This window comes from Podarcis liolepis, assembly GCF_965112155.1.
Source record: "Podarcis liolepis genome assembly, chromosome: 6".
NCBI classification, from domain to species: domain Eukaryota; kingdom Metazoa; phylum Chordata; class Lepidosauria; order Squamata; family Lacertidae; genus Podarcis; species Podarcis liolepis.
In genome coordinates, this window is record NC_139559.1 from 22,197,224 (window position 1) to 22,311,874 (window position 114,651).

At 44.6% G+C, this 114,651-nt stretch overlaps 2 protein-coding genes and 1 long non-coding RNA gene across 4 annotated transcripts; 2 read left to right on the forward strand and 1 right to left on the reverse strand.

The window, feature by feature from the left end:
- Nucleotides 1-8,513: 8,513 nt before the first annotated feature.
- OCSTAMP (osteoclast stimulatory transmembrane protein) lies at nt 8,514-13,780 on the forward strand. The gene is made up of 3 exons (XM_083508146.1): nt 8,514-8,851; nt 10,101-11,151; nt 13,136-13,780. Exons 1-3 carry the CDS (start codon nt 8,790-8,792, stop codon nt 13,493-13,495), a joined length of 1,473 nt encoding a protein of 490 aa, XP_083364272.1. The 5' UTR covers nt 8,514-8,789; the 3' UTR covers nt 13,496-13,780.
- Nucleotides 13,781-30,983: 17,203 nt separating this feature from the next.
- Nucleotides 30,984-105,475, forward strand: LOC310709052 (thyrotropin-releasing hormone receptor-like). Of its 2 annotated transcripts, none has more exons than XM_083508180.1 (3): nt 30,984-31,089; nt 76,658-77,558; nt 103,215-105,475. In XM_083508180.1, the coding sequence occupies exons 1-3, from the start codon at nt 31,067-31,069 to the stop codon at nt 103,593-103,595; spliced, it is 1,305 nt and encodes a 434-aa protein (XP_083364306.1). In that variant the 5' UTR covers nt 30,984-31,066; the 3' UTR covers nt 103,596-105,475. The 2 variants fall into 2 exon arrangements, with proteins under 2 accessions (XP_083364306.1, XP_083364307.1); XM_083508181.1 differs by lacking the exon at nt 30,984-31,089 and adding an exon at nt 73,740-73,959.
- A 5,930-nt stretch (nt 105,476-111,405) lies between these two features.
- Nucleotides 111,406-114,209, reverse strand: LOC310709144. The gene is made up of 2 exons (XR_014527353.1): nt 114,001-114,209; nt 111,406-111,613 (listed from the first exon to the last, which is right to left on the reverse strand). It is a non-coding gene; the product is annotated as an uncharacterized lncRNA (long non-coding RNA).
- Nucleotides 114,210-114,651: the final 442 nt, after the last annotated feature.

Genomic DNA, 114,651 nt, shown 5'->3' on the forward strand with positions numbered 1-114,651 from the left:
CTCCTCCTCCATCACTACCTTTTCTTCCTCTATTGCATAAGCGGTCACCCTAGAGATGTCAGGAATTGAACTTGGCACTGTCTGCATGCTAGGCATGTGCTCTCCCCCTGCGCTGAAGCCCTTTCCTCACCTTTATAGAGGAGGGATCAAGTAGAACAAAATAAGTATCTGTCTCGCATACATACACTAGCCTTTAAAAATCCATCTAGCCTCATGGTTTGTGCAACATCCTGTAGCAATATGGTCCCTAGCTTAAAGATGCATTGTTTTGAACCAGCTGTTTCAGTGAATGATCCATGCAGGCTGGATCTTGGATTGGTGGATATTTAACCCTTTTTCACTCTGTTGAAGTTATTCATATTCTATCGGGAACCCACCAGGAATTGCTTATATGCTTTTTTAGAAAGAGAAATCATATCGATTCATTTTGCTCTTTTGAAACCATCCTTGATGCATCCTTTTGTCTGTGGGGATGTTTAGCAGCCTGGTTTTGTGAGACTTCCATCCCCTCATGGCAGAGCTGCTGGGTTTCAAGTCTAACCTGAAGTCAAATACTTGGACCTGCAAACCTTATTCCCTTATCCAAAGGTGTTGGGCGCTGGCTGCTCTTGCCCAGTAATGATGAGCTAGAAATATTCTGAATGCGTTCAGAATTACTTTCCTCATTGCTATCACTGTTTCAGGAGCTGACATTTAAAACACTTCCTGGGGCTCAGCCGTGTCAAGTTCTGCCTCTGACAATTCCCTGTGAGTTGCTTTTTTTAAAAAAAAATTGCCTGGGATGCTTGGTGGTGGTGTGGAAGCAAGAATGAAGGAAGATTTATGTCCAAAGAAATTGTAAAGGAAATTGCTCTGAACAAAAATGTCACAGCAGGACAGAGTATGTGAGCAAAGAGAACAGTAATTCATTAACAAAAAAAACCCATATTAAATAAAGTTGAGCAGCATTCTAATTCAAAACCACAAGCCTGGGACACACAGTTGACAGGGAAATGGTTCCACACAGGGGTGAAGGAAGGCATCGGGACACCCGGGGCGGGCATCACGATGTAGGGAGCATGTGTGGCGTTGCTACGTACAACACATGTGCTGTAGGTAGCGACACCGCACATGGCTGTATAGCGGTTTGCCGCCAGTGCCACTGCAGCGCTGTACGGACGGTGCCGGGATCCCTCCGTCGCCACTGCAGCCATGAACACGGCTGTAGCAGCGCCAGAGGGATCCGGGCACCGTCCGTATGGCACTGGCGGCAAAGCACTATACAGTGCATGTGTGGCATCACTACATACAGCGCATGCATGCGATGCCGCACATGTGCTGTACTTAGCGGTTTGCTGCCGGCGCCGGGATCCTTTGCTCTGCTGCTTGCGCTGCCACAAGCCCCCGCAGGGTGAATTCTTGTCACCTCCTCAGGCATGGAACCCGGGGCATACCGCCCCCGCCCCCCCCATTGCGACCCCACTGGTTCCACAGAGGTGAAATCTTGATAATTTCTAGTACTCCTGCTAAATTGTACTAATGGAATAGCCTTCACTGTGACAAGAGCAATATTCATTCACAATAGCCTTCTACTGTATGGACTGAATCAGAGATGGAATACCTATGCCTCCCCCTCCCTCCCTTGCAATCTGCTGTCAACTGCACCTTCCATACAAACCCCCACACCATGAAACCCCTCCCTGTTGACTTACCTGATAGCAGCTGTGGGAAGGTCTCAGCGGAGGTGTTGGCGCAAAACTTCCCTCCCTGTCATCTGGAACACTGTGCCAATCACCCGGGAGCCTGGGAAATGCAATTTTCCCAGGTCACCTTAATTCTCATGACATCAGTCCCCTTGGGCACAGAGATGGAGGTGAGCTTTGATACAGTTCACATTTGAAGGGAAGAAGAGTTTGGATTTGATATCCCGCCTTTCACTCCCCTTCAGGAGTCTCAAAGCGGCTAACATTCTCCTTTCCCTTCCTCCCCCACAACAAACACTCTGTGAGGTGAGTGGGGCTGAGAGACTTCACAGAAGTGTGACTGGCCCAAGGTCACCCAGCAGCTGCATGTGGAGGAGCGGAGACACGAACCCGGTTTCCCAGATTACGTGACTACCGCTCTTAACCACTACACCACACTGGCTCTCAATTTAAAGGCAGATCTACCTAATTCACACTTGGCCGAAATACACAGCCATCCTGAGTATTCACACATCTTTGAATTCTCAGTGCAGTTCTCCAGCCAATAAATGTCCACAAAAGTACGTATACTAGGTTAAAGTGTGAATAAAAATGCATATATTGCTGAAAATAACATGCAGAAATGCATCCTATTAGCAGAGGAGGATTTAGGGGAGAGCGACTGGTTCGTCCACACTGGGCATCGAGCAGAGAGGGCGCCACAAAAATGATGTGAAACAGAAGGAGAGAAGTAGGGGAGGGGGCATCAAATTTTAGTGTTGCACAGGGCACTTCTGAAATGTGAAAGCCACAAATCTGCCACTGCTATTAGGGAAGCTGCTTTGCAAAATTCACACAAAAGTGCTAACAAATTTTCATGAACACTTAATTCCCCCCCCCCCCCACGATGTGGGAATGGGGAGAACTGAACTTCTGATTGGAAAAATGAGAAATAGAGAGATTTGCCCATCCCCAGTAGTGTGTGCGTGAAACCACTGCCGTACAGCCATTCCACCCCCTCTGCCATGCACCTGAAAGGATGCTAAATCATGAGAAAGGGCCCCTTCCTAAGATGCATGATGGGGCAAGAATGGTCCATAATCAGGACAGGATCTCTGCTGCCTTCTCATGGCAGTAAAATCTTTTTTTAATAATAAAAAGAGGGGTGTTTACAAAGTAAAGAGAAGCCACTGCAATTGCCTTACAACAGCCTGCCCTTGAAACTGCCTGTAAATTCTTTAAAAAATTCTTTAGCTCTCCCCTCTTCAGGTTTTCCACCTCCCTTTCTATTCTCCCCATCTCAAGCCTGCAAATATGTCAAAAGAACTAGTTAACAATCCATTCCCCTTCCCTGGGAATTGCATGAGAGCTCAGCACTCCTGACAAACTACACTTCCCGATTTCATACTTCTCTTTGTCTAAATCCCCACAAGAAGTACCCAATAAAACAATTTCTATGGCAACTGCAGGCAGCATGATTCTGGTGAAAGAAACTGGGGTGTTATTTGGGAGGGGGGTTGGAGCAGTTGTGGGGTGCAAGGAGATTGCTGTTCCTTTGGGGAGGGTTGACCAGACTTTTCACCTACCTCTGCTGCATTTTTCTTCCAAGTTGCTTGGCCTGTACATTGGCAAATGCATAGCTACTTCAAATGTATTAATTCCAAATGAATGGAAAATTGAAACAAATGGGGCCTGTCATGTTCATTTGTCACTAGTAAAGAAACACATGCCAGAGTTACAAAGGAGTTTCAAATGTCACCTTTGTGACTCAGTCAGTGACCTTGGTTTCCTCCTAGAGCAGAGACAGTTTATGTGGGATGCAAGGAGTGGAAGAAAGAGAACGTGGAAAGTGAAATTAACCCTGTAAAGATAACTAGGCGGCTCTTTGTGATGACTCGAGAGCAGAGATGCACCACTGGCTTGCCTGGAACACCTGGCTACACAGGTGTCATGATAAAGACCATCTGCAAGTAGATGCTCATGCATTGTCACCCATCAAGTGTCCACAGCAATACATAGGGGCATGCAGGCTCCCTTGCTACAGACGTGACATGGGATGCAATGGAGGAGGTGGGATGAACATGCTTTTTCCTCCTGCACAATTATCACAGGGAGTTTGTGAATGACTAAAGAGGGCTTGAGTGTTTTCCTCTGCTGCTCTGTGCGTGGCGCTGTGGTCTAAACGACTGAGCCTCTTGGGCTTGCCAATTAGAAGGTGAGCTCCCATTGCTCTCTCCCAGCTCCTGCTCACCTAGCAGTTCGAAAGCACGCCAGTGAAAGTAGATAAATAGGTACCGCTGTGGCAGGAAAGTAAACGGTGTTTCCTTCCGCTCTGGTTTCCATCATGGTGTTCCATTGCACCAGAAGCGGTTTAGTCATGCTGGCCACATGACCCTGAAAGCTGTCTGTGGACAAACACTGGCTCCTTCAGCCTGAAAGCGAGATGAGTGCCGCAACCCCATAGTCGCCTTTGACTGGACTTAACCGTCCAGGGGTCCTTTACCTTTTTTTACCTTTCTTTGTTCCAAAACAGTCCCCACTCAGTCACCTATTTACCGTTCCTTTGAGTATTTCCAGGCCATTCCTCACTATTCCCATACTTGTCCTATTCTTTTTTGCTTACTGTGTTATTTGCAGTTGGGGGGCATGCTTGGGGAAGGGGGAGGGGTTAGATGAACCACTAAAGGGGTCCAGGAAGTGATGTCTCTGTCTGGGAGCCCACATAGGGACTGATGGGTCATAGCACCCTTCCAAATAGTGGTTCTGAAGGGATTATGCTGATTTGATGTATGTCGTAAGGTGACCATTAATCAAAGGTCGGCCCAGCCGAGTGACCAATCAGAAGGCAAGCTGGCTGATTCTGGATACATACCCAATGCCTTTGCCAAAGCCTGCTTACATCTGTAATTGATAAATGTCATGGCCTGTTTTAACCCAATACCGATGTCCTGTTGGATGAGTCAGTAATGTCCCTCTGCCCACTATGGACTGCTCCACTGGCCTCTGTCCATAGAGTGATGCTAGTTTCAATGCACCGGTTCAGAGCTCTCTGTCCCACCCATGGCAAGTGGTGAATGTGGACAGCTTTTGCCTGTCCCTTTTCTCCCAACACACACTTCTGCTCCTTCCATTGCGAGTAATGGGGCTGCAGATTTTCTGGTGGTTATGTATGTGTGCCAGGAATATTTTCTTCACTTCATCAAAGCTGATAGCCTGTGTGTTGGTGTTTGAAGAAGTGTGCATATCCAATGCATGCATGCATGCACTTTTAGCATGCCATTTCAACGCACCTATAAAATGGAGCCCTTTCCATTTGGCTGAAATTTGACAGGTGAAAAAAATCTCTTGGAGAGATAGCAGACTATCTGAATATTTTGTGCCAGTTGGATGGAAATCACAGAAGTTGCAGGCAGCAGAAGAGCACCTGGGTCCCCCACTGAAAGGCATAGGAAACAAATGGAATGACAGAAATGAATAAAAATGAATGCGATTCGAATTAATAACTAAATGAATGGGGTTTTCATCATGAAAATTAATGGTACAGCTAAAACCTTTTTTCTTTCTTTCACTTCCTTAACACAACTTGAAGTTTCCTGTTCTGTCTTCTCGAAAGTAAATACTGTGAGGCTGCAAAGAAACTTCCCGTTATAAAAGGAAGTGCAGAACGTAAATAATATACAAGCCATAAAAAGCATCGATAGCAATGTTGGTCCGCGGCAGAAGAAAATAAATAAGGACATTGCAGAAAGCCAATATGTTTGTTAGAACTGGAGAAAATGAAACAGGGAACAAACTTTCAAAAGGCTTTTTCAAACATTTGGGAATACTTCTCAGAATTATTTGAGGGAATGATATATTATATATTCGATTAATGTATTCTCTCTTTCTCTCTGCCACCACTATGATGATTGACGTCTAAGATAGGTCTGAAAGACTACACAAATATGATACAGAACTGATAAAGTATTGTGTTGTTTTTAAATGGGAGTATGGGAAATTGTTTCCGGCCAGTGCTTTTTTTCTGGGGGGATGCAGGGGGACTCATACCCCAAACATTTTGTGAATCTTTGTACTTTTGTCCATTTACTGTATTTATTCTTCCCAATTTGAAGTATAAAATGGTGATTTTCTCGAGTCTAAATGAGAGTACCTTTAAACATTTTTTAAAGAAAAAAAGCACTGTTTCTGGAAAACCTCAATTATAGTCCCCCAAATAAGTATTTTTAGTAGAATGACAGCATTGTCTCTACTGTAGAAATGGCCGTCATGTGGCCTTCCAGTGTCGCTGAATTACAGCTTCCATTATTCCTGACCTCTGGCCATGTTGGCTGCACCTCATGGAAGTTGGAACCCATTTGAAGAGTCACCCTTTGGGAATTTATAATGAATGAAAAAGGTGTTGAAAAAACACATTTATTAAAAAACCAGAAGCCTTTTTACTTGGTATAGTGGGGGGTGAAATCCCCAAAAAGGATGTTACTTTTTTTCTGTATGCCACAACAGCTGTGGGAATATTGTTAGCGAAGAATGGGAAGAAACAAGATTTACCAACTATCAAAGAATGGCAGATGAAGATGATGGACTATATGGAACTTCCCGAACTGACCAGGAGACTCCGAGACCAGAGAGAAGAGACGGTGGAAGAAGACTGGAAGAAGTTTAAGGAATATTTGAAAAAAATATGTAAATATTTAAACCTTAGAATAGCTTTGGAAGTGGATATAGGCTATAGGGTTAGAAGTAGAAGATATGGTATTTTAAAATAGTATTATTTGTAAGCGATAAAATGTGAAGTTATTTTAAGTGTGATTTTAAAAAAAGATGGTTAGAAATTATGATATATGTAAACTGCTAAGGTAAAGGTAAAGGGACCCCTGACCATTAGGTCCAGTCGTGGCCGACTCTGGGGACTTTATTGGCTGAGGGAGCCGACGTACAGCCGGCGTACAGCTTCCAGGTCATGTGGCCAGCATGACTAAGCCACTTCTGGAGAACCAGAGCAGTGCACGGAAACGCCGGTTACCTTCCCGCCGGAGTGGTACCTATTTATCTACTTGCACGTTGGCGTGCTTTCAAACTGCTAGGTTGGCAGGAGCAGGGACTGAACAACGGGAGCTCACCCCATCACAGTGATTTGAACCGCCGACCTTCTGATTGGCAAGTCCTAGGCTTTGTGGTTTAACCCACAGCAAAGATGAAGTAAAATGAAAATCAGATAGGTGGGACTTGGGGAAGCCCACTTAACAATGTTTAGAAAAATGAGGATATAACAAGAATTTGTTCGTATTGTTTGTCTTTTCTGTTTGTGTTTTTTATTTGTGTTATAAAATGACTAAAAAATTTTTGGGGGGGAAATGAAGAGTCACCCTTTGGATGGGGGTCGGGGAGCCTTACTCAGGGCTATGACTGGCAGTCTCATAATGCTTTTTTCCTATTATTTCTTAATGAAGGGTAGCAGAGTCAGAGGCAGGAATGTGAGTCAGAGGTAGGAGACAGTGGGTTGGAGAGAAGACAGGAGGTGTCATTAAGGGAAGTAGAATCTCTGTATCTATTCCTCCCAAACACAGATGAAGCATTATGAAAACTAGCTGTGCTTCTTTTCAAGCTGATAGAGAAGCACAGAAATGTCCCACCCTATGGTCTATGGCTTTAACACAGGGATGGAGATGGGGAACCTTTGGCCCTCTAGATTACGATGGACCACAATTCCCAGCAGCCGCAGCTAGCACTGCCAACAGCCAGGAATGTTGGGAGTTGGAAACCAACAACATCTGGGAGCCTGCTTTAGAATAATAAAATCATAGAACAGAAAAACCGCTTAAAGGGCATTTATCCTGAGATTATGATGTTGCTTGCACAAGATGCCTTGAAGAAAATAGGATCTGCACAAGAGCCACTGAATCTTAGAGTTGGAAGAGACTCAAGAGTCATCTAGCCCAACCCCCGGCAATGTAAGAATCTCAGCTTAAGCATCCAAAGGTACTGGGAAATAACAAAGAGCTTCTTTTCAAAACAGCTAAAGAAGTGCAGATTCAATTTTTTTCCAAGAGTAGAAGTCTGAATACGTGGCAACAATCTTTTAAAATGCAGTCCGTCATAGGAATGCAGCAAGCCTAAACCCACTTGCTTGTGAGTAAGCCCCATTTGAATTATGGTGCTGGAGGAGACTCTTGAGAGTCCCATGGACTGCAAGAAGATCAAACCTATCCATTCTGAAGGAAATCAGCCCTGAGTGCTCACTGGGAGGACAGATCCTGAAGCTGAGGCTCCAATACTTTGGCCACCTCATGAGAAGAGAAGACTCCCTGGAAAAGACCCTGATGTTGGGGGAAAAGGAGGGCACAAGGAGAAGGGGACGACAGAGGACGAGATGGTTGGACAGTGTTCTGGAAGCTACCAGCATGAGTTTGACCAAACTGCGGGAGGCAGTGGAAGACAGGAGTGCCTGGCGTGCTCTGGTCCATGGGGTCACGAAGAGTCGGACACAACTAAACGACTAAACAACAACAACAAGCCCCATTTAATTCAATTGGGTTTACTTCTGAGTAGACACAGGATTGCACTATAGCTGAGTTTTCCATCCCAGGCTTCAGATAGTGGGAACAGCCCTGCAGGATGTGTGTCAACCTGGAACACACAGTGGGCAGCTGTGCCAACGGTTTGCAAGACACTTTGAGGTTAAAGTCAGCTGAGCAAATTCATCACCAAGATTCAGTGTTTACTCATAGCGACCAGCCTTACCACAGTGTAAAAATAGAACTTTTCTGAATTATTTCTTCTCCTTTTTTCTGAATTGACTTTTGCAATATATAGGGTGGTTTTTAAACAGGCGTCATCAGCACCTACATACAGCCTGGTAGTGATTCCTTAAGAGACACAGCAACAACTTCTAAAGCCACAACATGATGTTCACCAGCGGTGGGATGCCTTAGAGGAGGTGTCCCACATTAATATTTAGGTTACATTTGCAGACCAGATTTTGCTGTTCATCTGAACCTTTTTTCAAGTGTCTGCTTTTAACACACCCACACAGCTCTTTGTCCAGAACTGCCTACCTTAATGGTTCTGTCTCATTCGGTTAGTGGTTTTGTTATCTTGTCAGATATTTTTTCAATATATGAAAACTAAATGAAAATTTGCAGGATCCCAGAGTGGTTACAAAGGACCTGGAAACGCCTTCATAATACTGGGTATGTAGAATCGACTTCAACTTAAATATCCATCTCTCTGTGTCTAGAAAAAACAAATTATCAAGCTGTTATTGAGAATTTCCCCCTAGAATTAAAAATGGTTATGCTATGTATTGCTTTGGGAAATGTGTTTGCTAAAATGTGATTGCAACCAGCAAAAATGGGATTTGCTGCTGTTTTTGAGGCAATGGAGGCAAGTTTTAATGTATTGCTTCAGAGAAATACCATGTGAATGTATGTACTATATGACCCTGGGTGGGTGAGTTGCTCAGAAAAGTCTCAGAACAAACACAGTATTGGGGGAGGGGAGTATTTGATTACTATGGGGTGATAGTGCACAGTACTGGCATACAATATTAATTAGTACATGTCAGTATTTTACAGTTGATAAAATGCAGTAATATTCTGCATTCAATGCAGAATGTTATTCAGTGGCTGACACTCGTGCAACAGAATCTGGCAAATAATAATTTGTTAGATTTCATATCTGACACCACCCGGAACAATGAAAGCATATCAGTCTAAAGCTGTCAGATTTAGAGGTAAAACTTCACATTCAAAATTTGAATGTTGATTTTGAATTTCACATTCAAAACTTGAGCAGTGAAATTGGAAATTTGGCAAATCTGAAGTATTAGCATTCTCCCTTTTTTGCGTTTTAATATTTATTGGTTTTTAAAAGACATCACAGTAATCTTTCTCCATCAGAAATATACACAAAAGAAATACTGATGTGTTGGAAATAAAGTAAAGTTGTATAATGAAATTTTGATTTCAGATGTTTACAGTGATCTTTTGGGTATTGTCTATATTTATCCCACTCTCTGTTAAATTTTTGGTCGTCATGGTTCCTGATTTTCCCTGTTATTCTTGCCATCTCAGCGTACTGAAATAATTTCGTCTGCCATTCCATTTTTGTCGGTATATTATCTCCTTTCCGGCATTGGGCTAATAGCATTCTCATGGCCGTGGTTACATACATGAATAACGTCCTCAAATCTTTCGGTATATCTACGCCTATAATACCTAGGAGAAAGGCTTCAGGTTTTTTGGCGAAGGTTAATTGAAACATTTTTTTTAGCTCATTGTAAATCATATCCCAAAATTCCTTTATCTTTTTGCATTTCCACCACATATGGTACATAGTTTCTTCTATTTCTTTGCATTTCCGACACAAGTTAGAGCTGGTTCTGAAGTATTAGCAGTTTCAATCATATAATTCAGAAATATCTGTTCATTATTAATACAGGATGGAAGTCTGGACTTACTTTCAAGACATTCTCTTCCCAAGGATACAAGAATTTGCCACGGAAGCTTGGCTTGCTTACTCCAGACCTCTGCCATCAAGCCACAACCAGCTATTATCTCTTTTTCTGATGTGCTGTTGCATTGCTGCAGCCGTTGGAGGACTCTTCTACAACTGGATGTTTTTCTCACTGCAATATTCTTTCCAGTTCTCTGCCGCAGCTGCTTCAGCCATTAGTTTTCTGGCCCTGTTGACCCTCTTCTTGATGCACCCTATCCGTTGCATGTTCACTATAATTGTGCCTACTTTAGGGACCAAGCAAGGGCGGAGGTTGCTCCTGTCTGCCACCTTCATGATTGTGGCTGTCAACATAGTGCCAAACATCATGAGCAACATCGAAACCATCCTGCTGGTCATCAAATGCATCTGCAAGAATTCCTCTGAGAGCCTTCTGAACTCAACAGTTCTCTTGGGGAACGCTTCATGGGACTTCAGTGATGCTCTCAAACGGGTGACTGACAACATGCCGGACAAAACAGGGAGAGCTAGGGATGGCCATGTCCGGTTTGAAACCCACAACAACAACAATTTATTGAGTCAGAGAATTATCAGTGCCAGCCAAGGGATCAAGGAAGATTTCTTGCAAGTTGATGTGCTGGTCCAGAAGGTCATACTGTTGGGTAACCGGGTGATTGCTGGCTTCTTCCTCTTCTATCTGATATTTGAGTCTGCTTGGTACCTAAAGAGCTACCTCATAGATCTCCGTTTTGACAATGTTTACATCACCAAAAAGCTAGAAGATTTGGCTCGGGAGAACAAAGCAACTCACTTGCTAGTTTGTTCACCAAAGAAACTGATCAAGTCCACAGGATTCAAGCTATCCCGAGAGGAACTCCTTTCTTGTGTAATGCACATTTTTCTTCTTACCTTAGTGCTCATGTTGACACTAGTGATCATAGCAACGGACTATATCGCCTTCCATTTGGCACAAGCGGCTGTGACCGAAGTCGCCCAGTTCCCTGTTGTGCCAATAGTCATCTCCATAAAATATGAGGTGAGTATGGAAGCCTCTACCTTGGCATTTTCAAGCGAAAGGATGCAAGATGCTGATGCAAATCAAGATTTCGCTTGAATGCTCCTGCAGTCAGAATTATAAATGAAACAACCATAGCATGGTTAAAATTAACCCTGCCTCCATTTCAAAACATGGTACAGCAGTACATTGGTTCTCAAACGCCTTGGTACTCAAACAACTTAGAACCCAAACACTGCAAACCCAGAAGTAAGTGTTCTGGTTTGCGAACATTTTTCAGAAGCCGAACGTGCTCCGTTTTGAGTACCATGCTTCCGTTTTGCGGCCTGTCTGCTTTTGCTGTTTATTTTGCATTTTTGTGACTTTTTGTTTTGTTTCTGTGACTGTGTGGTACCCAGTTCAGCAACTGATTGATTGATTGATTGCGTGACTGCAGTACATTGTTTATTGCTTTCATTTTATGGATCAGTGGTCTTGTAAGATGGTAAAATTCATGTTAAATTGCTGTTTTAGGGGTTGTTTTTAAATGTCTGGAATGGATTAATCCATTTTGCATTACTTTCTATGGGAAAGCACGTCTTGGTTTTGGAATGCTTTGGTTTTGGAACGGACTTCCGGAACGGATTAAGTTTGAGAACCAAGGTACCACTGTATTAATTTGGATGACAAGTGATGTGTAGGGACATAAAAGGTCATCATGTGATTCCTGCAAATGCAGGTTGGAATTGGTCATCTTTCACATTCACCATAGCATTAGGCCCTGCATTATCACACCTCATTTCAATTTCAGAAGAATAGGGGTCCAAACTTGAAAGTTACATTTTTAATCTGCAGTATCACAGGACTTTCAACTAAAGAGTAGTTGGAACTATTCAAAAGCAATTGCCGTATTTTTCGCTCTATAAGACGCACCAGACCACAAGACGCACCTAGTTTTTGGAGGAGGAAAACAAGAAAAAAAAATATTCTGACTCTCAGAAGCCAGAACAGCAAGAGGTATCGCTGCACAGTGAAAGCAGCAATCCCTCTTGCTGTTCTGGCTTCTGGGATAGCTGCGCAGCCTGCATTCGCTCCATAAGACACACACACACTTCCCCTTACTTTTTAGGAGGGAAAAAGTGAGTCTTATAGAGCAAAAAATACGGTAATTTAGGTTGGCTGTTGGTCAATTTCCATGGAAAGACATAAAGACTGCACATTTTATGGGGGTGGGTGAAATGTAACTCTTAAGTCCTCGACCCAGAGACTTTAATCTCACTTCAGTCCCTCTGAAATCAGTGGGAGAACTTGCAAAATCCTAAGCTTCCTAAGCAAGTTCACTCAGAAGTAACTCCTCTGAACCTATTTTACCGATTTACTTTCTATAAGCATAAAAACAACACCAGAGAGCATGGTTACACTTAAATGACTAACAATATTTTTAAAGGCATAGTAGGTTAGACTTTATCAAATGCATGAATATGAGACATGGTTGTACATGGACTGAAACTGTAAACAGTGAGGCCAGAAGGAAAAGAAATATGGAAAAGTACAGATGATAATAATTACCTCAGTTTTAGCAGTAAAGCAGAATTTTAAAAGAGATCTCTGTATGATTTAGGATTGTAGCTAGTCCTGAGCTAGCCTTGAGTAAGTTGTCCACATGATTTTGATAGCATGTAAATATGACTAACTTTCTAAGGACCTTACAGCTTATAAGATTTTAAGCTTATAAGAGTAATTTTCCACTGCTTCATATCCATCTGCCATATCAGAAAATATCAGGGCAGTATAAAACAATTAAACACAGAACACACTTAAAAATCATCATCATCATCATTAAAGTGACTGGCTGATTAAACAGCTGCTGGAATTTTTTTTAAAAAGCTATTCCAGTGAAAGAGGAAAGCAAGATTGCCTGCTGAATCTCTACTGGAAGAGCATTCCACAGCATGGGATCAGAAATACTAAATGCTCTGTGTGAGTTTCTGTATTTCTACTGAATCATTCTCTTTTATTCTTTCAGGCGAAGCTGATTTTTGTGCCATTTTTGGAATATATTTTTAACGGTGCATTTTCTACAGAGCAATCCTTGCCTCCGTTTGAAAGGAGCTATCATCAGAATCTGACCTTTGTCTCTGCTAACTGCCCCATGAGGTGGCCAAACCCTCCCAACAAAGCTGTGGTCCTTGCCGTTGGGCTCCTCTATTGCATCATTTATACCATGATCTTTTTGGAAACATACTCACGTCGGCTGTGCCGGAAAATTTCAGCCTCCTTTTTCAACAGCCAAGAAGACCGGAGAGTTCAGTACCTCTACAGGAAACTTGTTAGGAAACACACAAAAAAGAATGGACACCAGCAGACACCAACCATGCCATCTTAAATTGCTTCCACGGAGGGGATGGAATTGTGTTACTATGCCAGGAGGTTCTTAGACTTGCACTAGCAAAAACAGATCCTCCTCCTCCTCTCCCCTGGAGCCCCCTAAATGCCCTCAAAATCAGTCCCAAAGTATTTGGGGCCCCTTTGGAGAAGATTTGGGGAGAAAATGGGAAACAGAAGTGGTGCTGGACTCTACCGGCACAGCTTTTGTTTCTTGGAAACAAAGGGAGAGATTCAATGTCACACTCTTCTTATTGCTCCACCAGTGCATTTTGGTTTGTCAGATGGAATGTCCCCTCTCTCCTCCCGCTGTGCGATGTTCCAGGAGTTCTCCTGACCCCCTGAGCAAATTTCAGGGGGTTGGGAGGGGAGCATTGCTCAGAGCGTCCACGGACAAGACTCATTGGTTGAATCCTGCCCCATGAAACCCTTTGTTTCTGTGAGATTCAAAAGCTCAGAGTGAATTGATCTTCAGATAAACACCATGGCTGAAAATGGCACTCATATATAGAGGGAGGTGATTTGCTATTTGACCTTTGGAGGGCTAATGCTACATTATGGAATGTTATGTTCTCTCGCTAAGTGCCACTGTTTGCTGTTTACCTCCTTTGTTCATTGCTAATGGCTGGTGGTTTGCTCTGCAAAACCTTGTTCTGACAAAACAGACAAGTGAACAAACCTTCCTTTTTCAATCCAGAGAGAATGCAAATCCACAATGTGCCTGTTCCCAAATGCAAATAACCAGACACTGGGGGGACGGGACAATATGCCTAGTTTTGAGTACATTCACCCTATCTCCCAAATTGCCAGTCGTTCGTTCCCCACAGCTAGCAAAATGCACCAGCGGCAGATGGGCCCCACTCTCTTCTGTGGAAGGTAAGAGGCAGCAAATGAGCTTTCTTTGCAGGAATCATTCATCTGCAGGATCACAGCCCATACATTCCAAGATTATCATATTAGAATGCCCAGTAAAGTGAGGTCACATTTTTGCCAAATGTATTAAAATAATGATATCATCATCATCAGATTTGTAAGATTTATCCTCTGATTGCACCCACTCAAGTTTAGCTAATTGGTTCATGGGCACAGAAGTGATGGTAAAAATAAAATCAGTTATTATTGTAATGTTTGCATTTATGGCACAAGCTTAGGAGATTTCTAGAGCCAGGAGAAGATTCACTGCGCTGCATTTCCAGTGTGGTCAAGAGAGTTATCATCACTTAACAGGTGTATTGTATCTGGCCATAATATATAGAAAAGCCTTCTTTTAAGATAAAAACAGATTGCAAGTCTAGCAATTCTTTGCAGTGTAATTCCAGAGAATCTTTAAATCTGGGTAGCTCTGGAACTTATGCATGGAAGGACGATTTCTAGCTTGGAGACATATTTTTAGCTTCTGTTGCGATGGTTTGTAATGCCGTGGGTATGAAATGCAGGATTGCATTTGTAAGGAACAAGTCAGTGCCTTGAGTAAAGTAACAAGTCATCATCCTTATCTCAGAGTGATTCATTTGATAGTATTTCCCCCTCGACTGAGCATTGCTGAATGTGCAGCTGGAGCCTATTGCAAATGGAGAGAAGCTCACGCTAGAGAGAGATCAACAGAGCTGGCAAGACATGAGCCTTGGGGCGAAGAGGTTTCAGGCAAAATAGCCATTAGAGAACTAGCAAAGGATTTTGGTGCATGTGGGGTTTTGCAGCGGGGCGGGGGCAGAAAAGATATTAGATTGTGCCCCAAGTCTCAATATGATAATCCAGGAAAAGTGTGAGCACTCGGATAACAACCGGCTGGGTTCATTCTACTTCTTTTGGTGCTGACCTTTAAAGCCCTAAACGGCCTCGGTCCTGTATACCTGAAGGAGCGTCTCCACCCCCATCGTTCAGCCCGGACACTGAGATCCAGCACCGAGGGCCTTCTAGAGGTTCCCTCATTGCGAGAAGTGAGGTTACAGGGAACCAGACAGAGGGCCTTCTCGGTAGTGGCACCCGCCCCGTGGAATGCCCTTCCATCAGATGTCAAGGAAATAAGCAGCTATCTTCTCTTTAAAAGACATCTGAAGGCAGCCCTGTTTAGGCAAGATTTTAATATTTAATGCTGTATTGTTTTTAACACTCAATTGGGAGCCACCCAGAGTGGCTGGGGAAACTCAGCCAGATGGGCGGGGTATAAATATATTATTATTATTATTATTATTATTATTATTATTATTATTATTATTATTATTATCATTATTCTCTGCCATCAACCTGGATGAGGAGCAGAATGCCTCCATGTGATGTGGGTCCAACCAGGAAAGGCTTAAGCCTTTTATTTAAAGAAAAATAAATCCATTTATGCTCGGTCTAATGGCAAAACAAACAGGAGTCGGGATAGTTACAGATAGGTAGCCGTGTTGGTCTGCCATAGTCAAAATAAAAAAATTCCTTCCAGTAGCACCTTAAAGACCAACTAAGTTAGTTCTTGGTATGAGCTTTCGTGTGCATGCACACTTCTTCAGATATTCTTCAGATATCTGAAGAAGTGTGCATGCACACGAAAGCTCATACCAAGAACTAACTTAGTTGGTCTTTAAGGTGCTACTGGGAGGAGTTGGGATAGCCATCCATAACACAGACAAGGATGTAAAAAGAACAGTAGGCATCAGGCAGGGCAGGAGTAAGCTGTTGGGGTGCAGAATGTGCTGAGGCAATTCAAACAAAGTCCTGATTCATACGAGCTGCTGCTGTGTGGTTGCTCTGTCAACATGATTAGGTACTTATGTTGCAGTGCAAGTGCTTACACAGCCGGGAGCGGTGTGGTTCGGAGAGATGATGAAACTCTTGCCCATATCACCACCACGGCTGGACCCCAGGCAGCTGCAACACTGGCATTGAAATTTGTCATCGGACTCATGTGGTTTTTGGTTACCGATGGCATGGGGTAGGAAACTGTCCATGGGAGAAATATAACCCCACCTCCACAATCGATATGCATTGACCTGACAAGGCTACCGAAGATTCAACCAGGTTCAATCAATACACCAGAATTGGGGAATGACCAATTAAGAAAGGTGACATCTAGTCTGTTGAGCTATGTTGTAAAATGCCCTGTGGTCCTCAGATGAAGGGCAGTATAGAAATGAGAGAGAGAGATCTTCTTAGATATAAGGATTTTTGTCTTTTAGATCAAAAGAACCTCTTGGTGTATGTTAGGGGTAAAAGAAAAGAAGTCTCATCCATGGTTTGAATATTTTCAAAATTGTGCAGCCTTAGCAAAATATGCATTTTTTTCTTTTCCGTTGTGGCAGAATTCAAAAAGCTCACATTGAAAAAACAGAAGGTAACTGTTTTCAAATATTAGCAAAGTGTTGCTAGGTTAGGATAACTGAACCAGAGCAAATTCAATATTATATAATAAAACAGGAGCAACATTTAAAAAAACATTTAAAAAATTAAAATTAAAAAAAATGATATTTGTAATTTTATTTTATACCATAATAAAATATTTTTGGAAAAGCAGCTGTGACTAGGCTAAAGTGAAACCAATCAATGGAAACGACAGCACAAAATCCATTTTAAAGCTGGAAAACCGAGGTCCGGCCTCCTTTCACCATTTTGTCATTGTCAAGGGCATTTTCCCTTCTTCACAGATAAGCTATCTAATTGATTTGGCAATTTATTCCTATTATGAATAAAATGTTTCTGACTGAATTGGACTCTCTCTCCAGAATGTCAGCAGCAATCCAAGTTGCCGCCAAGGGCCTGTTCCATCCGATTTACGTAATATAACCGGATGCCATTCCAATCACATATGCGCAAGCGACAAACCCCATTAGCTTCAGGCACATTAGGAAAGACAAAATGCTGTAAGAGACGCCCCGGGAACTTTCATATGCCTTCCTAAGGAAACTGCTGCTGTAATCATTTCTATACGTTTCTGAGCTCTGCACCCATTGTTAGCTTTCTTCGTGTGACATTCTTTTCAGATTCCCAGGGCTTTCAGTTCTGGGATTTCCCTGAGATTCTTGGAAGAAGGGGAAAGTCCCTTGCATTTTTAAGCCAAATAGTTGATTCTGCTCCCTTTGGCTCACTGAGACCAGTGTCAGATTAAGGGTGACACAGGGCGCCGAGTCGAGGGGTGTGTGCAAGATAACAACAACAACAACAACAATAGTAATAAAATGAATTATTTGGAAAATAAGAATTGCAAACTTCTGTCATCTCTTGCGGTGCCATAATATCAAAGTCTGCCCCTGCTGAGACCAAGGGCAGATCTGCACTCATGGTTTTTTAAACTTAACAAAGGTTTAAGGAATGGTTTTCATAGCATAGATAGACACATGACATCCTACTTTTAATGTTCATAATGTGTTATTAAAATGTGACACCAGAGAGCAACCAACAATCAGGAGCCAGCATTTTGACAGAGAAAACAAACTTAAGAAACGCTTTTCTTTTACAAGTACGGGCTGAGACATTTTAGAACGATATATCTGATATCGTTCTAATGACATTAAACAGGTCAGTGTAGATCCAGCCCAAGTTTGCAGCATAAAAACAGCCCATTCTTTGCAAACCATAACCCAGTCTATTAGCATAAGAAATTCAAGGAAACCAAATCTCTTTAAAGCCTTGAGTAAGAAACTAGAAAAATTCAAGGTAAAGTAGAAAAGGAAAACCTCTAGTTAGGTTTGTAAAACGACACAAATGAAGTAGGAATAACTGCAGAGTAAATCAGCAACAGAGAAATTGTGCACTAAGTACTGGAACAGTCCCCTCCCACACTCTAAATTAAGAAGGGGTGAATCTCAAATGCAGCCCACATTTTTGGTTTGTTTGAAAATATGTGGTTATGTGCCTTCCCCCTCGGGGATTTATTTATTTTCCTTTATCTTAAATGCCACCTCCAAAGTGGCAGTAACATTAATTACATTTTTTTTTAAAGCTGGCTTTAAAAATCCCCACAAATCTCAAGAGAGCTAAAAAGGGTAGTAGTAATTATAGGTAAGAATAGCAAATGCTCTATAATCTAGCTATCTATATACAGAGTCATATTCCCCCAGACAAAGCGAGATAACCTGAAGGCAAAAGCAGCTGTAGAGATGGATGTGAGTCAGGATTCCACAATCCCAGTAGAACCATTTCCCCCACAGTGCCAAGGATAAGCTCTGGAGCATATCAAGAAGCATGAGCAGATAAGCTGCTGGTTCTGAATCAATCAAAGATCACATTCACACTATACATCTAAAGTAGGATGATGCCTTTTTAAAAAGGGTCACCACCACTACCTGCCACCTCCCTTATTTGGGTTGTGTGGCAGCATCCATGAAGTAGCAGGTTCTGGGGACATCTCATGGGATGTCGGCATGGTCTCGCCGGAAGCTGCCGATACTGTTACGTTGTGGGTGAACATATCAGACGACACAGCGATTCGTCAAACAGCTCTTGTTTCTTCACAGGCCAGAACAGAACTGAACTGAAGGGTTCAGCCAGCCTGCTTATATAGAGCTCCAGGACAACAAAACTGTAACAACTTTCTGTAACTATCCAATCACTGAATGTCACTTTCAATCCCTTATTTGCATATGTGGACCTGAGTGAAAACTATCTACAGTATCCCCTGCTGGCCCAGGGTGAGAACTTCAGTACATAACAGATACCATTTCTCCACTGGCGTGGGGTTGGGCACCGTGCCCACAGGGGTGCTGCCTCTTGGTGTTCCCCCACTCAAGGGATGATGGGAATCACAGACCCACATCTGGAGTGCCAGAGGTTTTCCCACCACCATAGCAAGAGCTGTTCTAAAGACAAGAGTCTGGTCGACAAACATGGTTCTGCTTCCTGCTATCTGGTGTGGCCTGCCATGTCTTTCCAATATCAATGTATGCAACATTTCAGCATTATTTCTGGAAGCTGAGCTGTCCCCTTGCAACAACAATAATTTATTTGTACCCCACCCATCTGACTGGGTTGCCCCAGCCACTCTGGGCAGCTTCCAGCACATATAGAAACATAGTGCAGTGGTACCTCGGGTTACAGACGCTTCAGGTAACAGACGCTTCAGGTTACAGACTCCGCTAACCCAGAAATAGTACCTCAGGTTAAGAACTTTGCTTCAGGATGAGAACAGAAATCGTGCTCCAGCGGTGCGGCAGCAGCAGGAGGCCCCATTAGCTAAAGTGGTACCTCAGGTTAAGAACAGTTTCAGGTTAAGAACGGACCTCCAGAACGAATTAAGTTCTTAACCCGAGGTACCACTGTAAAACACCAAACCTTTAAAAGCTTCCCTAATCAGGTCTGCCTTCAGATGTCTCCTAAAAGATATACTTCGGAAGTAATACACTGTTGATACTAACACCATCATGTCACACTGGTGGTGGTTAGAGTGGTTAGAGGGTCTGACTAGCACCTGGGAGACCAGCTTTCAAATCCCCACTCGGGCATGAAGCCCACTGGGCGATCTTGTGCCAGTCAGTTTCTCCTCATCTAACCCACCTCACAGTTGTTGTGTGGATAAAATTGAAGGGAGGGGGAGGCGTCTGTCACTGTGACCTCCTTGGAGGAAAGGAGGGGGAGATAAAGAGAGAGAGAGAGAGAGAGAGAGAGAGAGAGAGAGAGAGAGAGAGAGAATCAGTAGTGTTTGGCGAGGCATTTACCATTTTTTTTGCTCTATAAGACTCACTTTTTCCCTCCTAAAAAGTAAGGGGAAATGTGTGTGCATCTTATGGAGCGAATGCAGGCTGCACAGCTATCCCAGAATCCAGAACAGCAAGAGGGATTGCTGCTTTCACTGCGTAGCGATCCCTCTTGCTGTTCTGGCTTCTGAGATTCAGAATATATTTTTCCTTGTTTTCCTCCTCCAAAAACTAGGTGCGTCTTGTGGTCTGGTGCGTCTTATAGAGCGAAAAATACGGTAAATTGGTGAGTTGGTAGAGCAGCAAGGGGCTAATCCATGGGTAGGCAAACTAAGGCCCGGGGGCCGGATCCAGCCCAATTGCCTTCTAAATCCAGCCCGCGGACGGTCGGGGAATCAGCGTGTTTGTACATGAGTAGAATGTACTTTTATTTAAATGCACCTCTGAGTTATTAGTGGGGCATAGGAATTCGTTCATTATCCCCCCCCCCAAAAAAAAAATAGTCCGGCCCCCCGTAAGGTCTGAGGGACAGTGGACCAGACCCCTACTGTAAAAGTTTGCTGACTGCTAATCCCTCTCCCATTCAGCTCCCCCGCCTCTCTCTGTCACACAGTTCGCTACTCTGTGGCTCCTTTTTGAAGAAGGAAATTGTGTTGGGAGTTCCATTCACAGAACTCTAGTATAATATAGTTTGGCCCTAGGTGCTTTTAGGATCCACATATTTGATATTTTGGCTGATAAGTGTGCTGGAAACTGAGCTGTTACAATATACTATTTTGGGGGGTTTTTTTTAAGACTCAAACCAATGATGATATGAATGGCTGTGCTGGGAATCAGGGAAGTTTGCCAGGGGTGACTAAGTACATTTTACAGGTTATGAAATGTGGAGTTAAAAAGGGGATGCGTGATGATGATGATTGGCTACACTAATGAGTCATGGGCTGAAATGGTGGACCATCTGCTGTGAGTAGGGTTGTGATGCTATCTTGACCATCTGCCCAGTACACTTTTAAAAGAGTATGGTAGGGATCATATGAGCCAACTCTTAGGGTCAAGGGCACCCAATAAAATATCTGATGGGGCCAGCCACCACCTCAAAAAAAAAGTTGGTGGGCATTGCCATTCAAATGGTTTGCATGCACCACATCTTATTATCAATTATGTGGGGCAGGGCTCACCTGCCCCACAATATTTTATTCAACTTGGCACCCCGGGTGGGAATTGTGATACAACTTCAGAAGGATGTGGTTTCCAATACATGGACAATGTCCATCTCTAGAAAAATAGAACATAAGTACATGACTCAGGGCCAAAATAGATGGGAAAGTTTTAATTTGATCTCCTGCCATGTTTCTTTCTTAACTCCAAAGCAGTTACACATGCACTTGTTTGAATGGGAAACTGCTGGGGAAATGGGTTGTTTAACTCTTCCCTATGTCATTTCCCAAGATGCCCAAGATTCCATTAGCCCTGCTAGGGGGAAATGCAAATACAGTGGTGCCCCGCAAGACGAATGCCTCGCAAGACGAAAAACTTGCTAGACGAAAGGGTTTTTCGGTTTTGTGTTGCTTTGGTAGACGAATTTCCCTATGGGCTTGCTTCGCAAGACGAAAACGTCTTGCGCTTTTTTTTTAAAGCTGCTTGAAGAGGCGCAGTTGCGATGGACCGTGCTTCACAAGACGAAAAACATCGCAAGACGAAAAGACTCGCAGAACGAATTCTTTTCGTCTTGCGAGGCACCACTGTAGTTATATAGCCAAGTTACAGGGAACCAGGCAGAGGGCCTTCTCGGTAGTGGCGCCCTCCCTGTGGAACACCCTCCCACCAGATGTCAAAGAGAACAACAACTACCAGACTTTTAGAAGACATCTGAAGGCAGCCCTGTTTAGGGAAACTTTTAATGTTTCATGTATTACAGTATTTTAATATTTTTTTGGAAGCTGCCCAGAGTGGCTGGGCTTCCCCAGATGGGCGGGGTATAAATAATAAATTATTATTATTATTATTATTATTATTATTATTATTATTATTATCCCCCCACCCTGCCAACGACACACACAAACAAGCTGAAATTATAGCAGCTCTATATCTTTCTCTGTATAGATTAGAACAGGAAGTGGCCTATGGGGAAGTATTGCTTCCCCAATCAAATTAGCACACACACAAATACACAGTGCTGCTTTATGAGAGAGAAAAAGATCCCAGAAGATCCAACCACAGATCTCTTGCATCACATCTTAAGTGCCACATTCCTACCTAAAGCAGAGGTGGGGATTCAGAACACAGAATGGACTAGTGATTGCCACTACAGGTGATGCACCTTGGCAGATAATCACCAGCATGTTGCGCTTCCTGCAGATTCTATAATCATTCCTGCATTAATTGTTTATGCTTAGTTTACTTATTAAGAGTTCGGGTTGAGTTTTGCTGCCGCCGCCGCTGTTATCATTTTTCTTCTTTTTTTGAAAAACCATGACAGCTTGAGAGACGCTCCCTTTAAGAAACAAAAACTGAAACTCTACAGATAACTTATTCAGAGAATATCCGATTTGTGTGCTGACTTCTTACGATCCCTAGACAGCTTCAAGATGCATGACTCACCCTTGCTGCCTGAACCGCATGGCATTTTGGAAAGAAAGGTGATGCTCAGGTGTGCAGTGCATTGTTGCACCTCTGAGAGATCAGGCAGCATTTAAAGTCATGATGATTTCATATTTTTTAGGACTGCTCAAAAAAAAATTTGCATGCTGACATTTAGCAGTGAAAGCAACGGAGTGAGATAAACTCTTCATATGCACCTAATCACAGTGGAAGCACCACTGGCTGTGAATGTGGTGTGCACACATTCTGACTCTAGCATTATGTTTTATTAACTAAACATCAGCCCTCGGCTGTCATAACAGCGCACGGTTGGTGACAGTTTGGAAAATCTATTTTAGAACAAACACAGTGTAATTAAAAACACAGAGAGGCACAGTGTGGCTTATTGTTTCTCATCCTCATCACCCTTCCCTTCCATTTAGGGGACGAGAACGTACTTTAATAAAGCCAACCACTTATTCAAATGTAAATTGCATCTGGAGACAATGATGTATTTTAAGCATCTGATTCATCTGCTGCTTATTAGCTAATCATTTCCTTCCACTCCGTTATTCCTTTCCTAAGGAATAATGCTGCGATGCAAATTAAATGGTGCAAAAGATGGAGTCCATGATAAAATTATGGGCATTAATTAATCGCTATGTCTTCTCTTTTTTCACCTTTCTCCATGCCTGGGTTGTGTGGAATGCTAGTATGCGAAGACTCAGTGCCGTATTAGAACATAGCTGGTGGCCTGAGATATAGGAAGCGATTATTATAAAAGTGCCGGCAGCATCTTATAATATCTTCTCTCTCAGACACACACTTCCTCTCTTTTTCAGTTTTAAATTAGAGAATAGAAAAGACAGACAATGGAAATTTCAGGCCATTAGCACAAGTAATGCCAGAGGGGGATGAGGGGCAAGCCCCCAGATAAAGAGCTCACTCCCCACTTGCCCCCTATTTCTGAACTCGTCATTAACATATGCTTCCCCCAACCCAACTAAAATACTTTGCCCCTTCTGTGTGTGTCCATCCCCGCCCCGCCCCCCACATCAATTTTTTTTCCTGGTTCAGCTACCAGTTCTCCAGTTCTCCAGAGAGTTATAAAGCATCCGACATGCAGAGCAGTTCATTGAGAAGAAGGGTACGACCTCATGCATGCTTATTCAGAAACAAGGCCCATCCTGTCTAAAAGTACTTACGTAAAGGTAATGGTACCCCTGACCATTAGGTCCAGTCATGGACAACTCTGGGGTTGCAGTGCTCATCTTGCTCTATAGGCCAAGGGAGCCAGGTCATGTGGCCAGCATGACTAAGCCACTTCTGGCAAACCAGAGCAGCGCACAGAAACGCCGTTTACCTTCCCGCCAGAGTGGTACCTATTTATCTACTTGCACTTGACATGCTTTCAAACTGCTAGGTGGGCAGGAGCTGGGACCAAACAATGGGAGCTCACCCCATCATGGGGATTCGAACCACTGACCTTCTGATCAGCAAGCCCTGGGTTCTGAGGTTTAGACCACAGCGCCATCTGCGTCCCTCCTAAAAGTACTTAGGAACATGCAAAGCTACCAAGTCAGACCATTGGTAGCAGTGACTCTCCAAGGCTTCCCAGCCCCGAGAATGTCTGAAAAGTAGAGTGGGCAAAGCCATTTGTGAGTTTCAGTTCCTGAGGGATAGCACTGATCAAGCAAGCAAGTGTTCCTGCAAGCAGGTTGGGTCTGCTCACACCAGAACATCTGACAGTGGTGCCCTTGGAGACAGAGGCAGGGTTTGCCAAGCCACCTCAGTGCCTGATCCAGGCTTGGGCACCTGCCTGGTTGCCAGGGAGACTAGTAGGAGGTATGGCAAGGTCTGATTCCCGTGGCTGTCTCTCTTCTGCTGAGACATCCAGCAGAACATCTGTGGAGATGCCTCCTCACCCCCTTGCCAGCACCAGGATCAGGGCACTCATTCCATCCCTCCCCCCAAAAAACCAGTCCTGCCAGGAAGTTTCCCCAGGACTCCTGGCAATTTATTCCATTTTGTATGCTGCTCAGAGGGCCCATGTTGAAAGGCAAGATATGAATCTGCAAAAAGAAAATGAGTTATTGAGTTATTAGACTCTCACATTTTCCCTACGTTCATCATCACCAACGGCAGGGCAATCTGAACAGCCATCATCTCAGGTCCACATGCTTAGGAGGAAGCATCGAATGGGCAGGTTCAATAACCTTCCAGGATGTCACCAAACCAGAGATACTCAGACTTCAATTACAGTCGTACCTGGGATCCCGAACGCCCTGGAACTCAGACATTTTGGCTCCCAAACGCCAAAAACCCAGAAGTGATTGTTCCAGTTTGCAAACGTTCTTTTGGAACCCAAACAACCGACAGGACTTTCACAGAGCTTCCTGCAGCCAATCAGAAGCTGTGATTTGGTTTTCGAAAGTTTTCGAAGTCAAACGTACTTCCAGAACAGATCCCGTTCGACTTCCAAGGCATGACAGCATAGCTGTCAACTTTTCCCTTTTCTTGCGAGGAATCCTATTTGGAATAAGGGAATTTCCCTTAAAAAACGGGAAACGTTGACAGCTATGTTAACAACTGTATTTTGATTTCTGTCCTATCTTAAACTATCTATCAAAGCCTTAAAGGACATATTAAGTGAGGGGTGTGTGTGCATATGCTATGATTCTGTGTGAAGTGTAGGTGGATTCAGACATGGCCCAAGACCTAGATTCACCTCGAAAAGGACTTATGGGAACATCAGGAACAAGAAGAACAAGAACGACAAACAGGGGCACTTGGTCCAGTATGTATACCTTAACCTGGCCCAGGCAATACACACACACCACATGTCGCCTTAATGCTGCAGTTAGTGAATCACAACACTGGCCCTATCTCAGCAAGGATTGGCTGGCTGCCAGCTACTAACAATGTCACTGGAGGGTTTTAGAATCCTCTCTGTCTTTTGTTATGCAGATGAAGCTTCATACATTGCATGCATACAGTCTGGCTTCGGCTTACAGTGCCTGCATACATAACACTGTACAAGCACAAAAAGTGTAGTTTGCAGGGTGGAGTGTGGAATTGAGCCTCCCGGTTATTTTAGAACCGACTTATGAGAATAATATGATTTTGGGGTTGATTCCGACTAGGGCTGAATTGCTTTAAGTTTGGGCCCATTCTCTAGCAAAACTGACACACAAGCTACAGGACAAGGATAACTGTGACTTTAAAGATGAATGGGAACCCTTTACAAAGTATTTGAAGAAGCAACGAAGTGAATTGGACTCCTTGGCTGGCTTTGAATAAACATTCACAAAATTTTTATTGATAATAATCAGCTAAATAGTTTGAGGATCTATACAACTGCGTAACATGCAGAAAACAGCATTTTTAGAGAAATCAAAGAATGGAACTGAGGGAAGTCGGGGGGTGGGGGTGGGTGGCTTCTGTGGGGGAGGGAGGAAAAATGGGGGGGAGGATGATATGTTTCTGGATAATGTGGTTTGTTTTAATTTTGAATTAAAAAGTTATTAAAAAAAAGTTTGGGCCCATTCTGAGCATCTGGTCTTGCCTATGGAGGGTATGCTAGCAATTATATTTAAATTTGCACCTATGCTTATACATCGGCACATGGAAAAACACTACCCCATCTTGTCATTCTGTTGTTCACATCGTCAAGAACACAACAAGGTTCAGAGGCCTCCCCACACCAAACATTTTTTTATGGGCCTCTGATACTGAGGAACACGCTGAGATTTTCCTCACCTCTCCTGCTGCTCCAGTATCCTGTTGCCCCAAGACTTACCTGACAGCTGCATAGGAAGCTGCTTTATACCAAAGCAGATGCATGCAGAAGGTCCCAGGTTCAAGTCCCAGCATCTCCAGTTAGAGTCATAGAATCATAGAATTGTAGTGCTGGAAGGGACCCTGAGGGTCATCTAGCCCAAACCCCCTGCAGTGCAGGAATTGTGCTTTTTTATTTTTTATTTTTTGAAATAGGGAAGTGGGTGTTGAAACAAAGCCGCTGATTGGCAAGTGATTGGGAGCGAGATAAGGGGCGCTAGCAATAAAGGAGGCTGCCTGGGAGCGGGGAGGTAAAGACAGTAAACTTGCAAGGAGAGGAGACAGGAAGTCTAAAGCAATGAGGAGAGAAATTCGAAGAAAAGGAGGAGCAAAAAACTGCTCCAGCTAAGGAAAAGACACTAAGGTAAACAAGAGGGAAGTGGGTGTTGAAAGGAAGCAGCTGATCGGTAAGGGATCGGGAGCGAGATAAGGGACGCTAGTGATAAAGGAGGCTGCCTGGGAGGGGGGAGGCAAAAGCCCATGGATCCTCAGGATTTTTACATTGGGTCACCCCAAATTCACTATCAGATCACATAGCATGTCCATGGCTACAGCCTGCACCAAAAAACACACACATCCACTGTTTCGTGGGGCCGCAATGGCACAAAAACGTGGTTACAAAGCGCAGATCCACATGGATTCTCAGGATTTTTGCATCGGACTACCCCAAACTCACCGTCAAATCACATGTCTGTGGCCACAGCATGAACCACAAAAATCATACATCCACTGTTTCATTCAGAATATTTTTTTTCCTGTTTTCCTCCTCTAAAAACTAGGTGCATCTTATGGTCAGGTGTGTCTTATGGAGAGAAAAATACGGTAAGTCTCATGTTCTGCCGAGGTGAGAGTCTCCTGTCTGAACCACAGACAATCAGAGCCACTTGGTGGGGCTGCCTCAGTACAAGGCAGCTTCCTGCCTACTTACCATCATTCCTGTAATGAGCTTTGCTTGACTGACATTTCACCTGGTCGTTCCTACTATACTCATCAAATTTCCTTGTAAACCTCATATTGAAACCCTCCTGCGTCATTCTCAGCTAAATATTCAGGCCCAAGAAATATACCACCGGTCTTTAAATAAGATGCAAATGCTTTTATTCTTCATCTGCTCCTTATCCCGTTACTTGTGCTGCATTTATAAAACTGGAACTTAACCTGCATCTGAGAGATTGTGTCTTAAAAGACAAGAGGATAAAAAGGGAAAGGATTTGAATATTGTTGTTTAATTAGTTCTGAAATCCAGTACTAATGCGGGTGGCAAAAATATGCAATTAGGGAGCCCTTTTTATAACAGACATTCATTAGAGCCAAGCTCAGTTTAAGATTAATTCATTATAATTAAAAACATGATACAAAGTACCGTAGACCTGTAGTCCTTTAAAGAAAAAGTGCTTGGAGAATGATTCATCCATTATTCATAGCCTGTACTTTTGTTTGCTAAAGGAAAACCTTCCTAATCATTAGTATTAATCCACAAGATAGCTGTCCCAAAGGGCATTGCACGACTGGGACCTGCAAGGAGAAGATGCAGCAGAGAGGACTGCTGTCCAGGACTCCATTGCATCTCTCTCTTCCATCGCTCATGTGCTCCGTCCCCACAACAGTCTGCCAGCAATTTAGGGATGCAAGAAGGCAGCATTCTGAAAGCGTTGCACAGGCAGCAAAACTTGGCTTAGTTACAGTGCTGAAAGTTCCTAAATCATTGGTATAGGATCACAAGAATGGCTTGGAGCTGGTTGCTCCAAGCTCAAACCTTTTTAAACATTGAGCTTCTCTGGTAGACTGGGGTACAACAATAGGCTTCGTTACCTTCCTCCCAAGGTGAGGTAGAGTGACCTAGCTAAACCTGGCAGAACAGCTTACTCTATGGTGTTAACCCCTTCATGCATTAATTAGACTAAGCGTGTTCGTTCTATGAGGCTGGTTATCTCACATTTACTTCTACAAACCTTCCCCCCCAAGTTTGCCAATACTTCTCAGGGATGTGGGGGGAGCTGTTGGCTGCATAATCAAAGGCGCTGGCAGTCTGAACAAAGGGAATTATGGAATCACAGAAGCCAGAGAATTCACGAAATTCCATTTCAAAATGGAATTAAGAACTTCCATCCATGACTGGCAGCTTTGTTAGTTGCTTAACAGTACTATCCCATTCATGTTTACTCAGAACTAAGCACTCTGTATTCAAAGGGACTTACTCCCCAGGTAAGTGGTGCTAAGATACAAGGTCCTATACAGCTTGGGACTAGATTTCTTGAGAGTCTGCCTTATCTCTTAACTGCACTCTGGGGGAGAGTTTCTCCTGCAATTTCAAAGATTTCAGAAGCCCATTTCACAGCAAGTTGGAGTTGGCTTTTAGCATGGCTGACCATGTTCTGTGGACAAGCATTCCTGACAAGATACAACAAGCACCCACTATCTGCACTTTCCAGAAACAACTGAAGACATATTTCATGAAACTTTCCTAGCTAGATTAATACATCTTGGCCATAGATGTCTGTTTTGTATTGTTTTTAAACTCATCAATTGTTACTTTTTCTGGTATAACACAGCAATTTGCTTTGGGGGCCGCTGATGCTGCTTCAGATATTAACACTGTCTGCCTAGGTCCTTGCCTACTTTCCTTTGTAAGTAAACAAAAATGAGGTCCTGGCACTTTCTCCTCCCACGGAAACAAATCTTGCCATGACTGTCTCTGAAACAACCATCAGGAAACACAGTTTGGTAAATTCAGTGAATCTCAAACTGCTTCTAACATAAAACAATTTTGTGATAGTTTTTGACTTTGCCTGGAACATGCCCAGTGGCTTCCTTAATGGAAATTGTGGGCATGACCTAGCCAGAATTAAATATTTATAAGTCTCATTGATTTCAACTTCAGAAAGTTAAGAATATGCTCAGCTCTACCAATTAAATCAACGGAATGTGGTTTTTTATTTTTAAAAATGTGTTTTTTTAAAAAAAATAAATACGATAGCAGATTTGTTTTGAAAGAAAGCACCTAGACTACATTAACTAATTTATTTTTCCCTGGTGTGCATTTGCATCAAATCCATTCCATTATTAACTTCATTCTAGCAGTCCAATCCCTTCCTCATGGGAAGCATCACTATGCTTCAATGCACTGTGAAAACTAAGCATACCTGTCATGGGTTTGCCAAGGCTTTTGCAATCTGGGATTCTCATTAAGTCATCTCTAATCTCATTAAGTCAATCTAGTTAATTATTTTGAAGGAGACATTTTCTCCGGATAAAGACACTCCTTCAAGCATTAAATTTCTATTGACAGATTTGTCTACAGCAAGATTAATGGGAAACAATGGTCATGAGGTTTAAACTCCAGTTACAGGGGAAAATAAGACTTTGCTGGATTCTGAGAACATCTTTCAAACAAGTAATCATCAAACCTTTTTGCCAGTCAGTTCCCTGGGATGATAAAGTGGTCTGAATCTTTTTGGAAATGTGTGTGTTTGGGGAGGGATCCTGAAATGGATGGAGCAATCTTAAAAGATGGCCCTAATTTGGACAAAGCTCTTGTAGAACACAGGAAACTGCCTGACCTTATAGGTCAGGCTATTTGTCTGTGGTCCAGAGTTAGCTACTGCAATAGCAGCTCTATGGGGAGTCAGAGACATCACTTGCTACCTTCAATTGTCAAAGATTGATCTTTTACTATTTTAACGAATTGAATTTATTCATCACATCCTATATAAGCATTGGTGACCCCATGTTTGAGGAGGTAGACAATTTTGTCTACCTAAGGTAAAGGACCCCTGACAGTTAAGTACAGTCTCAGATGACTCTGGGGTTGAGGCACTCATCTTGCTTTACAGGCCGAGGGAGCCAGCGTTTGTCCGCAGACAGTTTTTCTGGGTCATGTGGCCAGCACGACTAAGCCGCTTCTGGCGCAACAGAACACCGAAACCAGAGCAGCACATGGAAATGCCGTCTACCTTCCCACCGGAGCGGTACCTATTTATCTACTTGCCCTTTTTTGGCGTGTTTTCGAACTGCTAAGTTGACAGGAGCTGGGACAGAGCAACGGGAGCTCCACCATAACCAGCAACCTCTCCATTGATGCTGAGCTGGACAAGTGCATTGGCAATGCAGCTATTTCAATGACTTGCCTCTCCGAAGGGTATGGGAGAATGTGGTGCTAACGACCAATGCTAAGATGGAAGTCTACCAGGTTTGTGTGTTGAGCATGCTACTTTATGGTAGTGAGACGTGGGCAACTTATAACCATCAGGAGTGATGTCTCAACTCCTTCCACTTTCCTGGGTCAGGGAAATTTTGGGCATCACATGACCAGGCAGAGATTCAAAGATGTGCTCTCCCAAGCCCACATTCCCAGGCTGTTCGCACTGTCTCAGTGATGTCCACTCTGGCTTGGTCTTGTCCACAGAATGGAAGATGGCAGGTTCCCCAAGGATGTGCTCTATGGGAACCTGGCTTCAAGCACCAAGGTCATTGGCAGACCAAGAAGTTTGCAAACATGAAGGGTGGCAACATCAACACTACTGTATGGGAATCCCTTGCAGATGACTGCAGTGCCTGGAGACAGGCAAGTTACCGTATTCTTCTGTGTATAAGGCGATCCTTTTTGGTAAAAAAAAATTAGGCAAACATTGGGTGTCGTCTTATAAATGGATAGTGAATGCGGGGGGGGACTGCAATTAATGGCAGCAGCAAGCAGGAGATTGGCAGCGGCAATTGGGCGGGTGATTGGTGGCTGCGGCAAGGCTGCTGGCGATTGGCTGTGGCTGCAGCAATTGGGCAGGTGATTGGTGGCTGCGGTGAGGTGTGCGATCGGCAGTGGCTGTGGCAAGCGATCGGCAGTGGTGGGCAGGCAGGTGAGCGATTGGCGGAAGTGACCTCCACCCACCCCCCAAAGCTAAACAATTTAATTTCTTAATTTTGGGTTAAAAGATAGGGGTTGTCTTATACATGGGGGCGTCTTATACACGGAAAAATACGGCAGGTTGTGCATTCGTAGCAGAGACCAGAGGAGGAATGACTGTTAGGAGGAGCACAGAGAGAAGAAACACCATGGAACATCTGTAGCAGCACAACTGGAGGCCTTTACCTGTCCCAGCTGCAACAAAACATGTCTCTTCCGTATTGGTCTCTACAGCCACAGCAGGCGCTGCGACCTTCCAACAGTCTGACGTCACCCACAAAGGCACACTCCTCCATTGTCTCCCAAGACAGACAGATGTCAACAAAACTGCCCCCTGCCACTGTCTTACTATTATGAAGCGAACATGAGGCTAGTCATATGTAGTCTTGCCCTAAAAATAACACATGCAACATGATGCATCACATTCAGTGGGGTTTAATCCCGAGCATATTTAGGACTGCAGCCCTGCCTTCAGCAAGGAACACACAAAAAGTTGGAACAATCCTTATACATTATTGCAGTAATGCGTCCCAAGGTTGCAAAGCATATCTGCTGCAATTACAATGACCGTCTTCGTTTCTCTTTTGGCATATGACCCAGTTTTAATCAGCTATTTTAAGTGGATGATTTATGGCATGAGCCTTTTGCAATTCCATTGCCCTCTTCATAACACAAATGCCTGCTTGCTCACAGAGCTTTTGCTCTAATACTTTTCTAACTGTCCTGGACAGCTTCGTTATGAGGGTAGGCTTCTTGGCCCACAATTTTCTTGGGTGTATTCATTCTGCAACTGCTGAGTAATTAAAAGTTATTGAGAAACATGAGCAGACAGCGATGCTGGCAGAAGATGATCTAGGAACTCTGCCAAAAGCAGAAGTCTGCCAGAAGCAGCATTCAAGATAGACAATGGTTGCCGTGCTGATCCCTGTGTTGACAATAGTGGCATCTTATCAAACTAGCAATTGGTAGAGGAGGTGGCAAAGTTTTCTTTATTAAGCAGGATCATATTTTTAGTATCTAAATGGATAAGCTACTCCAGAAGTGTAGCTAAGTTAGGCCTAAGCAGTGCTTTTTTTCTGAGGGTACACATGCCCCTAAACATTTTGAGAATCTAAGTTTGGCCTCATTGAGGGGCAGTATTTCAATATGAGTAGGAAAATGAGAGTACCCCTAAACATTTTTTCTCATGCAGCAGAATATGGGAGAATCTTGAGGTGGGTTGCATACCTGTCAACTGCCTCAGAAAACGACAACACAGGACATGCCGTTGTTTTCTGATGAGAATATGGCAACCACCTCACACAATTTTGGGCAGAGGTCTCACCCCCGAAAAGCACTTTTTCCAAGTCCACAATCTCACATGTGTTCCATGACTCAAACAGGATTTTGGATCTGGAAGGTGGTGTCCCAGATTTGGGCCACATCTTGTTGAAGGGTATGGGGTTGGACGTTGTGATCCACACGATGGTCACCTCCAGGCTTGATTATTGTAACTCGCTCTACGTGGGGCTGCCCTTGAGACTGACCCAGAAACTCCAGCGGGTGCAGAATGCCGTGCCAAGACTCCTTATGGGGTGCTGGTTTTAACATTTAAAGCCCTATATGGCCTAGGACCCCCGTACCTACGGGACCGCCTCTCCTGGTATGTCCCACAGAGGCCCTTACGGTCTTCAAATAAAAATATCTTGGAGATCCCAGACCACAGGGAGGTTAAGCTGACCTCAACCAGAGCCAGCACTTTTTCGGCTGTGGCCCTGATTTGGTGGAACGCTCTGTCACAAGAGACTAGGGCCCTGCGGGACTTGACATCTTTCCGCAGGGCCTGCAAGGTGGAGCTGTTCCACCAGGCCTTTCGCCAGGGCACAGTCTGACCCCCTCTCTCCTTCTGTAATTTAGCTAATGGGGCCTCCCGCTGCTGCCGCACCACCGGAGCACGATTTCTGTTCTCATCCTGAAGCAAAGTTCTTAACCTGAAGCACTATTTCTGGGTTAGTGGAGTCTGTAACCTGAAGCGTATGTAACCTGAAGTGTATGTAACCCGAGGTACCACTGTATTTTAATTAACTGACTGTGATTTTATGTAATTTGTGCTATTTTTACTGTTGTTAGCCGCTCTGAGCCCGGCTTTGGCCATGGAGGGTGGGATATAAATTTAAAAAAAATATTATTAGTAGTAGTAGTAGTAGTAGATTGCAGCTGTTATTCTCTCAGCCCCAGTCTCTCATCTGCAGTGTGGGGTCAATAATGCAGGTCTGCATTACAGGGCTGTTGTAAGGATACCTGACATAATGTTGGTGAACTGCTTTGGCTATTTAAAATGGGCTACATAAATACTTAGGGCCAGGGTCAAGAAACCCATTCTGCTAGTGGAAGCCAGAACAAGGACTCCCACTAGCTTCCCCCCACCTCACCCAAATCTTCGGGGGGGGGGGCGGCAGTCAGGAACACTCCCAGAACAGCATGCAAAGAGCAGAGAGATATTCCCACTGGGCAAGCAAAAATGCTCGAGCAGGAGAACAATCTCCTTATTGCGACATTGAATTCGAGTCTAAACACGATGTCACAAGGATCTCGCTTCTTAGTGTGCATTTGGAGAGAGGAAATAAAGCCTAAAAGTAAACACATAGTTATTTTTCTCCACCTGTTAATAGACTTATCAATTATTTGAACAGTCTTTGGGGGGGCCGTCAGCCACCAACACACTGCAGCGAAAAATAATATGCCCGTTAAGTCAATATTTAATAACTGCCATAGACTTGTTCCCAATACGTCCCAAATTATGATTTTTTAATGGGCTTTCCTCCTAAAGTCATTTCTCTACAAAGTATTTTCTCAGGTGCCATCTTTCCTTGCTATGAAAAATTAATGTTGATTTCCTCTCATTCTCCCCCATGCAGATGACAGAGAAATAAGCCATGTTCCTAGTTATTGGAGCCTTTTTCTGAAACTTGAGCTACACTCTTATCCTGGAAGAAGGAAGAAGAACGTTCTTGATAAGCCAAAGAGACTTTAATGAGGGTAATTACATTGCCAAAGCTAAGAGAACATTTAGCTGCTGCGCAGCACACTCAGATCTCTATATATGCTTTTAATCAGCTTGCCTACTGGTCTACTGTGAATTATAAAGTTGGATGGCAGCTTTGGGACAGTCATGCAATGAGAGGGTGGAGATGAAGTTCCATTTTTAATGGAGAATAGTTGAGAATCTCAGTGCACCAGCCAGCACAATTGCTGATCTCTGGGCTTTTAACGTTTGTGACACACAAAAGCCATTGCCAGCCCAACACATTTCGCTGTCTGAAGCAGACCTCTGATGGCAGCCGTACTTCTTTTTGGTGCCAATTCATGAAAAAGAAGTTATTTTGCCTGGCTGGAATGTGTCCTTGACCTGTCTTGATTGCCTACATAGAGAATTTATTTTATTTTATTAATTCCCTTCCATATGCATTTCAAAAATGTAAAACAGCTGAAAACAGATTAAAACAACAGGTTAAAAAAACAAACAAACCAACCAGTACCCGTGGGAGACACCTATTCATCCTAGTAAGGCTTGCCAGAACAAAAATATCTTCAATTGTTTCTGGAAAGTGCAGATCTGTTGTATCTTGACAGGAATTCTGTTATGCACAACAGGGGCAGCTACACTAAAAGCCCTGCTCTGAGTTGTTATGGAGCAGGTCCCTGAGATCTCTGGAGCTGGCAGGAGAAGCTCTCTCACAGGCAGCAATGATCTATTGGGTATAAAAGGAACAAGACACTCTCTCAAATAACCTGGTCCTGAGCTGTATAGGGCAGGAGTAGAGGAGAGTCAGTGTGGTGTAGTGGTTAAGAGCGGTAGACTCGTAATCTGGTGAACCAGGTTCGCGTCCCCGCTCCTCCACATGCAGCTGCTGGGCGACCTTGGGCTAGTCACACTTCTCTGAAGTCTCTCAGCCCCACTCATCTCACAGAGTGTTTGTTGTGGGGGAGGAAAGGAAAGGAGAATGTTAGCCGCTTTGAGACTCCTTTGGGTAGTGATAAAGCGGGATATCAAATCCAAACTCTTCTACTATGAAATGAACGAAGCTTAAGCTTTAGGGCTCCTAATCCTGGAGGGCCCCCAGAAGCAACTTAAGTTCACATTGCTACTTTTTTTTAAAAAGGGTCTAGTAGACACAATTTGAGTTGCTACTGACTCTCAAACCTTGGGATTGTTGTTCTATGTTCTTTTCTTTTCCTTTTTTATTAATATGTTTATTGATTTTTACAAATAATTTCCAAAAATCATACAACATACTTTCTTATCTTATACAATGTTTTGGACTTCCATCAACTGCATCTGAAGATTTTCCAGTCTTTATCACTTAATCTGCATTTCATTATTTTCAGTATTACATTTAATACTCCTTCACTAATAATTCTTATCATAGTTTTCTCTGCAATATTTCGCATAGTCCTCCTTACAAAACTTCTTGCAATCCTACCAGTGTAATCTGTTGATTACAATTGCTTTTCAAGTAGTTCATATATTTAATCCAATCCTCTGAGAATCTCTGATCCCGCAGGTTTCGAATCCTTCCTGTCATCTTATGCAATTCTGCATAGGGTTGTATGTTATGTATGTATGTATGTATGCATATTTATGCATGCTCTGCCCTAATATATGCATTTTTGTACACATTTTTTAGTTGGAGAATTGAATCGCAAAATTTGTAGAGGTGCAAATTTTGAAGGATAGCTGTGTTAAGTTTGCATGGTGTTTCGGGGTGTGAATTAGGTTGGTTTATGTTAAAATGCAAACCAATTTGAATTTCCACCTCCTACTTAGCCAAAAAAGGCTATATAGCTTAGAGGGACCACGAAGGCCATCTTGCTCAACCCCAGGCAGTGCAGGAATCCACATTTTGCCTAATGGGAGTCTCGAACCCATAACCCTGAGATTAAGAGTCTCATGCTGTACTGACTTTGAGCTATTCCAGCTGATAGTCTTTACAGTGCTACAAGGACACATTTGTTATTTTCTGTGGCAACTACCCCTCTGGGGTCAGGCATTTCTGTTCACAAAAGATGTTCATATTTGACATTTTAGACGCAGATCCCACAGACAACACTCCTGTGGCTTGGTGATTTCTTTCAACTAATTTATGCTCCAGAGGAGAAAAGTACTTGATAGTTATTCTATCAGTACATGATTCTATTGTACCTCCAGGGGTCAGATCCAACTTTAATTAGCTGCAGAACCTCGTTAGAGAAGCTATTGATATGAAATGGAAACAAAGAACAGGTGTCATTCCTGTCTTATCATTCTATGTCCTTAATGAGAGCTTCACTAATGGAAAATTAAGCTTCACGGTTTGGCAGATTATGACAATTCAGCTTGGTTTAATGGTTGGAACTGGATGAAAGAGACAACGTAATGTATTTTTAAGGGTGCTGTCGATCTGCAAGATGTGAGCTGGTGCTTTTTGTACTCTTGGAGAGGGTTGGGGGTTGGTCGGGCACAAAACTAAATGTTAAATCTTTCCCCCAAAGACTAAGCTCTTCAAAATCAACAGCAGTATTCAAACTGAACTGAAGCTCCAGTCAGTAAGCTGGTCTGGTGCAGCTGAACAAATGTTTGGTTTGGAAAAAATAAAGGCTCAATCCTTAACTCAATTGTGTAATGTACAGTGGTACCTCGGGTTAAGTACTTAATTCGTTCCGGAGGTCCGTTCTTAACCTGAAACTGTTCTTAACCTGAAGCACCACTTTAGCTAATGGGGCCTCCTGCTGCTTCTGTGCCACCACTGCACGATTTCTGTTCTCATGCTGAAGCAAAGTTCTTAACCTGAGGTACTATTTCTGGGTTAGCGGAGTCTGTAACCTGAAGCATATGTAACCTGAAGCGTATGTAACCCAAAGTACCACTGTACTGGGTGAATGGGTAAACAGCTGTCTCTAATTCTAACTTGCCTAACTTCACAGGGTTGTTGTAAGTTTATTAAAAGGAGATATGCCCCGACTTTTACAGGGGAGTCTACCATTCTCATCTTGCCAGAGGTCCATCAATCAAGGTCAAGGAAAGCCCTGAGTTGGCTACGGCTGAGCAACTTCAACTTCACAAGTGAAAAAGAGGGAAAGCTTGATGAGAAAAGAAAAAGAGTTGGTTAAAAAACTGGGGAATGAGGCATTAAAACAAACAATAAAAAGGGCAAAGATGACTGGAAAATTCAGGAACCAAGAGGATAAAAACTTTGCAAAAGAATGGGGAAAATGTATTAGGCTATCTAAGAGACCACTGTAAGCAGATGGAAACATTGGCAGGATTTCAATTTCACTTGTGGCGTAACAATTACAGTGGACAATAAGGACTGATATAAAAGTTAGAGATTGGAAGAATATGCAGTTTTAAATGCTTAAAATGGGAGTCCATGGAGGGGGTTGGCGGAAGTCCTGAGATTCAGAGAAATCTCTGTATATGGATATATATTTGGATTTTTATAATTTTGTATTGGCAAAATCAAATTTCAGAAAGAAAAGAAAAAGAGGGAAAGCACTGTCCTCCAAAAGAAGACAAAAGAGTTATTAGTGGTTTTGCACAAGTTTTCCATGAAATGTCCTCAAGGTAATTTTGGTGTATATATGCTAATGTGGAAATAATGAGCATAATTTTAAGAGAAATACGGTGCATCTCACCATAGTGGATGACCCATGTACCTGCTCAGTTTGCTGCCTTAGTCTGCTGCCAGGGGCTAATGGGCAGCTCCAAGGCCTCTGTTCTCCCTCTGACAGTTATTTATCTTTAAATCAGACTTGGACTGAACACCTCTTTAAATAGACACCTATCCTCTGTTAGCCTTTCAAATAGAGGACCACCCTCTGGAAGTAGGACACATGGCCACCCTAAAGGACAGGCAGCCCTGCAGTTGTCCAGGCAACAGCGACAGCATCATCACTAGAAGCTGCCGTGTCAGATAGGAACAGGGCAGAGATGAGCACTCCCGTTGCCAGGGCAACGGAGATGCTACCTCCCATTGGATAAGTCTACTTATTTCCAGTGCTGTTTAGTTGCTTTCATGATCAATTGCATACCTAACTCTATATGCAAAAATTTATGAAATACTATGATAGAGTAATTAAACTGCAGTTTTAGTGGATTAATAATGTGGACAAATTGCTTTAAAAAAAAATCTGTAAAATGAATTTGGTGCTTTAGCAAGTTTGTTCTTTTTAATCTAGCTTTTAGGGTCGTTCTCTCCAAGTAAATGAGACTCTTTGGACCATTTTGCTTCAAGAGCTGCTCCAAAAGTTATGAAATGCTCCTCATTTCAGTTTTCAAAGGCAGGGAGAAAGGAAGGCTTTGTCTGCTTCTGGGAGCCAAAAAGAAGGGCAGAAATTGTGGCTCGGTGACAGACTTGCATACTTTGTGCCCAAAAGGTTTCAGGTTCAATTCAGTGAATCTCCAGGTAGGGCTGGGAAAATTTCCTGTCTGAAACCCTGGGAAATCGCTGCCAAAAATGGCTGCCAACATTGAGCTATATAGACTGGTGATGTGATTTGGCATAAGAGTCCTGTGTTGGAAATTCTGCAGGAAGTCACCCCAAATTTCTGGGCTAGAGCAGAAAAGGTCCTGTGCTGTGTTTCCTGGGTATTAACTTCCACTCCTGCTAAAATGGCATTTTCAGCAGAACTTCATTAGCATGTCTTAAGGTATGCAATTCTAAGGACACCAAGTAAGTTAGTTGGGACTGGATTGTTTCAACTGACATCAAACACTTAGGGTTGCTCTACAGATCTGGGGTCATACAGTGTTGCCTCTTCTGTTGTAGAGCTTCAGCGAAGATCGTGTGAACAAGCTTCTTCCAATATTCCACTCCCAAGGATCTCTTGAAAAGAGCACATGCAAGAGCCCTAAGCTAGGGCTCTCTAGGGCAGGGACAAGGAGGTTGTGGCCTTCCAGTTGTCGCTCAACTCCAGTTCCCATCAGCCATATATGTTGCAAATGTGCTCACCAGCATGAACATCTGGCATGGTTATATTTTAATAGTTAGAAAACAAAGCAGCAGTTGCTAGAGATTTCTACGTTTGTGGCATTGCATGTAAGTGCAAGGTAGATAATTAATGGTTCTGCATTTGTGAACATTGCAGAGCTGGGCTAAGATAAGAGAAAACTTAAATTGTGTGCATGTTTCTGAAGTCAGGTGCTTTTAAATCCTGTATGGCATACTGGAGTCTATGATCTTTAATCAATAAGCTCTCTGGAGCACTCCCTGCTCACCCCGCCAAAGTAGGTCTCATAGACTTCAATGGGTCTTGCTTCCACATGTTTAGGCTTAGGACTACAGCCCTGAAAGTTCAGTCTTGTGCACATACAGTGGTAGCTCGGGTTACAGACACTTCAGGTTACATACGCTTCAGATTACAGACTCCGCTAACCCAGAAATAGTACCTTGGATTAAGAACTTTGCTTCAGGATGAGAACAGAAATCATGCTCCGGCGGTGCGGCAGCAGTGGGAGGCCCCATTAGCTAAAGTGGTGCTTCAGGTTAAGAACAGTTTCAGGTTAAGAACAGACCTCCGGAACGAATTAAGTACTTAACCTGAGGTACCACTGTACTTGAAAGCAAGCTCTCCTGAGTTCAATAGGGTTCAATCCCAAATAGGTATGCATAGGATTGCAGCCCTAGTTAATTGGTGTGGCTTGAACGTGGCCTTTATGAGAGTATGGGCTATTCCACACTTCTGCTTGTCCCATCCTAGATGGGCTGTTTTCCCCTTGCCCTGCTCCTTTCTCAGGGAAAACTCACTCTTTAGCTCTAAACCAGAACAAACAACAATCCATGCAAAGCCCAAAGTGCTGTTTGCTCCATTAGTGTGCTAAATAGCAGTTTTTCCCCAGAGCAAAGCGGCTGACAAGAGGAAGTGTGGATAACCCCTATTTTGGTTCTGTCGTTTTAGTACGATAAGGTACCCCCCCCCAAAAAAATGACAAAGAGAGAGAGCCTTTTCTTCTTATAATTAGTCATAGCTTTTTAAAAATACTTCCTTCAATAATTCAAAAAGGTATGTATTATTGTAATTTTGGGATGTGGGTGGCGCTGTGGTCTAAACCACAGAGCCTAGGGCTTGCCAATCAGAAGGTGGGCAGTTCAAATCCCCACAATGGGGTGAGCTCCTGTTGCTCGGTCCCTGCTCCTGCCAACCTAGCAGTTCAAAAGCATGTCAAAGTGCAAGTAGATAAATAGGTACCTCTCTGGTGGGAAGGTAAATGACGTTTCCGTGAGCTGCTCTGGCTTCACCAGAAGCAGCTTAGTCATGCTGGCCACATGACCCGGAAGCTGTCTGCAGACAAACGTTGGCTCCCTCAGCCAGTAAAGCGAGATGAGCTCCGCAACCCCAGAGTCGTCCGCAACTGGACCTAACGGTCAGGAGTCCCTTTACCTTTTTATTGTGATTTTGCCCCTAATGCAATGACCTAGGACCAGTCATTGTCTGCCAGTGTAGTATAGGATCAGGGACACCCGGGTTCAAAATCCCCACTCAACCATGAAGCTCACTGGCTAACCTTGGGGCTATCAGTGTCTCTCAGCCTAACCTACTTCACAGGTTTGTTGCGTCAATAAAATGGGAGGAGGGGAAAGAGAAACATGTATCCCAGCTTCAGCTCCTAGGTGAAAAGGTGGGATAGAAATAGAACGAAATAAATAACCTTCCTCACAGTGTTGTTGTGAGGATAACACGGAGAGAGACAAAACTTGCACACTACCCTGAGTTCCTTAGCGAAAGAGTGGGATAAACATGTAAAAAAAGAAGAAGAAAAAGACATCAGTTTACGTTTATGGTGAAAACACAAGTCCTTAGCTTAGGCAGTGAACCTACTTTGGGTGTATTCTCCCTGTCATTTAGATGGAGATGTGTGCAGTCTACTCACCCAGAACTGGTTCTGAGGGAACCATATGCTTTTGGCTTTTTGCAAAAGTCTGCTGGGTACAGCACTGATTGGCCAGCGCCCGAGTCACAGATGGTGTCACTTCCCCTCCTTTTCAGGGAAAGGCTGTGCTGATTTGTTAACCTTTGTGTCAGTCACAGCGTCAAACATCCCCCCTCTCCAAAATGAGTATTAAAAAAGCAAAACAAATTTTGCAAAAATATTGAGCAAATATTTAATGGGTTAAATACGCCATTGACTTGAAGGAGGGGGATGAATAGGAGTGAGGGGCAGCAGATAGCCTACCTGAAGCAAGGGATGCTGGGCAAACAGGAGCAGGTGAACAGGATGCAGCCCATTGACTATATGTGCATTATTATAAGCTTGAAAGCTCACGCCACACAAAGCCATCCCCCCTGGAGATCCTCCTGTTTCTAAGTACTTCTGTCTTCACCTTTATGGTTTGAAATGACCTATTCAAAAGCAAATAGGCTGTCTTGCATCGGCTGAAAAGTTTACAGCCGTTAATGAAAAAAAATATAGCCATGATGAAGCACATCGAGAAGGAAAGCTCAAAGAGACAAGTGGCTGTCTGGGCTTTACAGAGAGCATTTTGGCATATTTTTGAGCCGAGAGTTGTACTGCCACAATTGGAGAAGTGCGAAAGCTGAATAACTGCCTCAGGTTAGCTTTATAAAATGTCTAGCTGCTCATCATTTACAGACCCTTCCAGCTCACAACATGGAGAGCAGGAGGAATCAGATGAACTTTCTTCTTGTTCCTCCTAAATGGGCCACCTGAGAGGTAAATGCCTATAATTTTGCGGCAAAACAGTTGCCAACAAAAGCACCTCAGCAAAAAACCATGCCCTCCCTCCCTCCCTCCCTCCATCCTTAGGTCTGTGAAGAATCAGCTGTGTTTGACATTTCAATTTGGATGCAATTGCTAGCATCCATTAGGCAGAAACCACAAAAGAGGTTCTTAACATTTTATTTTATTTTTGTCCATTCTAATATAAGCAAAAGCGAAGGAATAATGTCTGTAGCTTTATCTTCCCAAAGGGCTGCAATAAATCAGCCCCATGTGGTGGCTTTGTAGCTAAAGCATTTATTATTGTAGTGTCAAAAAGTTGACACTTAGATATTATAGGCATTGAAACCAGGGGTAATTACATTCCTGTATTTCTACCATGGATCTCTGCCCTCCTAATAATGTATTTGATCCTCGTGTCGCCTCTCCCCATTAGCCCTATAATTATCTCCTCAGGAACATTTGGTGTACTTGCTCAGACACACGGAGAACTATTTTAAGTAGTCAACTTCTTCCTATCCACAGTATTCTGATGTGCTCCAAATCATGTCCCTGTGCCGACTTTGGGAGTATCAGTGTTATGAAATGCAGTACTCCAAGCTCAAATTTGAGGTCTGCGTCTTGTCTTTGTTCTACCCCATCATTTGTATAAGCATCTGTACATGAAAAGAGCTTTACAATGTGTCTCTTACCTTCACGTTTTATTTCCTATACATTTCTGGGCCTAATTCAAAGTGCTTAGCATAGGTGTCAGCTCCCTGTGGCCCTGGGTGCCTGAGCACCCACAAAAAGAGAGCCAGTGTGGCGTAGTGGTTAAGAGCGATAGACTCGTAATCTGGGGAACCGGGTTCACTTCCCCGCTCCTCCACATGCAGCTGCTGGGTGACCTTGACTTAGTCACACTTCTTTGAAGTCTCTCAGCCTCACTCACCTCACAGAGTGTTTGTTGTGGGGGAGGAAGGGAAAGGAGATTGTGAGCCGCTTTGAGACTCCTTCGGGTAGTGATAAAGCGGGATATCAAATCCAAAATTCCCCATGAAGGGGCCAGGCACCCACAAATTCCAGCTCCAGGGCCATGGATGCTGCATGGCGCCCTCGGCCCCAGACACCCACGGTCGTGGGGCCAAGCTGGCATTCCTGGTGCTTAGGGGTGTAAGAAGGCAGCAAAGCGCATTCTCCAATTAAATGAGAGTGTGTGTTGCGGTGTGGGCCACCAGGTCAGCCCTGTGTTGCCGGGCAGATTTTTGGCTACTGTCTGGGGCTTTGATTGGATGACCGGGTTGCTGGGGCAAATTGCATGTTGCAAGTTGGTGGGTAGGACCATTAGGCTTTAAATATGAGGCTCTTTGGTTTCCCTTTCTCTTTTGCAGAGTGCATCGAATCAATTCTGGTCTGTACTTGTCACCACTGGCACTGTTTCCGTTCCGCTGCAGTTTGGTTTCCTCCAAGTACTACACTAGAACAGTACTTGCTGCTCACTATTTAGCGTAAGTTATGTAAGTAATGTTCATTTCAATGCACAGTGGTACCTTGGGTTACAGACACTTCAGGTTACAGACTCTGCTAACCCAGAAATAGTACCTCGGGTTAAGAACTTTGCTTCAGGATGAGAACAGAAATTGTGTGGCGGCGGCGTGGCAGCAGTGGGAGGCCACATTAGCTGAAGTGGTACCTCAGGTTAAGAACAGTTTCAGGTTAAGAACGGACCTCCAGAATGAATTACTGTATTTTTTGCTCTATAAGACTCACTTTTTCCCTCCTAAAAAGTAAGGGGAAATGTGTGTGTGTCTTATGGAGCGAATGCAGGCTGCGCAGCTATCCCAGAAGCCAGAACAGCAAGAGGGATTGCTGCTTTCACTGCACAGTGATCCCTCTTGCTGTTCTGGCTTCTGAGATTCAGAATATTTTTTTGTTGTTTTCCTCCTCCAAAAACTAGGTGCGTCTTGTGGTCTGGTGCGTCTTATAGAGCGAAAAATACTGTAAGTTCTTAACCCGATGTACCACTGTAAAGGAAACAACAAAACAATGTAAAAAAAGGTCATTAATTAACATAATTTTCAGGCTTAACAACAACATTAATTATCATCATCAGTCTTTATTACGGTCCAGAGACCCAACAAATCATTAGAAAGCAATACACAATTCATACAGCCTACCTCCAGGTTAAACAAGCATTTTGTTCAGAATATAGGAATCATTTGTTCTTGCAACCACTGATAAAAACTTTGCCACTGCTAATGTTCTAGCATTTGTCCGGTCTTCCAATAGGAACCTGACATAGTGGGACTCTGATTTTCCCGGGAAAGGTACCAGCAAGGGTAGTATCAGTTCAGCCCTGGCTTGCTCATATTTTGCACAATGCAACAAAATATGTTTTATGGAATCGATGTCTTGATCACACGAACAAAGTCTGTCCTGGTAGGAATTTAAGAATTTAAGAACGGAACTGTGAGAAACGGAGAGAAACCAAAATTGGCAGAATAGCCCTTCCCTACATAAATGCATTTAACATAATGCGTTGTTTGATAACCCGGATGCCAGCACAGATTTTCAAAGCCTCAATGCGGAATCTGCTGTTCTAAGTCCCTATAGTAACCCAGTTCAATTCAGCTTGCTTTATTTTCTAACGTAACAAGTGCCAGCCCTCCATCTAATAATTTTTACTGCTCCGCTGCTGGAGTGAACAGAGACCCATTTCTGATGTCTGATCTAGCATGCCAGTCTATCAACAAAAATCTCGCCCATGGGAGAGAATGCAAATTTCTTAGCCTTTTTGTCACAGTGTCGTTTGTGTTTTGTGAAACAAACAACAAAAACCATGTTATGTTTGCAAAGTTAAGCAAGAAACATTTGTAACACAAGACAAACTTTGGGGGTGAGTAGCAGGCCAGGGAGCATTGAGGAAAAGTATCCTCCTTGTGTTGTCTCTGCCGTTACCATTTTCTCTAAAGCAGACATTTACTGGTTTCCTTTACTCTTTTCCTTCTGGGGGAGGGAGGCTCTTGTGTTATGGTGGCCACCATGGTGTGCATATGCCCCCTCCCCCCAGACTTCAGGCAGAGTCCCCTCCCCTCCTCAGCCCAGTTGCAATTAGGTTTGATAGGTTTTCTTCAAACCTAGTTGCCACACCAAAGGAAGCATTTTCAGGGGAGAACAGCTGGAGAGGGAAGGGTTAATAGATGTTGGTCCCAGTAGAAGGTCCTTTTCAAGCTTAATTATTGTAGGGCATGGGACTGATCTTCCTGGAGTTTGTAGCTTTGATAGGGCTAGCCAAATCTGTCAGTTTTTGTTTCTCTGTTTCTCATTTCCCCCACTTTCCATTCTCCAGATTTCCGCATCAGTTTGCAAAACACACATACACACACACACACACACACACACCAACCCAGCAGTTTAGTGTGATTTCTTCCAACACTGGTGTGTTATATGCAGTTTTGCCTAATACACTAATTCCCCCCCCCCAAGCAATGTACTTTGCTATAATGCATGTTTGTTTATTTGAACTAATATATGTGTTTTTATGCCCACCTTGAGTGCTCACTGGAAGGACAGATCCTGAAGCTGAGGCTCCAATACTTTGGCCACCTCATGAGAAGAGAAGACTCCCTGGAAAAGACCCTGATGTTGGGAAAGATTGAGGGCACAAGGAGAAGGGGACGACAAAGAGGAGATGGTTGGATAGTGTTCTCGAAGCTACCAGCATGAATTTGACCAAACTGCAGGAGGCAGTGGAGTGCCTGGTGTGCTCTGGCCCATGGGGTCACGAAGAGTCGGACACGACTAAACAACAACAACTTTTAAATGTGAAGTGAAATGAATTATTCCACCTTACCTAACCTGGAGTGGGAGGATTAACCATCTTTTCCCAAGCCTAATTGCTGGTTTGGAGATGAGGTGTAAATGTATGGTGTACATTCCTGGCCACAGGATTCCACCTCAACTTCCTTAAGGATATTTGACCAATGTACTGTACATATATTGTTAGTAGCTGCTGGTAACATTCTGACTTGGTGGGGCTGCAATTTTTAACCATGCTGTTTTCATCACTGTAGGACTTGTATAGCACCTTTTAAAGGAAAGTGTGTCATTGCATGTCTGCAGGGGGGAAAAGCCATTATTCTCTGCATATCTAAGGAAAGCTTCTATAAAAGAGGGTCCAAGTATGATGTTAAGACAGGATTGATTCCATACAACTTATTTAGAAATTAAGCCACGCCACATGAAAAACATGTTTATTATCCAAACTTTAAACGGCCCCTTTTTCTTTTTGCCAGAGCTATAACTTAGAAGCAAAGCACATTTATGCTCAGAGTATGAACTTTCCCTCTATGATGGTTAAATCAATACTGAAGCAAGAGAAGGAAATGATGCCAGGTCTTAATTGCCCTGCCATCAGCAGTGTCAGGTCCTCTGCATCTGTCAAGGGGCTCAAAAAAGGGTGACTATGGTTTAGCACCTCCTTTTTCACGTTTTAGCCTGGGTGACACGTTTTTCACTTGGGGGAACTTTTCAGCCTGAGAAAAAGGAGGGTGAAAGGTAATCAAAGTACACTCCGTGATTGTATTTTTAACTAAATCCCTAAAAAGGAAGTTTGCCTGATAGAGATCTACTGAAGGGAAAGCTAAGGACTAAGGTAGTGAGACAAAAGGACTGAGTGTGAGTAGAACGACTTCTACTCATGTGACAAAACTTCTCTTTCTTCTCCTCTTAAAAGGTAAAGGGACCCCTGACCATTAGGTCCAGTCGTGGACGACTCTGGGGGTGCTCATCTCGCTTTATTGGCCGAGGGAGCCGGCATACAGCTTCCGGGTCATGTGGCCAGCATGACTAAGCCGCTTCTGGCAAACCAGAGCAGTGCACGGAAATGCCGTTTACCCTCCCGCCGGAGGGTAAATCCTAATCCACTCTGGAGGCTTGGGGATAAACCTGGGGGGTGGGGGTGCACAGGGTGAGGAGATGGAGGGGAACTTTCATTGTGCATGTGACATTGTGACATCCTGACATCGTGTGCCTGAGCACCATGCCTTCTTAAGCTGGGCAGAAGCTTCCTGGGCTTTGGGAAGGAAGCACCAAGCTTCTGACAGGATGCTGGAGCCCTGCTGCCTCCTTCCCCAAGTACGTTTTTGAGCACAATTCAAAGTGTTGGTGCTGACCTTTAAAGCCCTAAATGGCCTCTGACCGGTATACCTGAAGGAGCGTCTCCACGCCCATCAACAAGCCTGGACACTGAAGTCCAGCGCCGAGGACCTTCTTGCGGTTCCCTCACTGCGAGAAGCAAAGCTACAGGGAACCAGGCAGAGGGCCTTCTGGGTTGTGGCACCCGCCCTTTGGAACACCCTCCCACCACGTGTCAAGGAAATAAGACCAGACCATGTCATTACAGAGGAGGCAGGTTTAGTCGTTGTCTGAGGACTATCCCTGCCTCCGGGTCTGGTCCTGACTGGATGGATACTAGAATCAGCAAGGGATACCCACATGACCTGAAAGTGTTGCTGTGCAATGCCAGGTCAATGATTCATAAGACCACTGCCATCCATGACTTGATCATGGATGGAGAACATGACCTGGCATGTGTAACAGGGGCTTGGTTGGATGAAGCAGATGGGCCTGTCCTTGCCGCTGCTTGTCCACCAGGTTTCTCTTACGCACAGCAACCCAGGTCATGTGGACGGGGAGGGGGGGTTGCAGTGATTTTTAGGAAGTCATTAGTTTGCACCAGACGTCCTATTGGGAAGACCCAGTTTTCTGAGTGCATGTTCTGGAAGTTGGGCAATAGGGGCAGTACAGGATTCCTTTTGGTGTACCGACCTCCCCGCTGCACCAAGGATTCCCTGCCCGAGCTGCTTCAGGTCGTGGCGGATGTTCTCCTGGAGACACCTAGCTTGGTCGTCCTAGGGGATTTTAACATCCATGCCGACACGACCTTACAAGGGGCCGCTCGGGACTTCGTGGAAAGCATGGCCTCCATGGGGCTGTCCCTGAATAAGTCTGGCCCAACCCATAGCCGCGGACATGCCTTGGACCTGGTGTTTACCTCTATGGATGTTGGTGATCTGACACTAAGTAAAAGCGAAACGAAAGAAGTGCCATGGTCAGATCACTTCCTGGTGCAACTGGACTTCTCTGCGACCCATCCCCTCTGCAGGGAGGTGGGACCAATTCGGATGGTCCGCCCCCGCCACTTAATGGATCCAAATGGTTTCCAGAGAGTGGTAGGGGATGCTTTATCCCATGTTGATGGCCTTTCAGCTGATTCCCTGGTGGCCCGCTGGAATGTGGAGTTAACCAGGGCTATTGACTGTTTGGCTCCGAAGCGCCCTCTCCGATTGCATGGAGCCCGTAGAGCCCCATGGTTCTCCACGGATCTGAGGGCAATGAAACAATCGTTGAGACGGCTAAAGCGCCGGTGGCGGATAACTCATTCTGAATCTGACCGGACACAGGTTAGAGCTCAACGTCGAGCCTACCAAGTGGCGATAGCGACGGCGAAGAAGACTTTCTTTGCCGCCTCTATTGCATCTGCAGAAAACAGCAGCAGGAGACTTTTTCAGGTGGTTCACAATTTAGTGGAACCACCTGCGACATCTGGGCCCAGTACGGGCCACATGATCTCCTGCAATGATTTTGCAAAGTTTTTTGCAGATAAAATCGCTCAGATTCGGGAAGTAGTAGACTCCACCGTGGGAGCAGGGCCAGGGCGGGAGAGTGCTAGAGTCCTGTCTAGTCAAGTTGTGTGGGATCAACTCCAATCTGTTACCTCCGAGGATGTGGACAGGCTGCTTGGACGAGTGAAGCTAACCACCTGTCTCCTAGATCCTTGCCCATCCTGGCTTATAAAAGCTAGCTGGGAAGGACTGGGCGATGGGCTTCATGGGGTGGTGAATGCTTCCCTCCGTGAGGGAGCCTTCCCAGACCCGCTTGGTCGCACTGGTTGATGATCTCCGGCAGGCTAGGGACAAAGGTGGGAGCTGTTTCTAACTAATCCAGAATGCGGCAGCTAGACTGGTGACTGGGAGCGGCCGCCGAGACCATATAACACCGGTCTTGAAAGACCTACATTGGCTCCCAGTACGTTTCCGAGCACAATTCAAAGTGTTGGTGCTGACCTTTAAAGCCCTAAACGGCCTTGGTCCAGTATATCTGAAGGAGCGTCTCCTCCCCCATCGTTCTGCCCGGACACTGAGGTCCAGCTCCGAGGGCCTTCTGGCGGTTCCCTCACTGCGAGAGGCCAAGTTACAGGGAACCAGGGAGAGGGCCTTCTCAGTAGTGGCGCCTGCCCTGTGGAACGCCCTCCCATCAGATGTCAAAGCGATAAACATCTACCTGACATTCAGAAGACATCTGAAGGCAGCCCTGTTCAGGGAAGTTTTTAATATGTGACATTTTAGTGTATCTTTCATCTTTGTTGGAAGCCGCCCAGAGTGGCTGGGGAAACCCAGCCAGATGGGGGGGGGGGAACAAATAACAAATTATTATTATTATTATTATTATTATTATTATTATTATTATTATTATTATTAACAACAATCTGACTTTTACAAGACATCTATAGGGAGCCCTGTTTAGAGACGTTTTTAATGTTTTACGTTTTATTGTGTCTTTAATATTCGGTTGGGGGCTGCCCAGAGTGGCAGGGGAAACCCAGCCAGATGGGTGAAGTACAAGTAATCAATTATTATTATTGGGGAGATGGCAGAAGGGCTCTTGCATCCCGTCGGAGCATCACACCTCCCTTCCGAAGCCAGGCAGAAGATTCCCAAGATTTGGAAGGAGGCAACAGGCTTTAATACTTTAACATTCTAATTTACTGGGAATATTTGGAGGACCAGCCTAGTCCCCCTAGCCCACTGACCGCACGCCACTGTTCAGGGCCAAACATAAAGGGCAGTATCCAACTAACGTTTGGTTCGCACAAGGTTTTACACTTGTGCAATGGAACTCTCACCTCTTCTGCCACCCAGCAAAATCCACCCTGGGTTTTCCCCGAACCCTCTGGAGCAGATGTGGGCAAATAAATCCTTTACCTGATGGAACAAGATACGGTACTTACACATCACCAGAAAAGGAGGACAAAGTTGCCTTATCACACCAAGGGTTATCATGCTCAAAGACCCATGAAGACTAGGAAAACAGACAAGGTCTTTTGCAACCCTAGCGTCGAGCACCCAGAACATTTTACTGTGGAAAAGGCAACGACTTGTGTAAACATGCAGCTCAATCCCAAACAGAGTTCCTTGGAAGTAATTTCAATAGATTTCAGTAGAACTCATTTCTGAGTAAGTGTACCTTTCATTGTATATGACGTTAGATACAAAATGGATTTTTGTGGACGTGATATTAAGGTGTCCACGCAAACACATTTTCCTTTTAATATTGTGGTTTCATGTGTTGTTTTTTAAATTACCTAACTTTTGTCAGCAAAGAAATGGCAGCGCTTAAGAAGTCCTCCTCTCCTCGCCACATACGTTCCTCACTTTGCAATGCACTCATTACAATCTATGGTTCCCTTTGAATACTTCAGCGCAATGCTCAATTCAGGTGAGAATGCTCAATTCGAGCAATAAACTTGCTGCAAGATGTTTCTTTTTATATTTGCCACACAATGCTCCATTCAAACAATAAAACATATGCAGTCACCCAGCTTATCCATGATTCAACACCTCAAGCGAAGCATACATCCATAGCTCTATTTTTTTTTTTATAATAGTTTTTTTATTGCTTTTTTCCAGGGTAGAAAATACATCATCAATAGTACAACAAAAGCGGTTTTACAGAAAAGAAAAGAAATTATAGGGGAAAAAAAGAAATTCACTTTTTCACATCAATTTTCATAATCAACCAGACTTCCCCACGTCCTCCATCCCCTGTTCTCTTTACAATAAAAATAAACAGCAAATTAATACCTTATTTCAAATGTTTTTGTGTTTTCATTTAATTATATAGTCCACAATTTATGCATTTCTAAATCTTAACTTAATTTCCAACGTTTACCAATTTCAATACTGAAGCATGTCTTTCCAGAACACTTAGCAAATTCTCAACATTCATATAACTTATAATGTTTTTGTAAATAGTCCTTAAATTTTTTCCAGTCCTCTTCCACTGCATCTTCTCCCAGATCTCGGATTCTGCCTGTCATTTCAGCTAATTCCATGTAGTCGATCAGCTGCGAATGCCATTCTTCCAGCGTGGGTAACTCCTGTGCCTTCCAGTATTTGGCTATAAGAATTCTTGCTGCTGTAGTTGCATATAAAAAGAAAGTTCTATCTTTTTTTAACACTCTCTGGCCCACAATGCCCAGGAGGAAGGCCTCTGGTTTCTTGTGAAAGGTGTATTTAAACACCTTTTTCAACTCGTTATAGATCATTTCCCAAAAAGCCTTCACCTTCGGGCATGTCCACCAGAGGTGAAAAAAAGTTCCTTCAGCCTCCTTACATTTCCAACATTTATTGTCAGACAAATGATATATCTTTGCAAGTTTGACTGGGGTCATGTACCACCTGTATACCATTTTCATAATGTTTTCCTTTAAGGCACTACATGCCGTGAATTTCATACCGGTGGTCCACAACCTTTCCCAGTCTTCAGACATAATGTTGTGCCCAATGTCTTGTGCCCATTTTATCATAGCTGATTTGACTATCTCATCTTGAGTATTCCACTTAAGCAGCAAGTTATACATTCTTGAAAGCACTTTCGTCTTAGGTTCAAGTAATTCTGTCTCTAGTTTTGATTTTTCCACCTGGAAACCAATTTTTTTGTCTTTTTTAAAAGTCTCTAAGATTTGGGCATAGTGAAACCAGTCTCGCACCTTTCCTTTCAGTTTTTCAAAACTCTGCAACCTCCAAGTATCACCATCTCTTTCAATTATCTCACAATATTTCAACCAGCCACTCTCCATATTACGTAATTTTATAGCCTTAGCCTCCACCGGTGATAACCACCTCGGGGTCTTACTTTCAAATAAGTCCTTGTATTTAGTCCAGACAATGAATAGAGCTTTCCTGACAATATGGTTTTTAAACAGTTTATGAGACTTTGCCTTGTCGTACCAAAGATATGCATGCCACCCAAAAGCATTACTATGCCCTTCCAGATCTAGGACATCAGTGTTTTCTAACAGAAACCAATCTTTCATCCAGCAGAGAGATGCAGCTTCATAATACAATCTTAGGTCCGGCAGGGCAAACCCCCCTCTTTCCTTTGCATCTGTTAATATTTTAAATTTTATTCGGGGCTTTTTGCCCTGCCAGACAAACTTCGCAATGTCCCTCTGCCACTTTCCAAAACATTCCACTCTGTCCACGATCTGAAGGGTTTGAAATAAAAACAACATTCTTGGCAATACATTCATCTTAACTGCTGCAATTCTGCCCGCATACATCCATAGCTCTAGGCTCTCTGCCATAAAATGCTCAATACCTGGCTGTGCTTGCAAATCATGTGTGGGAAGAGAGAAAGAGAGAAAGACCTAGAGTGGCCTTACCCAACCTGGTGCCCTGCAGATGTTTTGGACTACAACTCCCATCATCTAGGAGCTGTAATGTATGGGGCCAACGGAAGTTGCAAGTTTTAAAACCATTTAAAACTGAATTTTAAATTGTTGTAACCCATCCTGGGACCTTAGGATGAAGGGATGGAAATAGTAGAAGTACTAGTGATAATAAATATCTGGAGGAATTGGGCTGGGGAAGAGTTAGAGCATACAGTATGTGCAAAACAGATTTTTACAGCTTGTAGCAATATAATGAGTATATTTCCTAGATTAGTTAAACATAGTACAGTGGTACCTTGGGTTAAGAACTTGATTTGTTCCGGAGGTCCGTTCTTAACCTGAAACCGTTCTTAACCTGAGGTACCACTTTAGCTAATGGAGACCACTTTAGCTAATGGAGACTCCTGCTGCTGCTGCACCACCACCGCCGCACGATTTCTGTTCTCATCCTGAAGCAAAGTTCTTAACCTGAGGTACTATTCCTGGGTTAGCAGAGTCTATAACCTGAAGCGTTTGTAACCCGAGGTACCACTGTAAAGCTAATGAAACAAATAACAGTTCATCAATAGCTTGAAACATTTTCCTGCTGAGACAGCTTGTGGAGAAAAAGGAAGTAGTCTTTTATTCTAGATACTTAACCTTGGACCCAACATGCATTTTGTAGAAGTCTTCAAAAGCACAATAATTTCAGGGTGACATGTTGTGATAAGTTCACCTACCTTTCCCTGGTGCATTTGTGTGAGTGTAGCTTCTAAAATGTGCTTGGGACCTGCTGCGATTGATCACCTGGATAAATATGAAGAAAGATGGATTTTCAATTAGACCGTGATGAATTCTAATTACTGCCACATTCCTAATGCATATTTCAGTACTTGTGCTATGAGTGCAGTCACAATTTCTCTGGGTGTTTTTGTTGTTGTTGTTGCTATTTGTTGTTGTTGCTATTTTTGGTTTGTTTTTTTAAAAAAAACACAATTTTATTTATTATAGCTGGCTGGGGTTTTTATTTATTTTTTAATGGCTGAACTCTCTTTGTACCTGGTTCATATTTTCGTGTGGGCAGTGTGGTCTCATGGCTTCTTGGTTGAGTGGGCTGCCCTCAGAACAGCCACTAAAGGGACAATTGTTCCATTGGGATTGTTCTGCATCTTTGCCAGACTCTGCCAGCTGTTCTCTAGGCCTGCCAGCTACATCACACAATCTGGTACAGCCCTAGCAGAGGCCTCTTTCCAGAGCAGGGTCTCCTCTCAGCACCTTGAATGCCATGCAGTCTTCAGCAGTCTTCCACCCACCCCACTTCTGCCCTTTGTGCTGCCACTGCCATGAATGTGGGGGAATTAAATATATTTGCTGCATTTCCATCTCACTTTTTCTCTAAAGTGGCAAACTGTTTGGATGCAGCCAAGGGAACGGGGGCAATTTGCAAGCCCCAGCTGGCCCCAGCCCACCGGCCGGTAAGCCTGGCGATCTCCAGTCCTTAGCTCAGCATGAAACAGCAACCCAAAGCTTCAGAAGCCTTCAGAAGCTGGAGCATGCAACACTCAGCAGAGTAAATAACACTGCACAACAGAAGTGGCATGAGACGATTGTGAGAGCATATTTACAGGCAGTTTATTCAGCATATATCAGGACAAAGGAAAAACATGTCTTCTCCCCTTCGTGTCCAAGCAAGCAGCTTAAGCAATAGCTATACACAAAACGGAAGTTCCCAGCAAGCTGTGCTGGAGTGTAAACAGGCATGTGACACACAACAGTCATGTCTGTTCCTCTTAAGGTGGAACGGAATAGTCTAACACAAACATGATTCTCCCTCTCCCCATTTTATCCTCACAACAACCCTGTGAGGTTGAGCCCCATGCCCATCAGCTGAAGCATGTGATGTTCAGTCTGGCTTGGTTTGGGCAAACCAGCCAGTTCCCAAGTGAACTGCACCCAAGCCCTGCAGAAAGCAGGATTTCAAATGATGTGTGCAGAGTTCAATCCTGCCTGGACAGTACCTCCCTACCATTCCTGAGGGCCAACTTTGACAGGTGGGAGGGACAACTCACCTGTTGACCTCCTGACTTCAATTTGCGGCAATGTTTACAGCTTATTACCCACTGAAGAAATCGGGGGCAGTTGCTTGCTGTTTTCAGAATTAAGAAAAAGCACAAAGTGGGAAGGAGGCAGGCCAAAGAGCCTGAGCTTGAGGGGAGGTTTGTTGGGAAAGTGAAGAGACTTGAGGGAGCAGCTAAAGATTGATCTGAAATAATCATCCAAGTAAAACAGCCAGAAAGAAAAACACAAAAGAACATGATGATAAAAGGAAAGTAATAAAGAAACAGTGTGAAATGCCATCTATCCACACAAAAGAGCACTGCATATTTGCTTTGAATATGAATTTTTGCATCTTTCCTAGGAGCGTAGAACACTATCACAGACCCTCCAAGTGTCCCTATTTTCCAGGGACAGTCCTGGATTTACAGACGCCAACCCAGTTTCTGATTTTATCCTGGAATGTCCCACTTTTCCTTAGGACGTCCCTATTTTCATTGGAGAACTGTTGGAGGGTATGGAGTCATCCAACCCCTGAGCCATCTGAAGGCAGCCCTGTATAGGGAAGTTTTTTCATGTTTAATGTTTTATTATGTTTTTATATATATTGCAAGCTGCCCAGAGTAGGTGGGGCAACCCAGTCAGATGGGTGGGGTATAAACAGTAAAATTATTATGATGGAATAGGACATCCCTATTTTCACCAGAGAAATGTTGGAGGGTATGCAATCAGTCCTACATGCATAAATGTTAAAATTCCAGTAGCGATAGCAGTAGCTAGTACAGTGGTACCTCGGGTTAAGAACTTTTGAAACTAATTACCCACTTTGGAAACAAATTATGAAAAGTGACCCGAATTTCTCTCCCTTCACTAGTGGGGATTCGAACCTTTGTCTCCCAGGTCCTAGTCTGAAACTCTAACTGCTACGCTACACTGGTTAGGTTGTGACCCTTATTGTCTGAAATGTATCTTGCCTTCTCCCCTGTGTCTCCTGTTTTTGTAGGCTGCCTCTGCTCTATCTCTTGCAGGCAGTGGAATGCTGCACCTCCTGATACAAGAACATTTATATTCTGCTAGCTGGATTCATGCTTGCGGTCATTAAGACCAGGCGGGCAAAATAGTCATGTGTGCAATCTGCTCTTTGTTGATGTGACACTCACTAGTTTCCAGGAGGGCGGGCCAATGAGAGGCTATTATGTGTAATGAGGCAGAAACAGTTTGACAGCAAAAACACAATCTAAAATTAATTTTTATTCACATTGCTCGTCCTGCTGTATTGCAGTAATTAAGAGGGAATGAAAGAATCATGCTTGCTCGGGTACTTTCATTGCTCCGATACAGAAAATTAAACAGTCAGTGTTCAAGCAGTTCAAAGAAATTAGCAAAACTGTTGTCGGGGATTTCACAGTCACCAGGCTTCCTGGTTGCAAGACGAATTCAGCCTTGGTAGATCTGAAAGGGAGACTTTCCTATTTTCCCCCAGTTTAAATCCAGCCCTCCACATTATTCAGCATTGTAGTGCAAATTTCTCCAAATAAACACATTTTTATATGCAAGTTTGACGAATTTATGCATTTTACCCCAAGCCATTTCCCTTGGAATTTTTATTTCCTTATTATTACATGGTATTTTCACAAATAAATTCATTTTTATGCACATTTCCTCCCAATATACACATTTTTTGTGCATGTTGGTTGGTTGGAGAAGTGCATTGTAAAATATGGATAAGCGTGAATTTCAAAGGATGGCTGCATTTTGGTTCTCATAAGTATCTCATGGTATCTGAAGAAGTGTGCATGCACACGAAAGCTTATACCAAGAACACATTTAGTTGGTCTCTAAGGTGCAACTGGATGATTTATTTATTTATTATATTTCAACTGCGTCAGACCAACATGGCTACCTACCTGGTTCTCAGAAGGTTTGGGAAAGTGCAAATTTGATATATTCAGCTTCAAATGCAAACTAAATAAAATCTCTTTCCCACATCATCATGTTTCTAAGCATGTCTGTTGATGGTGCACTTGAAGGCCAGCCCAGGTTTGCTTATGTGTAATGTTTAAATAGGGCCTAATAGGGTGGCGCTGTGGGTTAAACCACAGAGCCTAGGACTTGCCGATCAGAAGGTCGGCGGTTCAAATCCCCACGACGGGGTGAACTCCCGTTCTTGGTCCCTGCTCCTGCCAACCTAGCAGTTTGCAAGCAAGTAGATAAATAGGTATCGCTCCGGCGGGAAGGTAAATGGCATTTCCCTGTGCTGCTCTGGTTCACCAGAAGCGGCTTAATCATGCTGGCCACATGACCCAGAAGCTGTACACCGGCTCCCTCAGCCAATAAAGCAAGATAAGTGCCGCAACCCCAGAGTCAGTCACGACTGGACCTAATGGTCAGGGGTCCCTTTACCTTTACCTTTAAGCACTTCTTAATGGTCCAAGCTATTTGTCTAAGATGGCAGGGACATTTTATGAAGTTCAAATAAATGAAAGACAAGCATTAGTCCACACTTTCCAGTGCCTCCTCTTCTCACATTCCTTATGGGCAGCTTGGTAAATATGGTTCTACCAGCTGCTTCACATCCCAGTCTTCCATGCATGTTATTCTAAAATTTTATTTTCTTGCTGAACGCTGCAATTTAACTGTTGTCTCTGTATTTCCTAAGTAATTTCTTCCTCCCTCCTTGTTTTCCTGCCTTCCTCAGCCAGTCACACTTCACAATGGAATTTCTCAGTTTCTGTGTATACTTCCTTTGCAATGTGTCAGAAGGAGGAATAAGTTCAAAACTAGCAAGAGGGTATATGTCAGGGAACTGCCATCGGAGGAACAGGTGGTGGAAGGGCTCACGGAGGCTGGGAGAGACTCAGCAGCGGAAGCAGGAACCAGCAGGGGGAGAGGTGGGTCTCTGGTGGAAGGGCTCACGGAGGCTGGGAGAGACTCAGCAGCTGAAGCAGGAACCAGCAGGGGGAGAGGTGGATCTCTGAGGGAAAGCGAGCAAGAGGGAGGGCTCAGGGAAACGTCCAGCGAGAACAGTGGGGAGGTATCTGAACCTCCCATAGGGAGACCCACTCCTCGCCGGAAACTGTCACGCCGCAAGTCCAGAAGACGTGTTTCCGTTAAGGAGCTTTTATGCTGGAAGCGATTCCGAAAGCAACCACTGTCGGAATCTGCAAGTGACTAGAGCAGCCATGTCTGAGGGGCTCCGTCACAGACAGAGGTTTGTGGACTTGCACAAACTCTGAGGGACTACGATTTTACGCACAAGCAGCTCATCATCCCATCACAGTATATGACTAACTTGGTAGATATTTCTCAAAGTTAATTATTCACCATTTCAGGTGCTGTTACAGGCTCTGGTGTGACAAGACTTGACATTCATTTTCACCCGCCTACCCCTGGCTCCACCTCCTTCAGTATTTTTGACACTCTGGATTGTTCTAAACTAGCATCTTCTCTGGTTCCAGTAGTAGATAGGTAGCCGTGTTGGTCTGCCATAGTCAAAATAAAAAAATTCCTTCCAGTAGCACCTTAAAGACCAACTAAGTTAGTTCTTGGTATGAGCTTTCGTGTGCATGCACACTCTGTGTATCTGAAGAAGTGTGCATGCACACGAAAGCTCATACCAAGAACTAACTTAGTTGGTCTTTAAGGTGCTACTGGAAGGAATTTTTTTATTTTAGCATCTTCTCCTAAGACAAGATCTTGGGCATCCAAAGTGCAGAAAACTCCATGCATCTTTTGACTCCTTGACATATGAGGAGCATGGGAAGGTGGGGAGAAAAAGGAAGTTTGACTCAGAGACCCTTATTAGAGAAAGCCACTGATGACAAGCTCAAGATTTTAATTGTTTAGTTGTGTCCGACTCTTTGTGACCCCATGGACCAGAGCACGCCAGGCCCTTCTGTCTTCCACTGCCTCCCAGTTTGGTCAAACTCATGCTGGTAGCTTCGAGAACACTGTCCAACCACCTCGTCCTCTGTCGTCCCCTTCTCCTTGTGCCCTCAATCTTTCCCAACATCAGGGTTTTTTCCAGGGAGTCTTCTCTTCTCATGAGGTGGCCAAAGTATTGGAGCCTCAGCTTCACGATCTGTCCTTCCAGTGAGCACTCAGGGCTGATTTCCTTCAGAATGGATAGGGTTGATTTTCTTGCAGTCCATGGGACTCTCAAGAGTCTCCTCCAGCACCATAATTCAAAAGCATCAATTCTTCAGCGATCAGCCTTCTTTATGGTCCAGCTTTCATTTCCATACATCACTACTGGGGAAACCATGGCTTTAACTATACAGACCTTTGTTGGCAAGGTGATGTCTCTGCTTTTTAAGATGCAGAAGATTTTACTAACAGTATATAAAGACCTTAACAGCTTGGGAGCAGTCTACTTGAAGGATCGGCTTGCCCCACAAGGACCTATTTGACCACTTTGATCTGCAGAAATGGCACTTGTACAAGAGCCACATAATATTTGTTCTGCATTTCCTAGGAATTGCTCTTTCAGTGTGGGGTCGCTTAAGCTTTGGAACTCCCTGCCTATTGACATTAGGCAGGATCCGTCACTGTACAGTTTTCAATTCCAAATGCATGATCTTGCCATTTATACCTGTCCCCTTTTCCCTGTCCTTCCACTGCCACCGTCCCTGTTTCAGATTGTGGGTTGTAAGCTCATTGGGGCAGGGCCCTGTGATCTTGGACGTTGTTAACTGTGTCATTCACACAGGTGGAGCTTAATTTTTTAAAAAAACAAACAATTACTGTACAGAAAAGGCCTTTCTGAGAGAAAGCATACATACAGTCAGCCAATCTTCAAAATCTTTACAGAAAAATAAGTCCCAAGTATCTGGATGTGTAGAATTATAAGTACACAATAGCACAGTAACTCCTAAATTAGCAAGTCTTCTTCCCTTAACGTGTTTGTTGAACAATCTTGCAGCTAATAAGGTGCATGCTTCAAAGCATTCCTAATCTATGGATGCATGTTGCATTTGAGTTGCTAGATAGCCTTTCCATTTAACAAAGCATTTTTAAAATGTATGTTGAAATGTCTCAGTGAAACAAATCTGTTTTCCCCCTTTGCCCTTTTCACTCCCACTCAATGTTAGCAATTCACTGATAGCAATTCCTATTTGTAAACACATTTATGTGCCCAGGGAAATTGCTCTGCAAAATGAGAAAAAGCTTATTTGAATGTGCCTGGCCTCTTTACTCCCAGGTACATAGAACCAGGACCAAGAGCCTGAACAGCAAGCAGTAAGATATGCCTTCGAATTATGATTGAACTAAATGGAAAAGCTGCATGCTGCTCCCGTACCAGGTACATCCACACTACACATCTAACACATATTTAAAGCACATGGCTTCCCCCCCCCCCAGTCCTGGGAACTGTAGTTTACCCCTTGCAGAACTACAATTCCCAGCCCCCTTAACAAACTACAGATCCCAAGATTTTTTGTGGGGAGCTGTGGGTTTTAAATGTATGGTGTGGGTGTGACTTCAGCCAAAGCATGGCTCAAGTTTGGTCAGAGACACACAAATTTAGGGGAGAAGAAAGAATTGACTCTGGCTTTTCTGTTTACTGCGTGTTAAAAAGTTCCCAGTGTCAGTTTCCAGCTCTCCCTGTTTAATTATCTTATTTTTATATGTAATAATAATAATAATAATAATAATAATAATTTATTATTTATACCCCGCCCATCTGGCTAAGTCTCCCCAGCCACTCTGGGTGGCTCCCAATCAAGTGCTAAAACAATACGGCATTAAATTTTAAAAACTTCCCTAAACAGGGCTGCCTTCAGCTGTCTTTTAAAGATAGGATAGCTGCTTATTTCCTTCACATCTGAAGGGAGGGTGTTCCACAGGGTGGGCGGCACTACCGAGAAGGCCCTCTGCCTGGTTCCCTGTAACCTCACTTCTCACAGTGAGGGAACCACCAGAAGGCCCTCGGAGCTGGACTTCAGTGTGTGGGCCGGATGACGGGGATAGAGACGCTCCTTCAGGTATACTGGGTCGAGGCCGTTTAAGGCTTTAAAGGTCAGAATTGTGCTCAGAAACGTACTGGGAGCAAATGCAGATCTCTCAGGACTGGTTTTATGTGGTCCCGGCAGCCACTCCGCTATCAAAATCCAGGACAGTTTTCAAAACACATTCAAATTAAGGAATCAGTAAGCAGGGGTGCCATTTTGCCCTCAGGATTGTGGGTGCCCGCCACCGCAATGCAGATGTCTGCATGTGAAGTCGTACGTCTGCATTGTGGCGGCCAACGACAGCTCCTCTTCCTCCTCCTCTCCACAGCCAGCAAGGCACCCTTTTCTGTGGGGAGGAGCTCAGACTCGGAGGCAGAACGACCCTGCCACCATGTCCGAGGCAGCCCCCTAGAAATGGTGCCTTGCTAGCAGGCTGCGGAGGGTGGAGCTGAACTGGTTCTCTCTCAGAGGCAGGGCCACTGCTGCCTGCTGGCTTTTCTCATTTTGTGAGTCAATTCTTTCTTCTCCCCTACATTTGTGTGTTTCTCACCAAACTTGAGCCATGCTTTGGCTGAAGTCACACCCACACATGTGCCAGATCTCCACAATTATATTATTGTGGGTGCCCAGGCACCCAGCCCTCTTGAGTTGGTTCCTATGTCAGTAAGAGATATATACCGCTTAATCAAAGAATTCTAACTGGTTTACAGAAAGTGGTGCAAAATTAAAAATACAGTGGTACCTCAGGTTACATACGCTTCAGGTTACATAGACTTCAGGTTACAGACTCCGCTAACCCAGAAATAGCTTCAGGTTAAGAACTTTGCTTCAGGATAAGAACAGAAATCGTGCTCCAGCAGCGCAGCAGCAGCAGGAGGCCCCATTAGCTAAAGTGGTGCTTCAGGTTAAGAATAGTTTCAGGTTAAGAACAGACCTCCGGAACGAATTAAGTACTTAACCTGAGGTACCACTGTAGCAATAAAAGCTGATTTTTAAGCAGTGGACATAAAAAAATATAAAAAATCTAGATAATGGGGTGGATCCAATGTTGCATGAGTGGTTTTCTGCTTGCACAACAGGACTTCCTCTTCCTGTGCACTCCCAGATCCTCATCTCAATGCTCTGGAACAAATTTTGATGGTGTGCGATGAGCAGCTGGGGAAAGCAGAGGAGGAGGAAGTTGTGTTGCAGAAATAGAAGTTTGTTGTGTAAGTACAAGCACAGTCCTGGATATGCAACCCAAAATCAATGGATTAAAAAACAAAACAAAACTCTGCAGATAATAAAAGTGCACATCTGGGTAAGTTTGACTAAATGAAATGGTTTTTCATCTGCATCAAAGCCAGTGCATTGAATTGGCCTGCCTATATACCAAAGGACAACTCAGAATTGTCAATACAACAAACCACAGTACATAATAATAGGACATACAAGAGCCAGGTATTCAAATCAGCCTTGACCAAAGGAATAAGAAGGCAAAAGACATCATACAATGTCATTTGTCATACGTGCTGCTGTTCTAGTTCAGCTGGTAGAGCATGAGTCTCTTAATCTCAGGGTTGTGGGTTTGAGCCCCACAATGGGTGAAAGATCCCTGCATTGCAGGGGGCTGGATTAGACAACCGTTGTGGAGCTGTCTAACTCTACAATTCAATGATTCTATGATATCTCTTTTGGGGGGGCAGGTAGGTGGGGTATTCTGTTAAAGCCACAACAGAAAAGGCTCTCTTCCTGGTTGCCAGGATGTAGATATCATAGCGTTCAACTTTTTCAGATCAAATACCAGGTCAAATACCAGGATGTGCTCCCGGGCAAATCACGTGACCCGTGTGCTTTTTGGGGGGCGAGGTTGCAGCGCAAGAGTGCAGCACCCAAAATTGCATTATCAGGCGAAAAAACAGGACGTTTCTTTTCCCTCTGGGACACTTGGCAGGTATGAGATACGTGTTCATTTTTTGATGACTATTCTATCAGGTTCCCAGTCTCTGCACTATATGGTGCCCAGCCTTATTTCAAATATGTACCCATTTGCACAGCACCACATCTCCAAAACTGATATTGACTTGGGTAAATGGATAGTATTGGAGGGTGTGCAACAACAGAAAACAGCAAGAGAAAATTGCCTTCCTTGCTTTGGAATCCTACTATTGTCTGAAAGGCAATAAACTTATTTGAGGGGAAGAATAATGGCATGTTTCCAGGACCAAAAGGTACTCAAAGTTACGGAAATGAAAGACCCATATGGAATGTGGCAGAGTCTTAAAGGCACATGTTTTAATCTATATTCAAATTATATTGACCTCCCCTCAAAACCAGTGTACTTACAATATTTTTGTGCCTGTTAGAATGAATACTTCATAATAAGTCTAGCAATTTTATCAACATGAGATAGGCAGGGGTATTTTTTTATCACAAAAGAGTTTTGTGACTTTGTGTACCACCTTTTAAGAAAGAATAAAATGATGGGAGATTACTTCATGATCAGCGACATGCTTTCAGATTGCATCTTATTGAAATAGGTGGCATTTCATATACAGATGATGCCTGAGTTTTGTTTTTCTTTGTTCATTGTTTTGAACATGCCAGGATTATCATGATGATCTCCTCACCTACTAAATACAGCAGATTTCTCTTTGGGCAGCAGGAATGAAAACCAAGAAGACTAGGAAGGATGAACTCATCACAGATGTTATGTACTGAAGTTCTCATCCTGGGCCAGCAGGGGGATACTGTAGATAGTTATGCAAATAAGGGATCGAAAGTGACGTTCAGTGATTGGATAGTTTTAGAAAATTGTTACAGTTACGTTGTACTGGAGCTCTATATAAGCAGGCTGACTGAACCCTTCAGTTCAGTTCAGTTCTGTTCTGGCCTGTGAATAAACAAGAGCTGTTTGAAGAATCGCTGTGTCTGATATATTCACCCACAACTTAACAACAGATATAAAAAAAAGGGTTTCATCACCAGATTCTATGGGTACGAGTTACAGTTAAAAGAAGCAAACACTTCCAATTTCAGTAATGAAAACCAACCTAATTATATTTCATAAATTGTTTAAGTCAAAGAAAGGACAAGACTCTTCAAAGAGTGCTTCATGTTTTATACTTGAGAAGGTTGCCACAAAGACTGAGTCTGTGGCATTTGCAATTCCAATTACCTTTGATGATTTAGTAGGCAGTTCTTAATGCAACTGTGTAATTTTCTATGTGTGTGGTGGGAGGGAAACTACACTCCAAATTAAATTGTCATGTATACCTTTTGTTTAGACAAAAAACCAAAAACCTCGCTGTCAGAGCTGCTTGAAGATCCTAGCTCACAGAGGATCACGCTAGCCAGCGGTCATTAAGTAAAAGTCTTTATTGAATTACAGTTTCCATTCTCACGCTGCTGCGCGCAACTCTACGCCTAGTAGCTAGGTCGGCGAAGCTCCGTCTGAGTCTCCGCCCTGTGTGCACCAACTTAATATCCTAGCCTTGCTCCACCTTTTCCTCCTGACTGTCCTCCTCTGGGTCCCTCTACCCCCCGGGGCTTCTTCCTTCCGGGATTCTTCTGACGCTGACCCAGACCCTCCTGCCTCCTTGCGCCGGGCTTTAGGACCTGGCTCTCTTTCGGGGCTGCTTACTGCGCCGCCTTCCTCTGCATTTGAACTTGGCGCGCGCGCCCAACCTTCCACTTTCCTCTCAACCGTTTCTTCGCTCCCCGATGGAGGTGTGGCCATCCCCGACTCATGTCCTCCCTCCTGTGGAGGTGTGGCCACTCCTGACTCATGTCCTCCCTCCTGTGGTGAGCTGCCAGCGCTTCCCCCCTGGCTCCCTTCCTCTTCCCTGCTTCCTGGCAGTGACGCTGGTCCCGATTTCCAGCTGCTCCCCCCTGAGTCCTCTCTGGCTCTGTCTTCCTGGGGTGCCCCCCTAGACTCCCCCCTTGCCCTCGCCACTGGTGCTCCTTTCTGTGAATCCTCTGATTCACTGGAAAGACTAGGAGATCTCGGGTCGTCGTCGTCACTCATCTTTTCTTCTGCCTCCTCCCCTTCGCTCTCTGTTTCCTCCCTTGCCCGTGCTTCTGCTCCTAAACCCCTGACATCCATCCCCCCCTCGAAGCCCCCCATTCCCCCCTCCCCTCCTTCCGGTGCTGGAGCTGGGGGCTGCTGTTGCAAAGGGACGAACGCCGGGTATCGGTCGCTTCCCGTGGCAGGCCTCCATCTGAAGTCTCCCGGGTCTTCCTCCCCGCTCTCGTCGACGACAGTCACCTCCGCTTCCATCTCTGTGCCGCCGTGCTCGAAACCAGGGTCGTCCCCGAAAACGTCCATGTCCGTCTCTCCCTCACTTCCTCCTGTCGGTGTTGCTCGTCCTGGGCCTTCCAGCCACCGTCTGCGCCACTGCTCCTCTGGCCTATCGTCCCACCAATACGAGGGTTCTGATGCAGATCCCGAGGGTGACCCCTCCGGGGAACGGACGTCTTGTGTCGGGTCCTCGTCCGAGTCGAACCCCCGGAAAGTGCTGGCCGAAAGTGTGGGCGTGAAAAGCCAGTCGTCAAAATATTCTGCTGGCATAGGTCTATGGGGAAAGAGGGCATGAAACTCGTCTTTGAGGAGAGGTTCGTCCAAGGCGTAGCCCGGCACCCAGCTGTTCGCACTGGCCGGGGTGCCCTCCTTGGCGAGAAAGTATTCTACCCCCTCTTCCCCCCATCTGGAGTCCAAAATCTCAGTGACTTCGTTGATGCGCTCCTTCTGTGCCACTTCCGCGTGCCCTGTTCTGTCTCTGACCGGACTCGGCGCTGTTCCGGGTTCCTGGAACCTGTGCGGTGCCTTGTAGGGAGTGAGCACCGATCTGTGGAATACCGGATGCATTCTGGAACCCTCCGGAAGTGCCAGTCTGAAAGCTACCGGGTTGACCTGCTCTTCGACTTGGTAGGGCCCCAGTTGCTTATGCCCTAGTTTCTTCTTGGCCAACGACCTGGCCGGCACTGCGTGGGCTGCTAACCAAACCCAGTCTCCCACGTGGAGCTCTTCTCCAACCCTTCTGTGCTTGTCCGCTTGTACCTTGTATGCGTGCTTGGCCAGCTCCAGGTGGCGCCTCAGCTGATCGTGGACCTCCTGTAGCTCCGACGCGAACGCATCTGCTGTCTGCGGCTCCCCCTCCCCCATTCTTTCCAGTCCCGGGAAGGTTCTGGGGTGCCTCCCGTTGTTGGCGAAGAACGGCGTGACCCCCGTGGACACGTGCTTCGTGTTGTTGTAGGCGAACTCGGCAAGCGGTAGGTAATCCACCCACGTCGCCGGCTGTTGATTTGCATAACATCTCAGGTACTGCTGCATGATGGCATTGACCCGCTCCGCTTGCCCGTTGGTCTGCGGGTGTCTCGCCGACGCCAGGTTGATCTTGACGTTCAGGAAGCCCATCAGCTTCTGCCAGAAATTCGAGATGAACTGCCGCCCCCGGTCGGACAGAATAGACCGTGGCAGACCATGAACCTTGAACACGTGGTCTATGAACAGTTTGGCGGTTTGCTCCGCCGTGGCCACCTTCGCACACGGAATGAAATGCGCCATCTTGGAAAACAGGTCCACCACCACCAGCACTGCCGTCTTGCCCCTTGAGCTGGGCAGATCCGTGACAAAGTCCAGCGCCACCCTTTCCCAAGGTTCGACCGGAGTTTGCAGCGGTTCCAACAGTCCGGCCGGCGGTTTGTGCACTGGTTTGGCCCTCTGGCAGGTGTCGCACCTCGCCACGTAGTCTGCGACCTCCCCTCTCATTCCAGGCCACCAGAAATCCCTGGCTACTAATTCCACCGTCTTCTCCTTGCCAAAGTGCCCGGCCGTGGGCGCGTCGTGCAGCTGCTGCAGCACCTTGGCTCGAAGTTCGTCTCCCGGCACGTAGATGGCCCCTTTTCGGATGAGCAATCCATCTCGTAGCCGGAAACCGTCGGCCGCTGCCTTGCCCCTTTGCACCTCTGCCATCTTTGCTTGTGCGAAGGAGTCCTCCTGCAACGCACGTCGCACCGCCTCTAGGTCCACGGTCGCCGCGGCGCACGCCCACACTGCTGGTGCGAAGATGTGCATGGCGGCCGCTGGCGTTGCGTCCTCCAGATACTGTGGCTTACGGGAGAGAGCGTCTGCCATGATGTTGGTGTCCCCCGGGACATACTCTATTCGGAAGTCGAAGTTTGCAAAGAACTCAGCCCAACGTATCTGCCTCTGGTTCAGGAACTGTGCCGTGCGCCAGTGCTCTAGATTCTTGTGGTCCGTGCAAACCTGCACCGTGTGCTTGGCGCCGATCAGAAAGTGCCTCCACGCCTTGAACGCTGCGTGAATGGCCAGCAACTCCCTGTCCCAGATGGTGTAGTTCTGTTCGGACTTGCTGAGCTTCCTGGAGTAAAACGCTCCCGGTCGCCACACCCCCTGCGGGTCTTTCTGCAACAGGACCGCCCCCACGGCTCTGTCCGAGGCGTCTGTCTCCACCCTCATCGGCTTGCTGGGGTTGACATGAAGCAGCTGCTCTTCCGACGCGAAGAGACGCTTGAGTGCCTGAAAGGACTGCTCCGTCTGCGCTGTCCAAACGAACTTCTTCTTCTTGGAGCTAAGCGTGTCAGTGATGGCCGCTGTCTGCATCGCGAAGCCCTTGATAAACTTGCGATAGAAGTTCGCAAAGCCGACAAACCGTTGGACCTCCTTCCGGTTGCGCGGACTCTTCCAATCCAACACCGCTCGAACCTTGGCGCTGTCCATGGCGAGCCCCTTGTCAGACAGCTTGTAGCCCAGAAAATCCACCTCCGGCACGTCAAATTGGCACTTCTCCAGCTTGGCGTAGAGCCTATGTTGCTTTAGCCTGCTCAGCACTTCCTTGACGTGTCCGTCATGCTCCTGCTGCGACTCCGAAAAGATCAGGATGTCATCTAAGAAACAGACGCACGTCTTGTAGAGAAGTCCCTCCAACACGTGATGCATAAACGCTTGAAAAACGTGGGAGCCATTTTGCAATCCAAAAGGCATAACTCTATATTCGTAGGTCCCCAGTGGCGTGAACATGGCTGTCTTCCACTCATCTCCTTCCCGCATGCGAATGAGGTTGTACGCCCCCCGCAGGTCCAACTTGGTGAACACTCTGCCCTTCCGTACCTTTGCGAGGAGGTCGTCAATACGGGGCATGGGGAAGTCCGATGGCCTAGTCAGACTGTTCAAAATCCTGTAATCCACTACCAGTCTTTTCTGGGGCGTGTCCCGCTTCTTAACAAAGAATACGGGACTGCCCCCCACTGCCCTGGACTCCCGGATGAAGCCGCGTTGCAAGTTATGGTCAATGAACTCTTTGAGTTCCTGCAGTTCGTCCTCTGACATGGAATACAGTTTCCCTTTCGGCAGCGCCGCCCCCGGCAGCAGGTCAATTTTGCAGTCATATGGTCTGTGAGGGGGTAGCCTGTCTGCCTCCTTCTCGCAGAAAACTTCCAAAAATTCAGCGTACTTGTGTGGAATCGCTTGCAGCGTGCCTAGCAGCAGCTGTGACTCCTCTTCCTCTCCTTCCTGCCTGGGCACGATGCAGTGTTCAGCACAAAAGGAAGAGCCGAAGGTCAGCTGCCTCTGGTACCAAGCCATCGCTGGGCTGTGCTTGTCCAGCCAACTCATGCCCAATACAATGGGCGTGTCAGATAGTCGAGTGACGTTGAAGCTGATGATTTCTCTGTGATTCCCAAGTCGCATCACCATTGGTGGCGTCTGCTTCACCACTTGCCCCCCGAGCAGCTCCCTGCCATCCACCGTGACAACCTGCAGGGGCAGTGTGGCCGGCAGCAACTGCACAGCGTGCCTGTCGACAAAGTCCTGCCCTATAAAGTCCGCATTGCTGCCTGAGTCAATGGTGATTGGCACGTCCATGGTGATTCCATTGGGCAGTTGGAGAGACGCTGTGAGCCTCACTACTGGTTTGGGCGGGAGGGGGTTCACGGGCTGTAAAATCGCTGGGGACTGCGTCACTAACACGTCTGGCTGGGCCCCAGTGCCTCTTCCTCCAGCCAGACAGCCTCGTTTCCCTGCTGTGGTCCTCCTTGCTGTGTTGCTGCAGTCACCATTGCTGAGGCTGCAGTGAGCTTGTGGGGCCTCTGGGGACACTCTTTCGCCATATGCCCTGGCTCCTCACAGACGTAACACTTCCTGGTCCCTCTAGGAGGCTTCGCTTTCACTGCTGCTGGTGCTAGGGCTCTGGTTGCTGACTGAGCCCTTGCACCTCCCACCTCCATAGGTTCGGCTCCTCCTCCTGGCGGAGGCGTGGATTGCGCCCGCGCTGCTTCCCTGGGAAAGAAGGAGGGGCCCCCGGCTGGTTCGCGCCCTCCACGCCCTTCGTCCCTGTTCCACGGACGTCCTTCCAGCCTCACCCCCACTGCCAGCGCCCTCTGAACGACCTCCTGGGTGGTTCGGGGTCTCTCCCCCCTGGCGATCTCATCTTTAATCGAGTTATGCAGCCCCTCCCAAAAGAGGTCTCTTACAGGAGCCGAATCTCTGTCCCATTCCAGGGCACTGACCAAGGCGAAAAAGCGGGCATGGTACTGCCTGACGCTGGCCCTCCCTTGTCTCAGCCCATGCACCTCCTTCCGTGCAAGATCCACGTCAATACTTGATAAAAAACACCCATCCATTGCTTTAATAAAGGCATCTGCATTCTGTAGCGCCGGATCCTTATCTCTCCATAAATTGCGTAGCCATGCTCTCGCATCCCCATGCAGATGGGACATGATGAACCCCACTCTCTCTTGTTCATCTCTAAAGTCTTTATGCAGCAGTTGCAGTGCGCACAGTACGTCGGCTCTAAAGTTGGGATACTGTTGCAGGTTCCCATCGAAGTGAGAGACCAGCCCGCCTGTCCGTCTCGCCAACCCAATGCCCTCCTGCCGGGGTGTCTGCTTTGTCAGCACGTCTAACCTGACCTGGAGATCCCTGCAGGCTGCGGCTGCTTCCTCCTCCCTCTTCCTGGATGCTAGAGCCTCGGCGTTCAGTTGTGCCACCGCGTTTCTGAGTTCCTCTATCTGCTGCTCAGCCGTCATGTCGTCTGCCGTTCGTGAGCTTGCTAGTAGGCACCTGTGTCTCTCCCCTCCTCGAGGCTGTAGATGCCCACAAGTGGAGACGGAGCTTACTGTCAGAGCTGCTTGAAGATCCTAGCTCACAGAGGATCACGCTAGCCAGCGGTCATTAAGTAAAAGTCTTTATTGAATTACAGTTTCCATTCTCACGCTGCTGCGCGCAACTCTACGCCTAGTAGCTAGGTCGGCGAAGCTCCGTCTGAGTCTCCGCCCTGTGTGCACCAACTTAATATCCTAGCCTTGCTCCACCTTTTCCTCCTGACTGTCCTCCTCTGGGTCCCTCTACCCCCCGGGGCTTCTTCCTTCCGGGATTCTTCTGACGCTGACCCAGACCCTCCTGCCTCCTTGCGCCGGGCTTTAGGACCTGGCTCTCTTTCGGGGCTGCTTACTGCGCCGCCTTCCTCTGCATTTGAACTTGGCGCGCGCGCCCAACCTTCCACTTTCCTCTCAACCGTTTCTTCGCTCCCCGATGGAGGTGTGGCCATCCCCGACTCATGTCCTCCCTCCTGTGGAGGTGTGGCCACTCCTGACTCATGTCCTCCCTCCTGTGGTGAGCTGCCAGCGCTTCCCCCCTGGCTCCCTTCCTCTTCCCTGCTTCCTGGCAGTGACGCTGGTCCCGATTTCCAGCTGCTCCCCCCTGAGTCCTCTCTGGCTCTGTCTTCCTGGGGTGCCCCCCTAGACTCCCCCCTTGCCCTCGCCACTGGTGCTCCTTTCTGTGAATCCTCTGATTCACTGGAAAGACTAGGAGATCTCGGGTCGTCGTCGTCACTCATCTTTTCTTCTGCCTCCTCCCCTTCGCTCTCTGTTTCCTCCCTTGCCCGTGCTTCTGCTCCTAAACCCCTGACACTCGCTTAAACTAATTTTAGACAAATCCTGTTTGTTATCGAAAGCTGTGCTTGGGGGGGGGGGGAGAGAGGCAAACATAGTTATTGTTTAATGAAAAATTGATTCCTTTCAGATAGGACCAAAACTGCTAGCTGACAGCTTCCTAAAGGATAAAGAATCACTATGCAGACTTATTTATTTATTACAAAAATGAGGTGTGCAGAATGGACAAAACTAAGCCTGAAGAACAGTTCTGCTTGAATCAACTCTTCCATTTCTACCTACCATTGGCATGTGGCCGCCCCCTTGATGTGGGCATCAAGATAAGAAGGGCTCCACACTCCTGCTTTAGGTGATCAAAATCTCAGTTCTGCCATTTTTGCCAAATGTATAAATCTAAATCAAACAAGTGTTGGAAATGTGAAGAGAAAGAAGGTTCTTTTTATCATATGTGATGGTCTTGTAGTAAGGTTAAAGCTTACTGGGAAGTGATATATAATGAATTGAAAAGGATGCTCAAAATAACCTTTGTAAAAAACAAACAAACCCAGAAGCTTTTATTTTGGGAATTATAGGGACAGAACTACCTAATTTGTATAGAAATTTATTTATGTGTGCTACTACAGCAGCAAGAATGCTACTTGCCCCAAAATGGAAAGAAGCAGAAGTCCCAGCAAAGGAAGAATGGGTACAAAAACTTATGGAATATGCAGAGATGGCGAAACTTACTGGGAGAATAAGAAATCAAAATAACAAACATTTCATTAAAAAATGGAAATGGTTTATTGAATATTTACAAGTAGCAGACAGATAAAAACCTTGGCAGGATTATTGTAATAATCTGCAGTTTTGTAAGAGTATATATTTAAAGTAGATAATTAAATGGGCAAATTAAATGAATTTGGATATGCAAAAGATATTAAAAAATAAATGTAAGGAATAATAATAATAATAATAATAATAATAATAATAATAATAATAATAAAATAAAAAAATTCTACCCCGCCCATCTGGCTGGGTTTCCCCAGCCACTCTGGGTGGCTTCCAACAAAAGATTAAAAGTACATTAAAACATCAGTCATTAAAAACTTCCCTAAACAGGGCTGCCTTCAGATGTCTTCTAAAAGTCAGATAGTTGTTTATCTCCTTGACATCTGATGGGCGGGCGCCACTACCAAGAAGGCCCTCTGCCTGGTCCGCCTCTGCAGAAAGGTGGGTGGTGGGGAGGAAGTGGGGAGGAAGTCAAACTTTGAAACGTGAAAATGGTTGTAAAATTAATGAAATGTATAAACATGAAAAGTAGATAAATAAAAACTTAAAAAAACAAACAAAACTCAAAAAAGAAAATCTCAGTTCTGGACAATTCCCCCCCCCCCCCCGCAACACCCACCTTCATTGCAGCGGCACAACCATTAGCACTGGTGCACCTACTGGGTCCTCTGTGTGCTCAGTGCTAACATGAAACTATTCAACACAGGGAGGCTCCTTCATGCCACCAGGAGTCCCAGTTTTGCAGAGTTTCTGACAACTTGGAGACCATGCATGCTTCTATGTGTCTAGCACCTTTACAGGGTGGTGAGGAAGGCAACCAGCAGGTCTGCTGATGCCAGCAAGATCAGCAGAAGTTCTCCCACTCCTTCCTTCTTGCATTCAATAAACATGTTGGGTGAGCTGCTCATATGCTTTGTCAAACTTAGCTGTGCCCAGGAGCTTGGATTTTGAGATGTCATCATAAAGCAAACCTTTCTGGAAAAGCCATTTTTCATGTTCACCTCAGACCCATGAGCCTAATAAATTCTGCACTCAGTCCTTTGATGAAAAACAGTACTGTATTGAAGCTTGACCTGCTAAGCATATAAGAAGAACAAGCTTTGCGGAGGAAGATTGAGCATGGCTTCTACAAAACAAGTTGGAGTTCTCGCCAAATAACCAGATCCCAGGCTGTGTGTAGCCTCAAGGGAACAGGTTGCCAACCCCTGTTAAAACCATAAGCGCCCATTGATAAAAACCACCCTGGATTGAACCATCAGTTCACCTTACAAAGGAAAAGGACTTCGGCTCAGTGGCAAAGTTTGCAGACTGGAGGTTCCAGATTCAACTGCTTGGGGCCGGAAAAACTCCTGCTTGAAACCCACTGCCTGTTTGAGTAGACAGCCCTGAGCTAGATGGATTAAGAGTCTATGATAAGGCAGCTAACTGCTGTTGGGAGATCCCCAGCTTTGTTATGTTTGGCTCCAACCTTTCTTCTGAGGAGCTCAAGGGAGTATGTCCATGTTTTCAAGGAGGAGGCAAGACAAGGGCTGGGGTACAGCGTATGCTTTTCATGCTGCAGTTCCCAGGTTCAATCCCTAACCTGGGCTGGGAATGTCCCCCCACCTGACACCCTGAGCTAGATGGACGAACGGCCTGACTCGGTACAAGGCAGTTTGGTTCCTATCTAGCAGGTGGTCGCCCATCAGGGCACCCGCAACATGTCCAGATCTACTTAAAAGGTAAAGGTAAAGGGACCCCTGACCATTAGGTCCAGTCGTGACCGACTCTGGGGTTGCGGCACTCATCTCGCTTTATTGGCCGAGGGAGACGGCGTACAGCTTCCGGGTCATGTGGCCAGCATGACTAAGCCGCTTCTGGCAAAACCAGAGAAGCACACGGAAACACCGTTTACCTTCCCGCCGGAGCAGTACCTATTTATCTACTTCCACTTTGATGTGCTTTCAAACTGCTAGGTTGGCAGGAGCAGGGACCGAGCAACGGGAGCTCACCCCATCGCGGGGATTCGAACCACTGACCTTCTGATCGGCAAGTCCTAGGCTCTGTGATTTAACCCACAGCGCCATCCGCGTCCTCCAGACGTACTTAAGCCTAGCCAAAATGCCACATTGCCACAAGTGTGAGGTTACCTCTCCTCCCCCACCCACTTGTGCCTTTATCAGCTGAAAAATAGGCCGAAAATCAACAGGTGAAGTTTCTTCCTCGTTTGGAGGGCAGAGGGAAGCCTTCCCTGTTGCACATCTGCCTGCACAGCGGTTGTTAAAGGCGCACGACCCCCTGCCAGCTACAGTTGCGGTGGGGATGGGGCGGCATTGGATGGCCAAACGGGCTGGTCTTGCGCCCTGGGGTAGGAGGAGGCGGAGGCGCGGGTGGGTAGGTGGGTTCAGCCACGGAGGGAAGACCAACAAGATCTCCACTGGAGGATCTTCCCCTCGCCCCGGATCATCATCCTTCGCCGCCGCCCCGAAACGCATCGAGGGGGCGCTAGGACCCCGCTGCTGGCAAAGGTGCCTGGGTGCCCACCCATGGCTGGCAGGCAGATGCTGAGCAGACTGCGGCAGCTCCGGGTCGCTGTAAATACCCGAAGCCAGGGAAAGGAGGGCGGACAGGCAGAAGGACGAGACTTGGAGAGGTAGGAAGTCGCTCCAAGACGCAGCCGCGCCCTCCGATGCCCGCGCCGGGGCCGCTGCCTTCCAATGGTAAAGTTTCACTTTTCCTGGATTCCTTCTCCTGTCTGGTTCCCTTTTCTTTCTCTCTATCCTCTCCCACATCTCATTCCTTTCTGTCTCTCTCTCCCCCATCCCCAATTCTCTCCCTCTCCTCGCTTGGATTTACTTGCTCGCATTCCTCTGTGCGCATCTGGGACTCTCAAGTTTGGTTCCGGGCTGCGGCGAGCGAGCGAGGCGCGTCGCGCGGCGAGGTCTCTCCCAGGTACGCGCGTCCTCCCCTCCGTCGTGCGCCCATGTGCGCGCCAGTCCCAAAACCAGCTCGCGCTCCGCCAGACCCCCGATGCGACCTCCTGCAGCCCAAGAAGAGCTGTGTGGCACCCTCGAGGGTGACACAAGTCGAGTGACGTGAGAGCTATGGGGCATATCGTGAGCTTTTGCCTTCTGTTGATTTGAGCCATTGGTCCGTTGTCTGTTCCAGCTGCCTCCAGCCTTTTCAGACCCAACTTGAACCTAGACATACCAAGTGGTTTTTTTCTGGGGGACGCAGTGGTACGCAGACCCCTAAACATTTTGCGAATCTAAGTTTGGCCTCACTGAGGGGCAGTATTTCGATATGAGTAGGAAAATGAGAGTACCCTTAAACGTTTTTTTAGGAAAAGGGGGGGGGGATTCCTTTCATTCTCTCTCCCAGCCTCTCTGTACATACACAGATATATACGCATAAACCATATATTTGCAAAGTGGGAGTAGTGCTGCTGTTATAAGGAGGAATTGTTGGTTGGTTGGTTTGTTGTTGTTGTTTAATTACATATTTTGTGTTTTTGTAATATTGTAATTTTATGATGTGAACTGCCCTGGGATCTATGGACAACAGGCGGTATATAAATTTAAGTAAGTAATTAATAATGACCCACCATAGATTAGACTATAGGTTTGGCAATGGGTCCCGGCTCATTCGTTGAAGATCACTGATCTGTTCTGACTAGCAAAGTCGCTCTCCAAGGATCTCAGGGAGAGGATCTTTTCTGTCACTGACTTCCCTGACCATTGCAGAGGAGATGCTGAGGACTGAACTTCGGACCTCCTGTGCTCTGTCACTGCACAATGGCTCTTTCCCATGCCCTACAGGCAGGGAAGATCCTTGCCAACATGTGTCAGCCTCTGATGGATGCGGGGTCTTCCTTACGAAACGTAACATCACCAAAAATTTGCTGGTGCTACAGCACTCTGGACGCACTTTTTAAAGGGTCCAGGAGATTCTGTTGGCTACAGATAGAGCTAAAGAAATTCTTCAAGGGTGCAGGACAGGGAAGGGTTCTTCAACTAGGATGGAGCAATTTTCACAAAGACAGCTGCTGTATAAAGCTGCAGCCCTAACTATGTCTACTCAGAGTAAACCCTGTTCAGTACAATGGGGCTAAGAGGGGATTAGGATTCCCAAGTAAGTAGAGTTAGTAACTGCAGCAAAATCAACATTGTCTTGTGTCACCATAAAGACCAACAAATTTATTACAGCATAAGCTTTTGAGAACTCTAGTCCACTTCCATCAGATCAATTAAATGTTTCCCTGAATTTCAGGTGCATAAATACAAAGCTGGGTGGAGTGTTGTGAAAGTGAGATCAGAAGGCAAGGAAGTGCAGAAGGTACAGACAGTGACAATTACAGTTGTTAACAGAAATCATTCACAGAGAATGTGCAAGTGATAATAAACACACTTTCTAGCATTGATTTTAGAGCTGGACAGTGCTGCTGGTGGAGACAAGATCATTTCTTATTTTAGTTTACAATGGAGTAGCGGACGTTTCGCTGTCTATCTTCAAGATAAGCTGTGTTAGTCTGTGGCAGTAAGAAGATGCTGTCGCCACTGTCAAAAACTGTGTGTTTGTGTGTGTGTGAAATGTCCATGGGGATCACACATTCTGATATTGGAACCCTGTGCCCTTATTCCAGATGTGGGTGTGGTAAGCTGTAATTACTTTGTGCTGAGGTAAATGCAGTCTGTCCATGCTCAGAGGCACACTTCCCAGGGTCAGATTAATCCCTAGAGATCAGTGTTCTGTCTTCTTGTTGGGTTTTAGCACTTGCCAATATAAATTAATATTAATTATAATTATAATGGTTGTTGTATCTGACTAAATCACACCCAGAGTAGAACCATTTCAGAATGGAATCACTGAAATCGTGGCTGTTGATTATAATGTGATTTAGTCATATACAGTGTATTACTATTGTCTGCCAGCTCAGCTGGTAGAGCAGGAGACTCTTAACCTGAGGGTTATGGGTTTGGGCCCCACGTTGGGCAAAAGATTCCTGCACTGCAGGGGGTTGAACTAGGTGATCCTCATGTTCCCTTCCGACTCTACAATTCTGTGATTCTAGATCCACTGTAATCAAGCTGGAAAGGATCTCTCATTATTCAACTGAAGTCAGTGGGCCTAATCTGAGTATTTCTCTGCCACCTGTCCAAGTCTTAAGATGATTTGCAAGAAACTCTCGAGTCCATAATCTTTACAACAGTCCTGTACAGTAGGCCACTGTTGTTCTTTCCATAGAAGAAGTGTGGGAGAGAGGCTGAGATGTAATAGCTTGCCTAAGACTGCCCAATGAGCTCCAAGCTGAGCTGTAACCTGAACTCAAACTCCCAGTTAAATATCCCTCTTCTAACTATTAGACTCTGGTCTAACCAACTAACCTTCCTTTTTCTCCCACCCCCATTTCCGGCTCAGGATACCTGCTGAAGTTCCTCTTGGCTTGGGAGCCCTAATCAGGCTCAGTCACCATCAGCATCAAGGAAAACAACCCAACCGGGACCCACCCATGGAGAACCAGTCTTGGGACTTCTTTGGGGCTCCGGTGGGCAATGCCAGCGCCAACCAGACTCTTCTGGACAAGATGCCTCAGCTGCCCCTGGAAGTGCAAGTGGTGACCATCTTGCTGGTGCTGCTGATCTGCGGGGTGGGCATCGCCGGCAACGTCATGGTGGTGCTGGTGGTCCTTCGTACCAAGCACATGGTGACCCCCACCAACTGCTACCTGGTGAGCTTGGCCGTGGCCGACCTGATTGTGCTGCTGGCCGCGGGGCTGCCCAACATCTCGGAAGTGGTAGCCTCCTGGGTGTACGGCTACGCTGGCTGCCTGTGCATCACCTACCTGCAGTATCTTGGCATCAACATCTCAGCCTGCTCCATCACGGCCTTCACGGTGGAGCGCTACATCGCCATTTGCCACTCCATCAAGGCGCAGCTGCTCTGCACCGTGGCCCGGGCCAAGCGCATCATCGCCTGCGTGTGGCTGTTCACCTCTCTCTACTGCCTCATGTGGTTCTTCCTGGTGGACACGTCGCAAGTCCTGTTCGCCGACGGCATGCAAGTCAAGTGCGGCTACCGGGTCTCCAGGAACCTCTACATGCCCATCTACTTCTTGGACTTCACTGTCTTCTACATCATCCCCCTGGGCTTGGCCACTGTCCTCTACGGCCTCATTGCCCGCATCCTCTTCATGAACCCGCTGCCTGCCACCCCGCAGCACGCTGGCCGGCCGAGCAAACATGGCGGCTCTATCAGCACCTCCAGCTCCATGAAACTCTCCTGCCGGGGGAACAAGGGTGCTCTCAGCTCCAGGAAACAGGTCTTTCTTCTTAATGTTCTTCAGGGGTGGTTGCAAATGGAAGACGTGTGTGGCAGGGATAGTGGGGTGGAGGCAGCTGTATCCCAGGACTTCAGAATCATTGGTTGGTATCTGGTGCAGTGCTAGCATTCCAACACTTCTCCAATGGAAATAGGGACGTCCTAGTCAATAATAATAATAATAATAATAATAATAATAATAATAATAATAATAATAATAATAGTGCCCCAGCCACTCTGGACCCCTCCCAACATATATAAAAACATAATAAAATATTAAACATATAACTCCATGTCCTGCAACATTTCTCCAATGAAAATAGCAGCATCCTAAGGAAAAGCCTAGGAGATAAACAAGGATGCCACGACTGATTCCCCGGGTTTATTTTTAAATATAAAAACGAGCAGTTCTCTAGATTTGATCAGTTCAGTCTTGCTTCTTTTAGACCATGGATGATTTTTCCTGGTTATAGCCTTCATTGACTCCAAAGCAGTGTCATTATCTCAGGATGATTTATATTGCCTGTCTTAGGGAAGCTGGATGAAAAGCCCATTGAGATGCCATTACTGTTCCAGTTAACTGCGGCCAACCAGGTCATTTTCTGGTTAAAAAACTGAACGAGGTTGCGGAAGCTGCTTATATTGGTCTACCTGGCAGTGGCTCTCAGGGTTTTAGGCAGGTGCCTCTTCCAGCGCTACCTGAAGATGCTGAGGATTACACCTGGCAGTTCTTGCACAGAAAGCCAATTCTCTACCACTGAACTACACCTCTTCCCCTTCTCTAGGAAAAAAGCCCCATTGAGCACCATGGGATTTCCTTCCGAGTAAGCAACTATAGGAAGACCCTATGAAGATGCAATCCTCTGCTCACTTCCATTGTCAGTCATTTAAATATAATTAAGGAATTGATCCGAGCCCTGGACTCCATTGAAATGGCAGGGTTCAACTCTGAAAGTGCATTTAGAAAGCTAGAGTTTTAAAACTGTATTCTTTCTTTGTTTGTTTATTGTGTTTATTAGTTCCCCTTCCCCCCCGAAAAGTTTTCCAAAACAACTCACAGAGGACAAAAACATAAATGACCTAGTATATAAAAATAGAACAAAATGAAAGCCTAAAAACACATCCATAATATATATAAAATGGCAGGCCTGGCACTGCCCACCTGGCTAAAAGATAGCCTCTGAACATGTGCAAACCTTGTAGGGGTAAGGTTTTCTGATTGGTGGAGGTCTCCTTAATAGTAATAAAATAGCAAAAGATTGTATTTATATAGCACTTCCTGTTAAAGTGACAGGATTCTTAAACAGATAGGAAGTAATAATAATAGGGATATAATTTATGTGAAATGCTGTTATCCTTGCGACAGCTCTGTAAAGTTTTATCTTAGTCATCGTGGTTGCAATACCCTCTAAATAGGTTATTGCTATTATTATTATCAGGACGTGGGTGGCGCTGTGGGTAAAACCTCAGTGCCTAAGACTTGCTGATCGTATGGTTGGCGGTTCGAATCCCCGCGGCGGGGTGAGCTCCCGTCGTTCGGTCCCAGCTCCTGCCCACCTAGCAGTTCGAAAGCACCCCCAAGTGCTAGTAGATAAATAGGTACCACTTTATAGCGGGAAGGTAAACAGCGTTTCCATGCGCTGCGCTGGTGCTGACTCGCTAGAGCAGCTTCGTCATGCTGGCCACGTAACCCAGAAGTGTCTTCGGACAGCGCTGGCTCCCGGCCTCTTAAGCGAGATGAGCACGCAACCCCAGAGTTGGTCACGACTGGCCTGTACGGGCAGGGGTACCTTTACCTTTACCTATTATTATTATTATTATTATTATTATTATTATTATTATTATTATCATCCCATGTTGCAGATTGTGAAGTCTGAGGAAGTAACTGAGTCTTCTCTAGGCCTCCTAATGAGCAGAAGTGGGTTTTTAAACTCTGGAATTCCTAGTTCGCAGCTGCTATTACCTGCTCTTCTAAACTAGTAAGCCTCTGCTGGGTTAAAATTACTCGCTCGGTGGCCTTGGGCTAGTCATTTTTGGTTAACCTACCCTACCTTACAGGATTATTGTGATGAGGGGTGCGGGAGAGAGATTACATACACCATTCTGAGCTGCATGGATAAAACGTGTTGCCCTGCAACAAAATGTTGCAGTCTGCGCAAGATTGCAGTCACTATACCCGCCCCAGTCAGAATCCTGCTAAGGCTGAACGCGTAGCAGGCACTTCAGTCAAAAGGGACATGGATTTTCTGCAACTCATGATCAAAGAGGAGAAGTGGTGCTTTCCTTAATAGAAAAAGAAGAAGAAAGAAAAGGGGGGAAAGTGTGTGTGAGCAGCGGCAATTATTGTTGCCGTGTAATTGTTAATTATGCGCCTGATTAGGAGAGTGTTAGATTACACATTGCTTACCAGAGTGGCTCTCTCTGAGCTGAGATCATGTTTAATTAACTCCTCTAATTTGGGATCATTGCTGAGGCATGAAAAATAAATAAATAACCCAGAGGAACAGCAGAAGAGCTTGATTTTCAGAGGGCCTTTCCAGACGGTTATCTGCTGATTAAGTCTCTTTCTCAAGAATATACTGCTGTTATCACATTGTCTGTTTTCAAGGGGGGGGGGCAGGGGCAAGGCTGTTTTCTTCACTGCCTCTACGGCACACCCACACTATACATTTAAAGCACATTTATAGTGCTTCAACAGTCATGGCTTCCCCAAAAGAAACCTGGCAGGTGTTTGTTTACCCCTGACAAAACTGCAAATTCCAGAATCCTTAACAAACAAACTTCAGGGGAAGTCATGTATTTTATTTGTATGATGTGGACATGACACTAACATTTTATTCGTCCGTGGTTCTGGAAATGGTTTTCGAAGGCAGCCTGATCTGTGAGGCTTATTATTGTGGGTTTCTAATCAGGTTGCAGATTCTTAGTGATTTTAAAAGATGAAAAGCTGGGATGGAGCAGGTGGTTTAGCTGGGAATGGCCAGTTCAGGCCTACTACCTAAACAGTGTTTTAGCATTGTTTCCATATCGAAGAAGCTTGCAGGAGAGTCTTGCAAAGGCTGAAATATAGTTGGGATACATTTGTGCAGAAAGCCCCTAAAAGCGAAAGTGGCATACAAGTAATACTAGTCTATACTTTTCACTTGCAGGTGCCCAAGTGAATCTCTGAATGGTAATAATGGCAGTTTTTAGCCAGTAGGGGGAAGCCTTCCGCTTTCTCTTAGCATCTTTGTCCTGGTTCTATATTCCTCGTTATCTCCCACCCCAAATTACCAGTTGTAAAGGGCAGCTTGGCAAAACAAAAATGTGTTTTGTATGGCAAAAAGAATTTTTTTTATGCCATAAACTCAAGCTACGTCTGAGTTTTCTGTCCTTTGGGCTACAGTCTGTAAGACCCACAATTAAGGCAATGTTCATTTTACTACAGTTGAGTTGGAAATACAGTACCTGATGGATTTAAATTGCCCCACACAGGGTTCTTCTTTAAGGTGTCTGTAAATCACATTTTTTTTGAATGGAAGCTGCAAATAGAACATTTGTTGCAGATTTAAAATGATGGGATTTTATATTTGCTTTAACTGCAGCTGCGCTGCATGAAATGGCACTGTTGATGATAGTATTACGATACATTAGGGCCGGGGAGAGCATTCCGCTCGCTGCTGACAGCGGCAACACATGCAAAATGCACAAAGGCATGAAGACAGCCTTTGGACCAGCAGTCAGGAAAACTGCACCCCTGAAAACCTTGCCTGGAGAGATCATCACAGACCACAGCAAGCAGATGAAGCGATGGGCAGAACACTATCAAGAACAGTAATTGCGGGAAAACGTGGTCCCTGTGCTCAGTGTTCAGACTCTGCCTGTCTTAGAAGAGCTGGATGTCCCTGCCTCCCTTGATGAGCAGAAGAATGCCATCAAATCCCAGGCATGTGTTGAAGCCCCAGGACAGGACAGGACCCCAACAGAAGTGCTGAAAGCCAGCCTCCACTCCTCCCTCATGATGCACATCCATGGCCTTCTCTTGCAGTGTTGAGAAACAGGATCTGTGCCACAAGTCATGGGTGACTCCGGCTTTGTGACCCTCTACAAGAAGAAAGGTGACAGTCCTGACTGGAATTCCCCTGCTGAGTACTGTGGGGAAGGCCTTCATTCATGTAGTTCTCAACAGATTATGGTCACTCACCAGCAGGGTATATTCCGAGTTACAATGCAGCATTAGAGATTAGAGGTCAACAGTCAACATGGTTTCCTCACTGCATCAGTTGCAGGAGAGATGCTGAGAGCAGAGGTGCCCCTTGTTCATCGCCTTCATAGACCTGTTGAAGGCCTTGGACCTTGCCAGCTGAAAATGACTCATCACACTGCCCAAAAGATAGGATGTGCAGAAGATGGTTGTGTCCTTCCATGAGAACATGCACAGCACAGCCCAGTATGACCAGAGGAGAAATGACAGCTGGGAGGAGGGCAGAATGAAGAAATGCTATTGTACACCTGCACCAGCCCTAGCAGATGTCTTCACCTGTTTCAACATGTCTCTCCCATATCGGTCTCTACAGCCATGGCAGGCGCTGTAACTCTACAATGGTTTGACTTCCCCTCCTGAAGGCGTACTCTTGCATTGTCTCCCAAGACAGACAGATGCCAACCAAACAGGGCTGGGGAGACTTGTGGCCCTCTAGATGTTGTTGGACTACACTTCCCATCATCCCAGGCCACTGGCCATGTTGGCTGTGGCTGATGGCCATTGCAGTCCAGCAACATCTGGTGTTCACAAGTTCCCTCTTCCTTGTTATAAATCTTCAGTGTGCTCACTTGATGGATGAAATGTGCTCGATTCCCCAAACTGGTGGTCTGCAGATGCTACACCTCCTCAAACAGCACGACTGTTGGAGTCCAAAATATCTGGAGGGCTCCATGTTGGGGAGAGCTATCCTTTGTTGTTGTTGTTTAGTCATTTAGTCGTGTCCGACTCTTCGTGACCCCATGAAGGCACTCCTGTCTTCCACTGCCTTCCGCATTTAGTCAAACTCATGCTGGTAGCTTCGAGAACACTGTCCAACCATCTCGTCCTCTGTCGTCCCCTTCTCCTTGTGCCCTCAATCTTTCCCAACATCCAGGTCTTTTCCAGGGAGTCTTCTCTTCTCATGAGGTGGCCAAAGTATTGGAGCCTCAGCTTCAGGATCTGTCCTTCCAGTGAGCACTCAGGGCTGATTTCCTTAAGAATGGATAGGTTTGGAGACTTCCGGGTTAGCGCCACCAGCAATGGCAGATTTCCTCTGATCGGGAGGAATCCGCTCCGTGGAAATTAGGGTCTGGACCGCCACGGTGAGGCGGAGACCCATTAAAAACCACAGGCGGGAGAAGCCTGTGGACGTGGGATTTGGCTGGCACCTTTTGCGCCTCCCCTACTCGCGGTGAAACCCGGTTTCGGGGATCCGGAGCGACGTGGGCTGAGCGGCGTGGTGCTTCGAATCGACTGCTTCTTTCACGGAGTGAAGCCGCATTGCTGTTGCCGGAGAGCGCTGACTTTTTCCTGTGGACAATTGGACTCTAAACAACTACCCGTGAGTAGAACGGAAAATTGGATCTCTAAATATCTTAATTTGGCATCAAAATGGGAAGGTTCCAAACAGGAAGTCCGCCTTCCTCTTTTGTAAATAGATTGAAGCAAAGACGTTGCAAGCTAAAGCCTGGAAAGTCTTTTGTAAAGGATTAAATCTCCATCGGTTAAAATTACCAAACCCCCCTTGGAAGCAGGAGAAGAGGGGGGGAATTTTAGATCATTCAAGCCTGCAGGAGAGAGAGTGAAGAAAGATAAATTACCACCGTTTCGAACCTGGGAATGGGCTGCCAGTAAGATTGACGTTTTGGGAAAGTTCATTGACTGTGAATAAAATGTATGTTGACAGATTGTTAAATAAGAGAAATATATTGTTTCCATTGTTTCCTTTTGCGCTTAAAAAGGAGTAAAAAAATAACTGAAAATCGAAACTAACTTTGTTGCTGGATCTGCGCTTAAAAGGATGGATACAAATAGAAATTGTTTCCTCTAGAGGGAGCTTTCGAAACTGTTGCAGGAGTGGAGCTGGGGAATTTTCCAGCTGTAGAGATTAAAGACCGTGAGAATTAGAGATTGACCTTGGACAAGAATGTTGACAGAAGAAGCCTTGGTGATTGCATTTTGCAAAACAAGTGCTTTATTGGAACAGCTTCATGAGAAGACGGATGTGTTGATTATTAAAATTGACAATTTGGGACAAAAAATGACTGATTTGGGACAAAAAGTGAATACCTATGCAGAAACTACTCAGGATTTGATCCAGGATTCTGTTTTGACATGGCAAGCTGTGGAGAAGACGAAGGAGAAAGTTGTTGTTAAATCTCAAGTAATTCAAGTGGAGAGAGCCCCGGCCGCACAGAGGCAATTTGATGAACATAAGCTGTTGCCTTTTACGATCGAATCTAGAGAAAGCCAGATTTGGTGGGATGGAGCCCCACTTGGATTGTAGAAGGAAAGTTGGATAGATCCTCTTATGCAGGGATGTTCTGTCCTTTGGGATTTGGATTTGGGTCAGGGGGAGATTGGTGCTCCGAAATATCTTTTGGACTTTAGTTCTGACTATGGAGATTGGGCTGACCTGTCAAGAAGGAATAAAGACATTGTTAGGTTGGAGTTTCCCTGAGATCTACTCCTCAGTGCCAAAGGAAGGAAATTAAGAACAAGATCAGCAGAAGATAAAGTAAAGTACATCTATAAATATGAAGAAGACCTGCAGAAGGGACATGGAAAAGAGTTAAGAGCCTCGGACAGAAGGTCACCAGGTTGATGGACCATATGGAATTGATAGAAAGGACTGACAGAATCCGAGACCAGGGAGAAGAGACGGTGGAAGAAGATTGGGGGGGGGAGTGTTTTTTTTTTTAAAAAAATTATTTAGAGAAATGTTGCAAAATTAATGAGTGTTAGAAAAATGTTGGAATGAAATTATATGGCTTTAGTAGAAATGTTATAAGGAGTTAAGTATAAATAAGTTTTAGGGTTTTAATGGTAAGATAAGTGTCAGGGAACTGACATCGGAGCGAGAGGCGAAGGGGAGGCTCCCAGATGATGCTGACGAAGGACCCAGCAGCAGGGGGAGAAACAGCTCAGTAGAGGGGGAAGCCAATCAGCGCAACACCAGGGATAAAGGGGGGCAGACGGGGGAAATGGAGAGAGGGCTCCAGGACTCTTCACTGGACATCAGTGAGGAGAGCCCAGGTCCTCCGCTACCCACGCCTTCCCTGCGCAGAAGACTCCCGCGCAGTGAGAGGAGGAGGAGACTGGGTGTCAAACAACTTTTATGTTGGAAGAGGTTCAAGAAACGCCCACTGACGGATTCTGCCGGCGACTGAGGCAGCCATGATGAGAAGGGGCTGTGCAGTCAGAAAGGTTTAACAAGGCAAATTAGCCGAGAAAGGCACCAGTTTTACGCACGAGTAACTCATACCCATTACAATAAGGTTAAAATAAATTAAGATAACTAAATGACAGAAAACAGTGAAAGATGGAAAGGATTTGCTGAAATAATTAATAACTAGAACACAAAAAAGGGAGGTGTGAGGAGGTCGATGAAACAAGTTAATGAAAGATAAAAATATGGAAATATTGGATGTGTTTTTAATTGTTTTTGCTTTTGTTTTTGTCTTGATGTATTATGTCTTTTGCTTTTTTATATGTACTGTATTGTATTGATTTGCATTGTTTATTTTTTCTCTTTCGTTTTTATTTCTCTCTTTAATTCTTAAACTTTTAATAAATATTATTTTTTTTAAAAAAGAATGGAGAGGTTTGATCTTCTTGCAGTCCATGGGACTCTCAAGAGTCTCCTCCAGCACCATAATTCAAAAGCATCAATTCTTCGGCGATCAGCCGTCTTTATGGTCCAGCTCTCACTTCCATACATCACTAAGAGCTATCCTAGATCTTCTCAAATGGCTGGCATGTAGTCTGAATAAGGCCTTTTGCTTTGGAATCTGAGCAGGCACTGCGTTTAGATGGCTGCTTGGGGGCTGTTGAGGAGTTTGATGTCAGACAGCCTGCCTCCTGGGGTTCATATTCTGTGAGCTTTTTGTTTTTTCTTGGAGCCAACAAGATAGAAGGCAAGAAACAGAAGTGAGCTGTACTCCTGGCAGTCGGTGGAGCCTAGCCAGTTGCCGTTATAAAATCCTTCGCCCTTGTGTGATTGGCAAACTTATTGCCAGTAGTCATTGTTTTGAGTTTTCTGCCTCACAGACGAAATCAACAGCCTGTCAAAAGGATTGCTGCTTAATACCACAGAGCTTGGACATCTCTCTCAACATGTCAATTTGGGGAATTTCCTCGTTGACATGTGGTTTGATCGCCATGATGCGTGAGGCATTCGTTACGAAGCACTCCAGTGGCACATTTTGCTCGAGCCGAATTTAATGACAAGAAAAAGTCCCCAGCTAGACTCTGTTCAGTTGGCTAGCTAGCAAAATAAAAGATGTTAGACGTCGTTTGTGCCTCATGTCCAAGCCTGATTGTTGGCTTGCGGTAAGCGAGATGCAAGTGAATGTCTTAGATTGCTAGTACCAAGGGAATCCAGTTCATAAGGAAAACACAAACTCAAGGGCAAAATCAATCTCTCCTTATTGAAAAAGTGAAATGAGAACTTTCAACCTGGAAGCAATGAGCAGGAAAACACCTTTCAATTCAGGTTAAGCTTCAGTGCCCTGGTCTAGACAGGCAGAACCATCAGTTCAAGTAGGCTGCACTGAACAAAGACCACTTGAAGGAAACCTTCCATCATTGCTACTTCCCCAGAGAGGCAAACCTGTCGAAGGCTGAAGAATGAGGTTTAGCAGCCCAGATATTAAGGTAAATGGTATTGTTCCATAAAGTACATTTTTCAAGGAGTTACATCACAGAGACACCCAAACATATTTCAGTTTCTTTAGTTTAGAGCCTAAAAACAATATATTTGGATAACTGAAAGTCCACTGAGAGCAGAGTAAGGTCCTCAACATGATATAATATAGTCTAGCTGTTGTTAGACTCCAACTCCCAACAGCCTTTACCTTCATAGCCAGGGGCCAGGGATGATGGGATTTGTAGTCCACGAGTGTCTGGAAGGGACCACATTGGCTACACCTCATATACCGGTAGTTAATCTAATTCAAGGAGACAGAAGGGTTCTGTTTCTTAGAATTGCACAATACAACCCAATGCATATCCAGTCTGCGTTTCCAATACTTTGTTCATTAGGCAATTCCCCGGATACTTGTGGGTGGTTGTTGTTGTTGATGTTTTACCTAAATCAGACAGTGTTTGGCTCTGAAGACAAATTGGTTAGATCACATTACATTTATTGGAGAGTAGCTCATGCAGGAAAACAGAGACGGATGCATTGATCACATTCAGAATTAGGGAACTTAATATTGCTTTATGCCTTTATTTCCATTAAAAAAAACCCAAGACTTTTGATCAAACCACTCAGGGGTGCATGAGTAACCTGAATTGCCACACATACAGCCTTGGGTATTACTCTTTTATTAACCGTGTCTGATTTACTTGTTTTCCTCTAGCTTAATTTTGAAAATCATAGACAGCACGCACAATGTTTTAGATAACTGTTAAAACTTGAGAGTAGTAATATTATCTGCCATTTGAAAATCATGTTACTATTTTCAGGTCAAATTAAATTGCAAGAGAAAACATTGTGGGGGGGGGGATGGAAACAGCAGCACAAACTATAAGACTGAAATAACAAGGTGCAAAACATTGCTGAATAAATAAAGCATGTTTCAATAAGCCTTTCTTTACTGATGAACTCAAAAAGGAGAGATGCAAATGTAAGCTCTCCTCAATTTTGTTTGTGTTTATGATAAGACTATCTTTTTCCTTTATGTTACTTTTGAGTCCAAGGCAATGAAAATGGAAATTCTCAGTATTATTATTATTATTATTATTATTAGTAGTAGTAGTAGTAGTAGTAGTAGTTATCTGCCCTTCAACCTAAGGTCCCAGTGGGAGTTGCAGCAATTAAAACACACTGTTAAAAACACTGTAAAGCAACTTGCAATTATTATCATTATTAAGAAAAGAGAACAGATCACCATTATGTGTGTCTGTGAAACATTCATTCTGCTAGATCAGCCACGTATGCACAGATTTACATGGCATTATTAATCTGTTAATTAATGTCATTGCAAATCAAGAAATAATTATTGTAATTAAGATAGAAATACAGCACATTTTGCCATATTATTTACTTATTTATTATTTATTGATTACATTTATGTCCTGACTTTCCTCCAAGGAGCTCAATGTGATGTAACCTCTCCCCATGCTATTCCCACAACAACCCTGTGAGGTAGGTTGAGAGGCAGTGACCGGCCAATGGGTGCCCAGCGAGCTTCATGGCTGAATGGGGATTTGAACCCTGGTCCAGCACTCTAACCACTACAGCACACTGGGAACTGGTAGCCCCTGTGCCTGATCTGTCTCTTGTCTGTGTACTAACTGCTGGTAGCAACTTCAAGGCCCTCTGCTCTCTCCCTTCTTAGGATCCTTGATCCTTGAATCAGACTTGGACTAGACACCCCTTTAAATAAAGGATTGTCTTCTACAGCCCTTGAAATATTGTTGCATGTAAAGTAAGAGACCTGGAAACCCTCGTGCCTATTTTAATGACTGACATTCTTGCATAAAGAAGAGTTGTCATGAGATTTGAGGACATACTCATTTTCTAGAGGAAACTGCCTTTAAAACACTCTTGTTCAGACCTTTCCTGAGCTGTAGGAATCCCCAGAGCTTTTGTATTATTCTTCCCCGACAAAACTGTAATGGTCAAATTTGCATTTGGTTCTTGTGAAAATGAGAACAACTTGTACGAAGAACAGAAGTGGGATCAATAACCCTTCCAAAAATTCTGAAATTAAGCACTGCAGTTTTAAGAGCTTCTCAAGTATCCAGGACTGAGGAAAAGGGAAATTTGTGTCCATTTGAATTGACAGCCACAGCGCTAGTAACCACATCAGATTACATTAGAAGAAGAAGATACTGCCCTGAAGGAACAGTTAACTATGCTAATAAAATACTATCTTCAAGAAACACAGTGATCAGAGAATTCTAGGTACATATCACTTAACATATAGAAAAAAGAGGTGTTATTTATTATGTTGGTGATATTATGTTATGTATTTCATCTTTTTACACTGTGATCTTAAGATACGGCGTGATATTAAGATAATAACAATGATAATTGTGTGATCATTAGCTATAATGAAGAACTCTGATGCAAAGGTTTTTAAGAGTGTAAAAAGCTGATGATATAATTATGACTCATCTTTTCTTATTAACCGTGTACTTTTGATAGTCCCTGTTCTATCAGCAATCATCAAGATGCTTTTAGAAAAAATCAAAATCAAAACTTTGGCAATCCCACCTGCCATTGCACACAGTGTGTCTTGACTATACAGTGTACGCTCGGGTTGCAAACTTGATCTGTGCGGGAAGCACATTCGCAACCTGCAGCACCGCGTCTGCGCACGCGCTGGTTGTGATTCAGTGCTTCTGTGCACGTGCAAAGTGCGATTTAGCACTTCTGCGCAAGCGCAAGCGCCGAAACCCGGAAGTAACCTGTTCCGGTACTTCCGGGTTCAGCACAGTGCGCAACCCGAAATCAAACAACCCAAAGCATATGTAACCCAAGGTATGACTGTATGCAATTTTGGCTTTGTGTGCTGTGCCTGGAACGTAACCCCCTTGTAAGTTGGGGGTCGCCTATATTGAATGGAATGTCGCCTTTCCAAGCTGGACAGGTATTGGGAAATCACTCGTGAGGAGCAGAACATTCCTTTCTCCTCCATTCTGTGGCTCAAGAAAAGGTTTAATGCATTTATTGACTTCCTTTGAGGCTGATAACTCCTCCCTCCTCCAGTGCAATTAAATATTTAAGATGTGCACCCTGTCTGCCCTTCTCCAGTAGAGGATTTCGCGGGGCTCATTAAGGCAGCTAAGGGCAGCCTGCTTTCTGTTGCTCCTTTCTTTCTTAAGACCAGCCAAAGGTCTGCCAAAAATCGAGTGGAAATGTCATAGGAAACCCTTCGTTTTCTAGAAGCTGGTCTATCGTTCTTGTTATTTGATGTTTCACTGTGTGAGAGTCTTTTGCTGTGGAAGGGCAAGCCAGTAATTGTGGTCACATATGATGAGGTAGTGGAAAGCCATCTCTCCCTCCCAAAATACCAGACAGAGCTTGTTTACCGATACGTCAACCAAAAGACCTGCAAAAACAAAGCAATTACAGAAGAGGGGAACTGCGCAGCTACAAAGATGATGCCATGTTCTGCCATGATGGCAGAAATAATGCTAGGTGACTTCTCAGTGTAAGCTAGATCCGCAATGCCAGGAATGCCAAACCAGGCGTATTTGTGCATTCAGCAGGCGGATTTTTATGACGACGATCACGCCAATTGCGGAAATCTGCCCCCCGGGGATATGAGCGCTGGCCGCCAGGGGGTGACAACGGTCATATTTGTGCTATCGGTGGGCTGACAACCCTGGTGGGCAGATTTTCGCACAAATCCGCCCGGTGAGCGGCACTTGGCACGGTTTTAGCTGTTTTGCTGTCAGGTGCCACCTGACCTGAAGGGAAGCGGGTGGCGCTGTGGCTTAAATCACAGAGCCTAGCACTTGCTGATCAGAAGGTCGGCGGTTCGAATTCCCGCAACAAGGTGAGCTCCTGTTGCTCAGTCCCTGCTCCTGCCAACCTAGCAGTTCAAAAGCTCATCAAAGTGCAAGTAGATAAATAGGTACCGCTCTGGCAGGAAGGTAAACGGTGTTTCCGTGCGCTGCTCTGGTTCGCCAGAAGCGGCTTAGTCATGCTGGCCACATGACCCGGAAGCTGTACGCCAACTCTCTCGGCCAATAAAGCGAGATGAGCGCCGCAATCCCAGAGTCGGTCACGACTCGACCTAATGGTCAGAGGTCCCTTTACCTTTACCTTTACCACTTGACCTTGCTACGCCTCGGCAATGACGATCGCGCCAATCACGAAAATCCGCCAGCCGGGGGTGCAAGTGCCACCATGCTAATCCACCCGGGGGGATTTTGTCACACACACCCCAAACATGACACCTGAGGCGGACTGCACCCCACCCCCACCCCTTGCGACACCCCTGCCTGGGAGAAAGAGGAAAACAACAGAAATTAAATGAGACTTAAGGAAGAGCTGAGCAAAAACACAATGCAAAGAAAGGGATAATGTGTAGGAGTTGAATGATAGGAAGTTACTTGAGCTTGGAGCAGCCAGGGCAGGACAATGTGGAACAGACGTATTCCAGACATTCCCCAGATGGAAAGTTGCCTTTTGGGATATAAATGTTTAGCAATAATTGACCTTGCAGCTATGAAAAGGTTTAATATGAACTCTGCTTCCTCACTGGGACCCAAACCCTTATTTATTTCTGGTAAAAGAAGCTGTATTTTACAATCCACAGTTATTGAAATGATTCTCCAAATGTCTTCCAGGCATTTTTGAATAAGGCAATTCTAGGACATCTATGGGGCAGGTGGGGGACCCTTTTAAAGAAGTTCCCATCTCCACAACTTGCAACAGTATATAATTGTGCCATGCATTTTAAATTCCAGTATCAATTGCACAGCATTTTAAAATATTTTAATTTAATTTTGTACTTCAAAAAATGTAGATCTTCTAATCCAAAGCCATATTATACTTTCCTTGGGTTTTCAGAACCCAAATCCTATTTCCATTTAGATTGTTCATTATGCTATTATTGAAAAAATCTTTAATTCCATAGTGTACCCTTAGCTTTCAATGGAACATAGACACACTTTTCTCATTCATAAGTATTGCTCTGAGTACATTATGAGCTCTCAGTCCCAGATTAAAAATGATATTATCTGCAAGTACTGTAAGAATAGTGGCAGTAAACCAATCATTAAAAATGTTTATAGCCCCTTGCATATGAAAACAACTTTTTTATTCTGAACCATACCAGAATATATAGCCAAACACCTTTTCAAGGAACAGAAAAATGCCTTTGCTACATAACCTTCTCAACATTTTTTATAGTGAAGGCAATGGCCAGAAGTGTCTTTGGCAAAGACGTTTTTCTGTTCCAGGAGCTGTTCTTAAGTTGCAAAAAATATGTGCCACATTTTGAAGATTTTACATGTAAAATTCATGCTCACACACATATGTGCATGGTTCATTAAAATGTGTATGAGATCCTTCTAAGGAGCTCAGGGCATCGTACTTATTTCTCCCCATTTTATCTTTACAACAACGCCGAGAGGTACAGGTGAAACTCGGAAAAGCAGAATATCGTGGAAAAGTTCATTTATTTCAGTAATTCAACTTAAAAGGTGAAACTAATATATGAGATAGACTCATGACATGCAAAGCGAGATATGTCAAGCCTTTATTGATTATAATTGTGATGTTTATGGCGTACAGCTGATGAAACCCCCAAATTAACAATCTCAGAAAATTAGAATATTAAATGAAATCAGCAAAACAAGGACTGCAAATAGAACAAATTACTGCCTCAATGTGGCGTGGCATGCATGCTATCAGCCTATGGCACTGCTGAGATGCACTGAGGCAGTAATTGATGCAAAAGGGGCCCAAACCAGGTACTGAGTACATATGCATGCTTCTACTTCTCAGAGGTCCAATATTGCTCTATTTGCAGTCCTTGTTTTGCTGATTTCATTTAATATTCTTTGCATGTCATGAGTCTATCTCATATATTAGTTTCATTTTTTAAGTTGAATTACTGAAATAAATGAACTTTTCCACGACATTCTAATTTCCCGAGTTTCACCTGTATGTTAGGCTGAGAGATGGGCACAAGGTCACCCAGTGAGTGTCATGTCTGAGTGGTGATTTGAACCCAGGTCTCTCAGGTCCAACACTCTTAACCACTACACCACATCAGCCATGTCTGCTTGTGCTCCATAACTGTACATAGTCCTGACTATTATGTAGTTCTAACTTTATTGCAGAACATAAGAACCCAAAGGCCCATCTTATCCAACACCCTGTTTTTACAGTGGCCAGTCAGATGTCTATGGGTGACTGAGTGCAACAGCCCTGTTAAGTTGTGGGCGAACATAGCAGATAACACAGTGATTTCTCCAGAGAAGCTCTTTATTGTAAGCTGGACAGAACAGAACTGCAAACGGCTCAGCCGGCCTGCTTTTATAGGCAGCCGGCTATCAACATTGTAGCAACAACAACCCAGGGTTTCCCGCCTAAAATAACTGATGTGGACCTGAGTGAAAACTATCTACACTATCCCCCTGCTGGCCCAGGGTGAGAACTTTAGTACATAACAAGCCCTCTTCCCCACTTGAGATTTCCAGCATCTGGTGTAGAGAGGCCTACAAGGGAGCCCAACTGTCAGTGAGGATCCTGGTTTATTGCCAATTATACTGCAAACACGGGACGCGGGTGGCGCTGTGGGTTAAACCACAGAGCCTAGTACTTGCCGATCAGAAGGTCTGCGGTTCAAATCCCCGCGGCGGGGTGAGCTCCCATTACTCAGTCCCTGCTCCTGCCAAACTAGCACTTCGAAAGCACGTCAAAGTGCAAGTAAATAAATAGGTACCGCTCCGGCGGGAAGGTAAACAGCGTTTCCGTGCGCTGCTCTGGTTCTCCAGAAGCGGCTTAGTCATGCTGGCCACATGAGCCGGAAGCTGTCTGCAGACAAACACCGGCTCCCACGGCCAATAAAGCGAGATGAGCGCCGCAACCCCAGAGATGGTCACGACTGGACCTAATGGTCAGGGGTCCCTTTACCTTTACCTTTATACTGCAAACACAGACCACCTAAAGCAGGAGTAGGCAAACTAAGGCCCAGGGGCCGGATCCAGCCCATTCGCCTTCTAAATCCAGCCCCCGGACAACATGTTTTTACACTTTTTTAAAAAATACATCTCTGGGTTATTTGTGGGGCCTGCCTGGTGTTTTTACATGAGTAGAATGTGTGCTTTTATTTAAAATGCATCTCTGGGTTTTTGTGGGGTATAGGACTTCATTCATATTTTTTTCCAAAATATAGTCCGCCCCCCCCCCCAAAGTCTGAGGGACAGTGGAACGGCCCCCTGCTGAAAAAGTTTGCTTACCCCTGACCTAAAGAATCAGATGGTCCCCAAGAGCACAAAAGTCTAATCCCATTTTCGCCTATTCCCATCTATTCTCCAGAAGAATGTTTTTATTGCTCTTCTGGGTGAAGAATGGAGACACGTTAATAATGTTTTACGTGGTTTTCCAGTATTCACACAAAAACAAAAAGGAACCACATTTTTTCCTCAGCTGTTCCCCAGAGCAAATTTACTTTATCTTTCATTGACCATGTGGCAAACTTTCTTCTTTTACTGCAATCCCAGCCAGAAGAGATGACGTGAATTGAAGCCAGACAACATCTGCAGGGCACAGGTTCCCCATCTCTGCACTAGTGTTAAGTGAAAACCTGCAGCATTGTTTTATAATCCTGATAAACCTATAGTAATAGAAAGGGCCTCTTGAAATTGGTAATTTCTCTTTCTTATTACTGAGTTGAGTATATGTTTTGGATTCCATAAGAGGTTCCCAGAGGGAAGGCAGAAGTGAATAAAAGCACAGTTCTTTGCTCATTCAGTCACTGAAGTCTTGAGGCAAAATATTAATTTAATAGACTCCGATGAATTTGAAATGGTTCAGATCCAATGCATCAGTTTTATTTCATTAACCTGCCCCTCTTCCATTCTCATGTTTGACTGCCTCACTGAAATTTATTGGAAATCTGCCAGAAGAACCAGTTTGTAAGACTGTTTGAAGGTTCTGTTTTACCCACAACCCTGAAATACCAAAAGTGGCTGTCAAATCTTTTCTTGCCTGGTAGGCAAGAGAGTTTAGGGAGAGATCAAACAGAACTCGAAGCCTTCAAAGGTGACATCTACTCCACAGTAAGCTGTGGTAGAAAAAAAACAATTGCCACTATCTGTTGTGTAGCTTTTTAAAACTCAATTTTTGTAAGAAGCCAAAAACAGCTAGATGACTTGCAGCCCAATTCTATGTAAATTTACAGGGAAGTAAATCCCATTGAGTTTTAATGCCTGTATGTAACAGTTCCTTGATCCTAGGCAAGATTTCAGACAACTCCAATTGCAGATTAACCCATCCAAGGTTTTCTACTGTACTAGCAAGACAGAGAGCTATGAACAGACCCCTAACCCCAAATTCAGCAACTGCTTCCTTGACCTAGTCATGAACAGATGGCACCAAACTTTAACTAAAAATTAAAGCTTCTTCGTGCCTTGTATTTGCTGGCGTTTCCTTATAATATACCACTGAGAGCACAAATGCCTGGTTCACACACCACATTCAGATGCTGTTGTTAAAACCAAGCTATGGTTTAATGTGAACTTGCACCATGCCGGTCTTTGCTCCACTCTGATCCACTCTGCTCCTGGCTGCCCCACAACTGTTATGCCAATCTGACTTGTCATGGCACTTGAACCTGAGCTTGTCATTCCTGTCTATCCAAATAAACCACCACATGCCCGGGTTCAAACAGGAAGGGGGGTAGAGTATAGTGAGAAGCATTCAGCAGTGCATTTTGCTCTCACGTGAAACTTTACCCTGCTGTGTGGTAAGGCAAGGCCCCTGCTAGGTGCAAGGGAAGGTTATGGGGCAGGGCTCCGTGAACATGGAGCTCTGGTGTTGCTTCACTGAAAAATAATCTCAAACTGAGCCCTATATCATAGGAGGAGGAGCTGCATCCTAATGTTTAGCCCCACACACACTGGAAGGTGCTGCTTTAATTAAAAGGGAATCTCCTGCTGTAATGGAGTGAGGAGCCTCTGGGCTCACTGGAGCTTCTGCAATGGAGTCCACGTATGAGGACGGCAGTGCCACAATCTTAGGCCCATAGGCTCATCTGTTAGCCTTGCTTCTGGCGCTGGCTTTGTGTGTCTTTCCCCTTTGGGTTTGGAATCTTCAGCTCTATCTCTTGACGAAGAGGAATCTGATTCCTGGTCCCTTGCAAAGCCATAGTTTGTTTTTAAACTAAGGTTTAATGTGACAGGAGGACCCAGTCACGGTTTGAAAGTCACCATTGTGTCTGTAAATGGAGACATCATGCAAATTGACTTTTTTAAAAAAGCAGTTTTAATTGGTTTTCATAGATGTATAACAAAATACAACTAGACAACTAAACATAATCGTGACACCCTCTCCACCCCACCCCACCCCCAATCTTGCCTTCTATCTGGTAAGTATTCGTGTATTTGCAATCTTCGTTCCTCTTTTAATTTTTCCCAACAAAATTTTCCTGAGTTATACCATTAGGGTTGTATGGGAGCAGCCATCCACAGCAATGTCACCTTCTCCAGCTAAACTAGCAAGAAATACACATAGTCACAACATCCCTATTTGAAGTGATGGAGCTGATAACATGTTTCACAGGCTGTTTTCACTAGTCCATACCATACAGTTGTTGGAGCTGAAACTGTCTGATCTGATAGCAAAACCGAGTTTGCCCTCAAGCAATGAGCAAAATTGCCCTTAGAGGCTAATCTTTTGCCATGATTAGAGCAACTGCTTATATATGTACTTTGGCAATATTGGTCTACTTTGTTTTTTTCTAATTGAAGTACTGCTGGATGTAATTGAATAATCTAAAGGACACTGAAGTCAAATGGAAAAAACAGCACCCCTGTCACCGGCAGGCTGTACTCCAAAACTCACATCATTTTATTAGAAGGAATTCAGTCGTGATCTTACGGGGCATTTATTTCACTGATGGGCTGGAGGGGGGTCACAGAAGAAAAGAATCCCATGCTGTGTTTGCTAATGTAGATTAGCATTTGCTAATGTAGATTAGATGCACTGATTGTATTTTATGGTATGTGCACACCAGCAGATTTTCACAGTGTGCGTGTGTGTGTAGATGTTTATGCAGTCCACATCTCATCTTATCCAGAGTTTGACATTTGGGTTTTATATGCTTTCCTTTCTTTGCAACGTTATGGTTAAAACCTAAGAACATAGGGAGATGGCTTTTACCAAGTCAAACCATTGGTCCCTCTAGCTGAGCGTTGTCTCCACAATTTCAGAAAGGTCTCTGTCCCAGCCCAACCTGGAGATGCCAGAGTCTGACCCTAAGGGACCTTCCGCATGCAAAGCAGATGCTCTACCGCTGAGCCACAGCCCTTCCCCTTAAGCAGTTACAACAGCAGCCACAGGGCAAGTGCTTGCATGCATAGTGATTTTGGATGTGCCTCATCGTATATTAAAAATCCCCCCTTTGTGAGCTGACCCATTCACAACGCAGAGCTAGCGAACAGGTGAAGCACGCCCACAGAGTATACTCAATTGCTTGTACTACCTTTATACAGGAATGGTCTTGCTCATACGGTAAATGCTTTTATACATGATGGAGCACACTTCACGGCAAGTGCTTCCATCACATCTGTTCCAACCCTTGGTGCTCTCTCAGACAGGTACTAATTATATCGCAGGAATAGAGTAAACTGTCATTTTGCAGGAGTGCCTTCCCCAGTATTGCTTTACCCACCAGTTAAGATCAGGCAGGAGGTGCTCTGCTTGTTGTTGTTGTTGTTGTTGTTGTTGTTGTTGTTGTTGTTGTGATTCATATAACACCCTATACCTGGGGGTCTCAGGGCAGTTATTCTGGCATTAGCCTCCACTAGCTGGTGGGGAAGGGAATAATAATTTAATAATAATAATAATGTATTACTTATACCCCACCCATCTGGCCAGACCTCCCCAGCCACTCTGGGCAGCTTCCAACAGGATATTAAAAACACGATAAAACATCAAACATTAAAAACTTCCCTAAACAGGGCTGCCTTCAGATGTCTTCTAAAAGTCAGGTACAGTGGTACTTCTGGTTGCGAACGGGATCCGTTCCGGAGGCCCATTTGCAACATGAAACCCACAGCGGCGCGTCTGCGCATGTGTGGGTTGCAATTTGCCGCTTCTGCACATGCACATGACGTCATTTTGTGCTTCTGCTCATGCGCGTGCGGTAAAACCCAAAAGTAACCCTTTCCGGTACTTCCGGGTCACTGCGGGATGTAACCTGAAAGAACGTAACATGAAGCAAACGTAACATGAGGTACGACTGTAGTTGTATATTTCCTTGACATCTGGTGGGAGGGTGTTCCACAGGGCGGGTGCCACTACCAAGAGGGCCCTCTGCCTGGTTCCCTGTAACCTCATAATGAGGGAACTGCTAGAAGGCCCTCAGAGCCTGATCTCAGTGTCCGGGCTGAACAATGGGGGTGGAGGTGCTACACCAGGTAGATAAGCCAGTAAACACTTTTGGACTGTTCCCCACCAGTCATCTACCTCCGTTTAGTGGGTTATAAATGGTACCTGGTGGATATTGTCCTATCTGCTGAGTTCTGGCTGTTGTCCAATGAAGGGTGGAGACATGTGGCAGTTGGTTCAAAAATGTGCACTCTTAGTTTTTGTTCTCATTTCTCTGTCACCTCTGGCAAACAGGTTTCTGTATTCTTTTCAAAAACTGAAGTTAAAAGTTTTTAAAGGGTTTTTGAAAGGGGGCAAGGAAACACTGTTTGACTAGAGATGGTAATGGGGCAAAAACAATTATTTGTTGTCCATGAGAAGCAATGCTTCTCTTCAGCCGCTTTCCGCTCTCTTAAAAGCTGTTACCTGACTCGAGCTGGTTGAGCTGATTTCGTTCTATTTTGAATTCCATGAGGATATTGAAAGTTGAGGAATCTATTCAAACATCCTTTAAGGTCCGCCCTAAAGGCACAATATGATTGCTGCCTGTTTCAGCAAATTTCATTCAGTATCGCTATGTCGTTTTGCTCAAAATTCAACCTCTTGGCATTTACATAGAAATGAAAACCTCTCGAGTCAGCAGAAAGCAACCCAATGAAACTCTGTTTTGCCAATAGGACAAAATGGCAAATAGTTTCCGGCTCAGTGAGGAAACTGTTGTAGACTTTGCAGATATTTACAAGGAAGTTTGCTCGATGTTCAGAGGTGTGGTGTTTATTTTTCCACGAAGCTATTTCAAAGGAGGGCTGACGGGTGTGTGCCTACTTTCTTCAAAATATGAAAAGGCCTCAACAGAATCTTTCTCACTGATGAATGCAACTTGAGAAACAGAATCCCCAAATTCTCACATGCACTTTTGATTCATTCTCTGTCTTCCTGTGTTTTTGAAGAGCCAAACTAAAGGCTACATTGTAGACCCTGAACTAGTTTTTCTGTCAAAATTGCCAGTTGTGGGGTGGGGGTGATTTTAGCAGGAAATGTGTGAAGGGCCTCAGACTAGAACAGAAGCATATTCTAGGCCAGGGGCCTGTGGGGTTAGTTTTATTTCAACATGGAAGTGGCCAGGATAAGAGAGAGAGAGAGAGAGAGAGAGAGAGAGAGAGAGAGAGAGGTGTTTTAAAAATCATACATGACAGATGGCCATCCAATCTCTGCTTAAAAACCTCCAAGGAAGGAGAGTCCACAACCTCCTGAGGGAGACTGTTCCACTGTCTTACTGACAGCCCTTACTTCTTTCTGATGTTCAGTCGGAATCTCCTTTCTTGTAACATGAAGCCATTGCTTCATGTCCTACCCTCCAGAGAAGGAGAAAACAAGCTTGCTCCATCATCCATGTGGCAGCCCTTTAGATATTTGAAGGTGGCACTTAATTTTGTGATTTAGCCCTACTTCAAAATAGCACAAAATCTGCTCAGCACACAGATGATAAAATCAGAGTTCAATTTGGATTAAGAACATAAAAAGAGCCCTTCTGGATCCGATCAATGACCAGTCTCATACAGCATCCAGGGCAGTTCCCAACTAAAGTGCCCTATCAGTGCAAGCATTTACATTTGTGCAACACAATGGGGCCCTGGTGGGCTACCATATACGGCTGGTGTGCTGGGTCAAGTTTTAAGAGCAACAAAGACTGAGCAGCAGAGCATCTGCCTTGCACTCAGGGAGTCCCAAGTTCAGTTTTCAGCCTCTCCAGCATCTCTGGGAAAGACTTGCCTGAATCTTCCTGGAGAGCCACAGATCATCTGTGTAGGGTATACTGAGCTAGATCTTATTTGGTACAAGGTAGCTTTCCATCTTCGAGTGAATGAGCTCTTGGCAAAGATCAGAGTTGAACCAAGAACTTCTTGGCTCATGGCACATGCTATCTCGCCTGATTTCATCCCGACTACATGTTCACAACAGCACTGTGCTCTTTTCAAAATGCTGACTGCTAATGTTCTATAATGAGGTTTCATCTCCATTGTGATCAGTTTTTTACTCCAATTAATTGTTTCTATTATGTCTGTGTACACTCATTATTTCTCTTTTTCTCTCTCTTTCACCATCAAAACATCCTTGGCATCCAAGCTTCACCATCATTGCCATTGTTAGTTGCAATAGCCAGACTGTCACCTGCATCTTTTCTGGTAACTGAGAAACCATCTTCACCAGCAAGTCATCTTACGTCTCCCAGCCTCCAACAGTGGTAATCACAAACATCTGAGATGACATTTGATGCATTCAATATCTTAGCCTATAAGCTCATGCTACATTAACTTAAAATGCATTCGTTGAATGTTATGCAATCACATAATGCTGTGGATTTGGGTGAATTGCATTACAGCCACATTTGCATGTGGACATTAGCATGTCACTCTGCTTATTCACAATCAGGAGGAGGACTGTGGCTCAGTGGCAAAGCACATGGGTTGTACGCTGAAGTTCAACTCCTGGCATCTCCTGTGTTCCCACATCCCTCTTTGCTCATCTCCTAGTTTAAGTGGGAACAACCAGCTTGTTGTCACATGTGAATGCAAGATCATGGTTTGTTTCTCCCCTGGAACAACATGAAGCCATTTGTTGGTTTATCGATCATGGCATATGTGAGGGAACAAACCATGATCCAGTGTTTGCACATCACAAGAAGCCAAACTTCATGGCTTGTTGCTTCCAACCATGCTAGGGGAAGAGCAAGGCAGAAGCTATCTGCTCATTTACAAAAAGCCGTTTATGTCTTACTGCGACATGCAAACAAGGGCTGTATATATTGCACATGATTTGCTGTTGTTCTTAGAAAGTGTTATATTTTAGGTCAGTTGGGATCTAATGCCTTGAGAGGAATCTTCTGTCCCCTGTTTTCTGACAGGTGAGGCAAGAGCAGCCTCCCTCGCACCTCTCATTTTTGTTTTCAGAGGAATCATTGATTCAAACCTGAGGTCTTTCTGCCCCTTATCTGAGGCTGCCACATCACCACAGCTAAGACATGATACCCAGCCACAGGTTGGATCTGTGACTGAGCTAGGATCTGAATGATGTTCTTTATCTACTGTTATATTCCATCCTTTCATGCTGAATTCTCCATCACTGAAGTTTTGACATGCAGTTCCCAAATGGCAGGTCTGCTTTGTTCTTAGCTATAACTACGACTCACAGTGGGAAGAAAGTGTCCTTGTCCCTTCATTCTCTTGCCTAGATAATAGCTGGCCATAGAGGTCTGTTGGAAAGTCATTTTCTTGCTCCAGGCTCTCAAGTGCGACATCTTTATTAAGCTTACCATCTTTGAGCTACCATATGTCTCCTAAAGGGCACTAAGCAGCTCCTTGCCTCCAGCCTTAAACCGCAGAGCAAGCATGACAGAAAGGGAATATGAGCTTGAAATAAGACAAGCAGACTAGTCTTCTTTTTCATGTTTTCATGGAAGTGAATCTCACTGAGTTCAATGGAGCTTAATCCCTAGTAATTGTGTTTCAAGTTACAGCACAAAAGTCGGTTTTCTGGCAAATGTATTAACTCCCCTTTTATGTTTAAGAGTGTATGTCCTTTCAGCAGGCATATAGCATCTTTTTCTTCCTAAAAGGGGGAGTGCACCCCTTTGAATTCAATGAATTACATGCTGAGGGGGAGGATAATCAACCATCCCCTGAACAGCTCTTTGTAAAGATTACAATGATTATCAACTTTCAATACTAGGGGAATGCATTAAGAAGAAAGGGGGAGTCGAATGCACAAGTGAGATGAACAGTAGTGTACCTCTTAACTCACAGCACTTCATTGTTCTCAGGGTACTGTTACAGTCTTGATATGTGTATTCATTAGCCGCGCTGTATATTAAAGAAAGAAGAAGAGTGGAGAGGTTCTTTTGTCAGGCCAGATCTGGAATTCATGCTTGTGTCTGGGAATGCTTAATACTAACCACCGGTAGATGTATTTCATTCTACAAGGCTTCCACAGAATGGAAAAATGCTCAAAAACTATAGAGAAAAATTGGAGGAGAGAGATTACGGCACCTTCAAAGTTAAGGCAAAACAAGCATCCTTGTTTACAGTACTACCACCAGAGCCCTTTCTATTTCTATTGGGCAGAGAGGAGGGAGATAAGAGTTTTCAAAATTGCATTTGCCCAAAATGAATGTTGACTTCTGCTGGCCTTCATCCCCAGTTCCCAACCTTATCTAAAGGGAAAAATGTGCTCAGGAAAATGCTCTGCTTGTGTTTTACAAGACGGGCTCAAATTCCCTTCCATCATCTGTGGAAACAGTGGACGCTTCCATGTGGCAGTTCATCATTGCCTTGGTGCTGTTCCTGCATGCAGATTTTGAGCAGTGTTCACACAACATCATCCTGAGCAAAATGCCACCCCATGTTATATTCTCATTTAATCCTGATTTACTATTTACCGGTGCTGAATGCTAATGATTCTTGTCTCAAGGTAAGTGCTTGGCATTGTGCATATGTAGCTTAATGCTACATAGTCAACCACACCTGAGCCCATTAAAATGAGTGGGCTTAAACGCCCCTAACTCTACACAGGTTTGGGCTGATGGACTTTACCTGTCTTTGATCAGTTGATGGTAAGTTATGTTATGGGGCACTTCCAGATTGTTGCTATTTTCAGGTAGGATCAAATCACATACTAGCAAATTCAGGGTACACAAATAAATTTGATTTAGAGCTGTTGCATAGCAAGCCCACTTCCCTTCAAATTGAACTTTTTGTGATAAGGGAAGTGCAGTGGAAAGGGTGGGGTGACAGTTGCTTGATGCAGCAGCCTCCAGCCTCCCAGCAAACAAATCAGTATGAAGTTCGGTTTTAAGAGCCATCATTGCCTAATCTCCTCGTAGACAAATCAGGATGAATGCTCAGTGCTCTGGGAACCTCCATTGTAGTGACTGAAGAAAGATTATGTGTTGCTTATTCCAATTGTCAAAGAAGAAATCTCAGAAAAGAAATAAACTTTGTAACACTAGTAGAAAATGAACAGAGTGACAGCAAATGACAAGGTAGAAGGCAATACTCAAAATTAACTGGGACTCATTATAGGACTATCTAAAGAGACAGAGCTGGTAAGATTTCATTAAAAACTAGCACCACTTGGAAAATACGCCAGTTAGGGTGATTGGCTGGAGAAGTCTAGAACTTTCCATCCATTTAAGAGTGTTCAGGGTTAGTTTAGGCACCCTAAACTAAAACGTAATCTGTGCCATATTCTGAACTTTCTATTAGATGACTTGGCAGTGAATTCTCTCCTTTTCCTTCCACCACAGATTATTAAGCAAATCTTATTGACAAAGATGTAAACTCACTCACTTTGTTTTTCTGCTTGCAACTTCCAAGGTGACGAAGATGCTAGCGGTGGTGGTGATCCTCTTTGCCCTCCTGTGGATGCCGTACCGCACCTTGGTGGTGGTCAACTCCTTCATGGACCCTCCTTACCTGAACATCTGGTTCGTCCTCTTCTGTAGGCTCTGCATCTACCTGAACAGCGCCATCAACCCCATCATTTACAATGTGATGTCTCAGAAGTTTAGAGCTGCCTTCAAAAAGCTATGCAAATGTGGGGGGAAGAGGACAGAGATTGCCACTCAGTACAACGCTCCTGTCTTCTACAGCACCATGAAAGACTATTCCCATGACAGTTCTGAGCACAACATCACAGAACAAGAAGATCTCAATGGCTACCCATCATCAGCAAGGAAGAGTAAACCTTCCAAATAAACGCATCACACAATACCAGCTTTGGTAATGGCAGCCACCTACTCAAGTGGTTCCAAGAATGTGTGAACAGCATGCCACAGGCCTGATGCTTCCCTCTTGCCATTTGTACATAATATTTATACAAGGCCAACCAGTTTGTTTTGTGCTTTAATGTTAACGGGTCAACCTTCGCCAACGTTTTGGATCATTAGGCGTTCCGTAAAGATTGTTGTGGTGCAATGGAATTTCCTGTGACGTATGCGTCTCATAATTGCGCCCAACGTGCAATTACAATTGTGTCAGGGGAGACTGAGGGCAGTGTTTGCGTACCCCAACCCTCCCCGTTGGCCTGGCCCCACTGCTGTCCACACGTTGGAGGGAATGGTCTGAAGGGGGAAACAGGTCCTCCTCTTCCAACCTCCCCTTGCAGGGGAGGGCTAGGCCAATAGGGATGTGATTGAGAGATATATAGCCCCACTCTCCCCTTCACACGAGTGTCATCACTTGGGAGCGAATGCCAAAATAAAGCTAATATTTGCAGTATGTTACGCTTGGTTGTTACCTGCAGCAGCAGCAGCATTCACTGAGCATTTAGGCCCCACAATGGTTACCATGAAGACTTCAGAAAGAGCTAGTAGAATATCCAAGTTACTGTAACTCACTTTATCCCAAGGATGTTTCTTACATTAAGCAAATTGAGTCTATTTTGCTCAGTGCCGTCTGTTCTGACCGGCAGTGGCTCTCCATTGTTTTCGGCAGAGATGTCTTTCCTGTCCTTCTATACCAGAGAAGCCATTTCAGTTGGGGGTGCCAGTGGTAAAGCCTTCTGCATTAAAAAAACACACGCTCTCTCTTATTTCTTTGTGGTCCTTCCCTGCATGGCTTTGGTGTAATCAGGGAGAAAGGTCTGTCAGGGTGCCATCAGTTTGGGCCATGTGACCTTGATGCACGACCACTGTAGCATGTGTCATTTATAATAAATCTCAAGCTACAAGGTTAATGACCCATATGACAGCACCAGGGTAGCTCCTTTATCACAAGACTTCTTTTTTAAAAAGGCTTAAATCATTCAGCAGTAGTAAAGACATTCCCTTAAGATTTCACCTAGCTGCTATCCTCATTGTTGCAGCTGATTTGTCAGCTGTTTTAGTTTCTCTGCAGTATATTTCCTTCAGAATAAGCATATATTTTGGTCCTGCACTGCTGGGTGTGTCGTCGCTGTATGGGTGGGTTGCTGTCCGTTGTTATTTTTTTCTGCGCAGGCAGCTATACCAGCGATGGATAAAAGGTCTCCCTGGTGCACACCTGTAAATTGTAAATATTTGCAACTGTGGTGGCTTGATGTGCTTTGGGGGGAAAGTACTCCAGTTTGTACCATTTATTGAATCTATCACCGTGAAATGTAAATTGACCGATCTGCATTCCAGTTGCAAAATGAAGCACGTTTCGCAGTTGTTACTGTTTATTGGTTTATTGCATTTGTAGCCAACGTAGTGCTTGCCAGATGTTTGTGGAATACAGCTGTAGCCAGCATAGTCAATGGCCAGTGATGAGAGGTGTTGTAGTCCAAAATATCTGGAGGACACCCCATTGCTTACCTATGGTTCATGATGTTTGTATCCTGCCTTTTCTCCAGTAGTCCAATTAGTTCAATATTGTCTATATTGACTGATATACACCGTTCTCTCCTCACCTCCATTTTTTCTCCTCACTGTTGCCCTGTGAGGTAGGTTAGGTTGTGACATAGCGGTCCAAGTCAACTACTGTACTGACCTTCATGAAATGTAGGAAGCTCCCTTATACCAAATCAGAGCATTGGCCCATACATCTCAGTAATATCCACACTGCGTGACCGTGGCTCTTTTCAGACATGAGTATTTCCCAACTTTTTAAATAGGAAATCTGTGCCACTGAGGCCTCATTTGTCAAAAGCCAGTGTGGCCCCATGGTTGGACCAGGAATGAAGTGTTGGATTACTTAGAAGACCCACTTAATAATAGTAATAATAAATTATTATTTATATGCCACCCATATGACTGGATTTCCCCCAGCTACTCTGGGCAGCTTCCAACAAATTAAAACATCGAACACAGTAAAACATTGAACATTAAAGACTTCCCTACACAGGGCTGCCTTCAGATGTCTTCTAAAAGTCAGATAGTTGTTTCATTTCCTTGACATCTGATGTGAGGGCCAGGGTGGGCGCGATTACTGAGAAGGCCCTCTGCTTGGTTCCCTGTAACCTCATAATGAGGAAACTGCCAGAAGGCCCTCAGAGCTGGATCTCAGTGTCTGGGCTGAACGATGGGGGTGGAGGCGCTACTGCAGGTAGATAAGACCACCCTAGGAAAGTTCACATGTGTGCTAGGCAAGGCTGCAAAATGATGACTGATCCATGGTTATCTAATCATTGTAGAATTGGGAAATGGCTGCGAAGGGTCATAGCATCTTCTTGGCAGTTGGAAGGTCCCACGTTTTTTCTCTGGAATCTCCTAGTAGCGTGGTGTCAACACCAGGGGAAACTATGGCAGTGAGTAGGTTTAGAAAAGGGCATACTTTTCAATCATTGTTATTTTAGGGAGAAGTGGAGAAAAAAAATCCTATTTCCAAAGTTGTTTTCCATTCCAAAACTGTAATTAGTGAGCATCATGTGGCACTGCTGATTGCCTACAGTAAGTCATATTGCTATCGTGGCACTCCTGGCTCTAGCTGAAGCCAAGCAAACGACGGCACGCTGAGAAGCCTCTTTTGCAGCAGGGGAGATGTAGAACCACAGACCAGCTTTAGACTGCCATTGTCAGTGCCTTCCTCTGCTATGCTGACTGAACATGCAGTCCCACCTGCAGCGCAGCTGAACGTGAGGCGTGTGAACGTGGGGGCTGTGGAGGCTGTTTTGAAGGTCAAATGCACAGCAGGTGTGCACCGCACAGGCAGAAAATCTGCTGCACAGATCTAACTTTGGTGAACTGATGCCATTTCTGTTTGTCAAAGTTCTTTGTTGTTAAATGCTAGAAACACAGAATGCAGAAGACAGTAGCAGCCCTGCTTCTGTTCACCTTTAAAAGCGCTGTGCAATTTTTAGTCTTGAAGATGCTCATTAGGCTGCTGAAAGCAGGCAGTTATCAGTAGGGTGGAGTGAATATGTCAATTACAATTTCTCTCAGTTTCTCGTTTTTTCTATATTAACTTCAGTCCTCCGTTTTTGCATCAGATGTGATTATTATTTTCTTACAAGCTCCTCGCAAAGAGATCGCCATCAGCTTAGTGCGAATTTCACCTAATACACACATTTGTCTTTGCAATTTTGCCTAACAAACAACATTTTTGCAAGCAAGGTGCACTTTCACATATGGATATTCCCCCCTAATACGCGCATTTTTCTACACTTTATTTATTTATTTTGCAAAATATTTGTTTGGACAACTGTATCACAACATTTAGAGAAACACGAATTTTGACGGATGGCCGTGTTTTGGTTCACATCTTGTTTCAAGAAGTGAGAATTAAGTAGGCTCATGTTGAACTCTTAACTGGACTGAATTCCTCCTCCTGTCCCTCATTCTCAGTGTGTGTGGAAGCAGTGACAGTCTGTACAATATGCATGCAGGTGATACAGACAGTGGATTAAATCAGGAGCCATTTGAAATGGCTTCTATGCTTGAAACTCCTGATAAGTAATGAGCCCATTAGTGTCTCCATTGGAGTACAGATCCTGGTGTATCTCCTTATGAAACAAACAGTCAGAGAGGTGCTAAAAGTTTGCTCTGGTTTCTTAAAGACGAGGCTTTATTTACCTCCACCTTCTGATCTTCAGAAATGATCACAAATGCTTGGGAAATGTGACTAACTTCACCATCATATTAAACTTTGACAGTTATCCCTTTGATTCCCACGCAGTGTGTTTCCATAGGAGCACTACCTTAAGACTCAAACTCAGAACACAAGGGAGAAACTTGCTAAGAAGAAGGCACGCTTGGCAAATCCACACCGTGATCAACTCTCACCTGGGAACCAATGTCCCGACTGTGGAAGGACGTGTGGGTCCAGAATTGGCCTCCACAGTCACTTATGGACTCATTGTTAAAACCGTGTTTATGGAAGACAATCTCACTCGCCTGCGAGTGATTGCCAAAGAAGAAGACCTTAAGACTGCTGCTTTAATGGGTCGTTGTAACCTCAGCTGATGTGTCACCCAATTGTTCCCTTCAATGCATTGAAGGTAACTGCTCGTGGGGTGTGATTCTTCCTCCAACTGCTTTTTTAAACTATTCAGAATATAGAAGAAACTATCAGAGTAGATTCCAGGGTGGCGTGCAATAATTACACACAACAGCCAGGTAACAATACAGTGCACAAAACCATGGCTGATGAGCAGCAAAACAAAAGCAACAACAAAGAAAAGCAAAAATATGTAAAATGCCTGCTGCAGCAAAACAGATTTAGCCTGGTTTATTGGTGACAGGTAAGCCTTCTTGGGTAGATGTTCCACAGCTGGAGCTGAAAAAGCCCTCTCTCTGTTTCAGGGTGGGGAACCTTAGACCCAAGGCCAAATGCAGAACTGCAGTCTTCTCTTTCATGCCCTTGGACTCTGCCCAGGTCACACCCCCAAGACACGCCCCTTCCCCCAGGACACACCCCTCACTGGCCTTGCTTCACATCCTCCTTGACTGTTATTGTCTGGATAGAATGAGATAAACTATGAATAATACACTTTCCCTATTGCAGCACATTTATTATCACAGGGCAGATCAGTACTGAATGATTGCCCAGATCCCCATCATTTCTCTCTAAGAACCACAATGTCCAATTTCTTCCTGTTCGTATATCAGATTAACATTTCCCTTACATCCCCCCTTCCCTCTGACTTTCTTCTCTTTATTTCAACATCCAAGCAATTGTTCTTCTGCCTTATTCAATTAATCATTAAAACAGCACATACATTGCTGTGATGAACAAAACAGACTATTTTTCCCCCCATGCTGCAAAACATTTCGGCTTCCAGCATCATCAGTTGCTCCAATAAAAATGTGATTCTGTTGTTTCCAAGGTGGCAGTTACGGAGCCTTTATTTGCTGAAGCCAAGTGATGTTGGTTGAGGCCATGCAGGGAGTACATTGAGAAGTTCTCTGTTTGTTAACATTGCTGGATCTGTTGGCATCTCTGTAGCAACTACAGTGGTACCTTGGGTTAAGAACTTAATTCGTCCTGGAGGTCTGTTCTTAACCTGAAACTGTTCTTAACCTGAGGTACCACTTTAGCTAATGGGGCCTCCCATTGCTGCTGCACCGCCGCCACGCAATTTCTGTTCTCATCCTGAAGCAAAGTTCTTAACCCGAGGTACTATTTCTGGGTTAGCGGAGTCTGTAACCTGAAGCGTCTGCAACATGAAGCTTCTGTAACCCAAGGTACCACTGTATTGATAAGTCAGCCAGCCGGTAGTTCTCAGAATTAAATTGTTTGCTTCACTTTTTACTTTATTTCACCCAAAACTCCCAATTAGTGTTTTTTTAACGTGTGTGGGTTACCTGCAGTTTTACCTACCTAAAGTGTCTGGCATCCCCCCCCCCTTTTTTTTTTTGCATTCCGTGACATATAGATAATATTTCAGGACCTGCAGGTAATGTTCTGTTTGATGTAATATGTTCTACCCATCCTGTGCTTTTGAAGGCAGCTGTCTCCCTGAGATACATGCAGATGAGGCATCATTTGGAATTGCAAGGCAGAGATCCAGGATTGCTGATACATGGCTCAAGTATAGCTCCCACTTATGGTTTGTATAGATACGGTATGGAGATCAGCAAAATGCTATAAACAGAAGGCTTGCTGATAGCTTTGGCATTTTTATCAGAGCAACTGACAACATAAATGAAAGATACTCTGTTTTGTTAATCAAACTAATGTGGGAATATTACATGTATTTTCAGTTCTTAGTTATGTTTAATTCATGCCAGAGCTTTACCCATCTTTGCTGTAATCAAGCTTCCATGCAAGTCAATTGGGTATCTGAAATATACAAAATGAGGGCTCATCACAGCCTACGTTGAAGTTAATGGAAAGATTTTAGCTTAGCTGAAACAGGTGCCTTGGGTTATTTTCAGCACTGTGGGTTGGGGGGTGGCAACTAAATTTGCTAATTCAACTTTATGAAGTTTGTATCCTGAGCTCTATAATAGACATCCTCAGACTGAGCAACCGGCAAACGTCAGACCTGCAAGAAGTGTAAGTTATGGGAAGAAAAGAGGCACCCAGTTTTATAAAAGCAACTTGCAAGGTATCTTTTTTCAAATAATAGGGAATTCAAGCGGTCAGTGCCAAAAGAATGGAGCCCAAACAAAACTCCTGGGAATCAAGAGGAAGGTGTCAGCATGGTGAGGGAATTCTGGAGTTTGCAGAAGTACAAAATAAATATTTTAAATAACCCTTTGAAGAGGGTAAGTGTGTTTCAAAAACCAATGCAATTAGGACAATATGATCAGTAGCTATGGAATGTTGCTGAACAAGAGCTCTCTGCTAAGGAAGTGAAGATACAAGGCGACATTTGTTGCAAGTCGTTTGGTAAGGATTGGGCTGGTAAGGGATGAAATGCATGAAGCCTGGAGGCGTCAGGGTTGTGCTTTTGGTTTTGGCAAGGAAAAGTGGGCACCTCCATACCACAGAATGGAGAGATACACGAGCAAAATGCCGGCCACACCTTGTCAAGTTTTTCTCACCAACAATGAGATCTAGGACTCAGCTATACAGCTGCAAATGGACCGTTTTGAATGTGTTGTAATGTGCAATATACAATTGCGACACTAGATGGCAACTGTGACCTATAGCAAATTCAATGCATTTTTCAAAACGATTATAAAAAAAACATTTTCACAAGCGTTTTTAACACTCCAGATTCCATCCTAGAAAGTTGAAGAAATTTCAGAGCGAAAAGTTAGATAATTGAGAACCTGTATGTGCCACCCCATTTTAGCCAAGATGGTTTCTATCCTGTGAATTGTAAACACCACCAATCAAGAGTTCCTAAAACTCTTACGTTTCATATAAAATATTTCTTTACAAATTTTAAATTTGGCCAATATATTCTATATCTGAATACAAAACGGGCTGTTTTATAACTCACATTTAAAATGTAATTCTCAAAACCCTTCTAAAACTAGTTCTCACATCTCACCAAATCATTTCAGCAAATGTGGAATGTTAACTATTAAAAATGCTTGAAACTCAGGATATAAATCAGCTCAGGCTTCCAAAATTCCCTTAATGACAGAGGAGGTGATTGAGTTCGTGTCATAGCAGTACATCTCCTCCCCTTGCAATAAGGTGATTTTCATTCCTACCCTAGGGCAACAGCCTCAGATTTAATAAGACTTTGCAATTGGAAATGTCACAGAATGGCTACTATTCAGAAAGACAGAGAGAGAATATAAATGAAACATGAATCTCATTTTTAAAGACTTCCTGAAAAGGAAGCAAGACATTATCAAAAAGAAAGATATGTCTCTATTGCCCTTTTTTTTTTCCTTTTGCATAAAATATATAAAGACCACAATCCTATCCTCATTTTCTTCCTTCTGAGAAGATTGCACTGTAAAAGTCATAGTAAGTTGAGAGTTGCTGAGGGGCTGTAGATGGGATTGATGTAAACCAGTTCCTTTTCCAGTTCAATCTGTTTTGCTCTCCCACCCTGAATCTCAGGACTCTCCCCACTAATTAGTGCAGAACGGCAATTAGTGGGAAAGGTAAATTGCTACAGAGTCAGGGACATCCAGCAAATATGAAGAGGTGGAATCCTGCAGTGCTGAGCTCCTGCCCACCTCCCATCATCATATTAATACAATTTGTCAAAAGTTGTTTGTTTATTTTGCAATTCATGTTTTGAAAGAACCCCTGGAGCTCCTCAATCAGCACATACTTGAGGGCATCCTAAGTTTTCTGTTCAGAGAGTGCTTAGAAGCAGCTCCTCATCTTCACAAAACCAGTGAGCAGGAAGTGGATGCAGAGAAGTGATTTGTCTCTCTCTCTCTGCCTCTTTCTCTCATATACTACTAGAATCTGGAGTTGTCCAATGAAGCTAAATGATGGAGATTCAGGACAAAAAAAATACTTTTATCACAGAGAGAATATTCAGTAGGGACAAGGAGGGTGGTCTAAACCACTGAGCCTCTTAAACTTGCTGATCGGAAGGTCAGCGGTTCGAATCCCCGCAACGGAGTGCTCTTTCCCAGCTCCTGCCAACGTAGCAGTTCGAAAGCACACCAGTGCAAGTAGATAAATAGGTACCACTGTGGTAAACGGTGTTTCTGTGTGCTCTGGTTTCCCTCATGATGTTCCATTGCACCAGAAGCAGTTTAGTCATGCTGGCCACATGACCTGGAAGGCTGTCTGTGGACAAACGCTGGCTCCCTCAGCCTGAAAGCGAGATGAGCACCACAACCCCATAGTCGCCTTTGACTGGACTTAACCGTCCAGGGGTCCTTTACCTTTACCTTTTACCTATTCAGTGGGATTTGCTTCCAAAAGCAGCTTAATCTCTATTCATGTATTAATAAGGATGGACGGGCCCATTATGATAGTTTCCATCCCAGTTCTACCTGGAGGCGGGACTAGGTCTGTCTCCTCCCATTTCTACATGGATTTTAGAGGGAAAGGGTTGGACCTTTGATGCCCTACCAATTTCTGCCTTATGGTTTCCAGCCACATTTGGTAAGTGGTGGTACGTAGTTCTATGACCTCTCTCATAGCCATAGTTCTCCACCTGCCACCATCTTGCTCCCTGCCAGAATTTATTTATTTTTTAACTGCATTTCAAAATTTCAAATATTGGGGCCAGGATCACTCAAGCATGACATTTGAATTTTCTAGATTTGGGCTTTCGATCTGAGGGTGGAGTGCCTGCCACAAAACAGCCATTAATATAGCCATAGTCCTGTGCACTTGACCACAAAGATAAATTGACCGGTCAACAGGCAGGAACTGGACGAGATCCCAGCTGGAGCAAACTCCCAGGTTCAATGGGACTGAGGATATGGGCTAGGCAGTGAGGAAACCGATACCATCAGTTATTTAAAAGAAATGTTTATCTCAAGTAGACAGCACGGGGGATTTGCTACACTTCTCAGCCTCAGAAATAGATCAGATTATTAGGACAGCTGCTCCCAGAATTGCACTCCCCGTTCCAAATGCCTCCTTCTACATTCCAGCTGGCCACAAGGACATGGCCCTTTTATAAGAATTGATTTGTCAGCTCAAGACGTTTGTGAGGGGCTGTACTTTATGTCTCAAGCACTCTCTCACACACACACAAAGTAAGGGTGGAGGACAAATTTGATTCAGTTCACATTTAAAGGCGAATTTGCCTACCTGATGCTTCTTAAGACCATGTGCAAACTTGAAGCATGGCTATCTTTCAAAATGTGCACTTCTCCGAATTTTGCAGTGAAGTTCTCCAACAAAGTAAGGTATATTCTATGGGAAAGTGCTCATAAAATAAATTTATTAGTGAAGATAACAGATAAAATGCATTATATTAGGAGAAAATACTTACAAAAATATTTATATTAGGCAAAATTGCATTAAAAAGTATGTATTAGGAATAAAATATGCACTAGAATGTTGGCAAGATACAGAGATGTGGAGGGTCTGCTCCAGCTGTGGGAACTCTCCAACATGCCTGCTCTTCAAACTTTGCACAGCTAACATGAGAAAGCAGATGCTTGGACTCACAAAAGATGCCCAAGCAGTCTGTGTTGCATATTATCTACATATATACTCCTTCACCCCATCGCCACCTCATGAAAGTTCAGCTTCCTCGTGTTGCTTTCTGCCCTCCAGAGGGTACAAAGGCCACTTATTAATTTTAGTCAGTTACCAACACTGCTGCCATCTCTTTCCATCCATTCTCCAAACTGCTCTGGGAGAAAGGTCACAACACTTAATCTTGCTTAAAGGATGGGGACTTGAGAGGGGGACTTGTGCTGAGCCACTTGGAACGTTCATGAATGAAACCAAATAAACCTCTGCTCTCTCTCTCATCTCTTGCAAGCAAAAGGGGAACCCTGAGAGGCACAGACTTCTTCCTTGTGCTCTTGTAGTGAAACAGATGAGTTCTGGAGGCACATGTTGCTCATGCATCTCACTACATGCGAGATCTGAACATCTCCACTTCACATGTTACACAAAACCACTTTTTAAAGGTGCAGAAATCCTGGCAATCACTTGAAATGGTACTTAATGAATTGCAAGTAAATTCCACCTTCAATATATTCACTTATTGTTCTTAGGAACCACCCACATATAATACATCTGCTTTAAGAAACAGTTGTACATATTTACACTGTGCACTTTCAGCTCCGACCTAACCATGTTTACTCCTGAGTAAACACAATTGATTTAAACTGGATTTACTTCAAAGCAAGCATAGTTATAGCCTTACTTGCAGACGCCTGGTACTGTCCCCAGAAGACCAGTGGTTAGCATGCTATGATGGTTGGCATCTCAAGGGTAAAGTAGCTGTCATCCTATGCCTTCCTTGGTGAGTAATTACCCTACATTAAGAAAATCCATGGTGTCATCTGTCTCCTTGACCCAGTCTCCCAGTCTTCCCTGCCAAAGCAGTTTTGAAGCAATGCCCGCTGTCTCCCCCCCCCCCCACTCTGCAGGAATAAAATGTGTTTTCACGCCCAGTCACTTGTGTGATTTGATGCCAGTCCTGCTCTGCTTTGCACCCACAATGCCAGGGCTCTTTTGACGAAGCCAGGTGCTTCTGCTGATACCCAGGTTTGCCTGCCTGAAAGCTGAGGGTCCCTAAGTAAAGTTCAACAACCCTTTAATTGAGATACAGATTTGGATCATGGATCCAGAAATTCCAAATCCACACAGACCTTCTGGTTAATCACTGGAGGTCCCCCTTCCTGGGATCATTTGAGATCCATTAGATGAGACCAGAAGTATCTCATGTTTCCCTCACAACAACAATTCACAACAGGCAGAGGTTGAAAAAGTCTGCTCTTCATTTTCAGGTGCTATGCTGTGGTTAATGCCACGAGGCTGAAGCAGGCTGGTGTTTGTGGTTGTAAGCTGGTTG

Bases quoted from the DNA above. Each gene is read 5' to 3' on its own strand.
- OCSTAMP (XM_083508146.1), top strand. From the start codon at position 8,790: ATGAAAATTTGCAGGATCCCAGAGTGGTTACAAAGGACCTGGAAACGC. The intron at 8,852-10,100 runs GTATGTAGAATC...TTATTAATACAG, and splicing joins AAACGCCTTCATAATACTGG to GATGGAAGTCTGGACTTACT. The intron at 11,152-13,135 runs GTGAGTATGGAA...TTATTCTTTCAG, and splicing joins TCATCTCCATAAAATATGAG to GCGAAGCTGATTTTTGTGCC.
- LOC310709052 (XM_083508180.1), top strand. From the start codon at position 31,067: ATGACTGCAGTGCCTGGAGACAG. The intron at 31,090-76,657 runs GCAAGTTACCGT...TTTCCGGCTCAG, and splicing joins ACTGCAGTGCCTGGAGACAG to GATACCTGCTGAAGTTCCTC. The intron at 77,559-103,214 runs GTCTTTCTTCTT...GCAACTTCCAAG, and splicing joins CTCTCAGCTCCAGGAAACAG to GTGACGAAGATGCTAGCGGT.